The sequence below is a fragment of the Saccostrea cucullata genome, unplaced genomic scaffold (assembly GCF_032062105.1).
Source record: "Saccostrea cucullata isolate Sc308-1 unplaced genomic scaffold, CSIRO_AGI_Scuc_v1 ctg25, whole genome shotgun sequence".
Lineage (NCBI taxonomy): Eukaryota > Metazoa > Mollusca > Bivalvia > Ostreida > Ostreidae > Saccostrea > Saccostrea cuccullata.
Window position 1 is genome coordinate 173,477 of NW_026937967.1, and position 128,194 is coordinate 301,670.

The 128,194-nt window shown below is 31.8% G+C and overlaps 10 protein-coding genes across 13 annotated transcripts; 4 read left to right on the top strand and 6 right to left on the bottom strand.

Annotated features, from left to right (window-relative positions):
- Positions 1–150: 150 nt before the first annotated feature.
- LOC134249181 (C1q-related factor-like) lies at positions 151–2,315 on the top strand. Its single transcript, XM_062731556.1, has 4 exons — positions 151–223; positions 1,048–1,130; positions 1,425–1,524; positions 1,832–2,315. The coding sequence occupies exons 2-4, from the start codon at positions 1,059–1,061 to the stop codon at positions 2,239–2,241; spliced, it is 582 nt and encodes a 193-aa protein (XP_062587540.1). The 5' UTR covers positions 151–223; positions 1,048–1,058; the 3' UTR covers positions 2,242–2,315.
- A 27,013-nt stretch (positions 2,316–29,328) lies between these two features.
- Positions 29,329–34,747, top strand: LOC134249165 (uncharacterized). The gene is made up of 4 exons (XM_062731540.1): positions 29,329–29,359; positions 32,397–32,566; positions 32,798–33,194; positions 33,308–34,747. The coding sequence occupies exons 1-4, from the start codon at positions 29,329–29,331 to the stop codon at positions 34,405–34,407; spliced, it is 1,698 nt and encodes a 565-aa protein (XP_062587524.1). The 3' UTR covers positions 34,408–34,747.
- Positions 34,748–34,931: 184 nt separating this feature from the next.
- LOC134249150 (uncharacterized) lies at positions 34,932–45,895 on the bottom strand. Of its 3 annotated transcripts, none has more exons than XM_062731503.1 (8): positions 45,794–45,895; positions 44,662–44,931; positions 44,231–44,370; positions 43,945–44,049; positions 40,384–40,491; positions 38,425–38,557; positions 38,041–38,116; positions 34,932–35,990 (listed from the first exon to the last, which is right to left on the bottom strand). In XM_062731503.1, the coding sequence occupies exons 2-8, from the start codon at positions 44,922–44,924 to the stop codon at positions 35,166–35,168; spliced, it is 1,650 nt and encodes a 549-aa protein (XP_062587487.1). In that variant the 5' UTR covers positions 44,925–44,931; positions 45,794–45,895; the 3' UTR covers positions 34,932–35,165. The 3 variants fall into 3 exon arrangements, with proteins under 3 accessions (XP_062587487.1, XP_062587490.1, XP_062587489.1); XM_062731506.1 differs by lacking the exon at positions 45,794–45,895 and adding an exon at positions 45,140–45,366; XM_062731505.1 differs by lacking the exon at positions 45,794–45,895 and adding an exon at positions 45,069–45,150.
- Positions 45,896–56,592: 10,697 nt separating this feature from the next.
- On the top strand, positions 56,593–67,053 carry LOC134249182 (uncharacterized). Of its 2 annotated transcripts, none has more exons than XM_062731557.1 (4): positions 56,593–57,273; positions 60,694–61,104; positions 65,874–66,135; positions 66,389–67,053. In XM_062731557.1, exons 2-4 carry the CDS (start codon positions 60,754–60,756, stop codon positions 66,448–66,450), a joined length of 675 nt encoding a protein of 224 aa, XP_062587541.1. In that variant the 5' UTR covers positions 56,593–57,273; positions 60,694–60,753; the 3' UTR covers positions 66,451–67,053. The 2 variants fall into 2 exon arrangements, with proteins under 2 accessions (XP_062587541.1, XP_062587542.1); XM_062731558.1 differs by having other exon boundaries at positions 56,593–57,187.
- Positions 67,054–68,589: 1,536 nt separating this feature from the next.
- LOC134249183 (monocarboxylate transporter 13-like) lies at positions 68,590–75,820 on the bottom strand. Its single transcript, XM_062731559.1, has 5 exons — positions 75,480–75,820; positions 75,038–75,252; positions 74,315–74,458; positions 73,420–74,214; positions 68,590–69,300 (listed from the first exon to the last, which is right to left on the bottom strand). Exons 1-5 carry the CDS (start codon positions 75,761–75,763, stop codon positions 69,068–69,070), a joined length of 1,671 nt encoding a protein of 556 aa, XP_062587543.1. The 5' UTR covers positions 75,764–75,820; the 3' UTR covers positions 68,590–69,067.
- Positions 75,821–78,579: 2,759 nt separating this feature from the next.
- On the bottom strand, positions 78,580–79,757 carry LOC134249184 (uncharacterized). Its single transcript, XM_062731560.1, has 2 exons — positions 79,358–79,757; positions 78,580–79,109 (listed from the first exon to the last, which is right to left on the bottom strand). Exons 1-2 carry the CDS (start codon positions 79,713–79,715, stop codon positions 78,655–78,657), a joined length of 813 nt encoding a protein of 270 aa, XP_062587544.1. The 5' UTR covers positions 79,716–79,757; the 3' UTR covers positions 78,580–78,654.
- Positions 79,758–82,098: 2,341 nt separating this feature from the next.
- LOC134249144 (uncharacterized) lies at positions 82,099–84,545 on the bottom strand. Its single transcript, XM_062731498.1, has 2 exons — positions 83,805–84,545; positions 82,099–82,573 (listed from the first exon to the last, which is right to left on the bottom strand). Exons 1-2 carry the CDS (start codon positions 84,259–84,261, stop codon positions 82,119–82,121), a joined length of 912 nt encoding a protein of 303 aa, XP_062587482.1. The 5' UTR covers positions 84,262–84,545; the 3' UTR covers positions 82,099–82,118.
- Positions 84,020–113,139, bottom strand: LOC134249145 (methyltransferase N6AMT1-like). The gene is made up of 7 exons (XM_062731499.1): positions 113,000–113,139; positions 112,327–112,413; positions 111,747–111,837; positions 110,945–111,028; positions 110,204–110,345; positions 109,391–109,504; positions 84,020–84,111 (listed from the first exon to the last, which is right to left on the bottom strand). Exons 1-6 carry the CDS (start codon positions 113,137–113,139, stop codon positions 109,392–109,394), a joined length of 657 nt encoding a protein of 218 aa, XP_062587483.1. The 3' UTR covers positions 84,020–84,111; position 109,391.
- On the bottom strand, positions 92,152–93,257 carry LOC134249142 (uncharacterized). The gene has a single exon (XM_062731496.1). It carries the CDS (start codon positions 93,213–93,215, stop codon positions 92,157–92,159), a length of 1,059 nt encoding a protein of 352 aa, XP_062587480.1. The 5' UTR covers positions 93,216–93,257; the 3' UTR covers positions 92,152–92,156.
- Positions 113,140–113,176: 37 nt separating the features above from the next.
- Positions 113,177–120,975, top strand: LOC134249143 (steroid 17-alpha-hydroxylase/17,20 lyase-like). The gene is made up of 11 exons (XM_062731497.1): positions 113,177–113,268; positions 114,250–114,414; positions 115,553–115,630; positions 115,776–115,874; positions 116,097–116,190; positions 116,419–116,574; positions 117,552–117,763; positions 118,098–118,226; positions 118,899–119,003; positions 119,335–119,466; positions 120,599–120,975. Exons 2-11 carry the CDS (start codon positions 114,273–114,275, stop codon positions 120,964–120,966), a joined length of 1,515 nt encoding a protein of 504 aa, XP_062587481.1. The 5' UTR covers positions 113,177–113,268; positions 114,250–114,272; the 3' UTR covers positions 120,967–120,975.
- The last annotated feature ends 7,219 nt before the right edge of the window (positions 120,976–128,194 follow it).

A 128,194-nucleotide genomic window follows, 5' to 3' on the forward strand; every position in this document is an offset into this window, starting at 1 on the left:
TTACACTTAATTGTAAGTGCAGTATGTATGTAATAAGCATCACATATTTTTTGTTACAAATGGTTTCTTTGCGTGCGACACATAACTCATGCAATTCATATAAAATTTCATTCTTTAGTGAATCCAATTTTTTCAACTTTATTTTTCATAATCACTTTGCAAAGTACGTCGCTACTTTTGTTTAGTGTTTTTTTTCTTCATATCTTTGATAGAGCAGGCACATGTAAGTACCAAAATAGTTCTGACAACTAAAAATACATACTAGTGTTTGCATAATTAAAATGGTATCCGATTTCTATTCTATAATGAATAGTTCAGGGAAGACAAAAGTAGTCGAATATTTTTTCAAATGTGTAAATTAATAGAAACTATATTTTAAGTGAACTTTTAGAATTTCATCATTTTTTTTTTAAATAAAACTATTTATCCAGAATTCCTTTGCTCATAAAATACTTTGATTACATTGCAATTGGAAAAAAAAATATAACAATTGTGGCCATTAAATTTAATTTTCTTCGTGTAGTTCAAGAGAAAAAAAAATTTGGTATCATCGGTCACTCGTAAACAGGCACCGTCCTAAGTTGAATACTGTACAAGACTATTTATTAGCGAGAACTTTATTTTTGCATAATTACTTGAGATCGTCTGGTTTCGGAAAAATATTATATTTTATCAGTAAGAAAATTTACAGCAAAAACCAACATTAGTGATTTTTTTTTGTCTTATAAATGCTAATAAATGCCAAAATTCAAAATTGGGAAAATATGGTGATTTATAGTTATATTAAGATCGCAAGAGAACACATGCAAGATATGCAAGAGCTACATGTTTGCCCCAGATATCAGTTGTAAGCACCCTGACTACCATATGATTTAACTTGCCGGATCTTGTCTTTTGATCCTTTCAGTATCATAAATATCAATAATCTAAACGTCTGTTCATTGTGTAAATTATGCATTTTTAGATTCTACATATATAAGTACGAAACAAAATCAAAAATATTCATACAATTGAAAAAATATAAATAAATATACTTTACTGTTTTAGAAGGTAGAGATATGATGTCACTGACCATTATTTTGACGGCTCTTGCCTTGTTTGAAATTGATGCTGTTCTCGGTCTGGAAAAGGTGAATTTCTTACAAAATGTTAATGTTTTCTAACAGAATTTTTTGTATTTAGTGTTACGCATTCTATAATATGAACAAGAATTATTTGTTAATTTTTTAGATTGATTATTACGTTTCGAAATCTCCAACCAATTTTATATAAGAACTGAGATATGTACACATTTTTAAAGATTTATTGATTTTTTTTTTCCATGAGACAAAGTTAGAATTTCTACAAATGTTGATTTAACAATTTATATTCTCGCAAACAAAAGGAAAGACAAATAAAATAAAATGTACTTTTCATTTTGTCAGCGTCTTTCTGTTTACGGATTAAACAGTCAAATAGCAGAACTTAGAAGTGAATTGCATCAACTGAAAACCCGAGTATACAGACGATTGTACAAGGGTACCGGTAGGTTCCTGTTTTCTAAAGACCTTTTACTAATACGGTAAACCAACTATTATTTGCGTGCGAGAAATCTATGCGAGTTTCGCTATCTACTTTTTCTTGCGAATAGGTAGAGAACGTTTCCTCACTTGCGCACTGATTGAAAACAGAGGAATCACGAATAAAAGATGTCGCAAATAATAATTGGTTTACAGTAGTTATTTTAATAATTCATTTTGCCAAAGTCTATTTGATAATATAGCTGTGTGTTTAATTATGAACGTTACTCTTTCAAACGTCATTTTAGAAACATCTTGTCATTTATCTCTAGGAAGCGGGACCGTTGCTTTCACAGCATACATGTCAGGAACTGGCCGAACCATCTACTACAAAGGGCAGATCTTAAGATATACACATGTTCTCAATAACATAGGAAATGGGTACGACAAACGAAGGGGTAGCTTCCGTTGTCCATCGTCCGGAACGTACGTCTTCTTCTTCACCTCCATGCCAGAACGAGGAATGAGTCATTCAATTTGGTTGACTCTCAATGGAAAATTCATCGCAGAGGCTGTTTCAGGAAAAGTTGAGAAAGGTTACAACATGGGAAGTAACATGGTTATCCTACGTCTGAAGAAAGGAGACAGGGTGTGGATCCGCGCCTCCAAGAAATGGAAATTAAACTCGGCAATTAGATTCAGATATGCCGGGAATACTTTCTCTGGTTTCAAATTGTCGTAATGAATTACCAACTGAAAATTACTTTCAAAGAATTGGGTATCATGAAATAAATTATTTTATTTGCAAATATTTTGGCCCTATTGTTTGTCATTTGTTTTTTTAACACTTTTTGTTGTGCAGTGATATTCCTTTTGTACCTACTTAACTTTAGTTAGATGATATGTTGGAGGATCGTGTTTGCTGATCTGCTCCTATTTTGTATTGTTTTGTAGACTTTTGATCTCGAACACTGTTCATTATCTTCACATGTTTCATTAAGTCGGCATTTCGTATTATCTATGGTCGTAATTGTGACCATTTTAGCAAATACAATCTATCTTTGGAACTTATTTTGCTGACAAGTTTGAAATTGGCTGTAAGATCTTTGTTTTTATACTAATTTGACAACGCTTCATTTTGATCTCCTTATCACCTATTCACAAAACTTAAACCACTTGAATTCGTTGATTTCTAATTCTAAAGAAAGATAGAAGTAGAAGTAAATCGGGTTTGCTTGAACTGATCTTAATGGTCCATTATTAAACACTAAAAAAAACTATTGGGCATTTTATGATTTTTGCAAGTTTCTTTTATCAGTGAATATATCGACAACGAAAATGGACAAGTTTACGAAAAGATTTTTAAATTTGCAATTCTTATTTGAATATCAATTCACAATGTTTTTTTTTATTCTTTGGATGTCCGTATCACCTATTCACAAAACTAAGACCACTTGAATTCGTTGGTTTTTAATTCTTTTATCAATTTTATTATCAACGATGACTAAGAATCTTGGTTCATTTTTTTATTTAAGATTCTAGCTATTTCTGTTATCATATTAGACCTAATGGTAAAGAATCAAGTGAGAGATTGTCTAACATTTTATTTGGTTCAAAAATAATTTTATATACATATGTAATGAAAAATTTCTTCAGTATAATGCGGTCTTTGACAGATATATTATCTTTGCTGCATTATTGTTGCAGCTCTTTTGACATTTAATAATGATACATAATAACTCGAAATAGCAAATTTGCAGAGTTATAAAATTTAAGATAGCTATATTAAATACTTTAAAAAAGCTTAATATCTAAATGTTTCCATTTTAGAAAAACCTTTTTGAAAGAGTAAAAAACAAATAGTGATAACTGCATGAATTATAATTTTTTTTTTAAATAAAGTATACAGTGTTTTTTTTTTCAAATATTAGAAATAATTCTACAAGGATTAATATTGTAAAATTTATTTTATGACTGATTTTATATTTATTGTTTGATCGATCCTGTGATGTTAAACGTCTGATTCGAAAAATTCTTTACCCATAGAGATTTTAGACATTAACTTTGCACCCAGTGGCATTAAGCAGTGAGGGAATTTGCCAACGCTTGCAATAACATAATATGCGCGACCCCGGTTTTCAACTCTCATTAGCAAGACGTCAGCTTTCACTCTAAACTCCCCAGCTCTTGGCAAAGGAATAGTTATCGATTCAGGTCAGTTGTTGCCAGGTTTTCAATGCAAAATCTTTCGATCACAGAGCAAGCGCTCCAACAACTTAACAACGTAACTTCCGTGACAGTTTCGAAAAGCTGCAATGACACAGTTGAAAGATCCCAACATTATTTAGAAATAATAAAACGTTTCAGAATATACAAAAATATGAAGAAAAACATCGATATATTCTATTATGTTCATTGTAGGGACTTTGTTATTATTATTTAACTACTATTACTATTTTGTATGAATCTTATTTTAGGATACATAGAAAGTATAAAATAAAATACAATAAATTTTTAGAACAGCTAGATTGATATGTTAGTAATAGAATGATATTTTGTGGAAATGAAAAGAAAAACAAACTTCTGTAATAGAGAATGACTGCAGCTTAACTAGTTTATGTTTTAAATTATAGAATGGTTTATTCATTCATCTGCAGTTTCTATTCATATCCATAAAAGATGTCTTTTCATAAGCAACACACTATTTTGGATTCTGTTGAATAGTTTGTGCAGAAATGAATAGTGTCACTTGCACGATCACATGTAATGATAGTTTGTCAAATTATATCGCTGAAAGATTTATTTTCCAAAGTAAAAAAAAAGTTAAAATACAAACTTGATAAAATATATTTAACGACAAAAGCAATAAAACTGAAAACAGTTTGGTTACGTTTTTTTTTTAAGGTTAAAATGACTCTAAATAGACCTTAGTCGATTCTGTATAAAAAATATGTGTATGTTCTCTTAAACAGAATAAATAGTGCATAATAATAAGCGACAAAACAGGCTAATATGTCATTGTTTTAAATAAGAGGTTATTAATGCAGTATACATGGTTAATTTAGAATTCACACAGCCATTTCATTCTCTCACCAACCTAGCTGTTCTAAATTTTACTGTATTTCACATTATATTTTTTTGTATTTCTCCTGAAATAAGATTCATCAAAATAATAGTTATAATAGTTAAATAACACAAAATTTCATCATCATAATAAAATACATTATTGTTATTTTTTCATATTTATACATAATCTGAAACGTTCTACCATTTAATTGTGCAATTGTAACTATTAATTTCTGCACGCACTGTTCGACAGAACCCAACCTATAAAACTACATCTGTTATGGAAATAACAAATGCAAATAATTTTATCAATTGATTTGTTCATTTGTGATAGACAAACATCTGCATGTCTGCAGATGGCAATTAAAAAGATATCCATATTACGTTATTCTCAGAAAAGTCAAATTAGAGGCAAACACTAAACTTGAAAATATATGTCTCTCAATAAAAGATACCAAGTTATTTATTTCTCCTCGAAAGAAAATGATAATTCATTTGACTGCCATTTTTTGTGTTTTCTTCACCCAGGCATCTCATCACAGGTGTTTTAGGGAGTTGTTGTTTTTCCATGATCACACCTTGTATAGACGACAGAATTTATGAGAATAACACATTTCGTTGTATTCACCTTTTTATTCCTATAATGCTATCTAAACTATGAGGAACATCTAACGATGTTTTTATTTTTTTAACAGGAAAATTATCATTCTTGTACATGTAATATACATAAAGGAAGGGGAACCTCCGACGTTTTCCTTTCTTTGTTAAAAAATTCAGTACACGTATAAATCAGATTTTCAAAATTCTTTGGGTAAAATAGAAGCAACAACTATTCATCGTCCTTTTCACCTCCATTTGAATTGAAACATAACTACTAAGTCATATTAATGCATTAAGTTTATTGGAATTTTTTTTATGTTGATTAGTTCAAATAACATATATATATATATATATATATATATATATATATATATATATATATATATATATATATATATATATATATATATATACATAAGAAGAAAAAGAATGATCTGTTATGAATTTTAAAGCATTTGTGCACATGCATCGTGATTCATCGAAAGGAGGAAATGGTTTACACATAGTTTATGGCTTTGACCACTGATATTAAAGGCAATTCATCTAAAGGTTTTGAAAATGCAAACTATGAAGTATTAACTTATTTTTTTTTACTTCAACAATCATCAAACAAAAGATGAGGATAGAAATTGAACAAAGTGTGCATTTAAACCCTACGATTTGTAAATATTTCAACTGACGTTAATATTTTACTCGAATAAATCCTTATGTGTGTACATTGTTCCGTAATTTATTTTATCAAAAATGTTTTATGTAAGAAAAAAAATCTAATTGTAATTTTTTTTTTTAGGAATGAATGCCCACGAAGGCATACAAAAAAGATAGCAAAACAAAAAAAACCCACACTTCAATATCATTTATTTAGTAATTCTGTAATCAGAACGGTTGAAAGATGCAGGTATGAGATCGCTGGTCTGAAAAAAAGGTTAGGCGAACAGAAAAGTACAGTGCCACCCATTGAAAAAAAAAAAGTTTATTTCTTATTTCGCACAAAAAGATTGCTCATTCTCGATTTTTAAAACACATTTTCAAAATATTTCCAGACATGTGCTTCTAACATATTCTTTTATTTCTTCCACAACAAATTTGCATGTTCAAGGAATGCACGGAGCTCACAATACCGAATTATCTTGCCACCTAATATGGCAGCATAAATAGGCAAAATTATCGAATTTTAGACCTAGGAGGGCTATAAACAACAGTTGTTGAAATGTTTTTGTTGTAGAAGTATAGTAAAAGAATATGATAAAAACATAGTTGGTAAAGTTCTGATATGGCAGCGAAAATAAACGGATAAAAAACACGAGAAAACATAGCTGCTCTTTTTTGTGCGCACTAGTTATATACTTTTTTCAAAGAGTGACACTTTACGTACATCTCTGGTCGACCATCACATTTTTCTTACACCAGTGAGCTACAGCAGCTGTACGGATCTGCAGCTAGAAGGTTGGGATTTGAAAACAAACACGTTCACCTTGAGTTCTTGCAGCTACAGAATGCTTCAATGCATGCCTTATAGCCTTCAGTAATATTTGCTCCTTTGTATGCATTCTTTGTGGTCAATTTCTTTAGATCATTAATTCAAATTCACCACAGTACAAATGATGTTAGACAAACAGTCGATGAGAAATTGTTCATCAATTAAATATGACTTTAAATACTGATTGTACTTTTTAACTGATTTATGTGGATACATGTGAACGAATGCCACCAAATCATATTAATGCTGTTCTTTGACCTTTTGTATACCTGTTAAAATTGCTAATCATTATATATTTCACATCAGGTAACTTTAATACAATTGAAAACTATTGGTACTTAAGAAAGGAATATGCGCTCTGGAAAGCAACACGGAAAGACGATATAAAACTGCTCAATTTTGTTTCTATATATCAACTGTGAAAATTTTACTAATAATATAATAAATACTTGCATACTTAAAAAAAAGACGGTTTTTTTAAAGACAAGTGTTAAAATATATGTTGAGAAAGTGTTTTATAAAAACTGTTCATAAAAAAGATGAACTTGCAAGAACTATATGAAAAAATGAATTAAATATTACATAGCTTCAGGCTATTTGAAAAACGATGTAACATACATCCGGAAATCAAGAGTGAAACTAGTGTAAACAACATTTCCATTACTGAAAGACATAATTATGTTTAGGTAAACACATCGATTCATATATCGCAGTGTTTCGAGTGATATTTTGAGTTCTGATTATTTTTATAAACTTCAATAAAATACGGGAGATAAATAAAGATGACCTCTTCTTTTCATGTTCAAGAAATAATGGTTACAAAAAATTGCAATCACAAAAAAAAAGCTACCAACAGTCCCTTTTTAGTCCACGAAAGTTTAGTGGCTTGATTTAAAATGCATGGTTTGCCTTTAAAACTGACACATTATGACTATATTGCGCAAGACACTTGATGTAACCAACTGTGTGTGCGAATACACTATTACTTCAAGCATGATGACACCTTGATAACACTCTTAAAAAATATGACAAGACTAAGGAAAAAAAAGTCTCACACCTCTTAATTGGGAAATAAAACATAATTCTGGAAATTAACTTTAATGATAGAAATAATCGATGTGTTATACAAGACATTTTAAATTCTAAGATGAAAAAAATCAAAATAGCAAACCTAAAACATAAGCACATGACTTTTGCACATGTATTACAAATGTTCCATATAAAGAGAATGGCATTATTGACAAATTGAGACCTTATTTTTATTAAACACATGATCAATGTGATAACCATAATTTTTTTCACATCTTTTCATTTATGTTGAAAAAAATCTGCATATAGGGTCCATTTTTCAAAGTCGATTCGATAAATAAGAGCACAATCTTTATTTAAGCACCATTTACATTAATTCTATTGTAATTTTCATTATGAAATCCATTGATAAACTGGGAAGATCAATACCCTTTGAAAACCTATAGGAACATTGTGCATTTTCAATACTCTAGGAAAACCAAAGTGATCTCAAAATTTTGTATTGTTTTTTTTTTCTTCAGTTAACAGCAACTTTAAATATTTGCGAAACATTAAAAAATTTACAGTTCACACACAATCAGCAGTATTATAAATATTAATTTAAAAAAACATTTCCTTAAGTATCATAGTATTTGTGTAATTATATAAAAAAATAGAGATAAAAAACAGAGATAAGAATAGGAAAATTTTGATAAAAATCGTTTCAACAGGGGGATAAATTCGCGTTTTTCTCCTCATTCATCATGCCTTGCGTATTTCCCTTAAAGAGTGTGAGCTGTCAAAATTAATACTAAAGTACAAAGATAAAGGGTTTGCAAAATATATTCCCCTGTAAATTGACTATAGCCACACAAATTTAATCAATTTGCATCGCATTTTTGCAGGAAGGAGCAATGGCAATTCATGACAGACAAAAAGATTTGTTGGTTCAAGAAAAAGAAAAATTTATAAAACGCCTAAGCTGAACTTCAGTTGATTCATGACTCCTTGTAAAAGAGCTATTGAATATATTGTCGAATCGATATTTTTGTTAACACGATTTAAGTATATTTGAATATCTGTCATATATTCTTAGATGTACTGGATTAAAAAGAAAATATTTTGCTTTACTCTTCACAAACTTAAAATAGCAATTGTAATCTAGAAGGGACAGTCACTATATATATTTTTTTATGAAAACAAAATGGAAAAAAAATATACGAAAAGATGATATATATATTGCAAATTTTACAACATGAAACGTTTTAACATCTAGATAGAAGGAAAAGTAGCTTTAAATTTTGCTATATATACATTCCTCTATAAGTACTTGTATTTCTTTTGGATACATGTATTTAAGATTATACATGTATTTATGGAATTCCCTTTTCGTGTTGTCTATTTCATTTTCAATGCAAAGAAAAAAAAATAAAAGATATTTAAGATACATTTGTGCTATGTACTGACAACTCCATCCGCTGTTAGAAAAGGTCAGTGCATAAGATTGTCCCCGTCTTCTTACTTTGTGTTGCAACAACGGTAATTTAATGAATTTTAAAAAAGCTTTTAATTGTTTTAAAATTTGTTTTACATGACACTGACAAATTAATACTACTAAAGGTGACCACAAGAACTTCATATGTAAAACGTTTTTAGACTAGTTTTCAGAAATGAATCTTCAAAAACTTGACATGCTGATAATTTTAGAATGCGTTGCATAATATGATGCAATTACGCAGAGAAAACTTTAATAAGCAAGATTTACAGGAAAAAATCGTACAATTTTGCCGTTTCTAACTGAAATCATGTCATTTCTACAAATCTAAACCAAACAGGCACTTAGATGTATATGCAGTGTACCATGTCAGTAAAAATAAATTAAAACACGGAAGAAAATAAAATGTCAACTATCTTTGTGCTGAAAGCATTCAAAATTGTCAAAGTTGAAATTAAATTATATGTACATTGAATATAAAGATAGTGAATATCAAAAGTTTGAAAAAGAAAATATTTTCGAAGGTAGACAAAATAAAGACTCATGGAAATAGCAGTCTAGGGATCAGATGCCATGAAGGAAAACATCCCCCATCAATCATAGTTACCTCTAGCCGTTTGTCATGTTCGGATGATGGAACAATCCGTAGACAATATGATGGAAAAAAGTGAATTATCAATTTGTATTTTGAAAAAAAAACAGTTAACATTTGACTCAACGTTCGTTGTATTTGCGAAAAAGGATATTATAGCTACCATTGCATGTTGATATCAAACGAGAACTTGAATTCTGTATAACCACAGACAATAAGATAAATTATATAAATATAGGAAGTTGAAAATATAAAATTGACGTTCCCAAGTTTATCATTCAGTTAAGTTAAGTTACTTTGCAATAAATGTTTTTCTCTTGTCAAATAATGTAAAATATTGAAGATGAAACACGTGTGAAATTTGTGGAGATAGCAAACGTACACAAGCTCAAAAGTTCATTAAACAATATACAACATTGCAGGAGGGCAAAGACGGACCTCCAAAACATCAGAGGTGGGATCATTTGCCTTGGAGGAGTGAGCATTCCCTGCCGATTGGTCACACCCGCCGTGTTCTCATTGTCATGATCGAGAAATAACGAAAAAATCCGTCGACAGTCAGTGTGAAAATCGTCAGTCAGCATTTGATATAATTATAAGTTGTATTTGCTGACAAGGTCTTTGTATCGACTATAGACCTTACGAAATGATGACTTCAAACGAGACTGCTGATATTCTTGTTCCAGCAACTTTTATTGTCAAGAAAGACTCTGTTGTGTCCTTCATTTCAAGTTAAACATGTCCCTTGGGATATATTTATATATATATCGTAGAAATGAACTGAATATTGATATCAATATTTTTGCATGTCGACTTGAATGCAAAGCAAGAGTCTTATTATACACCCCCCCCCCGCGCTTGAAAAGCGGGAGGGTATGTAGTAATCGGTATGTCCGTCCGTCCGTGCGTCCGTCTAGCTGTCCGTCCGTTCGTCTGTCTGGTACTCTTTGGGGTACCAATCTTTTATCCTCTCAAACCACTAAATGAAATTTGATGAAACTTTCACAGAATATTTATTACATATTGCCATTGTGCACCTCCTAATTTCCTTTTTGATCCAACACATATTTAGGGTTTCCTACAGCAAAACATGGACATTGCCTTATTATACATATGGGAGGCGGGAGTATCATTTGGTGAGCTCATTGCTCACAGTACCTCTAGTTTCATTAAGAAATGTTTTAATGACATCTGCTCACAGAAATACAAAATCTTTTATTTTATTTGTTGTGGAAGCAGTGGTATTGAAACAAATATTTCCCAATCATTTATGCTAATACGCTTTAAACCGAACTTAAGGTTCCCTTTTGCATGTTAGTTGCCTTAAACAGTCGCAAACTGATAGATTCTATTTTACTCTGAGCGTTGTATGTAAACTAACATGCTATATATACCTACGCGTATATAAACTAAAAGAAGTATATTTCCATACATGTGAATACCTGTTCCCAAGCCCTAAATTTTCTGTTTTTATACCCCCCGCTTGAAAAGCATGAGGGTAGATAGTAATCGGTATGTCCGTCCGTCCGTCTGTCTGTTACGCTTTGGGTTCCCATCTCTTATCCGCACCTCCTCTTATACCACTGAGTGAAATTTAATGAAACTTTCACAGAATCTTTATTACATATTGCCATTGTGCACCTCCTATTTTACTTTTTGATCCGACACATATTTTGGGTTTCCCAGCTACAGCAAAACATGGACTTTGCCATTATAACCATATGGGAGGCGGGGGTTATCATTGAGTGAGCTCATTGCTCACAATACCTCTAGTTTTTAAATACTCTCTATACGTGTTAACTTTTAAGAAGTTAAATTTAGAAATTTATAGAAACGTCTAAGGTAATTAATAACAGAAGGTGTTTTAAGGAGAAATATTCTATGCCATTTCCTGCGCATAAGTTTTTATATGCATTTTTTGAAAGGCAATTAGTAATTGTGTGTATGAATAGAATGATAGTCAGATTTTCGAGAAGGCATTTTTCGAGAATATTAATTTTTTTTAGCTGTTCATACATAAAAATTTTAAAATTTTAATTTAATTTAGAAATTTTATAGAAGCGTCTAAGGTAATTAATAACAGAAGGTGGTTTAAGGAGAAATATTCTATGCCATTTCCTGCGCATAAAAATATTTTAAAAAAATTTTTTGAAAGGCAATTATTAATTGTGTGTATGAATAAATGATAGTCACATTTTCTTAGAAGGCATTTTTCTATTACGAATCAAGTACTGGATTTTTTTTAGCTGTTCATACATAAAAATTTTAAAATTTTAATTTAGTGCAGATAAAGATTAGAGATCTATGCATAATATTAGCATATTTATTAAAACTGCAAAGTAGTTTTTTTCAGTAAGGAGAGTCACGTTTCAAAAGTGTCTATTTATTTAAAAAAAATAAAAATATTAATTTAAAAAAGTTTTGTAAAACTACTCGATAAGTAAATTATTATTTGTTCTTTTTTCCTTGATAAACACTTGACACACTTCTTATTAATACGCCATTGTCTATTGTCTATTACGAATTCAAGTACACTGGATTACTTATTTGTTATAACAAATAACTCCGTGTTTTCACGAATTCAATTCTGTAATAACAAATTAAATCGTTATAACGAATTACATGATTGTCATAACAAATCTAAATTCACGTTTAGAACGACTTCAATAAATTTGTTATAGGAAATGTTAAAGTGTATATATATTATATCGTAAATTAATTCCACGAGGAAAAATTTATGTTGACAGTTGACAAAAATGCTTTTATTAATAAGATAAAGGTTTATAACTACCTTCATATATAACATAGCATAATTTGCCTTTTTTTTTTTTAATTTGCTTTAAACTTTTGCACTTTTTTCTGAATAGTGTATATGTACATGTCTACAAGAAATGTGGAATGGTAAACTAACTTGCTTTCAGAAAGAGATGGGAGAGAGAGTGTGAGCACTTTATTTGTATGTTATAGCATGATCTAATTAATTTCATAATGAGAATGGTTTTAATTAGAAAACGCAAAAATTTTACGCGATTTATTTCGAAAATCCATTAAATGAAACAAATTGTGAAAAAAAAATTGAATACTAGTTCGTTGGAAACACCATAGGTTGGAGCAGGTATCTATAAAAAAGAACGAGCAACCCCTCAACCGTTCACCTGTTATCAGTCTTTTCCATTGCTAAGGTAAACGGATAAATCCGTTTTTCAATGCAATACAGTGTATAAAAACAACTGGATAACAATTGATATGACAAATATCAGTCAAAATATGGCGCAATGAAAGGTTGTACTTCCCAAAAAGGTCCTGACAGTATAACGAAAAAGAATTTTTTTTAAAAATGAATTTATCAAAGGAAGGAAATTGTTGAAATTACTGTATCTTCAACTTATTTTTCAGTAACTGATCTTGGTTTAAAATTTGATAGTACTCATTGCATGCTCTTCCGCTGTGAATACAATTGAGTTTATAGATTGACAATTATAGTTTAAAGACAGTTAATCATCCATGTAACAAATAGTTTTGGCAAGCTTTGTAGTGTGTTTCATTTTGAGGTAATGTCAGTTCAACATATAGAAAAATAGAGTTTCAACTGCTGAATTATATCCATGCGACGCCAGGTTCCTCAAAATATGTAAATATATGAACGTGATATTGCAACAAAAACATATACTTCTCGTAGATTATATTTTTTATGGGTTAACACCAATTTTAAATTCTACATTCATGCAAAATATTTCTTCAGTGACAGATATGTAAACCGGTTTTAGTTATAGGGATAAATATATGTGAGGCAAACGAAGGAACACTCAAGTGTATGCATAGCAAAAGATTATTTGCATGTATTTTACATTTTAATATTTTGAAGAAGACTAAATTTGGTAGCAATCTGCATGACTGTGCTTTAGAAAAACAGAACAGGTTACTGCCAGTTATTTTGAAACAAAGAATGGCAACGTATGAAACAGAGGGTGACTTTGTTAGGATCTTCTTGGGCCTATATATTTTATATTTTTTATAACCAGAAGAGTTCGATGAAACTTTGTAATTTTGTAAAAAGTGTGAAATTAAACTATTGACATGTACAGTCGTCTTGTCAAATAACTGTCGACACATATCAGTATGTAGCAAAACAATTCAAAATATGAATGTCAGTGAATATATGTTTGATGTATAGACATTTGCAATGAATTAAATGTTATAAAATACATGTATGGATAATAATAATTATTATTTACTTATAAAATTTATGATATGTGAAATAGTGAAACCCTAATTTTTCAATAGTGTATCTAGGCAATGTTTGCTCTTTTTCGTCCATTTCATCCTCTTTTTAACTGAGCAAGTTTGCAGGGGAGTTGCAGCATGTTTGAGTGAATTTAAGGTTGACCAAAATTGTCTGCAGGTGTTGAAGGCCGAAAAGAACAAGGGGCAGAAACAACCCTGTATACAGTATCTTTGTCAAAGTATTACATATCCAGTACATTAGGAATTAAGATAGATTTAGTCGCTTTATTTTATTCTAAGCTCAATTCAAGTCTAAAATATATGCTTAAGAGTAAAATATAAAGTTATGCATATACATTTAGTTACTGTGATGGTTGAATTAATCATAGTTTTTGTGTAACTTGATGACTTAGAGTGAGTTCCTAAATTTAGAGAATGACCTGTCTACAAATGACAGCATTAACACATGCATATATGTAAACACAGATAAACGCATCAAGTACAGCTGCAGCAATTAGGAATTTTATTTGGTAAGCACTCTTTTTTTAACAAATGAGCCTTACAGATCCTATCTTGTTTTCAGTATTCAAAAATAAAAACAAAGAAATTAATACCTAAGACCATGAATTCGGCTTCCATCACTGTAAAATGGACAGCCATAAATCATTCTTGTCGTAACAATATCAATTGTATTTTGTGTTCTTTAAATTGTCCGTCGTTTCAGCTCATTGAAGTGACATCAAAGGATATCATGGTGGTCTTAATGGTTTACCTAAAAATATTAAGTGGCTAAAATTCCTTTAAAATCCCATCATTTTTCTTTTTCTTTTATTGTATAAAAGATAAAAATGATTTGAACATGTTTGTTTTTAACTGGATTATCTCATTTTATTTATGCAGTCATACATTTCTGTGTTGAATTGAGCATGCGTTGAGGAAAAACAATTTTTCAGACTTTCATATTCTACACTTGAGTATCTATTTTATTTACGCGTGGGCGAATGTAGAATTAATTTGCGTTCTTTTCTAAATGTTAATACATTTCAACCAATTAAGATATTATAGAGAATACAAGAGGTGAAGAAATAACTTCGTTTCAAATCTGACGTTTCAATGCATGGAGAGAAAAAAGGCAGATGTTATGAAATGAACTAATTCTCAAACCCTATCTCACGAAAAGAAAAATCGACTGAAGATTAAAAATCTTCAAAAATTAATTCGAGGAAAGCAATACGATATTGAATTTAGCAGATAATCTTTTCATTTTTTCTTTTCCTCCTTTAATTAGAAACCTTATATTTTTACATCTCCTTTATTTTCCCTTTTTCTTCACTTTTCTTCATTCTTTCTTCATCATGTTTATATCTCTCTTTTATTCTATCCCTCACAGCTTTAATGTGTGTCAATTGGTAAAACACAGGTACAGTTACCATTTTGTTTACTTACATGTAAGTAATATTTTATTTGCAGGTTAAAAAAACATATAAAAATACTGTAATAATTATTATAAATAAGGGAGAAATGTTGTTCTTTACGTTAAATATAAATTTATATGATAATATAACCACAGTTGTTCTCTGTGGTCAACTTAGTTTAATTTTATTTGCTTGTTTTGTATTAATATGAATTTATGTCAGGTTTAACGAGCAAAAGATTCATGGCACTGTATTGGAACTTGCCTGAATAACTTAAAATGGACATCTATTAAAACCTAAGACTTTTCAAATACCAATAGCATCAGAAAGATATTTTCTACACTCTTTGCGAGCATTTCCCATGGAAGATTAAATAGCATGGTTTTTGGCATCATTATAGTCAACTGCTTTCTTAATAAAAATGGAGCATGTCAATTTTCATATCTTGGGACTGTATTTACAAAATTACTTTGATAAAAATCAGCATGATTCTACAACAAATACTCTGACGTTGATATATAAAAGATGTTGAAGATCCTCGGTGAAAACATTTATGAAGTCTTCAGAGATCGGGACTTCCAACAATATGTTGGTGGAATTTCGATGAGCCTAAGTTATGTAGATTCGTTTTAATTCTTTTTGGACAGAATGTATTCAAAGATTTCTACAATACAAGATACAAGATACAAGATTTTATTAATCCAATTTGGGCCCCCGGAGGAGCAAAAAGATTTACAAATAGAAGGAGGAGGATCCAAATGATAGAACAAACATGATGATGATATTACAAATAAAGAGCAATTGCTAAAAAAAACAAAAAAAGTATATAAGAGATATACTGAATATACATACATGTATTGTATTGTAAGTTACATACAAATATATATAATTTATACATATATATATATATATATATATATATATATATATATATATATATATATATATATATATATATATATATATATATATATATATATATATATATATATATATATATATAGTTAAGGGCAAGAAACTGGGAAAGAGGTATATAATTTTTTATGCTTATCACAATATCTTCAATTAAGGTAAATTACTAAGGAATGCAGCAAGTGATCTAAGGATGTCTGGGTCTTCATTAGTCATGAGCCAATAAAATTGATTATCATAAGATAGAGATTGAAAATTTTTACATTTAATTTTACAAATATTTATGAGTTCAAGTCTTTGTACATTAAGATGAGGACATACAAGGAGAAAATGAATTTCATCCTGAATCTCGTTGTGATGACAAAGTGAACAAATTCGTTCCTCTCTAGGTATTTTTTGGTAACGTCCAATTTCAATTTTAAGCCTGTGAGCCGATATTCTTAACTTTGTTAAAACTGATCTATGTTGATTGTTTGTAAGAATATCTAGATAAGGTTCAAAACAAAATTTAGTCTTTATGCTGGTAAAGGTAGACAATTTGCCATCTTTATGTAAATTCCTGTCTTTTTCCCATTTTAATTTATAGAAATTCAGTAATATTCTTTTCAAATTGGTTTTAAATTGTGGGGTTGACATACCTAGGAAATCACTAATTTTAATATCAATATGGTTAAGTAAGAAGTTAACACAAGAATACCATGAAGTAAAACCATTTTGGTGTAGTGTTTTAGAGCAGTTAAAAGCCTCACTAAGCAAGGGAAATTCACCATCTAGATTCTCTAATCTATGCCAGTATAACAACATATTTTTAATGACATCAAAATGTAAATTCAAACGTCCTAGCTCAGATCTTACAGCAAAATTGCTGCTTTTACCATGAACCATTAGTAAATGTTTGTAAAATTTAAGATTTAGAATTTCGCCTTCTAAGCTTTGGTATATTTTGTCTAGTGTTATATTTGGATTTCTCTTAAATTTAGAGGTTGTTGGGTCAAAAAAAACCCATAACTCCGAACCATACAGGATAATGGGTTTAATAGTGTGGTCAAATACATTTAAAGCAGTTCTAATTGATGGATTAAATGTGAGAAAGTCTTTTTGAAGTTTGAAATAGGCTTTTTTGGCTTTGTTACAACAATCATTTTTAGCATTGCTTAGTGTTCCAGATGCATTAACAGTCAGACCCAGACACTTGTATTGTTTAACACATTCAATATTGTTGTTATCCAGATGAAAGGGAATTTTAACGTGTTTACCAGATGAATTGAAGACTATAATTTTTGTTTTCTTTGTATTAACTTTGAGACACCAGTCCTTACAGTATGTACTTAGTATATCGAGTTTTTCTTGTAGACCTTCAGCAGTTGGGGAGAGAAGTACCATGTCATCAGCATACATTAGGCAATGAATGGACATAGATGAATCATTGTTTAATTTTACAAAACTTTTAGAATTTGACAGATAATTTGATAGATCATCGAGATAAATCTTGAATAGGTTTGGGCTCATGTTATCACCTTGTCTAACCCCATTGTAAGTACGGAAGTGACCAATTAATTTGTTACCCAGTTTAATAGAAGAATAGCTTTTAGAATACATATCCTTAACAATTGAGTAAAATTTAGTGCTAATACCAGCTTTTAGTAGTTTAAGCTTCAGACCAGCATGGTTTATACTATCGAAGGCCTTATGAAAGTCAACAAAGCAAGCATATAGCTTCCCTTTTTTTGATTTGCAGCATTTTTCAACAAGTGTTTTCAAGACAAAAACATGATCTGAAGTTCTAGCTTGTTTTGTAAATCCTATTTGACAAGGATTGATTTTATCATTGCATTTTAAATATTTATCTAATCTTGAGTTAAGAATATAGTTAAACAGTTTGCCAATTGAGCTGGTTATTGTGATTCCTCTATAATTGTTGGGATCATTAGTATTGTTAGATTTGTATACTGGAGTAATGTATCCTTCACACCAAGAAGAAGGATAATATCCATGAGTTAAGCAACCATTAAAGATTTTCAGTAATATTGGTACCAAGACCGTTTGACCATGTTTAAGCATTTCATTACATATTCTATCAGTACCAGCTGCCTTACCATTTTTTAGTTTACCTATTGCTTTACTTATTTCATTGAAAGATATTTTGTAGTCAAGTTCATTAAATATGGGTGTTGTTGTTTTCTCAGCTTGTTTTAGTTGGTCTTTAAGAAACTGATCTCGATCGAGGAAATCCTCATGAGTTTTATTCAATTTTTTGAAGTGGTTTAACCACTCATTATTAGAGATTGATGTATCAATTGTCTTTGTATTTCCAGTTCTTAATTCGCCTATAAGTTTCCAGTATTTTTTTGGATCAGTTGAATTTAAAGCATTTAGGTTGTTGATAATATTAGAATGGTATGTTCTAAATTTTTGTTTTCGTAGTTTGTTATATATTCTATATGCTTTGTAATATTGATTCTTAATATTGATATCTCTGGGGTAGTGGCCAAATAAAGTTCCCTTCTTAACTAGTTTTGAGCGCATATTTATCAACTCGTTATCAAACCATTTCTTTTTATGTTTAGCAGAGCTTTTATTACTTTTACAAGTTTTATTTTTAGGTAAGTTTGGTTTTAATGACATAATGGCTGCAGCTTCCAGGGAATCTTTTAATCTACTTATTGTCGATTCTATAGATTCTATGTCATTGATGCTCATGGTGTTATCAAGATTGCATTTTATTTTGGGGGATTGTAATGCCTCTATAAATTTAATAGCAGAGTCTTCCCCCCACTTAAAGGATGAATGGGTCTTGTAATTATTATTATCTATACTATTTTCTCTATTAGAAGAATCATGTTGAGAAAAAATATTCCATGATAACATACAGTGGCAGTCAGATAATGTGGAAATAAAATCTGATACTTCAAAAAACAAAATACGTTGTACAATATCTTCATCAGTTAAAAGATAATCAACAACACTACTTCCATGATAATTATGGCAAGTGAAATTTCCAAAAATGTCACCAAAACATCTTCCGTTCATAATACGAAGTTGGTTTCCAATACAAAAATCTATTAGTTCTTTTCCTCTCTTATCCACACAAGTGTCTCTATTAACTCTTTTGAAAATATCATTATCAATTTTATATGTTTCAAATAAGGGTAAATATTGGTTGTTATCATCTAGTATATAATCAGTTGCATTTCCTGTTCTAGCATTAAAATCTCCACAAAGCATTATATTTCCTAAATATTTATTTGATTAATATCCTTCTGTACGAGTTCCAGAATATTAACATTATTTCGTGTTATTGCAGGTGATCCCTCAGGGGGGTTGTAAACAGTACATATATACAAATCTTTATCAAAATTAAAAAAAGTTTTTTCTAATTTGATCCATTGATACTCACTACATGTATTTTTAATTACAGAAACATGATCTTTAATCTCATGCTTAATTAATATTGATATCCCTCCAAAGTATCTGCCATTTTTAGATATATTTCTACAAATTGTGTGGCAGTAAAAATCATCATGTAATACAACTGTATCTGGTCCAATGTGTGTTTCCACAAGAAATACTAAATCTTTATCTATAATTTTTGATAGAAAAAGCTCGTCATCCATTTTGTTCATACCTTTTGATATCAATCCTCCAATATTCCAAAAAGCACATTTAACATTTGTTTTTCTGTACATCTGATACATTCTAAGAAAAAATACCAAATTTTCAAACCCAAATCAAGAGAAAAGGTACAACATCCTTCAAAACATCTAATACAATGTAAAATCTAGTAGTAACAATATGTGAGAAGAAAAAAAAATAATAAATCAGTTGCAAATAAACATGACATTAATGAGTACAGGTGCACCGATAAGTGGAAGTGGTACAATATTTGAGAATGAAATTCATACATTGAAATACCCGTTAAAAGAATGGCATTGTTTATATATATCATCAGTGTAATTGATAAGTAACATCTGATATGGTGATAAAAAAGAAAATTTAGTAATTGTAGTTAAAACCATAGCTGGCAGGATGGTAAGGTCTCCCTTCCCATGGTTCGGATGGTGCGTACTGGTAGTTTCGCCACTTTCGCTGGTATTTGTACAACTTATTTGGTGAAGCACGGTGATAGTCAGGGTCTTGGTCTTTTCCCATCTGCAATGGAGCCTGCTCGATTCCTAAAGCTAGAAGGATTGATCTTTTGATATTGGATGCTAACATGGCAACACCATCTTGTGTAAGATGAACATTGTCCCTTTCAAGGACCTTGGCAGGCCTATTAGACATGTTTATGTTTTCACTGATATACACGACTGAGTCACTTTTGTATTTCTTCTTTAGTAGGGCATTGATTAGAGCACTATTTGCACTGTGTAATTCGTCGTCTTTACGAGGAGTACATAGTGACAGAACCACTTTGGCTGACCATTTTTGAGTGATGATGTTGATGATTTCTTCCGTCTCGTTAACACAAGTCTCAGGACTTTTTGCCTTTACATCATTGGTGAGGTGATGAAGAACGACAACATCTGGTGCTGCATCCTCATATCTTACTATGGTATCCTTGGTTTCATCAATTGTGTATGCAAGTTTCTTTGTTGTTATGAATGATGAACTAAGAATGTCTGGATTAATCTTCTTAGTGTTAGATGTCCCCACTAACAGGACTTTGGGTTTAGGGGGTTTTGTCTTGGGAGAAGTCTTATATCCCTTACGAGGCTCATGTGGTGAAGAGTGATTTTCTTCAACTTTCTTTTCTCCTACACATGTAAATTTCTCACTGTTAGATTCCATACTCGAAACATGCATTTTCAAACCAAGAATCTCTTTAAAAAGTGCCTCGTTTTTTTCTTTGAGGATTTTGTTTTCATTTTCCATGTTGAGTAACTCTTCATTTTTTGTTTTTAGTTTTTCCACTAATGTTGAGCTTTCTGATTTGTTTGCTTCCAACAAGTCAAGGAGTTGGTGTTTGCATGTATTGTGCATAATTTTTTCATTCTTCAGTTGGGCTTCTTTAGTTTCTAATTCAAGTTGTTGATTTGCGATTTTAACTTGAAGTTCATTCTTGATTTCATCTGATTTCTTAAGGTTGTTTTTTATTGAGCTAATTTCATTTTCAGGACTTTTTGATTTATTTGGTGTTGTTGACATTTTACTGTACTGGCTGTTCAAGTTTTCAACGGCTAAAGAAAGAGTACTAACTGTACTTTGAAGTGATTCCAAACCTTTTAAGAATCTTGTTTCTAAGGTTTTCATAAGTCCAGTGTGAGATTTGCTCATTTCCTCTAAAGCTAGGACCATACTTTCTTGAAATCTATCCAGGTCATGCACAGAAGCTGAAACAATTTGGCTATGTTCACCATTTAGCAATTGTTCCTGGTTCAAATAACTCACAGAGTTCTGGCTTTGCGGACTTTCAGTTACAGATTTAAGGGTGGTTTCCTCTCCTTCGGTCGACGCAGTAATTCTATTCACTAATTCTTTCAGCAGTGGGAAGATTTTGGTCACGAATGCATCTTTTCCATTTCCAGTCGGACAATAAAAGCAGAAAAGTCCTGCTGTAGGAACCAGCTCAATGTATACGAGGGGTGATCAAAAAGTTCGCGAACTAATTGAATAACTTCCATAAAAGAAACAATATTTGGTTTCAGTACTGATTATATTTTTAAATTAGTCCTCTTCGATTTAAATGTACATCAACCACCGTTCTGCTCATGCGCAAATCACATGATATAGGCGGTCACGTAACTTCCTCCGTAGCGTTCTGTCACAAATGCTGAAAGATTTTTCTGAGTTTTGTATTTCTTTCCATGTAACTTAATTTTTATAGCAAAAACTGTTCATCTGTCAGGAATGGTCAAATCTCGGTAACAGAATTCGTGGATAAGAATATTCTTTCCAAAAATAGGCATGGCGACCATTAAAACCCAAAATCTCTGTCTCGGGAGAGACGTTTATTCAAGGTGAATAGAGATTGGGTGCCTCCTTTTTATCATATCTGATATGTTTAAAATCTAAAGTAAACGGTATCTTAGGTCTCTGATATCAAATTGTTCAATTAAAAACATATCTCCTTTCATACTTGCTTTCAATGGGCAAACAAGTATCATTTTTAACCATCTGCTTTCCTTCACTAAAACGACCAATCCAATAATTGATTGAATTTTTAGAAAGTCATTTGTCTTAAAAAACTGTGCACAAATTATTATATGCTACTATGGGATTTCTAAGATATTCAATAAATTGTATAGTCCTTTGTTGAACGAGTACGACTGAGACAACCATTTTTCGTCACAAGTGACCTACATAGTGACGTCATTTTCATATTGTTACGTCACAAACAAGGAGAAAAACTTTATTCAGCATATGCTATTTATAGAACTTGTGTATGGCTATGTATGTACAAAATTTTATTCTAATCTGAATTGTGGTTTTCTAGATATAGAGATAGTTCGCGAACTTTTTGATCACCCCTCGTAGATATATTTAGACGACGGTTTGTAATTGAAAATATATTCATATATTCATATATCGACTCGATTTATCGCAGTCAACTCGACAAAAAAAAAAAACGACAACACAGAGTCTGCCTCATCTGTTTCATATTTAAGACTGCTTTTTGACTATTAACAATAAGAGCAAAACCTATGACAAAATTGTACGTCGGACAGGATGACCTCAGCATTTTATAGTCAACTTCCCTTACTTTTGTAGTAATGTTCAAATATAACCTACATATTTAGTTAATATCCAGTTGTTTCGATACACAAGAGCATGCACTGATGGGACCAATTTTCAACCAAATGAATGGTAGCTATTGATAAATAAGTTGAAATTATAAGGAATTCAACAACCAAGTGTAAAATAACATTTTTGCTAAGCTACAACAGTTATATGACGTCCTCAGGTCTAATTACAATTTTCATGATAACAAAAAATCCCTGGGTTTTATTTTCTTGACATTTTCTATGCTATTTATAAGTCGTTGCTTTTATTTTTAATTTGACTACGGAGTTCCCTGCCTACCTGATACATTTGAGTACAAAGTAAATAAAGCAGTGTGGATAAAATGTGTTTTAAAAAACACATTCTTCGATCTTCAGTACAGACAGTTGCAACAAGAAAGAGAGCTTAAATAAATTGGAAAAACGTATTCTTGATGCACTGTTAAAATAATTCTCGAGTGTTACTTTTCCGCAGGAAAAAATAACACTTTTTATAAGAAATAAATGTAAAGTAAGGTCATGCTGTGTTCCATCTTCTGAAAGATTGAATAAAATTACATACATTATCATGATATTTATAAAATAGATACATCTCTCTCTCTCTCTCTCTCTCTCTCTCTCTCTCTCTCTCTCTCTCTCTCTCTCTCTCTCTCTCTCTCTCTCTCTCTCTCTCAATATTATAGTGACGGATAATATCTTAGATGTCCTGTTCTTCAACATAATTGAATTTTTCATTCTTATTACCATTAAAATATTGATTTTTTATTCTTCTAGAAAAAAAATTCCAATCAGGTAACTCTGTGAATTGGGGCAATAAATACATATTCTAGAACATTTAAACATTTTCAAATAATATTATAAAAATCGTTTCACAAATTAAAGTGCAGTATGTTTTTCAAAAATGTAAAATAGGCAAAAACTAATGGTATCTGAAGCAAATAAGTGACTTTTGAGTTGAAAGTAATTATAATTAAACTTTACAAATTGGGGCATTAGATGCATATTCTAGAATTTACATTTAAACCTTTTTCGAATAATTTATAAAGATCAGTTTACAAATTAAAATGCAATATTTTAAATTGTAAAACAGGCAAAAAAAACATATGTGCAATAATACCAGACAACTGAGTATAAAGTAATTACATTGTAGAAAATTTGGACAAACTAACATAATAGCCTTAAAATCAAGAATGAAATATGTCAAAATTAGAATGTTTTGTCTCTTCATATATAAAAATTGTCTGTCTGGTTTATGTTCTTTATTTGAATATATTCATTTTTTAAATTTATATTATAATTTCTAATACATCACGCAGTTTAAATTAAAGGGATGAGGTTTATTTTTTAGCAATTATGTAAATCCGTGGTCTAAATTTATCTACGAATGGTACATCGTGTCCTATAGCAACAACATTTCAAGTTTAATTTTCATGCCTGTTTTGACAATCCAAAAAGATTAAAGTTATTCACATCATTTTTTTCTCTCGGTATCTTGTGTAATACAAACCGTCTTGTATTGGACTTGGAAATTTATCATTGGGCTCTCCTTAATGCATATCTTATCCAGAACTGTAAAAAATGATTAAATATTTTTTTTTAAGAAACAACGTATAAAACAAATGATTGAAATACATGTAGATATATTGCTTAGTCTGGCACAATTTCATGCAAAATGTTTTTTTGTACACGGTACATATTAAGAATACAACACTATTTGGCATTACATTGTTCTATCAACTCAAAACCAGTCTATTCAAATTCAAAATTCTTCCACAGTAGTAGTTTATTTACTGGTTGAAAGAAGTACAAAATCCATGTAACCAAAGATCTTATAATATTTTCTTGCATTAAGAACCACCGAGATGGTTAGCCTTCACCTGTGCTCTATTTTCTGTGATGTTAATATCTGATTTTGTTTTGGAGGTCCGTGTTTGCTCTGCTCCTATGTTGTATTGTTTTATGGACTTTGAAATTGAATACTGTTTGTTATCTTCTTATCCTTCATATGTTGGTAAGGAGATTCCTTAACAAACAATTCAAAATTCTCCTTTGTTTCTTTTTTTTTGTAGAAAGTGGTAATTAGTACTAATTAGTACAAATTTAGACACTTAAAATCATTTTCAAAGTTTAATCAAGACACAGTTATATTCTAACTTACAAAACATTATGCAGTTAGATTTTTTAACGTCCATTAACTTGAACTAAAATCAGGCCTTGAAAAGTGATCAATTTCTCTTTTTATGTAAATGAAATTAAGGTATAACCAAGAACAAGACAAAAACATTGTCCCATTTAGATCAGCAGCAGCTGTAAGATGAGATGTGTAGAAGGAGTGAGCATCCCCTGTCGACAAGACATATCCTCATAAGTCTTCTGTGTTGATCTGGTAAAACAAGTACTAATCCATAGTCCAAATTAGTGTATAAAACAATAGCTTAACAATTGAAATGTACATGTACAGCGTTACATGACAGTCCAAGGTCGTGTTTTTTTTTAAGTGAATATTTACATTTAACAAATTAATTAAAAGTTTTGAATTTCTTTTAATAGTAGAATTTTCTTGTTGCATTAACAGTTTATTTTGATTTATCTATCCAAAAGTAACGTTTGGGCCTGAAAATCGTATGTGAGTGCTTTCAGGACAATATACCAAACATTTATTTCTACGTACAAGAAGAGAGTGCATTTAACCTTATATTCAATTCATCTCATTGGCTTTATTTCATCCTTCGTATTAATTAATATATGATCCACGATTGATCAAAGTTACAATTCAGGCGCAATGACTAGTGATTTATGTAAATGTGTCAGGGACCGAGATTACGGTGACAGAATAATCAAATGGCCTCTTAAGCAGGCATTCGATGTCCCGAGGACGGGTCAAACTCTTAAAAATCTCAGAGGATGACCATGGTGTCCGAGTGAGAAAGACATTAATATTCAACTAAATTTCTGACCTGGTTTTCTTTCAAACAGAAGTAGGTTGAGGCCAAAATGTCAAGTACGGTGCATGGCATTGAGCTAACTTTTCACCTGGTCTTTTCTGTGGTTTGTCTTGCTTTTTATTACTTAATTTTGGTTGTTTTACACGTAGTCAACTCTACATTTTTACTCTGTAGGACATGGTTGATTATTATTTACAGTTAATATGTAGATGATTACATAGATCCGGGAAAAATGTCAAAATGAATCTTTTTAAAAACGTATAGAATAATACATTTTTCAACGTGCTGTGTAAAACGGTCATCCCCGAATTATTTCTGCAGTATATATATGCATGTAAAAGACTAAGGGTAGTAAAATATATTTTTGATATACAATGCGATAGAAATTAGAATTTTGTACAGCAATTTGTACAGATTATATAGAAAAATTATTTTATCAAAAAATTTGCATTTTAACACATCTTATTATCACGCACACTTTCCAAAATACACCTTTACATGTATATCGAAATGCAAAAACATAAAGAAAAAACCCTTTGAGTCCCAAATATTTCTTTCTGTGTAACATATGGAAATAATAATGGACATTATTCAAACTCCAAAAACCATTGAAACTATAAAAATCGAAAACACGTGTGCAGCAAACGCGGACTTAAAAAAAACATCAGAGGCGGGATCGGGTGCAATGAAAGGGTAAGCATCCAGTGTCGACCAGAAAGATCCGCCGTATGCCCCTTGCCACGATCGGGTAGTCGTTAATCGATAGAAATCTTAATGCATAAATAATGGCTAAATACAATCAGTGTGAAAAACGTCAGTCAGCATCTGATCTAATGATAAATTGTGTTTGCTGACAATTTATTTTTATTGTTTTTGATCATATAAAAGTATTTTTACAGAAATGTCTTTCTAATCTTCAATTGTATTATGATAGGATGACTCTAAAGGAAAGCTTCATGAAAAAATATGTGTTATATCGAAAATAAGGTACAGACTGTTTTGAACTTTTCTGTATTATTTTTCTTTCTTTTAAGTATTTCAGGTCCTTAAGTTCAGTTACCAAATAACAATTTTGCCTTTTGATATTTTTACTAAGATCTAAATTTCAGTTTCCTTTAGCGAAACAATGAAAAATAAATCAATGAAAAAAAATTCAATTTCTAAATCCCATTTGAAAGATAAATCAAGGTAAAATAGGGTTTGGGCATTCAATTACAAAGACGAATCATGAAAGAGTGTGTATTCAATTGTCCAGAACACGAACGATCGTTGTTTTCCGCCTTGTAAATTACAATTTGTAATCAACAAGTGCAAAACGCACGTTTTGTTCTTTTTTCCTCGACCATATCCGTAAGAAAATAAATTGCACTTAATTTTTCTCTCTCTTGTCACTATGCGCAGAATATAATCGGTTGTTTCAGAACTTGAAATAAGAGAAATATATCGTTGTTGTAAAATTTGGTATATATAACAATTTATATACATTAATTTGTTTAAATCTTATTTTCTGAAATGAAAAAAACTGACAAGAACGGAAAAGATAATAGTCAGAATTTATTATAATTACTAGGATTGAAAAGGTTATCGTAATATATCATGCTCTGTCTATGGTTGATGTATGGATGTAGTAACGTAAAACAAAATTTGGAGGCTTAGATACAGTTTGTTCCTGAGTACAACAGGTTTCATGTTCACAGTGCTACTATTTCTTTGAATGATGAGACTTTATCATACGAGTTGAACATAATGCAATATAAAGATACATTAATCATGCTCACAAAACCATTAAAACAATACAGGTCAGAAGCAGAGCAAACAAGATGGGATTAAGTGCCAGTCAGGAGTAAGCATACTCTGCCGGCTGAAAAAAAAAGAAAAATCCGTAGACAATTTAGTGTGATTAAGTTGCCTAACAATTTGTATGAAAAACGTCAGACAACATTCAATATAATGCTACATGTAGCTTGTTTTTGCTAAGAATGACATAAGATCGACCATACCATAGAATTTGCAAAATGTTTACTTTTAATGAGACTGTTGATATCCTTGTTTCATCAATTTAGTGTTGATATCCTTGTTTCATCAATTTAGTGTTGATATCCTTGTTTCATCAATTTAGTGTTGATATCCTTGTTTCATCAATTTACTGTTGATATCCTTGTTTCATTAATTTACTGTTGATATCCTTGTTTCATCAATTTACTCTTGATATCCTTGTTTCATCAATTTTTTGTTGATATCCTTGTTTCATCAATTTTTTGTTGATATCCTTGTTTCATCAATTTTTTGTTGATATCCTTGTTTCATCAATTTACTGTTGATATCCTTGTTTCATCAATTTTTTGTTGATATCCTTGTTTCATCAATTCATTTGTCAGCGGTTTGTCTTGTTTCAAAAAATGTACATAGAGCATTCTCTTGCGTGTCGAACACCTAGGATACATAAACTTCTTATAAAGGTGATAATCTGAAAATATTATAATTTGTAAAATTATAATAGGGCAATTTCTATTTGTCCATTTCTACTTGTTTCTTAGTTTCAAGGGGGTCTTATCGATTGTCCACAATTCATCATTGGAAATAAAATTATGATATATAATTCATTATTCAAGCATTTTCTTAAGCACCCAAATACCATAACATTGGAGATACTGACAAAAATTTTCTCTCCAGAGTTCTTATATCTCAAAGTTAATCACAACATTTGCGAAAAAAAAAATTATCGTGTACTTGAATAAACCTTGACCAAAAATCTAGGTTAAAAAAAATTGATTTAATATTATTTTAGAAAAAACATACTTTACGTTCTTGTTATTCAAGTTGCTTTGAGTAATCCAAAAATACAAAATATGAAAGTGAATTGAAACCCAACATAACATGTCCTGTACAATACAAAAACATAACAGAGAAGAAAGTGTAAGTATAATGAATAATAAACTCCTAACATAGATTAATAAATAATTTCTAACCCAGATTCTTACACTCCAGTGCAACCCCATGGGCCGTCAGTCTATACGACAAGTGCAAGTCAATAAAATATTTGAACCTCGTTACATGTCGTAATCTAGTAATTAGTAAACAGATAATTAATAATTTCGTCGCCTAATTAAATTCTATGCCCTTGTTAACTGAAGGTAATATTTCATTAGGAGCAATATTGGGGCAATCATGTGAAAACGTCAAATCCTGATTGACAGAATAGGTAATAATTCCTTTAGAAACTTCTCCCCAAGAAGCACGTATTGGTTTGTGGGTTTTTACTAAGCTGTACTTATCTCCTCTCGCGTCTCCTGTGTGAACTCTGACCCCAGGTTGAATATGAATACGTTGACAAAGGTATGTAACGACTTGAAAAGATATATTTCTCTAGATAATGTTTGCATTTCGATTGAGAGCGCCGACAGGTAAGGACTATTTTTTTTTTTTTTATAAATAATATTTTATATTTTAAAAATTTTGTAAATAAAAAAAAATTCAGATGATTGTTAAAGTTTGAATTTAGAACACGTTATTCTCTCAAAATAATGTTAATGGTACATGCAAAAAAAAATGTATAGTATGGAGTCTAGCTCAGGGAAGAGAAGACTAAACAATTTATTTTATAATGATTGTGTACATTTTTTTATTTCAATATTTCTAACACATGTACAAAATTTTGAATTGGTACACAAAATTTTTATAGACTTTTTGAAAACGGTCTGATTCATAATCAAATAAATAGAAGAGAATCTCCCTTTTCAAAAATATTCATTCAATCTAAAACTTTACAAAAAAATATATTGCAAGTTTTATAAATTGTATACATTTTAATTAAAGTTGCATTCAACGAGTGCTTCTTTACTTTTTTGAAAAAAATGTTTTTGTATGTAAAACTTAAATAAAACATTAACATTTACATGCCCATAAACTCCGAAACTGTCATTCCAGAACATACTCAAGAAAAGTAGTTTTTTTTTTTTTTTTTTTTTTTTTTTTTTTTTTTTTGAGGTCGATTATTCCTGCAGCTGAAATTTATTTGAATCACTAGAATCACTAAAAATATTTCAACAAATTTCTTTCATATATATGTACATGTATATGAATGCATCTAGCTGTTCAGCATCATCATTACATGCGAATAAGGGGACTAATATCTTCGCTTTATAAAAAGAATCGTCTTTGTCACTTTTGGTTAACGAAATCTTTTATCATCTGTATATTAATAAATTTTAAGCAACATTTTTATTTTATGAAACAAAACCACCTTTTTAAAAAAGGCATATTATATAACATTTCATAAAATTTTTACTTTTTTCTCAAAAGATACAGCGCTTGTCAAGAAATGATTAAAACCTTCTCTAAACATGCAGCTGACAGCTAGAATGAAAAATGAGAAATTAAGAAGAGGGTGACTATTTGCACATTTTGGTCATAAATCAAAGCTTTAAACCGCAAGCCGTGTTGGTTTCCGCTTTGCTACACGACATTCGTTCGAAGAGGGGAGACATAAAACGTGAAACTTCATAAATCTTAAAAGAGTTAATCTACAAATTATTCCAGCCACACAGTAACAATCATAAGAGAAAGCATTCTTGAGGACCCTCTTTTGAATTTTATGTTTGCAGTAATCTTTTTTAATAACCGTGAGCTATATACATGATATAGGAAATGAATTACTATATCACTAAAAATTTGAGATAATGATGACATTTGATGGCAAAAATATTATTCATTTTGAGGTTACAATTGAAAGACATGAACATTGACTTCTTATATGTTAAAATACCACATCACAACTTAATCTGCCAGTTTTATTTCAATTAACAAAGATAGAATAATAATTACATTAATAAACACCATAATGATTTGAGATCATTTCCATTGGTAGTAACTTTAATAATTATTTATACAAACTGAGGTTTTCATTAATAAATATTTTGTTATAAACATTTCTTTTAATTCTGTATATAACATTTTTAATTGGGAATTAGTTAGTATCACGATGGCTTTTTTATAGATTGAAGTTCTGGTCAATAACCTTTAAATAAGGGGCAATGACATGACATCAAACGGCCTCAAAAAATGTTCTAAATTGTTCCAAATCAAGCATGAATGCTCAGAATCACTGAACATTTGTTCAATAAGTTCCAAACTGAAAACTTCGGCCAAGACATCCATGTTCTATAGAAAGTTCTTGAAATTCATTGTCTAAAAACTATTTTCTCTGGCTGCGGTGGTATTTTCTTTTTGAAATGAAAATTTTATTTAAGTAGATTTGCACCTGCAATTTGTTGAGATAAAACACTAAAACCACATGTCTTGGATATTGTTATGAAATGGTAATTTTTGTCCATTTGACAAATATATTCAGACATGTCAAACGTTTAATTAATAAGTTATTGAAATCTGTTCTAATGCCCGAAGCACTTAATTAAAAGGATGACTTTTAATTTTTTTTTTCTTCATAAATTCTCTAAATAAGTTATTGAAAAATGTTCTGATGCCGAGAGAACAAAATTCAAATTGGTGACATCCAGAACCGTTTACTGGAAGTTTTGAAAGTGTGAAGGAATTTTAATATTAAATTTACAAAATTTTATTCCATCAAAACTGTTTTGATGTCACACATCAACTGTCAAAACAACAAAGAACATGAGTTTTGTTAGGACAAATTTTACATTTAAAAAATAATTTGGCGCCGTATCTTACCACATGTATATTCATGAAGCCGTCTAGAATGAAATGCATAGAAAAAGATGTACCATTAAAGAGTCTTATATAAAAACTAATGATGCCATATTTTCATTTTGTCTTTCTTTTTTCTTGAAATCAACTCAGTATTTATCACTGAATGATTTGTATTTTAATCAAGCAAGATAATTCGATTAAAGAAAAAATAACAACTGTTACAGATACATCATTTTAAAAAAAAACAGTTTCTTTAAACATTAAGTATAATATATCAATATCAAAGTTAAATGTTAGTAAGTTAACCCACAAAACTAAGCAAAGAATTAGATATACAATGTCTACGTTAATAGCTATAATAAATACTGAAATTTTCTATGATCATTCACTTTCAATAACAAAAAACCCACAGTCGATTAAGAAAATCATGTTGTGGCCTCTGAATGTCATAGATCATGTTAACTTAGAACTTTGATTATTTTAATTATTTTATGGTAAACCGTGGTGTCAAGATTGATAAGTCGCTTCTATGCTTTTTCAATTATTCAAAAGATAATAAAAATCGTGTTTTATTTAATTACTACACACTTTAATTAATATCACCTTTTGAAAAAGTCGTGAAATGTGCAAACATTAAAAAGATAAAATCTTACATCGGACAATACCCTCCAACAGTAAGAAAAAAAGTCCCCAAACCATGAACAGTGCATTCAGATGTGGTTAGTTTCTGTTGTGTTTCATATTTATTAATGATACACTTTATTCTCTTTGTAGAAATGTACTCCTCACTCCTCGTTATTGGATTGACTTTGGCGTCACTGTTGGGACGGAGTAGCCAACATGGATTGCTTCTGTCCCCTCCTCAAAGGGGGTCACTCTGGCGATACGGATACGACACTCCCCCGAACTATGACGACAATGGACTTTTCTGTGGCGGAATAGAGGTAAACTTCAAAATACTTTTCATAACTTCCCTGTCATTCCGAATAAAGCATGAATAATTCAAAGTGACAGATTGGCAGGGACTGGTCACTTCGCCATGGCACCTGATCCAATATCTTTAGGGGGTCCATGTTATCTCTGCTCCTAATTTGTATTGTTTGAATGGATATGTGAGTTTGAATACTGTTCATTATCTCAATATTTCATTTAATGACGTTTTTCATTTTTTGCAGGAATACATTAAAACTGGTGGAAAATGTGGTGTTTGTGGAGACGCTTATAAAGGTCCTCGTGAACACGAAGCAGGTGGAAAATATGCCAAAGGAATCATTGTCGAGCAACTTCCCGCCGGATCCACCGAAATGAAAACGACAATTCAGATCACAAGTTATCATATGGGGTATTTCGAGTTCAGGATCTGTCCCCACAATGATATCCGCAGACCAGTGTCTCAGCAGTGTCTGGACGAACATCTCATGATCATCAAGGAAGGCACCCCTGAAAGTGAATACACTCGCTACTACCCAGACAATCCCATCGAGACTGGAAAAGACAAGTACCATCTGACGTTGCTCCTTCCAAGAGGGATACGGTGTGAGCAATGCGTATTACAATGGACTTACAACACAGGTAAAAAATGAGTTTAACTGAGATACACAAGTAATAGTCCTTCCTTTTTTCTTTTTTTTTCAAATAAAAACAACTTTGAATCTTATTCTGAAAGTCTATTTTGTCTTTTTTAGGAAACAGTTGGGGCACAGATAAAAATGGAACAAGCTGCTTAGGCTGCGGCCTTCAAGAAGTCTTTAAAAACTGTGCTGATATAAGCATTGGAGGAACACAGACAGTTGAATCTGCACAGATGGCACTTATTAAAACAAAGACAAAAACAACCAAAAAGACATCTAAAACTGAAACTAAGTCGGGCTTATTCCACCATATCAAGAAAGCTATTGAAAATAGTGTGGCCGCCAAAATTAATCAAAACCATGTCCAGAAGACCACAAAGAAAGCCATGCCTTCTCCTACTCCAGTATTTTCGACTAAAACACCCTCAGCAACGACGACATTTTCGGCAAAATCTGTTTTGGAAAACAGAAACCCCTTCATGCCTGGTACTGGCCCGTCTTTCCTCTCTCAATTTCAGAGCAAACTAGGAAAACAATTCAGTTGGTTGAAGCAGATTCCTTTCCATCACGGCTCTCTTCTTTCCCCCAAAACGCCTAATCCTCGATTCACCTTAGCCAGCAAAATCAAGTTCCTACCTGACACTACAGCTCAGGAACAACCCACAACTGCCCTGGCTTTCAACCCATCACCAAAGATAGGATTGCACTCATTTTACACTACAAAGAAAGGACCTGTTCCAAGAATTTACGAGGTCAAATATAATCTTCTTCCGAAGTCATCTTTCAACTTGTATACCAATCCTTCAATGTCTTTGTTTGAATCCACTGGTAATGTACAAAAGGTCTCCTTGTCCGAAGTGGCACCCACAGTAGCATATATCGAACCAAAAACAACACAAGGACCTTCACTAAAAACGACCAAGTCAGCAAACCCTACCACGACCAATCCTATGGACGTTTCACAATGGGGGAAAGAGGACGTGAGCAAATTACCTAAAAAGTATCAAAGGTACTATCAGAAGTACAAGGAAGCCAAATCAATGTTAGATCTATTTAAAAGGAAACCCCAAGAAGTTCTGAAAATGTCCAAATATAGAAAATATCAGAAACGAAGAAATGGACACAGGAGATTGCTAAAAAATCTGAACAGAGATGTCGAGAAATACACAACTCGACTGAAGAGAGTCGGAAAGCGTCTATTTTCTACATCATAGTGACAATGTTTTGCCACAGAAACTATCATTTCACAGAAATCCGTTCATATTTATTAAATATTTGTTATTGTTTTTTGTTGTTTACTTAGAAAACCAGACTGAAATACAATGCTAAAAAGATGTATTCATCTGTAAATTGTTACCTCAGGAATGTGCGAGGATATTCTACAGAATGACGCTTCAGACTCGTTCAAACTTGTTGTTGCAAGCTCTGCAGAAACACTATAATGAATGAATTTTATGTATTATATGTGCCAAAGCAACGAAATATTGTTGTGCATGTTCTTACCTATCAGTATTCATAAAAACACTTGCCCATGCCAGTATTGCCTTTATTAGTCTATCCGGTAAACAGAGCTTCACAAGACATTTTTGACTGAGCTTGTAACTCATATCTTTGTGTTTAATATTATATCAAATGTTATGTCAATTTTTGATATGATAAAAGAAATTGTCTCAGTCATTATGTTGGTCATATGTTTGTTTTATCTAAACAGTTTTGTTTAATATTTAAACAAATGCAATATAATTGTGATACTGTTTATTCTGTAAAAAGAATACAAATAATGCAAAATACAAAATAAAACAATATCAAATGGCTTTTTTCTTTTCATATTTATGATCCAGCAGGAATGAGGGGAAAAACAATGAATACTGTCATCCTTATATACACAATGGAAATGTAATTAAGTGACCCTTTTTTCAATGTCATGTACACATGCATGAAAAGGAACTATGCCCTACAGCACAAGTAATTTTTATACTTCCATTACATCCATGAGATCAACGAATATTGCATAGGACAATCTCACTATTTCGATGTGGATATCTTTCCTTCCCAAAGCAGACAACAGGTTACAAATTCGAAGTTTTGCCTGCAAAGCATTTTCGTGTGCTTGGTTTAAATGTCCCAGAGCTTCGTCTAGAAGATTGGTTGAACACGTTAGTCTAAACCACTGAAAGTGCTTCAATTTGGCAAGAGCTTTGCATATTTGTAGAATGCTTTCCTCTGTTAGCACGTTTCCAGCAATGTCTAAGTACTGAAGTTTCTCCAAATTCTGAGGAAGTTTTTCACAGAAATTTGGAATGGAGGCATCCTGAAAGTGATTCTGTGCCAAGTTGAGCAGCTTAACATTCTTGAAACAAAACACAACCTTGAACAAGTTTATGGATGAAATTCTGTCATTGTCATAAATCGAAAATTGACAAATTTTGCTCAGGTTCAATTCCTGCAATGAAAGTGCATGTTTTGAATTGCCCAAGCACTCCAAGTCATGATCGTTCAAGTCACAGTTCCGAAGACTTAGAAATTCTAAGGGAAGCCTTAATGAGTCCAAAATTTCTCCCAAACATCCCAACAAGTAATTGAAACTCAGATCTAACCGGACTAGATTCTCAAAGCACGACAAAGTCCTGACCATAATGGCCCTTCCTATGGTCCTACTCCTTGTTTTGCCTTCTTGTAAGTATATGTTACAGTCCTGGAGGTCAAGTGAACGTAGTTTTGTGAACTTCTTCAGATTTGGTGAAACCATGAAGAATATACCTTCTTCCAGCTGTCTGAGTGAAAGACCTTCAAGTGTCTGGAATTAAACAAGAAAATAAGAAACTGGTTCACAAACACTTTATTTAGCCACAATCTATCAAATGTTTTCTTTTAGTTTTTCAATTATAAAAGTCTACATCACGAAAATTGGAGTTTTTGAAAACAAGCAGTATCATACATGTGTAAGTTAAAACCACCTACTTAAATGAAATGAAATGAATTACATAAACATTAATGAGAAAATTGTTTCATTAACAGACTTGCAAAGTTTGGTCATTTTTGAAAAGTTCAACCTAAAAAAGACTGAACTTTAAAATATGAATAACATTTCAAATTTTCTAGAAACCTCCAAACTACTTAAAAATCCACCTTCACAGGTAGTCTATTTTTGGATGTGTCTAAATTAGGGATGTCAACGAGTACCCAGTTAACCGGGTACTCGATCGAACGTCCGAGTATCGAACACTAAAATTGGTACTCAGTTACTTGGATGTATATTTTTGAATATTTCTAAGCTAATTCATTAATGCATTAAAACATCGGTTTTAAACAGCAAATGTTCACTGCACTTGTACATACGGTAATTAGGGTTTCCCACACCTCTTAATGACCGTTATCGCCTGTGCCAGTGTTTATACAGTAATTATCGTGACCAAGCACCTGCTACCTGGCTTTTCTCACCTTCGGTAGTCTTCTACCCTTATTTTTGCTTTGCTTTAAATATTTGTTTTCACTGAACATCATTTAAGGTCAATTATAATTAAATAATTTAGATAAATTTGTCATTTCTCCACTAGGCCGTAAACTCTCGGGAAAAGAGACAGATGATAATACACGTGCGATCGTTGATATGGTTGCGTTTGATTACATGCCAATGCAAATGGTTGAAGGCAAAGGCTTAAAAAAAAACTGATGTCCATCGTTACACCAAACTACAACATACCGTCCCGTAATACTATAAAGTCTAGGATCGAAAAAGTGTAAGAAGATCGAAAATCCCCTGTTTGAACTTGATCAAGTTGATACTGTAGCTCTGACGATTGAAACTTGGACGTCAAACGCAACTAAGAGTTACATTACAATTACGATGCAGATTATTTTTCTAAACAAAAACACTGTGAACCATTTGTGATTTGATTTTGTGTGTTTATCTGATGAATAAATTGAACTTTTAAAAAATGTTATATTTAAAAATTTCGTTGTGCAAGAAGTGTTGATAATTGTTACAACAGAAACACATTTACGGGAAACCTCCCATCAGAGCAAGAAGTTTAATTTCTACCATAGTTTACAATATGTTTTACAGTTATCAATTTACTTTTTCATATTTACACTTTTACCGAGTACCCGAGTAATCGATCGGAAAAACGTCCGAGTAACCGAGTATTAAAAATTGACCGATTTGACATCCCTAGTCTAAATATGTAACTACTTTATGATAAATGATTGAATTTGGACTCATATTTTATCTGAAAAATATAAAGGCTTAAACTGTAGAAAGTCCTCATTTCTGCTTTATTTCCTCTGCCCTTAGCAAGATTAAGAACCCTCTCTACACTGCACACTAAAGAGTTCTGATTCTAAGGTATTTTTCTGCAGTTAGAGTGATCTGCCCTTATATCTAACTTCTAAAAAATAGAAATTTACAATATATTACGCGATTTGTAATTAATCCAAATATTCTTAACATTTTAAAAGACCAAGATAAATTAACTGAACGTGTTATTTACATGTATTTTCTCTACTGAATTAATTAACAGTGATTTCTATTCACTGATACTGTGTTGTCCTTGAACATTTTTCCTGGGGAGGTAAATGCCATGCACCATATAATGAAAATTAAATAAATAAGCACAATATTAACTCCTTTGTACAATATATTTTTCTCAACCTCCAAAAAAAAATTTGCACTTGTGTAGAGAGGGTCCTTAAAACGAAATGTATATAAACCTCCTTAAAATATATCGCAAACATTTTTATTTAATATTACAACATGCATATATTAAATTCAAACAAATCTTTCAAATTACTGTTATAAATACTACATGGGTATTATCAAAATTCTGATAATAGAATCTGAGACTTACATCTGTGTCATGGCCCTTCAGAACAATGAATGGGGCGAGTGAGTCCATCACCTCATCACCTACTGTAAGGTCGGACCTGGAATAAGATAAAGTCATATACTACAAAGATTACAAACTGAGGTATCAAGACAATCTAATACTGAAAATAACTCAGCCGATATATATTTTAAAAAATTATTATAAATATTAGTATCAGAATTAGTCAGTTATTGAAACACTCTTATTCTGAAAAATAACACAACCAATATATATATTTTTTAAAATTTTGATCGTTTCTTTTGTGATGCAAGTCCCTATCTCCTATGGTTCAAAAGTTATGGCAAAAAGTGGAAAAAGCTATTTTTAGTATAAATGTAAACAAAGAGAGTTAACTCTGCAACTAACTTGATGAAGATGTTGGAGACTGTAATGACGACAGGAGTTACGGATCTTAGACAGTTACAGATTAAGTAGTCCATGAAAAAAGTGTTGCTGGCTGTGAACTGTATGTTGTCTATTTTCACAACCATCTTCTCTCCTGCAAAGTTTGAGATGGAAATGTAAGAAAATTCTGCCACAAAAGCTGATTGATTATAACTAATAATTTTTCAAACACATTTAAAAGCAAATTATTAAATAAATAATGGCAAAAAAGTAAGTTCTTTTAAATGAAAATCACAAGTTACTTTTTCAAAATCATATTTTTGGAACAAATACAATAGGATTCTATACCAAACAAAAGAAATTATAAATCTTCATGATAAAATCAAAAGAATGTTACAAAAGATTTTTTACCTAAATCCCTTGATATAACATGCATTAAAAAAATACTTGAATATACTGTAAATCACTTTTTATTCACGAGAACTTTATTTTCGCATAATTACGCGAGACAATGCGTTCGCGAACGATGCATGTTGTTTCGGCCTTTCTTCAGTTCGGCCCGAAGTTTGTTCGGCCTCAAGTTTTTTCGGACTCTAGCAATTTCGGCATTAGATACCTAGTCGTTTCGGCCTCAGTCGAAGAAAGCGACAAAAATGATATAGAAATGATGTGAAATAAATCTTTATTGACATTATTTTACTGTTGCTGTGTCTTTAAAATTAAATTTGATAAAGAAATCCTATTGATTGTTCAAAGCAGTAGAAACTTCAATGCATTACGGTGTATGTGTTAACGTTATATAACTTAATTATTTTACTTTTGCTGTTAGGCATGATTAAATAAACCAGAATAAATAATAATTAAAAAGAAAATGAAAAATTTATTTGACAATCAACGTTTTGGCATCTCATATTTGTTTGCAAAAAATTAATAAATAAAAAATACCTTATATATACCGGTAAACAGGTTAAATCTGGTCTGGTCATCCCGACAGCCTTCCATACCAACAGATTATTACGCCCCCTTTTATGGATATTAATTTAAGATTTAACTTTCAGTGACTTTTTGCAAAATGATTTGAACTTTCAAATAATTTTAATCATGTTAAAGTATATCTAATTTTACATGTATATTATTCACTATAATTTTAATTTGTAGACTCTGGGACAGAGTCTTACTCGGAGAGGGGAAGGATTGTCACAAAGTAAATTTTACCAAATTTATTTAAAATGTAACAGAATTTTAATTTATAAAAAAAAAAATATATTTAATGCCTTTTTTTAACACATGTAAAAATTATTTATCAGTCAATTAATGTTTAGACAGTAAAAAGGAATTTGTCACTCAATGTCGTCCTAGATTGAAATCTTACTGTCTAATGGATAACAAAGAAAGAGGTGTCTATTAAAAAAAAAACTTTAAAGATAAATCGAAAGGCTCTCTCACTCATGTTTATAACAGATACTGGTATCTGATTCAGTCTCTTTGATTTTTATTTAAGTAAAAGAAAATAAAATTTACATATGAAAATTATTGAAAACTAAATATTGAATTTAAAAAAAAATCAGAGGAATATGATGAAATATACAAACTGCATAATACATTCAAATATTTTCATGGCATCTGATATATTCAGATAGGAAAAATACACCTTAGGGAATGTATTACTAAGTGACTAACTAAGTGAGGCCGAAACGACTAGGACCGAAACAACTTCAGGCCGAAACTACTAGGCACCGAAAAGACTTAGGGCCGAACTTGAAACAGGCCGAAACGACTAGAAATCGTTCGCGAAATTTTAATTCTCGCGTATAAAAGTATTCCTTACGATTATATAGAGGAAAAACAACAATTCGTGAAAATTATGTCTAGCTAATCAAGAGTCAATGACAATCTCGTGAAAATAAGGTGTCGCGAAAATTTAGTGATCTACAGTAGTGTATCTAATAAAAAAAAATGTTGTTAAGCACAGATATCTACCTCTTGGAATATGAATAAGTAATTGTGTATCCTGGACCATTTCATGAGATAATATATCGTCTAGCATCCGAGGGAGTACCTCTTCCATGTACCGGCTGAATTCAACATCTGTCAGGAAACAAAATAGCAAATTTCAATATTTTCAGTATTAAAAAAATTTAAAGCATTCAATGTTCTAAATACTGTATGTGAACATAAATTAGCATATTGAAAATTTAGAGCAATCACCGGTATGGAGTGGTTGGCGTAGTCATGAATTAGCGCTAAACATGTAACGCTAAAAAATTTTTAAAATACTTGTAGTATACTGTAAAATCACATATTTTCGAGGGGTCAAATTTTCATGGTTTGAGGAAAATATAATGGTGTAGGGATCTGATTTCGTGGTTGAAGAATTTTTCAGTAGTAATATATGCAAAAAATTGCATTTTCGAGGTGGACATAAATTCATGAGTCTCTCCATTTCTTGAAATCCACAAAAATTAAACCCCCACGAAAATAGTGATTTCACAGTACTGCAATTGCCTATGAGTTTAAGTAAAATTTTAATTTCTTACTATAAATAATTTTTATACATCGTATTAGATTATTGCTGTTCAATTAGGCCAAAATAAAATTATGGTTTGTTTGGAATTGCCTCCCACCTCATTGAAATGCCCCCTCCTGAAAAAAATTTCATTGACCAAAAGTAGGACGATTTTTTTTTATTTAATCAATTTTTTTCCCCATTAAATTTATCACATGCACCATACAAAAACACTGAAATATAGTGTCAGATCTATGTAAACTTAGGTTTTTCTGTTGATGGTAGATACTTTTTTTAAAAGTCATAAAATGTATTTACTGTTTAGGCCATAATAAATAAATTGCTAGATTCTCATCCGAATTTTTTTAAAAATCGAGGCGGGCGGGCGGCTTTTATTTTTTATTTTTTCAGTTTTGCAGATTTTTTATTGACCTGGACAATCGGTGTAATTTTATCTAAAATACCCGAATAAAAGTCATAGTAAAGGTTCAATTATCTCTTTCTTCACATCATCACCAATCTTTTTCAACCAATGACCCTTGTTTGAAATATATACGCATGTATTACATCTTTTCAGCTGTCAAAATCATGTTGACTTTTGCGGGATTTAAAACGAAAGTAGAATGGTAGATGAATACCGATCCTGATCAGAATTAAGATGAAGAAAAACAGAAATAAAAACAAGAGGCCCATGGGCCACATCACTCACCTGAGCACTGTGGCTAGGAAAAAGTAGAAATTGGTTTATTATTGAAAAGTTTAAATCCAAAAGTAGTCCCATGACAAATCATGGCTTTGCTATTCTTGAGAATATGATTCGTAAAGAATTTTCCTATATATTTCTATGTAAAAAATTGATAGGCCATTTTGCCTCGGCCCTACCCCCGGGGTCATGATTTAAACAAATTTGAATCTACACTACCTGAAGATGCTTCAATATAAATATGATCAATTATGGCTTTGTTATTCTTCAGAAGAAGATTTTTAAAGAATTTTCCTATAATATTTCTATGTAAAAATTTGGTCGGCCATTGTGGCCCCGCCCTACCCCCGGGGGTCATGATTTGAACAAATTTGAATCTACATGTACACTAATTGAGGATGCTTCCATATAAATATGATCAATTATGGCTTTGTTATTCTTGAGAAGAAGATTTTTAAAGAATTTTCCTATATATTTGTATGTAAAAGTCTGGTCGGCCATTGTGGCCCCGCCCTACCCCCGGGGGTCATGATTTGAACAAACTTGAATCTACACTACCTGAGGATGTTTCCCCATAAGTTTCATCTTTCCTGGCACAGTGGTTCTGGAGAAGAAGATTTTTAAAACATACCACCAAATTTTCATTCATTCCCAATTATCTCCCCTTGAATTAGGGCGTGGCCCTTCATTTGAACAAACTTGAATCCCCTTCACCCAAGGATGCTTTGTGGCAAGTTTGGTTGAAATTGGCCCAGTGGTTCTTGAGAAGAAGATGAAAATGTGAAAAGTTTACGACGCCGACGACGCCGACGAAACCGACGAGGACAGACGACGGACAAATTTTGATCAGAAAAGCTCACTTGAGCCTTCGGCTCAGGTGAGCTAAAAAATCGAGGTGGGGGTATAAAATCGGGGCGGGTGGGGATGAGAATCTAGGAATACATGTATTTTTATTATGGCCTTACTGAGATTTTTATCAAAAATTTAAAATTTATCTTCAGTTTGAAAAAAAATAATTTCCCTCCCTCCCTCCTGTGCCTGAAACACTTCAGACGGCAATTCCAAACAAACATTTTTTAAGGATGGCCTTAGCGTGTCCACCTGGCTGAAAATAGAATTAGAGTAATTTATTGTGCGGTCATAGTTTAATTGTTGTGCATTCAATTAGCTATTACTAGTAATCAAAAACAATTAAATTAAGATTTTCTGATCCACAAGGATCAATAATGTGTAATTATGTTAGAGAAATATTTAAATACAGCACGTACATGTAAATTGTTCACCTTTTGAGTGTGCGGGTCGACCACACAGTTAAACAGAATCATGGTCTGAGAGAAAAGTGCCAATAACCCATTTTATATTAAAATTGATGTTCAAAAGGGAATTTGTCCAAGACAAAAATCACATTAAACACGGATATATATTTTACATACATTTATAAGCATATCACCTGTTGAAACTGATAACTACTAAATCGGGCTCAGTGTTCGGACCTGATAAAGTGGCTGATCGGAGCAGGTAAATAAAAAAAGATCTTATCGTATTCATTTATTAACAGTTATCATGAATTAGCACATCGCTGTCTGCACCAAAGCCACTAAAATATGAAGCATGCAGTTTAAGTACTCATACAGTATCTGATGTGTATTCATGAATATGTTTCATCAGTTATGATCATCTGATTATAATGCAAATCTGGGAAGGAAGGGGGGAGGTGGAATAGTTAGCTTAAGATTCAATACTTAGCAAGGTGTTATGGGAAAACATGTTTTTTGACTTTAAGTCACCTTTAATTTTCTCTTATATATCCACTTTTAATATATTATCTTAATTTAATAATTTATCTTAATTATTCCATTGAAGGTCATTTTTTTCAGCAGCAGTTTTAAAAAATCTTTGAAGTTTGTTTCAAACTCAAGGTGTGATGCACTTCTTTTTGACCATTGTTATTTAGTTTAATTTACTTTTTTAATTTGATTTCATTTGGTTTTTTTCCAGCATGTCAGTTCATAATTTTTCCATTATATTTTAATAATACACATGTAATAAATATGTATCAAATTGAATATTAAATTAAGATCACTGAGTAAATGTAGGTTTAATAACCACTCATGATTTAGATAGCCGGTTTTAATTTTCGAGAGACATAAGGTTTTCCGGGTGTCTCTAGAAGATCAAATAAATTTAAGAACAAGAGTTTGAGAAAACTGGTTAAAAATGTTCTAGTTATTGGCCTTTCTCCCCAATACAAACTTGGATATTTGCATTTTAGGTTCAATTTGTGATACATGGAGTAAAGTACTAAACTAAATGTAACATGGGCATTACATACCTGCTGCTTTGGCGATTATTTTTGCAAGCTTTTTTGGTTTCAGCTGATGTTTCTTCAGTGATAATATTGGCCACATCTGCACTATTAATTTGCTGAAAGTAGGATCTGAAAAAATAATTTTAATACAGAATTATAAGTCTACAGTATTGGACAAAATCTTCTTTGTATGCATCGTGTGCATATTTGACAGTATTTGCAAACTCTAACATGTTCAACAAGAGGCCCATGGGCCACATCGCTCACCTGAGCACTGTGGCTAAGAACAAGTCTTGAAATCTTGACTTACTTAGCTTGAAACCTCTTAAGTCCAAGACTTTAATTTTACAGGCCTTGGTTCTCTCTATAATTCCTTTGAATACCATGAGATCAAGACCCATTTCCTCTGTAAAGATGTCTTTGTTATCTGGATGTACAACATCCCCAAAACTATATAAAGAAAAAAATATTAGGTAAGTCTCAAGTGTATTAGCTGAATTGAAGAATGAAAGCATGCAAAATTCCTATTTACATTCAAGAATCATTCCTCAAGTAGAAATTTATAAGTATTAATAATAGTATTAGAAAAGTTAAATGCATTTGTCTGAAACATCCTTAACATGGAGATCTTGTAGAATACACTTTGATGATTTTTAAAAAGGTCAGAAGTGCTCAATGAAAACCAGTTTACCTTTTCCCTAAATAATAACAATCAAAAAGAGATAAAACATCTAAAATTACCATAAAACTGGCAGTGGCCAGTTGGAAATAAGTGTGATGATAGCATTAGGAGCTACTACATCAATGGCTATTTCCAACAGTAGTGGGACTAAGTGGTTTGGAATACATGATAATGCCTCTTTGATGAGATCGACATGACAAACATTGATCTTGCGACAACACAATTTCAGAAGAGATGGCACTCCAGTCTTTTTCTTGGTTTGTCGTAAATGTTTACAGAGGTCCAGATTGGCATAGTTTATCCTGTCTAAAGCTTTATACATCTTCACTCTGCAAATAAAATGAACACATTGTAAATTTTCATTTATAATCTCTATTTTCACCAAAAAAACTATAAAATTTAGATTTATGCATGATTGTGCAATCAAATATTACCAAATGATGTTGATGAAATTAAAATCAGTAACCTTTGCCACGTGAAAAAGTCAGCAAAATTTTGACTCAAATCTTTGTATCGTTATGATTCTACATCTCACACCATTCTATGGTTGTAATTATGCTGAAGAATGAACGTCTCTGTTTATGATCATAATCTGTAAGCAAAGTAGCGCAGATTTTCTACAGGACAGCAGGATGTCCCTTCTTACTGCAATAGGCTGTTTTATTTGTTGTTATTAAGCTTTGTTTTTAATGGCCCATTCTGACATTTCCTGTACCCCCTGTTGTTCTTATCTTTTGTTTGCTTCATGAGCCAATTATCAATAGATCAAGATTTCCTCATTGATGAAATTAAGATAAATATAAATATATAAAAGCTTTCCTATTTTTTTATGTCAAAACATGCAAAATTTGATTAATTTCTGTACAATATTATGTTGCTTGATTTTTCCAATGGTAAACATGGCTATTTCAGCAGATGGTTTCTTATAATGTACATGTACAAACAGCACATTCTGTTTATATTCGTATTGTAAGTAGTCTTCATTATTTCGATAACGCAGATAAACCTGGTAGCTTATTAATCAATTAAATATAATTTAAAAAGGTACTCAGTGTTAATGAATTTTATGAAGGTAAAAAAAGTAAATAAAATACAGTTCAATGTACTGCGTAATGCAGTATAGTACAAACACACAAGACGTTTTTGTACAATCAAATCTGGTGCATGACAAAGAAAAAACAATAAACTTACTTCAGTTCAGGTCTACCATTTTCTAGAAAATGTCACAGTTGATTTTTTTCTTCTTCTAAAAAACAAAAGTATACGACCATTACATTTTGTACTCTTTTGTGAATGGAGGAATATTTCGTGCATCAAAAAGTAACAGAGAGAACCGCACATGAGAATATAACATATTTTCCGAACTTTTATTTCACTCGCGACGAACATTATTATTATTATTGTCTGATAAATTTCTCTTTTGTTTTAAATCCGAAGAGAGATTTATGTTAATTTATTATTTTGATTATATCATGTTCAATTTTCAACAAATAATTAATTTTCATTCATTCCAAAAAAAAAAAAGATTCAATGAAGCAGGTCACTTCTGAGACTGTAATATAGCACTGACTATAAGAATAATGAATAACAGATCAATACTAACAAGATGAATATTACAAAATATCAGAATAATTAAAAAAAACTATATACTTAGCTTTTTCAGTTGTTTTTGATAAACACTGTGGGTACACCATATTGCAGCTGATACAATTATAAAGATTTCAAAAGAGAACAATGAGATTAGCAGGTTGAGAATAGGTTGCTGTAGAAAAAAGGGAGACATTAGTTTATATCTTCAGATGAAAGATTTGACACACAGATTGTATCCTGCCAGAGGCCCCGAGTCAACAAGTTACTGTACTTAGTACCCCCCCCCCCCTTTTGACATATTGCGGCGGTGTAGCAACCTCTAATGATAAAACGCCGCTTAATGATACAAATAGCATTAAGCGTTGCAATTGCAACGCCTAATGCCATAAATTATTGCATTAATAGCTGACAGTCGTAACCGCTTATGCTAAATCGCCGCTTAATGATAGAATTATATCATTAAGCGTCACAAATGCAGAGCAACACCGACGCCTAATGAAACAAGCAAATATCGACATAGCCGACGGCTAATGATACACGCTAGTGTATCATTAAGCGTTGCAGTTGCAACCTTTAATGCTATAAGATTTAGAAATTTCTTGCAATATCTAAGAGACACACACATCCACCTTTCCTGTACAATGAGATATCATTTGCCAAATCATTTATATATGCCCTTGTGTTATATAAATGGTAACTATTGGAGTTTTACTGTTTTCTAGGTAGTCAAGGGAACTTAAGCTCCGGATGTTTAAGAGACAAATATTCAGATAACTGAGAGAAAGAGATACAAATATATAAATAAAATGAACACCTAATCCTTTTTTTTTTTTTTTTAAACATTTTTACTGCAGAATACAGGAAAATTACAATAAATTCATTGTAATTTGATGCAACGATTTAAATAGATGATGAAATATATGTACCGGGTAATATATTTGAATATTTTTTATCAAAACTTTGTATTCTAGATGTGATACAGCCTAACACATGTCATTGTAAACGTTTCAGATATACATACCGAGAAATAAATTTACTCTATCTGTATTTTTAATCTGCTCCATTTCTTCAAATTACGAAAAATGAGGCATCAATATATTGACAACGTATGTTTAAGAATATACATGTATAACAAAAATGTACAATGTAAACATTGAATAATATGTATTGTTTTAAAGAAAAAGGTTCATTAATCCTTTATTCGTGAACAGTGTTACTTGAATACATTACTGTTGCATGATTTTTTTTTTTACATGTAGTATCATTTTCGAAAAAATATCATATCATAAATGTGGGTTTTTCATGTTATCAAATGTCATAAAGCCTGGGCCGAGGAGCTTCTTGTTGAAATATGATCATGTACCGATTGTAATTTTCTACCTCTTGATATATAAAAATAATATATTTCAACATTACTAGTTGAATACGGAGTTTTGGACTGAAATTTATCCCCCGTATAATGTTGAAAGAAACATATTGGTAAAAAAATTAAATGATATTGATGTTGTTTTCGAACTTGACGCTCTACTAAGAGGAAAATCTCAATACTCTTATCAAACAAATTGTAAAATATTTTCATATGTACAAGAATTTATTAAATCTTCTAAAAGACTAAATTAGGGACACTGTTATATTAAATATTCTATTAAATGCATAATTTTTTTTCTTCAAATATTTGTATTATTTTTAAGCTGGAACAGTATGTAAATAATATGCATACAGTTAGGGGGTTGTCATTTTTTTGAGATATAATATTGATAAATAATACTTGATTGTGAATCTTTATTTTTCATTATAATTTTATTGATTATCATGTTCATGTATTATTTCCTAATAATTTGTATCTTGACCAATTATACAAGGAGAGGGGTGTACATAGGCATTGCCTGTTGCCCAATCCTGATTGAATTATACTCAATAAAATATGTTTAAAGTAAATTTATCCCCCTCCCCCTAGACGATTTATAATTGAGTACAAACGGTACTTATAGAAATACTTGTGACTGATTTATAACAAATATTTGCAAACTAAGTAAGTTTTTGCTCATAAAACGAATAAATTGTTAGATCTCGGTGGTTTATATTTATTTTGGAATTTGTTGAACTTGTTGCTGAACTACTAATGACGATTGTGAATCTCGTCAATCGTTAGATTTAACAATGAACTTGTGGTCATGTGGGAAACCTGTTTTTATACAAGGTTAAAAATGTAAGAATAAGATAATCTTGTGCAAGAGGACATTTTTGCGAAGCAATGTAAAAAGAATACAGTGTACAAATTCCACGGTTTCTGGGACAAAAAATAATGGACCCGAAGTGAAATTACTAATCCTATAAATAAATGTATTCTTTCTCCATTTCATACTCCGTGTGTGTGATACGCATAGTAATCTTTTAGAACCATTCCCAGGTAGCTCGGACTTCAGTAAGGCGTGGCATGCTCAGCACTACGTAACTAGAGTCTGTCAAATGGCGAATAGAATCTCATTGGTTAAGAAATTAATAAGATCATGAACTTTTAATTGTTGTTGACATCAATGAGACGACTTAAGCTCCACCTGATTTGCTCGAATTTCTATCCTATGTATATTTCAACAGTGAAGGAAAGTTATGTAAATTTCAGAAGCTTATCATGTAAATTCAAGCATGCCGCGCCTTACTGCAAGTCCAAACTTAACTGGGAAATGTCCTATTGTGTGTTTTATGCTAAATTTTGCATGTTACTTTTAAAGTGTTTTGGAAGTGTTCAATTTTAGGAGAAGTAATACATGAGACGAAGGATGTGTGTATTTGTCGGGATTGGGGTTTTTATCTAAAATGTTATCTTCGAAATATTTTTTAGAGTATTGGTTAAGTAAAATACCGGTATTTCTTTAGGGTCCTGGGGAAGATTACGAATATTTATTCCCCTTTTTTGGAGGCCCTCCCCTTTACTTTGAAAATTTTGCCACAGACTTGCCTTATATGCAACTACTGGCAGATTTCGAGGGGGCCTGGCCCCCCTTTTGTGTCAAAAAAATACATAATATTTGATAAATCAATGTTTTATTGTTTTTTTTTTGTGAGATTGTGGGCCCTTACCCTGACCTCAAACTGGTCGCCCCCACCCCTTTTCAAAATTTCTGGATTCGCCACTACCAACTTAGGTATTTTATTATCATCCAAATTTACATGTGTTAATCAGGATCCTAAAGGAAGTATTTCATTCAAGGTATTGTTCATTGAAATCGATTTTTAAAAAAAAGGGGAAAAAAAGGAAAATTAAATAAATGTAATTTGATTAAGAACTCTAACCCGTGCTTATTTTTGCCAACTAGACAGCATATAGAAAATGTTCAAACACATATGTTTTTTTTTTACTTGTTTGCTTATGTTTACTTATTTGTACTATATATATATATATATATATATATATATATATATATATATATATATATATATATATATATATATATATATATATATATATATATATATATAAAAACATGTGTATTGAATCAGATGAGCTAGTCACCAAATTGAAGGGGGTCGACATAGGATCTAATTATGTAGCGCCGAGAAGTATTATGTCCCTTGCAATTTTATAAAATAAAAGAAGACATTAAATGAAGGCTTTATTTTACGTACTTTAACTTGATTTGAATTGCGAAATTTGAGAAAAAATCTAAGGTGCAAGTTTGCACTGATATCAAATGAAATTAACCCAATAAAATAACCACGAAATTCAAACAGAAAGTTTGACATTCTGATGCAGTAAACAAGGATCGAGAAATCAACTTGCTTAATATTAAGTTGGTATTTCCATTTTTTAATTTGTTTCTCTTTGATAAACACTACAAAAGTCCATCTTGTTTATTTCTTTGAAATTCCTGTAGCATGTATACTGAGTTTTTCTCTATTTAAGAACCCTCTCTACACTGCACATTAAAGAGTTCTGATTCTAAAGTATTTTTCTGCGGTTAGAGTGGTCTGCCCTTAGATATTATTTCTGCAAAAAAATAGAAATTTACAATATAATACTCAATTTGTAACGAATTCAACTATTCCTAACTTTTTAAAAGGCCAAATTAAATTAACTGAATGTGTTATTTATATGTATTTTCTCCATTGAAGTACGAGGGGTGATCAAAAAGCTCGCGAACTAATTTAATAACTTCCATAAAAAAATATTCGGTTTTAGTGTTGATAATATTTATCTTAAAGTAGTCCTTTCTGATTTTAATTCACATCTGTCACCGTTCTGTTCATGTGCAAATCACGTGATATAGGCGGTCACGTGACCCTTTCCATAGCGTTCTGTCACAAAAGCAGAAAGATTTTACAGAGTGTTATATTTCTTTCCATGTAAGTTAAGAGCCATTCTCTGTAATGATTTGAAATTTTATATAGGAGCTGTGGCACGCATAGTCTCAGATTTTCTCCAAATTCTCTATGATAAGAGTCATTGATACCCTAAACTGAAATCAGGCAAAAATTGGTTGCTATGCTTTATAGTTACCATGGCAACATGTCTTAAAGTTCGAAAAATGGCATTTTTAACATGTTTAGAGCCCATAGTTTTACATTTGTGGTAAAGCAAACAATTGGCAATGACTGTTTCCAGAAGTGGAAGGTCAGATATCTCAAATGCATGATAAACATGCATGGTAAATCAACTATTACATACGTTACTATGGTAACAAATATTCAAAAGTACAAAGAAATATTCGTTGAATTTTATAAAGTCATATACGTAAAAATAAAAAACAATTATAGGATGAAATGTGACCAAACAATAGAAAAAAGAGCTTTGAAGCATATACCAAGAACAAAATATGATATTTCGTTTTGGTTGGCAATGGTTGCCAAGGTTTTTATACCATAGAGAGCCTTCAAAGTAACTCTCTGTATTTTTTTAATCTGATCCTATCTTTTAAAAAAGCACATTTCCTCATAACTAATGATAAATTTTTAATAATGTTGGTGTGCTCCTAGTTTTTCCATTTGAAAAAAATCAGATTAGATTCTTTAAATAGAGCGTTTCTATGGAAATAAGCAGAAAATATATGCTTAAAAACCTGAAAAATATTTTCCTTCCTTGGATACGTACCCTTAAATGTAGATTCCCAAAACGTTTATGATTGATATTTATTAACAGCTCACCTGACTTAATTTTGACTATCACCCAATCTCTAAGTGGATGCAAGAAGTTGGCACACAGGGTTTAATATAGATATAAAATTCACAAAATCGAACATTTTCCCTTCTTGGTAACCATAGCAACAGAGTTGTTTTCTTCATCAAATTTTAGCAATATATGATATTTAACTTCAGTTCTAACTGATAAGTACTATTCAAGCTGAGTCCTTTAATTTGTTTCTTGATTATATGGCAATTTAATTCTTAATGCAGCGAAAAATAATTCACTTTTAAGCACTGAAACTTTGTTTCCATGGTAACACTTCAAAGTAGCAATTATACCCAATTTTTCTTATGGTTTTGGTGATGCAAGGTCCTAAGGATGCATATTTGCCAGTCTTGAATTTTCATGTTTTTCCTCAAGACAGTAGCATTAACCCAATCTTAGTTACTAGTTTTGCATGGTTACACTGTATTACCATGGCAACCATAAAAGTTATTCATAGATTAATATTGCTTATACTTATATACTTAAGGTCAAACATTTTCACTGTTTTTCTTAAGTCGTTGATTGAGTTTGAGCATGTAACACCTACCATTAGTGAATATTTTTCGGCATATTTCAGCATTTTAAATGTATTCCAAATGTAGCCTTGGTTAACCACTTACTTAGAGATATAATCTAAAGAGTTTCTTTACAGTATAAGTGACATCAAGGTGTCATGTTTTTGTTAGAATGGTTTGTTTGCTTTTTCTAGTTTTTATGAAGCCACAGTCAAGATTTAAAGTGGCTGAAAATCTCAATTTTTCAAACTTTCCCGGCTATTGCCATAGCAACCGATACCCTTAGCAACGAAATTTTGTTTGATATTTGTTTGTGGTGTCAAATACTAAGCATGGGTGAAGTTTCATCAAAATCAGTGACCATGCGTGGCAACGATGTTCAAGTGGTTACAGAGAATGGCTATTAATTTTTATAACAAGAACAGTTTATTTGTCAAAAATGGTCAAATCTCGGCAAAAGAATTGCTGGATAAGAATGCCCTTTCCCAAAATAAGCATGGGGACCATCAAAACCCAAACCTTCTGTCTCGGGAGAGACGTTTGTTCAAGGTGGATAGAGTATGTGTGTCTCTTTTTTATCATATCTAATATATTTAAAATCTAAAGTAAACAATATCTTAGGTACTAGTATTTGATAATTATATTATTGTTATAATACATGTATTCAAGTATTTTTCAAAGTGTAAATTGGAGGTCTTTGATAGCAAATTGCTTAATTAAAAACACATCTCTTTTCAAACTTGCTTTAACTGCGCAACATAAGTATCATTTTTAAACATCTGCCTTCCTTCACTTAAACGATTAATCCAATCATTGATTGAATTCATAGGAAGTCATTTGCCTTAATAAACTGTGTACATGTTATTATATGCTACTTCAAAGGGATTTCTAAGATATACCATAAACCTAACAATCGTTTGCTGAACGAGTTCGACTGAGACAACCATTTTTCGTCACAAGTGGCCTGCAAAGTGACGTTATTTTCACATTGTGACGTCACAAACAAGGTGCAAAACTTTTTTCAGCATATGCTTTTTATAGAACTTGTGCATGGCTATGTGTGTACAAACTTTTTTCTAATCCGAATAATGGTTTTGTAGATATTGAGATAGTTCGCGAACTTTTTGATCGACCCTCGTAATTAACAGTGATTCCTATGAATTCACTGATACTTTGTTGTTTTTTAACATTTTTCCCGATGGTAAATGCTACGCACCATACAGTGAAGATTAGATAATAAGATCAATATTAACTCCATTATACAATATATTTTTCTCAGTGTTAAAAAAAATTTGCACTTGTGTAGAGAGGGTCCTTAAGGTATTTCCATCCTCCTATGATGTTATAGGTTTTTGCAAAAAAAACTGTTATTAATTTAGATTCATGCCAAGTAGAACAATATTTTTATAGGAATACTTTTCAATAGGTATAATGATAAATATTGTTTAATATTTATTTCCTTTTTAATCAATTATTGAAAAATGTTGACAAGGGCAATAACTCCTTCTCAGTGATCTTCATTCGTGGATTTTCTTTATTGTACTTCTTATGTTAAATAGTTTCCCTGGTATTCACAATTCAAAATTATGTTAGAGGTAGCAAGTATATCTGAACTTTCAGCATCAGAATTATGCATTTAATCCGGTTTTTGCATAATTTCTATCATAATATTTACAAAAAATTTACAATTTTTTAATGCTGACATATACTTCTGTTTATTTTTGTCTCCTGTCCATAATAATATGGCAACCTATATATTTTTTTTGCAATAATTAGTAAATTTAAACTAAATCAAATAAAAATAAACGCAGTTTCTGTACCTTGAACCATTACAATAGTGATGGTTAAAATACCTTAAATACTACAGAAAGGTCAAATGTCAACCTGCATGTATATGAGTGGCGTATGAATACACTGAGGAAAAAAAGAAGTTTCGTTTAATCCTTTACAAAGTTGTTAGATATGATATATTTTTCTTCAAACAAAATAATACTGAATTATCTACGGATCAAAAGCAAGTCACTAATCTGAATCACGTTGAGAAATCGGCACAGCTACACACACTCCATCATCTGATACAGACATCGTCCCTCAGTCATTACTATACCATCCAAGTGCGTAAGCCTAGGGCTTAAACACATGTTTGTGCTTCTGACAACCTGAAACTGGGTCACATATAGAATTAAAGTTAACAAAATTGCTTTGATCATAATTTAAAATTCTTTTGTTCTTTATTTCATAAATGTTGATATTTGACTAGAGTTACTAAACAATCATTTAATTTGTTTTTATGGGACTATTTTTATAGTAATATTTGACTTCAAGGCGCGGGAAGCCCTTTATGCAAATTTTCCTATGTTTCCCACTAGATCGTTGATGCCTTGGCATGATCTCCTAGCTAGACAGAAATTCCAAAAATTGTCTTTAATATACATGTGTATTGCAACCAAACAGTCTTTTTATTGTGAATTTGAAATTGTTGAATATATTTCCTGTTGGGATCATTTAATTTACATCGGGTTAGGCGATTATATAGGCTTATTTATATAGGCTGATTATAGCAATTTCTTTCAAGTATCCAAGCAGTTTTATCAGGAGGGTGGGGGTGTGTTGATGAAATTTCTCACCAGTAAAGATCTCTTAGAAATGAAAAATATTGGAAAAAATAATAATTTTAAAAATCACATATGTACACAAAAACAATGCATGACAAGATCCCGGATTGGTGGATGGATGCGATTTTTTTTTTATCATTAAGGATGCAAATGCAACGCTTAATGATACACTAGCGTGTATCATTAGCCGTCGGCTATGTCGATATTTGCTTGTTTCATTAGGCGTCGGTGTTGCTCTGCATTTGTGACGCTTAATGATATAATTCTATCATTAAGCGGCGATTTAGCATTAGCGGTTACGACTGTCAGCTATTAATGCAATAATTTATGGCATTAGGCGTTGCAATTGCAACTCTTAATGCTATTTGTATCATTAAGCGGTGTTTTATCATTAGAGGTTGCTACACGGCGGTGTGTTCCCGTTTTGCACACATTTGGTAATTAGGTATAGAACAATAGGTGTGAAGTGTGTTTTGATAGCAATTATAGTCTGATTTCTGGTTTGGATTTACCTGGATTTACCTGTGAATACCTGATTTAGCTTAATGTATTCTTCAGAGGTTTAATACAATTTTATAATCATTTTATTAAAATTCTATATATATTTATGGGAAAATATTTGATTTTATTGAATAAATTATTAATATTTGCTTTGACACAGGACCCCTGGCATTGCGAGGATGGAGAGATTGCCTGATTGATTGATTATGGTACATGTATAACGTCCCTCTCGAGAATTCTTCACTAATATGGAGACGCCACCACTTACCGGTGGAGAGCTGCAAATTTTGTCCTATACTCGGCACTCAGGGCTGTTGAGCAGGGAGGAATCTTTTTGGAGCCAGCATCTACTGTGACTCAGGGCCTTGGCTTATACAGTCTCATCCGGAGGACCGGTCTCCACGTCTAACAGTAGGATTTGAACCCGCGACGTATAAGGATCGACTCCTTACATGTACATGTACTTCGCGACTCTAGAGCAGACGTCTAGAGCAGACGTCTAACCACTGCGTCTGACGCTTGTGACTGGAGAGATTAAAGAAAACAAAGCTATTTATGGCCGTGTCCTCTCAAAAAGGTCCGAGATTTGTCTGAGTGTTAACATGGTAAAATACATGTATGTAATACTATGCTCTCGCTCTGCCCTCAAGCGAAATTCCATAGAACTATGGACCTGTTGCCAAAATTTAAGATATACAAATATAACAAATTAATGCTGTTAATAAGCAATCTTTATCCAACATGTTGTCACTACAGGAAGAAATCACAAACCTTATACTGTACATGAACAATTGTTACCTGAAAAGCTCGTATATTTGCATAGTTCTAAATTCTTAACGTATAACAGCGTCCTTAACAGAAATATAGGTTGAGCACGAATAAAGGTTGCTCTGCAACGTTGAATTTTGGTTGCGTATGATAGTCGAGGCAACGTTGAGATCTCAGTGTTGATTCAAAGTAAAAAAGAAAAAACAAACAAAAACAAAAAAAAAACCGCTGAAACTGGCTTGAGACTTCCTGAATTTGTAGCTGAATTTTGGTTGCAAATGAAAGTTAACGTTGAGGTAACGTTTAAACCTCAACGTTGTTTCAACCTTGACTGATGCAAAAAAAATTTGATTATATTGCTGCAACATTTTTAAATACTGTTTGATAAATATATACAAAATTTCTGTTTTGATTGAAAATGCGAGTATAGTTTGTCATTTGATGATTTAAACATCTTTAAAAATCAATAAGTAGAACAAACTTATTATATAACTGTATGTACACACGATATACTTGTGAGTGTTTTTCGATCAGATGAGAGAATTCCAAATGAGCTTGCCTATCCTAGAAAAAGATATGCGCCTGGATACCTGAAATGATGACAAACGAATTTGACGAATATAATTCTGCTGTTCATCATCTTCAAAAACTACACTTCTGCTTTTTGTCCCATACTTATTTCTGCAGTCATTGTTCGTGTTACTTAAAAGCCTATCTTGGGTAGATGTAAAATGTGAAAGCCTAGCTACATGACGTTCCAAGGATTGTCTTGAGTACATCACCCGTTTCAAAAGTTAATGAGCTGCTTTGATCATTCACCATACAAGTAGTTGACAGTAACTGGATATCATCTACCCATACGCGCAGAAAACCTAATGCCTTTACCGGGTTATAATGGCATGCTCTCATTAAAACCTTCAAATCAATGAAAATGACCGTCAAACGGATGTAGAGCAGATGTATTGTTGACAGTACTGAGTGACATATTGTTTTACGGTAATTAGTACCAGTATTTATTTTTGCGCAAGGTAGAGAGCAACAGACGACACACCAACTGTCGCTTGAAACATCCTTAGTTCGGAATGGCATGCTGTTACATACAATCTCGGTATTTGATTGATCAACATCATTAAAATGATTGACTTTTGAGAGGGGCCGGTATTAAAGAATGCATTCATCAATTATTGACTGGAGACATAATGTGCAATGGCAAAATAATCGACTTTGATTATCATTAAATTGGAATAACTGCTGTGTTTTTGTTTAGTCAGGCATGCATTTGCAAGAATGCAAAACATCATGTCTTTAACAGGAAAATTCTCGAGATTGGCCACATTATCATGTTGAAACTGGAATTTAGGTGTGCTATTCACTGTTTGCATATATAGTAATCTGGTGATGAAGAATCAATCAGAAACACTGCTTTGAGGTAAATTTACTATAATGGATGCTAGTTAGGATGACAGAGGACAGGTAAAATCAATTGATCCGCCGACATACTGAAAGGGACATTGGGTAAGACTTTTTCATCATATGTTGTGTTTTGTTTCCTGATATATTCAATAATACTGGTGGATGGGGATGAGGCATTTTTTTTGGAATTCGAATAGGAATTTTTATTTGGAATCGTCGAACCTTTAATTCTAAGTCGGCAAAGAATATACCATAAATATTTGTGAAGGCTATTGATGATGTACAATGCCAAGGTTAATATTGCTAAAAGAGCTAATTGATTTCCAAATATAGTTATTTGCAACAAGTGTACATTCTCGAGTCCAAGAGAAAGTTTAGCAGTGAGTTCAAGGATACGATATCAAAAGGATATCAAGGCCATGCACTGTTTTAAAAATTTAGTTTGCGACCAATCTTTAGCATATCTTGTTTAGACAAACAAAGTGTATATTCGGTAGTGCTGCATTTGTGACACTTACATGTATCCATAAGGATTGTTAAAATGTTCTGCAATTATGATGGTCTGGGCGAAAAGGATAGGCCACTTATTGCAATGTAATGAGAATTCCTTTGATCAGCTCTGGTCTTCGTTGTCTCCATGCTTGACGCATGTTTACAATCTGAATTACTAGTACTAAATTGGATATATTTTGATATTTTAAAATTGTCCCAAATTTTGAGGTCTCCTCTTATGTATAGAAATATACTGTCTGACTTCTTTTAAAAGAGCTTTCTGCTATCTTTATGGTTAAACAATCATAAATGGTTGTTCGGATAGCCATAATACTTGTACAGGAATTTGCAAGTACACGTATACGCTTTTGTACTTGAATATTTATTCCAAAGCAAGGTTTTTGATTGGGGCAATGGGTAGCTTTCGTCGTTCTAGAACACTTAACTTAATACAGCTTAGAACAATCAAACTATGCAGGAAACATATCTAGAACTCACTTAGGTCTCGACAGAAGGACAATTATAGCTAGTCTCAGATACAAATGTATATGAGAAAGTGGCGAGCATTGCGGTTAACTATCCATTAAAAGTATACATCGATAGCGTTTGAAATAAATATTCAATTTGAACGTCATTTTCCAAGAATTGCCAGAAGTAAACTAAAATCAATCTTGTCCAGACCCTTATAATGTCCTAAATGGCTGTATATAACTGTAGATTTATTGGAAAGAAAATTTAAACAGACAAAACCTTTGATTTACTACGACAATTTTTTGTCGTCACAGGTTTCAGGTTTTTAGAAATTTGTACATTTACTTGCTTGAAAGATGGCAACAGTTAATTAAACATGTATACATGTACATGTATTTTATGCCCATGACTTCATTTACCCTTCAAGTACGACATGGCCTTATATGCTTATCAATGCAATTTATGTTATGAATGCAATTTCTTTTCTTAAAACTATGATATTATTGTCACTTTTATATACGATGTACTAAGACATTTTACTAAAAATGACTAGAGCAGCAGCTTTCTATTTTGTGTAATCGTATTTTGTTATATGACCCCCTCATGACCATCCGTAGGCAATATCATATACACAATACAAAATAATTATTGTAAAAGTATATAATTTTATGAACTTCGGTCGACATTTTGATATAAATTAATTTCTTTTTATTTTAAGTTAACTTTTTATCTTCGGTCTAAACCTAATTGATAAAGTATTCGTTTTAAACAAAAACTTACTTTGAAATAAAAGAGTACTGATAAAGTTTGGAGCAATCAATGCCAACTTCCACCTAGATGTTAGCCCAAAAATGTAATATCTTATCCAAGCTTACCAATAAAACGGGACAAGATGAGTGTGTTAATCAACAATAATTTATGCTACATGTACATTCTACTAAAAATTACTCTAAAGCTACATGTACCTTTTGTACCATAACCTTAACCTTTTATTATCACAGTATTATTGTATTGTATTGTATTGTTTATTACCAAGAACCATACAGTTCATAGGTTTAACGTATATACATAAATCAGTTGTACAGTATATGTATAACAGCAATATCATTTGAACATTAAGTAAAGCAGGATAATAGAAAAATTTTACAAACTATTCATTCTAAATTCATAAAGCAGAAAATACACATTAATATAAGTTTACTTAGTTTAGTAATAGTAGTATTGAGGATAAAGTCGTTATATCAATTCAATTTACATCTGCTCTTAATTTTGTACATTTATAAAGATATTTTCCCAGTTTACATAACTCTGTTACATTTTTTGTCGACAACAATTGAACAATAAAGGTAGAGGGTTTTTGGTGATAATATTTTTTAATATACTCTTTTCTAACATTGGAAAAAAAAATGGACAAACCAGAATAAAATGATACTCGTCTTCAACCTGTGACATTGAACAAAATTTACATAATCTTTCTATTCTAGGAATATTAAAAAAGCTCTATCTCTAGTTGGTAGACAGACGATATTGACTGATATGTTGTGCATATTTTTGTGATATTGACCTTTTTAAATATAATTGTAAATCAAAACTATCACTTAAATGCTTATACAAAATGCATTCGGAGAACCTTCAAAATAATCGTGCTTCTTGTATGAACATGTCATCCAATCTTTGTTTCACCTCAAACAAAAAAAGTTTTTCATTAAGATTATTTTTACAGTTCCATGAATAACCAAAGCCTAATGTATCAACAAGTTCTTTTATATGTGACAACCAGCAAGGAAAAGTGTTAGATTCACACACATCTAACATTTCTTTGTATATATTTCTTAAAATACAATTATCGCTATTTTTTGATTTTAACCAATACTTCAGCATTAAAATTTTCTGTTCCATTGTAATGTACCTTTTAGTTCAAAATAAACCATAAACTTTTATTATCACAGTATTATGAAATACATGCACACATTAATTCCTCAAAAATGTTTTAGAACCATAACGGGATCTCGTAATAAAATATTATTATGGCAATTTGTTTAAAGAGACATGGCAATTTTTATGCACAAATTTCATCCAAATCCTAACTTTGTTCGGGGTCTATTGACTAAGCTCCTGAGAACAATTAAAAATATTCCAAATGTAGCGTCAAATGATACCTGTATAGTCCCAGAGGATTTTACCTGGATTCAATTTGCAGAAATGATTCATTATCCTTTTCACTTGAAATTGCTTTCAAATGCCGAAGAGTTTGAAAACTGCATGATCATACTGACAAGTGTGCAGTGGTTTGTGACATAATAGGTAATTTCTTAGAATTGAATAATATCCGTTTTAAAAATTGATTTTGAATTCATTTTTCAAGTTTTTTGTCAGCTGGTCTATTTGAGATTAAGATTTGTCATTGTTCCGGTAGAGAACTAATTTAGCTGGAGGAGAAACGAGAAATTCGCTGATTATAATTTCATGAGGACAACTTTGAAAGGGGTGATCAATACTTGTATTTATTGTATATATACCTAGAAATTTAAATGTTAAACTCTGTTTCTTGTATTTCAGTATTGGTGATATTAGAAATTGTAATGGTTGTCATCACAAAAGCCCACCCTCAAAAAATAGATGTTAACCATACATTTCAAAATGTCAGTCAATAATGGAGAACTGGCGAACAACGTTCATGATAAGAAACTTAAAGATGGCGGAATAATTCTTGGCAGTCCGGAAATTATACGATTGAAATTTACACCAAAACAAAATAGCCTTCCAATCAGTGTCGAGAGTGTGAACCCACTTCTCGACAATTTGGAAGACCGGAAGTTTCCTAAATTCCGGACAACTCTTTCCGAGCCGAATATCTTCGTAACCCCGGCACCGTCAACCGAAACAAGCCCAGAACATGTGATAGTTTTTCCTAAAGGATCAAATAGTCTGATCCAAGTTAACCAACTCTATGGGAAATACAAGAAAAAGGTAAGTAGACAAACCTTTTATGCATAAACAGGTTTATAGTTCAGTTGTAAAATATACTGCTGTACATTAAAGTTATAGCTGGTTTTAATAGATCACCAAAGTACATGTAATAGTGACTTGAAGTAAGTTGTCAATGATGACTTCATTGAAGTCGTTTTCATTTTCCTTTGATCAGTAAATGAAACAAAATATTCCCAGTTTATACCATGAGAATTAAGATCTTAATATTAATTAACGATCGATAGAGAACTTTGACCGTACATGACCATGCAAGAACATATATAATTGGATAATAATTATGGAAAAATTCATTTCATTATAATTATAATACATGTAATCTAAATCATCTGAATCTGAATAAGAACCATACTTTCTTTCACAACACCAGCAAATAAGAATTAAAAGTGAAAAATGAAGAATATATGTAAAGATCTGAGGTAAAATCTGGGTTACTAGAAAAAATGATTCTCATTCGATATGTCAAACTTGTGACAAGAAAAATAAAATGCGCGATGCATGGAAAAAATGATTCTCATTCGATATGTCAAACTTGTGACAAGAAAAATAAAATGCGCGATGCATGTAATATGTACTAAACAAAATGTATCACCGTCTCCCCACCCTTTTTTCAACCACTGTACATAATTTGAAATTTTGACCCGGCCCTGTAAATACTAGAAATTTTAGGCTACGACTTTTTGTCCAAATTACATGGCTACCCATTTCAAACTGTAAACGGTACTGCTCTTAATATAAAATAAGACAGAAATGCTCTTTTTCTTAAGCTACAAACAGTTGAGCAAGTATAGACAATAACATCGAAAGTTCAAACCTTATTATGAAATGTTACAAATTGTTCATTTCTAGAACATCTGGTTCACTATTTTTTGTTTGTCTGACTTAAAATAATGATTTTGTAATTAGTTATAATTGTCTTGTCAACCAAAAACAGCTGTTACAATTAGTCATGAATCCTACCGTAGATTGATGAATATAGTATATCAGTATTATGCATTTAAGCGTTGTTTTAATTAGCATTGTTTCATTTTTGTTTCCCCCTTAGTTCTGTTCTGATTCAGTGTTTTATTTTTGCTTTTCTTTAAGTCCCGTTGATAAGTTGAATCATTCAAAAACTTGATTTTAATTAATCATTTTAAAGACACTGTAGTAATATAATTCATTTTTCAAAATATGTTCCTTTCAATTACGTCGGTGCAATACTTGTAAATTAAACATATTTTTGGTTTTCAATAAATGATTTTTAATGTTATGCAAGAAAAGAGAAAACTTCATTGACATGTACACCATGACTAAAAAGAAATAGGAATTGCTAGACCTTTTGAAATTAGCACAAAACAAGAATGCAAAAATTGGATTAAATCTTATTGATTTTTGAAAACTTTCATTGACAAACTCTGTATTATAGCGATAGAAGCTTTACCAACACCTGTGTATTTTCCTAGGCTTCAGTAACAGGTCGCGTGCTAAGTTCCAAGACTGGGTCTTAAATTGTATTTTAAAGACCATTGTAACATCTTATCCATAATAAAACTAACGTGTTGGATATTCATGCGTTTGGTATCACCAAAAGTCGTTCGTCTATTGCTATGCATGATTAACTTTTTTATCGTTTCGACATTAACAACATCTCGGCTTAGAAATGGATTTCAAATCTGTCAAATTCTAAAATGAATTAATAAAATGGGTTTTCTATTTAATGGCCTTTGTTTCGTTCTGAACATTTTGCAGCTGTCGACACCATTTGCTTCAAAGAAATAATATCCGCGTTGCTTTTGCTTTCTTTTATAAAATAGTCTGTTAGTTACAGATGTGGGGCCTTGTCTTGAGACTCAGATAAAGGTACATTTCAATTATAAAATGCGGGATAATTTCAAAATTGTGGTAAGTCAAAATTGTTTTGTTTTTATCAGATATATACCATATTCAGAGAGTATTGAACGCGGTTGAGATAGAATATCTTGCTGTCATCTTTCAGTAAACTTTTCATTCCATCCAAATTAAAAAGAAAAAAAATAATTTAAATTAGTTTTAAACCATAGTAATTCCATGTTGAATGTCAATATACAATGTATATATGCTCTCCTTCCTCAAAGAGCCCAAATGTCATATAGTACTTTAATCTAGGCTTCTTTGATTGCAATTTTACTGTTGATTTGTATTTTCAAATGTGTATCATTACTGATAAAATGTCCTCTAAAAGGGAAATTTAAAGTGATTTTAAGGCTTTCTTAAATACATGCATAACATCTAGCTAAAGGTTCTTCAGATTAGAATTTTTTTTAATTATCTCATGATTTTCTGATAAATAAATTCAAATGATTATACCCGTAGAATTTTTTCTTTAAAGAATCACGGAGAGAATGTATATTAAAAGCTTAAAAAGACATATGCATATATTTAAACTGTATTGAAAGCAGTAAACTGTATGAAAGAAGTGATCAGAGAGAGAGAGAGACAAGAGAGAGAGAGAGAGAGAGAGGAATTACTGACTTCATCACCGTATCCTTCCTCATTAATGGTTTGTCGCTCTTCGTTACAATAACATCGTATTTGCTAATTGAAGTGCCCGAGGCCCAAGGCATTACGGGTTTAAGAAAATAAAGAACTTCCGTTTAATTTCATCTCTATATTTGGCAGAAAAATCTTTGATGTCAGTGAATTCATTTTCATGTAAATTTCTAATAGTAATAAAAACAATCAGAGAAATATTCGGTGTTGTTCCGAAAAAAAAGTTATTCTCTCAAAATCGATCCGTAATGGATGATTTTATTATAGATTTTTCATTAGAGGATGAAAAGCACAGTCTCAAAGGGAATTTCCGTTGTACTTTTTATCCAGTGCTTTGATTTCCTTATTTATCATCGTTTTCTAGTTCCTGATCAAATTTTACTATGGAATTGCCGTATTATAGTGGTCTTGTCCAATCTTTTACATAAATGTACATTGTATTTTGAATTTAAGAACTCTTTACAGTGAAAAAGGTGAAGATAACGAACAGAGATTGATCTAAAAAAATCTACAAACAATAAAATAATGTAAAGAGGGATCAACACGGATCACTGGAAATGCTAGCTAGAGGTGGGGTGAAGTGCTTAGGAGGATAAAGCAATCCCTTTTGACAGGTCACACCCGCCGTGAGCCCTATGTATTAATCAAACAGACATCCCGTAGTCAAATCAGTCGATAAAACAAAGGCCTAATAAGTCATTATACCCCCTGTTTGAAAAGCGGGAGGGTATATAGTAATCGGTATGTCCGTCCGTCCGTCCGTCCGTCCGTCCGTCCGTCCATCCGTCTGTTACGCTTTGGGGTACCCATCTCTTATCCGCAACTCCTCTCATACCACTGAAGGAAATTTAATGAAACTTTCATAGAATCTTTATTACATATTGCCATTGTGCACTTTCTATTTTACTTTTTGATCTGACATATATTTTGGATTTTCCAGAGCAAAACATGGACACTGCCATTATATTTATATGGGAGGCGGGGGGTATCATTTAGTGAGCTCATTTATCACAGTACCTCTAGTTGGTATTAGAATGTTTGCTAAAAGTCGACCTTATATTTGTTGACATGGCTTATACTAGACAAGTATAATTACGAAAGAAATTAAGAAATGCTGACTCTAACGTAGGTTGTTAAAATCCCTGTAACATCAACTTATCTGTCAGTAGCTGGTCTCGGGTTAAAACTGATCCTACTCGGAGCATGCTCTTGTTTATCAAATGATGTAGTGGATGTAAACACCAAAGGCTGGTGATAGCGGGATATTGCAACATAAATAAGGAAAGTTGACGATTGAAAAGTTAAACTCATTGCGGTTGTCAACCAATTTAGTGTTTAGTTTAATGTTACGTCTACAACCAGTCAAACACCCAAATATGAAACAGATGTGGCAGAGGCTATGGTGCCTTTAACTTCTAGTTGACTGGGATATAACGAATCGACATTTGAATACTAGTAATACACTTAGTAGCAATTGTTGATAGATAATGCAAACTCAATATACTAGTCTCTCTAGCAAAGTCCAGTTGAAGGCCACTTTAAGAGATTTATTTTTATTATTAAGAAGTATTTTTGTTTGTTTATTTTTAACGTCTCTCTCGAAAATATTTCTCTAATATGGAGACGCCCTCGTTAGCAGGTGGAGAGTTGAGTATGTTCGGCAGTGAGGAGTCTTTTTCGTGCCGGTAACTACTGCTACAAGAGACCTACGTACATGTATTATATGGTCTCATCCGAAGAACCGCGGTCTCCACATCCAACCTTGGGATACGACCCCCTACCGTTCATGGTAAGTCAGTCAGTAGAGCACTGGCTCCTTGATCGGGAGGTCTTGAATTCGAGTCTCGGCCGCGAGTGACCTAGGTCACACAGAATGGATAGAAACTGTTCATTCGCCATGCGCTCGGCACGTGAAGTGAAAGTTGCGGGTCCTTCGGATGAGACCTTAAAAACCGAGGTCTCGTGTCGCGGCTTGCGTTGGCACGATAGATACCTCACTGCTCTATGGCCATGACTTCCAAGTAAAAGTCAAAATTTACATGCAACCCTTCACTGGAATATATGTTTACGTCTCTTCATGAGTGAAAAAATTCTCGAATGGGATGTTAAACAACATAAATCAATCAACCAATCAAAAGTGTTTGAATTGTTTTATCATATCGTAAAGAAAGTATTTGTTGAACAACATGTAATTACATATGTAAACCAAAACATGCATTTTCTTTTTCTCTATTTTCAAGTCGTCACAGGATTTTTCGAATCCCGCTTTTGAGCCTGACGACGGATTGGCGGAGGATCACCACTTTACTGACATAGTGGAACACGTTCTGAGACAGCCCCTAAATGGAAGATATGTTCATCCATACGGACAAGGAAATTTATACAAGGCCATTTTGGTCGGCGAGAAAACCAAACTACCTCAAAGCGCTGGAAAACTTGTATTCTGGACAGTCTTTCTACTGATGATGGTGGGAATAGCTTGCTCAATCATTCTTCTGGCTGGTAATTATAACAAGTTGATAAGATCATTTTAAGTTTGAATCGTATAGGCGTATCCTGGAACGATTCAACCAAGCATGTCTTTCATTTTATTGTCTGTTGTTACTTATATCAAGTTGAAATTGTCTCTCTGACATACCTCGCAATTTATTTTATTTTATACAAAATAATTGGTTAGTACTGGTATATATAGCGTTGGCTTTCACTAACAGTAACGTATTATCAATTTTATGTGCATCTTGTTCCATTGACACAGAAACCTATAAATCGGACCAGTCTTTGCTGTCCTCATCAAATAATACTACGAAGCGGCGGTGACGAGATTTCTGCACAAGGGCAGTCACACCCGTGAAAAATCTTGTCTATCGACGCCAACGTGATCCGATCAAGTGACGCTGAGCTTACAGTTTGAAACTTACAGGAATAATACACATGCACAAAAATGAGGTGGAATATGAAGTATATGATGGTGCATTTCTCAGCAAAAGGATCAAATCAACACTCCGTGAGACGTTCAGACGTACGTTTCAACGTAACGTACGTACATACAGATAAAGGAAGGACCAATATACTTGTACTCGATATCTTTGCATAAGAGGAGACTTTTTTGTCTGTAACACGTGTTCAATTTATTGTTAAAGGAAAAGGCAATGCTTCCTCTATTTTCCTAAAAGATCTTGATAATTTCTATGGAATTGCCAATTCTTAATTATGAATTCGTTCCGAATCTGTGTTATAGAAAAATTTGCTGTTATATATTTTTTTTAATGTTACAATATTATAGTTCCCCGATCTCTGATGATGTTGAGTGCACTGTAAAAATCAAGTGCACTTACATCAATTGTACAAGCATATCATTTGTTGGATCTCTTATACTATTTATTTTTTTTCATATAAAATAAAATTATTGGAGAAATTGTATATATTTTATATTACAGAAATAGAACATAACTAACGTCAAATACTATAAATTATTATCGAATTAACGAAACACACCTTTAATATATGAGTTTATCACTTGCTAAGGTTTAACTGATGGTTTTGTTGCAAAAGAGCGTTAATAATTTTGTTCCGTTTTTTTTTTTTTTGGTCAAAATATTATGCATAGTTATCCCCTCTGAAATAACTTAAATTGCTAATTATTAACCTGAAAAAAAATCACATGATCGTACCCCTCCATTCCAACTGTTTCATTCCCATGAATTGTAAAGAATTTTAGGTATACTAAGCATACCTGTAAATACATTATTAAAAACACAAATATACACGAGAAGCACTGACTTTTAGGAAGGAATTATATATTTCACACAGTTTTCTTGTTCTTAAGCGAAGCCACTCATGCAGAAAGCTAAAATGTTCTGATGAAAACGCCATTTCTAACCAAGTGATTGATCAATATTAAATCCTGTATATTTGCAGACAATTTTATATTTCAAATGAAATATGAATAATGCATTTTCAATGGTCTAATATTCACTTGTCCAAAATAAATAATATTTGGAATATATCAATTGTTTACGGTGGTATATTTAGGACACGCATTTATTTTTTTTTTAAATACCAGAAAAAAAAATTATCTTGTGAAAACGACATAATTATCTTGTGAAAACGAGATATTATCTTGTGAAAACGACTTATTATCTTGTGAAAACGAGATATTATCTTGTGAAAACGAGATAATATCTTGTGAAAACGAGATATCATCTTGTGAAAACGAGATATTATCTTGTGAAAACGACATAATTATCTTGTGAAAACGAGATATTATCTTGTGAAAACGACTTATTATCTTGTGAAAACGAGATATTATCTTGTGAAAACGAGATAATATCTTGTGAAAACGAGATATTATCTTGTGAAAACGAGATATTATCTTGTGAAAACGAGATATTATCTTGTGAAAACGAGATAATATCTTGTGAAAACTTGTGAAAACGAGATAATATCTTGTGAAAACGAGATATTATCTTGTGAAAACGAGATATTATTTTGTGAAAACGAGATATTATCTTGTGAAAACGAGATAATATCTTGTGAAAACGAGATATTATCTTGTGAAAACGACATAATTATCTTGTGAAAACGAGATATTATCTTGTGAAAACGACTTATTATCTTGTGAAAACGAGATATTATCTTGTGAAAACGAGATAATATCTTGTGAAAACGAGAAATTTTCTTGTGAAAACGAGAAATTATCTTGTGAAAACGAGATATTATCTTGTGAAAATGACTTATTATCTTGTGAAAACGAGATATTATCTAGTGAAAACGAGATAATATCTTGTGAAAACGACTTATTATATTATGTCGTTTTCACAAGATACTATCTCGTTTTCACAAGATAATTATGTCGTTTTCACAAGATAATTTTTTTCTGGTATTTAAAAAAAAATAAATGCGTGTCCTAAATATACCACCGTAATTGTTGGATGAAATAGCTTTCCATTAATGAAACTATGTATCATTTGAGACTATGTTCTATTAATTATTAATGTATCGTGCTTGATTACTTATTTATTTATTTCACTCATGGATGCAAAATGTCTGTTGATTCTACACATGAATATGTATACCAAAATATCAATACCTGAGAAGAATTTACACTATTATTAGCTAATACAATTTTCGCTTTGCAGAATTTATTTCTCTTTTCAGCTTCACCTTTCCCGATTTAAACTACATATACATGTAAACCATCTGCTCACTCATATAAAATGTTTCTTTCACCTCTTATGATTTTCCAAATTATTAATAGATGTACCTGTATTTGATAAGTAAATTACTAACAATTATAGCATAGCTTGCTGAACAAAACGGATAAAAAAAGAAACTTGACAGATTTATAAAGGAATTAGAGAATTTATGCCATTAAGTGTTATCTCTCTTATCATCGTATCGATGAACCTTAAACCCTTTGCATCCTTTCTTGTGTTCACAAAGCAAATCCAAAGTCAACACTTCTCCTCCAGGGTAGGATACTGGATCGTCGTCGTGATTTCCGGCGCGCCTGGACGTCTATCTCCATGTTGAATTTGGACATGGGATCAACGCCATGCCGCTTATGGTATATTGCGGCCAAGGTGAATATTATGCTAGCCAAGAAGGAACTTCCAGCACCCGACAATATTCCGTAGTTGTAAGACCCAGAGATGTCTCGAAAATACCCTGTTAAAATAGTGAAAATATCAGAAATATCTAGAAAAGCCATTTACACAAATTAATATTTTATTAAAAGTGATGTCTCAAGTAATAATCTGTGCAAAATTATCAGAAAAAATGTTTCGTATTAAGTAATTAAAAAAAACCCTATATATTAGTAGCTCCACTCATTGTTGTCCTGATCATACAGCAAATAGCATAATGCAAATTTCATTAGCATCACTCATAATTTAATCTCTTTGATTTTTTTTGTTTTAATGCTCTGCATTTAAGGTATAAAATCCAATACATCTTCTGCCTTCGTTATCATGCTATTGTCGGCCACGGATTAATAACAAAAATACACACTTTTGGCCATTAAATTAATAATGAAAGACCGTTATGTACAATGTAAATATAAAGTCACAATTGTTCCAGTTAAAGAGGCTGTAAAGTGTTTTAAGAAATCAAAAGAACAAATTCTTTTCCAAATCTCCCTCCCTTTCAAAGTTTAGACTTGACAACATTGAAATTTTGTAAAATTCAAGAATCATACGTATTTTGTAGAATTCTGTCGTATCTAGCTGTGAGAGATATACTATGATCAAGCATAAAACTACTCGTTAATGCACATAACTGTTGCTGGGGGTTGATTCTCAGGACATCAGGTGATGGAGCGTAACTCATTAAATAGCAAGGGTGCTTTATATCAGACATCATCCAAGAGGAGAGGTAAATCAAGTCATGGCCATGTCCGTGAATGACACTTTGTTGTAACGAGTTGCAATTGTTCTCTCGAAAAAAAGCTTCAAATCCTATTGTTCAGCTAACAAACATCTTAATTCAGCATGACAAATGTTTTTTTTTTCTACCAAAACAATAGAAAAAATGTTTTATTTATAATCTCTCCATTGTTTCCCCCCTACCTTTCTTTTTTAGATGCTCGTTTCATAACATACAGTAACTATTTTCTAGGACATTCTACATTGTTCTACACGTTCTAAATATACTATATCCATTAGTCGAGTAATCTAAATGATACAAGTACTTTGCATATGTCACACAATAATTTATAAACCGTATAAACGTACATTACATGTATCACACGTACCTGTTACATCTGGTTTCACTGTCTACAGCAAAGACACCTCTGGTGAAAGTTCATAGGGTATTGGGGGACTTTAGCAATTAAATTTCGTTACAATTTCGATTTTACGAAAACATTTTTTATTCTTTAGTTCTAAGGAATGTGGTATTAAAAACACACTTTGGTACATGTAAATGTATGATCATACAGTGTTGAAACAGTATTTACTGAGTAATCAATTAAATTTATAGTGGTAAAAGTGGAATTTTTAAAAACGCATAAAGAAGACCTTACATAAAGGAATGGCCTGACTACCCTTGGCATAGACTAGCCCAAAGATATATAAAGCGAAGTTTTGGGAAAGTCATGCATTCAGAAGCTAGTCGAAGAAATAGAAGCCGAGAGAAAAAAATTGTAGGATTAAAGCTGAACAATTTCGTCAGACGGGTATATAAACCGTTCGATTTCGTTAGCAATCGAACGGTTTAGAAACCCATCTGACGAAAGTGTTCAGCTTTAATCCTACAATTTTTTTTTCTCTCGGCTTCGGTTTCTTCGACTAGCTTCTGTAATTTACAACCGATTGCACACTCGAATCTCATAGCCGACATATAGTACTCATTTCGTGGTCTTAGATTTTTTGCTTTATTCCTTGTTTTTATGTGCATTTTCTGTTTGTAAATACTGTATTGACCTGTATTTTCATGATAGTTTTGTCCTGTTTTGGAAAAATTGAGTAAAATTTGATAATTTCATCGAGAGCAAGTAGCACGACAGTGTAAGTTGTACGTCTATACACTCGTCGGATCTTTACAGCGAAATACATTGAACTGATATTTATTAAGCGATCTGCTCCTTATATAGGGGTTGTAGGGAGAGCGTTGTAGAACGGGAAATATGGCGGACTATGCCTTTTTACGAGCAGTGTTCAGCTTTAAGTAGTAAGGGTAAAAATGGAATAGAAACACTCGTGGCAAGTATATAATCCTAAGGAATTGATGTTTAGTTCTGGGTGTAGTAACGGAAGAAGATGGGAGACACCCAGTTCTCTATCAACAGGAACCTAGGGGGAGAGACACGGTGCAAATAGTCCACGTTTGATTTTCCCTCATATTGAACAGTCCTTATTATAACTCCTATCATTGATTTATTCGTGTTTTTAATTGAAATTTATAAATATGTCATTTAACCTATTAGTCAAACCCATAAGGTTAGTTCTGCAACTATCATTAGCTGTTGGTTATTTAAATTCTGTTTATAACATCATCAGCATGGGAAAATTAAACACTACCGGTGAATTTTGACACTAACAGTTGGCGTTGCATCAACGCTAAAGTTTTTTTTTTTTTTTTGATTTATATAATTGTCTGTTCTATTACAGTCACTGCATAATATACTCGATAAGGCTCAGGTAGATGTAGTATACAAATATATCTATTATCTTGCTCTCGGGAAGACAAAGGAATACATTTCCAAACTGGTTCAAATTGTTATATGAATTATGGACAAACAGATAAATACGTCTTCTTTGGCGTTAATACTTTAAAATGGCATTAGTTATGGCAAGCCCTTTTGCTATTTATTCGGAAAATAAAATTTAACTTAAAATTACAGAGATATCTCTCATTTTAGAGAGATATCTCTTTAAAAATAGAGATATCTCTCAACTTAAAGAGATATCTCTCATTTTGAAGAGATATCTCTATGAGAAAGAGATATCTCTTAAACTTAGAGAGATATCTCTAATACTTAGAGAGATATCTCTTTTTTATTAGAGAGATATCTCTTCCACTTGAAAAGATATCCTTTTCTCCTTGACAGATATCTCTTTCGTGAAAAGAGATATCTATTAACGTGAAAGAGATATCTCTTTTACTTTTGGAGATATCTCTCAAGGATAAAGAGATATCTCTTAAAGTAAAAGAGATATCTCTCTTAGTTTATCTTAAGAGATATCTCTTAAAGTGAAAGAGATATCTTTCAAAAGTGTCTTAAAGAGATATCTCTTTCACTTTAAGAGATATTTCTTTGTCGCAAAGAGATATCTCTATACATATTTTTTATTTAAATTCCATTTCAAATGACTTCGCCCTTTACCGGAAGTAAACTTTTTATTGACGGAAGTATAGTTTATTATTTCATAAGCTGAGAAAATTCGATCCCTTGCATATGCTTACTTTCGTTTTCGTGAATATTAAACTTTACGCATTTTTATCAACGAAGTTGCCACTATTATTTTTTGGGGTTTTTTTTTTATCAAAAGGGATTTATAGCATTTTTGTCTACACAGTGCATGTATTATTCAGGGTAACTCCTTGCTTAGTCTTTTTTTTCTTATAACATAGAAACTATTTAAGAGACTTTACTTCCTGTTTCGCTTTCGTTTTAAGGTGGAGAATTAATTATTCTATTTTAAGCATCACTGGAAAAGAGATTTGTCTTTCATTAAAAGAGATATCTCTGAAGCTCATAAAGATATCTCTTTTTAAAAATCTAAAGAGATATCTCTTTAACTAAGAAAGATATCTCTTTTAACCTTGTTAAAGAGATATCTCTCTAACTTGAAGAGATATCTCTCTCGCTTAAAGAGATATCTCTCTAGCTTATAAAGATATCTCTCTAAGTGAAAGAGATATCTCTCTTACAAAAAGAGATATCTCTTTTGTTTAAAGAGATATCTCTGTAAGGTATAAAGATATCTCTTTTAGATAAAGAGATATCACTATAAACTAAAGAGATATCTCTTTATGTTAGAGAGATATCTCTCTTATTGAAAGAATTTTTTTATTTCACGAATAAATAGTAAAAGGGCTTGCCATAATTAGTTGTTGAAAATGCTAGCCAAGATTGAAACATCTTAGACCAAATGAAAACTTTTAAGTACACATTCACAGAGAGAAAGATCGACAAACACGGACCTCCAAAACATCGGAGGTGGGATCAGGTGCCATGGCGGAGTGAGCATCCCCTGTTGACTTGACACACCCGTCGTGTTCTCCTTGTCATGATCAGGAAATAACGGAAAACTTAACAGATAACTTAAAAAGACATAATTTTACCTGACACTGGAGCACCAATGGTGTTAGCGATACCGTTAACAGCTAGAACCATTCCGTATCCAGTCGGGTAATTCTCGTCACCAACGAGATGTAAAGTCGTAATTGATATCACCGTCACCACTCCTCCAAGTGCTGCGCCGTAACACGCAACAACAATGGCGTTCAGTACATAAGTATCCATCAGAGGAAGAATGGCAAGCGCGACAGACCCACATGCTGAAAATATTGCTGGTATGGCTAGTTTTGGAAGTGTTGGGCTCTGGGCCATTAACCCAGGAATAAAACGGAAGAGTGAACTTATGATGTTCATCCCAGAATATAGCCATACTACAGAGGTTCTATCGAAACCTTTCTGTTCAAAATAGTCTACGAAGAAAATCAAAAATGCATTAAACGACGTCAACACAAATGCTAAGGAAAGACAGTATGCTAGGAACACCTTGTTCTTTGCTAATGTTTGAAATCTATAAAGGCAGATACATTGCGATCCCTTGTTCTCGTTTTCAACGTCAAGGTCAACCTGAGAATCTGCTGAACTCTTAGATGTTTTTATGCTGGAGGATGGGCCGGACATAAGCCCGCAAGCCAACTGGTTCAAAACAATTCCAGAAACGATCAAAAGACATCCTCTCCATCCAAACATATGTGTAAAATACTGGAGAAGCAACGGAAAGCTCAGTGCACCAATGCCTGATCCCATAGAAATTATTGCCAGAAACATAACCTTTTCCTTTTGAGAAAAGTTTTGAGATATACTCGTTGATGCACAAATCACGTTTAGAGAAAATCCAGCACCTAAAAAAGAAGAAAGGATTTTCAAAATAACAAAGTTTTTTCTTGAAAAGTTGCAATTACATGTATATTAAGAAATCATTAAAACACCTCGATATCTGACCTGCCATTACTCCTATGAAGATGATTAAAAATTCTAAATTAGGGGCTACAAAACAGACTCCTATTCCGACAGCTGACAGCAAAGCTCCACAACATCCACAGATTCTTGTTCCAAATCTGGAAACTAAGGTTCCAGTAACCAAACCTACCAAAAAGTATTATTTGCGAATGCAGAAATTCAAAATGCGTAAGTTTACTTTGAAATTCTTTGATCATTTAAATAAGATGGGATTTTACTCATCGAAACTAATTTCAGTTAGTTTAAGTTATATAGACTATCAAAATATTTTTGATATGAAAAGTAAACAAAGCATTATTGGCATTACGATATATATATATTGCTAAAAGGTAAGGATCTTAAAAGTTAAAGCATATTTATGTACTGATCGAGTCTGTAATTTTAACTGGATTTTCTTACATTTTTTTTTTTGTTAAGCTATTTTGCAATACCAAAGCACTGTAATTATAAAGTACTTATGGGTTTAACATTTACTTATAATTATTAGGGAATGTAGGAATAATGATGTTATGTGCCTTTTGAAGTAACTATCTGACATATAAACAATATAAATTATATATATTAATCGTAGCCTGCTTTATGTGCAAGCATGTATTAAGTACGCAGTATGTTTAACTTATCTTCTACTGAAAAATTATAATATATACACATTTCTGTATCTAATGTCTACTCATTAACAGTCCTTTGTGCAACGATTTCATTTACCTCCAATAAAAAAAGTTCCGGTACAAACGGACTGAACCAAGGACGTCTCCGCCTTGGTTCTTCCAAAGGCTTGCAAGAACTCCACAAATAGAACAGACATATTGAAAGGAAATCCACCCGTTATAAACATATTTACAAAACTGCTCACAAACACGAACCATTTTCTGAATTCTTTAGCTTTTTGGTCGTCTTTTCCTGGTAATGTATCGTTTTGACTAATGGAAGAGAATTGCAACAGGTATATGGAACAAAAAATTGGAATAGTATATATTTTATGCTAAAAAATCTTAATAGAATGTTAGTTTTATCCAAAAAGTATGATTGATACATTACTTTCAAGATTCTTACAAATAAATTAAGTTAAAGGCATCCATTGAGTTAATGCAAATCGATGGATTGACGACTAACCTAATACCATTATAATAATGAAAAGTAATCTTACTCAATTAAAACAGAACTCCCTCTTCTCTGATAATGGTGTGCCTCCACTGAGGACTGACCGTTGCTAGGGATGACATCTTTGACGTCTAGCTGATTCTTGAACCGAAACACCCCATTAATTGACTGGTCAACGTAATCTTCTTCTCGGTTCAGTACTGAGTGAATTCGGTCCGATATTTCTCGGACCACTGACGACTTTCGTCGAGAGGCATATCTTTGATAATCGCGATCACTTTCAACATTAATACTAAAAATTTGAACAACTTTGTGGTCGTTTCCTGTCATGCTTTCCAAACGTTAGCAGCTCTAGTAGCATATTTGTTGAAACATAGTATCTACTTTTAAAAATGTGTAAAAGTTCAAGATTTAGAAAGTCATACCTGACTGTTTAATTAATGCAAAATCATGACCTTACGACAACTTAGGGGGATAAACATCATTCATTGAAATAGAGTTCGTGTGATTTTGATATTAAGAAAAAGCACTGGTATTTTAAGTTTGCTTGAGTTTAATTATATATAAGTAAACTAGAATGGACTCTATTGTTATTACAATCTTTTGCTAAAAGCAGCCTTCATTTACATAGAGCTAGGTTTGGGGATAAGTTGCAAAGTTGTTAGCCAAAGGGTTAAACTTAGAGCTGGAGTTCAAGTTAGGATGTGAGAGTTAGACTTTAAATAACGTTAGCGTTAGGGCTTTGATGTGGATCAGGGTTGATCAGTCTTTTGACTGTTAAATATTAATAAAATAAAGCCTTATTAGTATAAAAACCACATATTTGATGAAGCGCATTTGGAGAACAGGTTATATTTTCAATACTATGCATAAAGGAGGGGGGTTCCAAAGGTTCGCGAACTCTCTTTATTTACAATACAACTATTCAGATTAGAATAAAATATGGCACACCTATATTCATGCACATGTTTTATAAATACCCTAATTATGAAAAGTAATATTTTTCTTCATCATCGAGACATCACATTGTGAAAATGACGTCAATATGTAGGTGACTCGTGACAAAAAATGGTTGTCACTGTCTTACTTGAGCAAAGAACGGCTGTAAAGTTTAACGTATAACTTGGAAATTCCTTTGAAGTATCTTATGATAATTTGTACAAGATTTATGAAGACAACAGACTTTTCAGACTTTCAATCATAAATTGGATTGTTTTAGTGAACAGAGGGAAATGGTTAAAAATGACATTTGTTTTATGGCCAAGCGAAAGCAAGCTGGGGATAAGATGTGTCTTTTGTTAGCCAATTTGTTATGAAAGATTGCGAAGTAACAGCTAGAAAAATTATTGAATATCGTAACAAATAACATTATTATTAAATCCCTATCATATCTTATAATTTAGACTTTTAACATATTGAATATGATATAGCGTAAAAAGAAGGCCCCCACAACTACAATATATCAATATTGGATAAACGATGTTAACGTTCTTGGGACAGAAGACTCGGGTTGTGATGGTCACCATGTTCTTTCTGGGAAAGAATATCCTTATCCAACCATCCTACTTCCGAAATTTGGTCATTTCTGATAAATGTACTGTTCTTGTTATAAAAATCAACTTGCATGGTAAGAAATATAATGCTCGGAAAAATATTTAACGTCGATGAACAGAATGCTTCAGAGCATGTCACATGACCATCTGGATCACGTGATTGGCAAATGACAGAAGGGTGGCAGATATTCATTAAAATCAGAGAAGGCTACTTTAAAAAATAACGAACACTGAAACTTAATTCTCGTTCTCTTAAGTCTCGTTTAAAGTCATCATTTCGTAAGTTCTATGGTCGATACAATGACCTTGTCAGCAAATACAGTTTATCATTGAGTCAAATGCTGACTGACGTTTTTCATACCATTTGTTAGTCCATTATTTATACACTAAATTGACGACGGATTTTCCCGTTATTTTCCGATCATGGCAAGGAGCACACGACGGGTGTGAACGGTCAGCAGGGGATGCTCACTCCTCCATGGCACCTGATCCCATCTCTGATATTTCGGAGGTCCGTGTTCTCTCTCTGCTCCTATTTTGTATTGTTTTATGGACTTTGAGAGATTGAATACTGTACGTTTTCTTCATATACTTCTTGGAAAACAAGGCAGGCATTTGTATCATCCAGTACTAATACATTATAGGATCATGAAGGTAATTTACCTTTGATTTTCCTTTAGCATGTTTAGACGGAATGATTCACTGTTGAAATATACTTCATTTATATAACCCAGTCAAATATTATTGTAACATTAAAATTTTAAATCAATTTAAAAAGTTATACCTGAATTTTACCTTTACAGTGAGATTTAAACTTTTAATGTAACAAAATCCCCAGGGGTTACTAGCTCTTCTTTGTTTGTCATATGTTTATTGTTTGATCTTCAAACTAAAACATCAATCTCTTTTCTCAAGTTTGTATCAGTTACTGTTGTAAGTAAAAACTATATATAGTGTAATATCTGCTTTGTTAAATGAACACTATATAGAATAAAGTAAAACGGGATTTTTACCCTTTTGGTATTTTTAATCTAAATCAAACTTGAATTGACACAAAAGATTTTGACAGTTTCATATATTGGCTTCCATTTTTTCTATGACAATCTATCTGCTTTGTTAAATGAACAGTTGTGCTTTCTACCTTTATTTGACTTTTCTACAAATACAGTTAACATTTGAGCTGCAAGTTTGTTGCAGATTTGTAATCAACTATTTCAATGACAGATTAAGTACATTTATAAACTTCTGTTGTTCATATTTGCGATGGAAGAACTTTTTATAAGCTGTTATATAAGCAAATTTATATTATTGTCGTCATATACAATATTGATTTATTATATAACGCTATATATTCGACTGTACAGAAATATATCTCCTGAAAAAATTTAAAATTTTATTTTGGTTTTATTAATCATAAGGGTTTAAATAACATAGAAATTAATCATAATAACACAAAGTCATTTTAACAGCAAATTTTTTTTTTCAAAAATGCATCTCATATTGCTTGAAATTGCAATAAAATTTTTTGTCGTCCTACAAATTTCTAAGAAATATCTAGTTTTTATGCATCAATAATAGCAACAAAACAGCAAGTAAGTGGAAAGTCCAGATTTATCTTTTTATTCTTGTTAGTCTTGGGAAGAGTGGATGTTAAAAAACATTAACAACTCATGAAACAAGAACTCCCGTAAATGATGACCAAGCACCCCCATTTATATTTATGTCCGATGCATCGGTAATTCTTACCCAAACATCGTCATTAATGGACAGATCCAATACAATTGTACTGGTACCACTTGCATAAGTGGTACTATCACCACTAAATATTCTAACAACTGGATTTCCATTCTTCACAATTGAAGCTCTCACTTCGAGACCTGGATGATTAACAAGAGAGACACTGAAGATATAAAGACCAGAAACGGGAGCTTTGAAGACGCTTGTGAAGGGATCCAGTCCGTTACCTACATTTTCTATAACATTTAGGAAGAGAATTGACTGATTTATTCCCATATGTGTTTGATGGTCTGTTGTTACTGCAGTGAAGCCGATTCGCTGTTTGGTCATGATGGAGTGGGTGTACTGCTGAAATTGATGAAATTCAAGCTGCCTTAAATGCCTTCCTGAAATCAAAAATGTTTTATAATATACAATCTACCCTGATAACAACAGCGTTAGTTGAGCAGTTCAACTTAAAATGTTTAGAACTTATCTGAATGAAGAAACAATTTAATCAAAATTAGATCTCTTAGAACATGGAGAAGAATAAAATATTTGTGAATCTCTACATACACATTTCGCCATTAAAGGAACATGATGAAAAATAGGAAGCAATAAATATCTTCCAATTATTTTATTTCAAAATACTCACCTTTTTCACTGTGATTTTTGTGATTTTGTCCAAGATTTTTCATGTTCTGTAAGGACTTAATGCTACCATATCCTGTATATCTAGGTGAAGAAGACCAGTCAGTCATCGGAATGGTTTGGTTTTCTAAGTCCTGTACCTGGTCACTTGTGTACTTCAATTCTTTCTTGATCTGAATATTCTCGGATAACAAGCTTTGGATATTTCTCTCAGCAAGGTCTACTTTTCTGAGAAGTTTTGTTGCTAGGTCTTCAAGATCTTTAACCCTTTTCTCAAGAATTACCATTTTGTTTTCGTCTTTGGAAAGTCCATGAGAGAAGGCAAAAAATAAACAAAAACCTATTACGTATTGAACTATCATTCTGCACGTTATGATCACCAAATGTAGAATGACAAAAAAGATAAGAATATAAAACTAGGCTACTAGACGTTTTGACCTTTAATGATACGAAGAACAGTATATTCTCTTGTGCAATGTTATATGGCATCGAAAATAATTCATTTAAGTTATGAATTTTAGAGTTTCCCACTGTATGCGGTATAAATTTGGTTAAGGGAAGTTTACTTTAACGGAGGAAAATAGTAAACTTTGAAAGATTGAAATTTTCAAAGTTTTCGTCTTCATTTTATTTGGAAGGTATCATCCTGCGTTCTGCACATTAGCGAATCACGTGATCTAGGTGGTCACGTGACATGTTCTGTAGTGTACTGTCACAGAAGCTAAAAGATTTTTCGAGCCTAATATTTCTTTAAATGCGTTATTTTTGTATTAAGAGAACAGTGCATTTGTCAGAATTGGTCAAATCTCGGCAATAATATTGGAGGATAAGGATATCCTTTCCAAGAATGTGTATGATAACCCTCACATCTCGAGTCCTAGATATGACTTGGGAGAGTCATTTACACAATGTGAATAAAGTATGGGCTCCTCCTTTTTATCATGCTAATCTATTTTTTTAAAAGTCTAAAGTAAACGATATTTTAGGAATTAATAGTTATATTCCTTGTTAAGATATTCAACTATTTTTCTAACTGTAAATTGGCGATAAAAGACATATCCCTTCCCCAGCTTGCTTTCACAGGGCAATAGAATTAACATAAGATTTAAACATTTACCAATATTATACTTTCATGTAAATTAGTTGAATCTGATTGGTCGAGAAACATTTGTTAAAAAATACTATTACCTGCTGAATAATGAAGCCACGCCCTCTAGCGTAGCAACAGTCAACACTGCTTGACGACGGGTGATATTCCAAAAAATAGCGACTGTGCAGAATTTACGTATTTGTATAAAACATTCAGTATAAATAATAAATATTGCATGTAGTTGAGTGTAACATTGAAAATTTTCACCCCTCGAAAATCATTGTCAACCTCGGCTGCGCCTCGGTTGACAATGGTTTTCTTGGGGTGAAAATTTACAATGTTACACTCAACTACATGTAATATTTATATATTATTTACTAAAGCAATCGATACAATTAATGGTTGAATTTATGGCAAATCTTAAGTCTACATAAACCGTGTACTAATTAATTAATATAAACTATTGCAAAAGAATTTCCAAGATATACATAAAACTATACTGCCATTCTTTGCAGGCATACGACTGAATCAACCATTTTTGTCACAAGTGATCTACATATTGACGTCATTTTCACCTTTGACGTCCCAACATGGAGTAAAACATAAAAATAAAAGAGGCTATTTATAGAACATGCGAGTGACTATAAGTGTAAAAAATTTCAATCTGATCTGAATTGTGGTTTTGTAATTATAGAGAGAGTCTGCGAACTTTTTGATCACTCGTATTTTGTTTAACTGACAGCGCGTTATCCTATATAAATGAAAATCAAAATATTTTATTTTAAATAAATCGCACTCTAAAAAAACGTGAACTGCCCTAAACAACAGTTTACCAGTGTAACTTGAAAAGCTATGAAAAATATTCATTTCTATTTAATTTTCCATCATTAATCTAAATTGAACAGTTAAGCTTTCAAAAAAGTCTTCATTTTTTAATAGTTTCACGTGGATTGATACGTTTTTGACGTATACGTTCTTGTGGCGTATATGTATAACAAAAGATATGAGATAAAAACAAATATTGTCAATCTCCGTAAAAAATAATTATAACAAATGATATATCGACTTCGTGCTCGGTCGATATGCTTTTCTGTGAAGTCGATATATCTATGGATTGACCTTATCAAATACAATATATAATTACTGTATATAATATTTTTATCAAATCGATTGATGCGTTTCAGCTTTTTGCACACATAATTTAAACTACACCAAACTGAAATTGTTTTTCCTTCTTTGTTATATCTACGTCGCATATATGTATGAGTTGTTTCCCTTTTAGGGGGTAAAATACCGAAATATGATTTTAATCTACAGGGTTCTTTGATTCAAAACAACATATAAGTGAGGAACAGTCATTTGATATGGTTACATCTTAGATTTGAAGCGACACAGCGTAAGAGAATCCAACCCCAACCTCCCGATCATGAAATGGACGCCAAACAACTAGGCGTCCGTGGTCGGTTCAACATCTTCAAAATTCAGCAAAGAAAATTTTTGTAGAGTACTCAGCGTAAAATATGTGCACTGTCATTTAAAAGACACTGATGTAGTAAATAATAAGTGGTTACTAATGGTGACTATTAAAACCGTTATAAATTCTAATTGCAAAAAAAAAAAAAAAAAAAAAAATTGCGACAAACATAAGCCAAACGTAAATCTAAGAGAATTTTATTTAGGATACAAGAACTCCCATAAATGAAGACCAGGCATATCCATGAACATGCACATCAGAGAATGCCTCATGTATTTTGATCCATACATCATCACCAACGTTCAGACTGAGAAGAGCAGTTTTGGACCCAGATGAGTGGGTAGTACTGTCACCGCTAAATATATACGCAATAATCTGACTATTCTTCACAATCGCACATCTAACTGTTTCTCCAGCGTGATTAAGTATGGTAGCACTGAAAATGTACAGTCCGGATACTGGTGCCTTAAAAATGCTAGAATGTGGATCAAGTCCACTGCCTACATTTTCTATGACTTTAGGGAAGAGGACAATCTGGTTTGCTCCCATATGCGTTTGATGATCTGTAGTGACTGCCATGAAACCGACTCTTCCTTTCGTTAGTGGTGGTGTTGTTGTATGGATCATGTTCCCTTCCAGTAGTCTTTTGTTAAGTCCTAGCAACAAAATTAAACTTTATATATTGTATTTTTCGATATTAAAAAAGAATCCTGTCCTATCATGATTCAAACCTTGTCCTTCTTACAGCAATTGAATGAATTACATTTCAGTAAATTGCAATTGCACAAAATTAAGCATACGTATTAGGGCATCTACATGTTTATAAAATATGTATACTACACTTGTGTTTACGAATTCCACCTACTCCACCTTTACAGACCATCTCTTATGAAACTGAAATTAACAGAAATACGATTTAAGGTATGTCACTCGTCAGCTTTTTAGAAAAGTTGACGCAGATCCTCTTGATTCAAAACTATTTATTAATTTTTGTTTTTATAACATATTTAAATTCAACAATGTTAATGTTTTAACATTCAAAGAAAAAACTGCTCAAAAAGCTACAAAGAAGCAAGATTTATGAAGGACTATTTCTTGTGGTGGAAGGATATTTAGCAGATAATTCTGCAAATCTACACATTTATTAAATTTAATATTTTGGAACTTTAGCCTCACATACTTTTATTCGGAGAATATTTTCCGTTACGATATTGCTAGGAATATTTTATATAGGTCTTAATTTACATTTTTAGAACAAGTTTTACACCTTCCTTCAACAAACATTGCCAAAATATGAAGATATGTCAAATAAGTCAGTAAAAGATTTACACCTTTTTTTGCCTGGAAATCAAATATTTCGACAAATATTTCAAAATTAACATCACTGACACCAACTTTTTCTTTCCTTATTTTTAAGTACTCGATACTTGTGACTGATCAGCACTTAAGTCTTAAAAAGCTTGATTTAAGAAAAAGATTTTATTGCCTATTTAGTTTTAATACCCCAAATATGTTACTTTTTAGTGCAAAAAGATCACACAATAATTTACGCGCATTAATTTGCAAGATTTTTTTTATGATAAATATCATTCAAACTATTTTAAGTAAAATAAAATTATATTCATTGCCATGGTTACATCTGATAAATTATGACAAAGGTTAAAGTAATTTACCAAAGAGTTAAAGTTTAAGTGCAAAAAGGTCAAGTTAATTTTACCGTAGATCAGTAAGATGCACACTGATCCCCTATTTTCTCTGCGATTTTGAGTCACACTATATGAGTACTTATCCAAGATATACTTCTTAAAAATTCCTTGATTTAACAAATTTCACGAGTGACATACCTTAAACCACTTTGAAATATTCTATTTAAAAACTTACCGGTACCAGCCTTCATTCTAGTATTGTCATGATTCTCGTCTTGTGTTTTTGTGTCATCAGAAGATTCGTTTGCTTTTGAGGTTTTCATAAGAAGCTTTGGGTATGGAATCTTTGAAGCCTCATCTTGTTTTTCCAGTATCTCTAGCCGTAGGCGTGTATCCTGCAGTTCTTTCCTGATCTGGACATTTTCAGTGGTCAAGCTTTGGATATCGTTTTCTGCCATTTCCAACTTTTTCAACAACTTCATCGTTAGATCTTCCAAATTTGCCACTTTCTCCTCTAAAGGCTCTATTGTAAATTCTTTGCAACATACCTGAGAAAAGGCAAACAGAGAGATGAAAACATACAAGTAGATGAAAATCATCCTGTTCACAATATCCAGTAAAGAGCACAATGTATGACAAAGATAAGAAAATTCAATGCGAATTAAGGGCGTGCGACCTTCGATAATAATACAATGCATATTCTATTTATAAAATCAGAACAGGGAAAGGGTTATTAAAGTAATTAAACATTAATTTATAGTAATTAAGAGTACTGAATATTTAAGATATTTTCACAATCTAGAAAGTTTTATCTTATTTTTCATAAATGAATTTATTACTTTACAAAATTTCATCGTGGTTAGAGCGTCTGCTCTAGAGTCGTGAAGTAAGGAGTTGACCCTTACGTCGCGGGTTCGAATCCTACTGTGGGACGTGGAGACCTGTCTTTCGGATGAGACCGTATAAATCGAGGTCCCATTTCGCAGTAGAAGTTGGCACGAAACAGATCCCTCAATGCTCAATGCCCGAGTGCCGAGTACAGGACGAAATTTTTAGCTCTCCATCGACAAGTGTTGATATCTCCACATGAGTGAAAAATTCTCGATAAGGACGTTAAACAAAATACTAGTAATTTCCAAAATGACATACGATTAATCCTGTCTTTACATGTTAATTTTGAATCCCATTTCAATTATAAGTCCTCATAAATATTATAATATTTGTTTCTCTTGCATACTACAATATATATTCTGAAGAAAAATCTATTTAAGAACTTTAAATGAAACAGTATATATTCATGTCTCAACTTCTGTTTATTCACCAAAACCCAAGCATTTGTACATTTTTTGCATTTATAACATACATTTTGTACAAACTAGTCAGAACTACATGTACATGCACATGTATACTGAGTATATAATACAAGAACAGGATACAAAATAAAAAAAAAAATTATCTGGTTCATTAATTCACGCTGGTGATCAAAAAGTTCGCGAACAAATTGAATAACTTCCATAAAACAAATAAAATAAGGTTTCAATGTTCATTATTTTTAGAATAGCCCTCTCTGATTTATTGCATACATGCCACAGTTTTGCCCATGCGCGAAAAACGTGATCCAGGCGGTCACGTGACTTGCTCTGAAGCATTCTGTTCATAGACGCTAAAATATTTTTCCGAGTCTTATATTTCTTACCATGCAAGTTGATTTTTAAAACAAAAAAGCCCATTTTTCAGAAATGACCAAATCTTGGAAAAAGGATGTCTGGATACGGATATCCTATCCCAGAAATAACATAGTGACCATCACAACACGAGTCCTCTGTCACAGGAACGTCGTTTATCCAATATGGATATAGTTGTGGAGACCTTCTTTTTATCATATTTAATATGTTAAGGTATATCACTCGAAATTTGTTAAATCAAGGATTTACTGAGAAGTATATTTCGGATAAGTACTCATACAGAGTGACTCAAAATCGCAGAGAAAATAGGTGGTCAGTGTTCATCTTACTGATCTACGGTACAATGAAGTTGACCTTTTCTCACTAAAATTTTCAGTACATGTATTTGCTTAATTACTTAAATCTTAATTATATTTTATCAGATGTAACCATGGCAAAAAATATGATCTTAATTTACGTAAAATACTTTGAATAATATTTATCATTGAAAAAATCTTGCAAATTAATGCACGTAAATTATTGTGTGACCTTTTTGCACTAAAAAGTAACATAATTTGGGGTATTTAAAAACTAAATAGGCAATAAAACATTTAATAAATCAAGCTTTCTACGACTTAAGTGCTGATCAGTCAAAAGTATTATGTACTTTAAAATAATGGAAGAAAAAGGTGTGGATTTCTGTGATATCAATTTTGAAATATTGGTCAAAATATCTGATTTTCAGGCAAAAAATGGTGCAAATTTTATATTGACTTATTTGACATATCTTCATTTTTTGGCAAAGTTTGTTGAAGGAAGGTGTAAAACTTGTTCTCTTAATATAAATTAAGACTATATTAAATATTCCTAGCAATATCATAATGGAAAATATTCTCTTAGTAACAGTATGTGAGTCTAAAGTTCCAAGATATTAAATTTAATAACTGTGCAGATTTGCATAATTATCTGCTAAATATCCTTCCACCACAAAAAATAGTCCCTCACAAATCTTGCTTCTTTGTAGCTTTTTGAGCAGTTTTTTTTTTCGTTGAATGTTAAACCATTAACATTGTTGAAATTAAATATGTTATAAAAATTGAATTTTGATAATAGTTTTGAAGTAAGAAGTTATGCGTGAACTTTTCCAAAAAGCTGACGAGTGACTTACCTTAAATTTAAACGATATTTTAGGGATATAATAATAATAACATTGTTAAGACATTCAAGCATTTTTCTCGCTGTAACTTCCCAATCTTTCATTACAAATTGCCTAACAGAAGGCACATCTCTTCCCCAGCTTGCCTTCGTTGGGCTACAAAACAAACGTCATTTCTAACCATATCCATTCCATTACTAAAGCAATCAATTCAATTTATGATTAAACGTCTGGAACGTCTATTGTCTTCATAAACCTTGTACAAATTACTGTAAGATACTTCAAAGAAATTTCCAAGTTATACGTTAAACTTAACAGCCGTACGCTGCTTGAGTAAGACTGTGACAACCATTTTTCGTCACGAGGTACCTACATATTGACGTCATTTTCAAATTGTGACGTCACAATGATGGAAAGAATTATTGATTTTCATATGCAATTTATAAAACATGTGCATGACTATTGGTGTGCCAAATTTCATTCTAATCTGAATCGTGGTTTTGTTAATACAGTTCGCGAACTTTTTGATCACTCCTCGTATTTGCCAATTCCCTAAATTAATGAATTATTTAACAAGGAATTTTTGATGCATTTGCCAAAAAACTTAATTAAGTGAATACATTTCATAAAATGCAATTTTCATTCATTCCTAGAACAGTATATTAAAGCCAACTATTACATTCATGAAACTTTTCTGCACTTATGCAATTAATAAAGAATGATATAGTATTTAGAACTTTTAATGTAAATTAAAATTGAATGAAAAAATGAATCATCGTGCTTTTGTAAGAAAGTGGATCTACTAATTTAAAAAGCAAAAAGTATGCTAGATTCAAATAGAACACAATCTTAATGTAAAAAGAATTCAAACTGATTAGATCAAAAGAGCAGTAATTGTAGAATGATTTTTGTTTTGTTTTCCTGCGGCTTATTTTGCAAATTAAGATTTAATCCCCTTTAAATCTGTAACAAAAATCATTAATATTTCCTCATTCAGACGTATTTTTGTTTTTTTATTTGCAAAGAAGCATATTTTCTATTTGAATAAATCCACTTTCTTTTACCATTTTGTAGCTAAAACTACTGCTTGAATGAAGGAGACGGGGATAACGAACAATAACCGAATAAATCCTGAAAAAATAAGAATCATCAACAGAAAAAGGCTCTGCCCCTGATTTGTATTGTTTTATGGACTTTTGATCTTGAAAACTGTTCCTTATCTCCATATGTTTCATTAGAGGTATAATCAGATGTCATGATAAATAAGGATTTTTTGTCCGCTGTTCAGAACCGCTTTGCGACCACTGTCTGGATAAGGTAAGCGAAGTAATCCATACGTAAAATTTATAAGCAGAACTGATTTATCTTTTTATATGGATATATGTAAATGAATAAGTATATGGAAATAGCAATAGGTATTTAAGCTCATAAGGCCATTTAACAAAACAAAATTGAAGCATAATTAACAAACACATTCCTCCAGAAACATCAAAGGAAGGATCAGGTGCTATCGAGGAGTGAGCGTTCCCTGCCCACTGATAACATCCGTCTAGAGGAAAAAAAAAGAAAAATTCAGTGGTTTCAGTTCCGAATTAATCATAAAATATTAGCAACAAACTCCTTTTTACATAAAATTATGAAAATAGGTTCATATGGGTGTTCTTTTTGTGAAACTGAAACAGAAACTATTGCATATATCTTCTGGGAATGTGAAGTAATACAAGACTTATTGAATAGTTTTGATAATTATTGTTTTAGAAAGATTCATATTAATGTTGTATATTCAAAGAAAGAATTCATATTGGGATCTTTTGCAAAAATAGACAAAATGAAATATCTCATTGCTCTTCGAATTAAATATTTTATCTATAGAATGAGATGTAGTGGTAAAAACTTCTCCTTGAATGGACTGATATCCTCCATCAAATATATGTATGAAACAAACAAGTACAGGGTGTTTCAGCAAACATGTCGGTTTCAATATAAAGTTAGACAGCATTAATGAAAGATGTTTTTTGGAAAAATGAAAACAGCATAACTATACAATTTTATCAATATCAAAGTTGAAATAATTCTGAATCAATTATTTTCAATACAAGCATTTTTAAAGTTTGAACCTCAGTAGCAATTTTCAATTTAACGTCATTCTTATGTGTTCTAAAAATTCACACTATTTTCAGTCAGCTTCCTCAATTTGTCTCTGAAGTCCTTTATGACATTTATTTGGACATTTTTAATGAAGAGTCTGTTTCCTAGAAAGATGGTTTTCGTATGAGTACTTTTCTCAAAATCTTATGCATCAACATTAATAATTTTGAAGATTTCCTGTTTGTAGTGTTTAGTTTATAAAAATCCATGGATCCATTTCTGAAGAAAAAACTCACAAACTAATTTTTGAAAATGTAATCAAAACTTCAATAGAAAAAAAATGTATTGACTTTATTTTATATTGTTTATATTACAATGAAATTGCAAGAAATTGAGCTTTAATATACAGTTATAATTTTATAAATATTTTATTATTGTGCAAATATATAGACATCAAAAGTCGGGACATGTTTGTTGAAACACCCTGTACATTGCATATAAGAACAATACTCAGTTGACTTTTGACGAAGCATGGAGCCCCCTGGAAGAATCTGTTTATGTAATTTTTGGTTATCTCACCATCCCTTCTCTCTCTCTCTCCCCCCCTCTCTCTCTTGCTCTATTTTCCCATTCTCTCTCTCTTTCTCTCATAAAACAAGATGTGTTTGTGAAACACTGTGCCCCCGGCGGCAACAAAGTTCGAAAAAGTTATTTTTAGCATAAAGGTTACAGTCAAGGTCACAAGGTCATTGACCTCGGTGTCGTTTAAAAGCACTTAATTAGTGAAGTAGGCATACCAAATATAAAGTCTCTATCTCCCATGGTTCAAAAGTTATACCGAAAGTTCGAAAAATCTATTTTTAGCATATAGGTCACAGTCAAGGTCAAAAGGCCATTGTCCTTGGTGTCAGTTGAAAGTGCTTATTTAGTGGAGTATGCATTTTAAATATGAAGTCTCTATCTCGATCTGTTCAAAAGTTATGGCGAAGGTTAAAGTTGATAACAAATAGAATAAAAGTAGGTCAAACTCCAAGGTCAAGGTCAAGAGGTCAAATTTGTTGGTACCCAAAGAAAGGTCATGTCACAAGTAACATACCTATGAATTATGAAAGCCATAACCCCAACCACTCAATAGTTATGGGCTAGGTTAAAGTTGGGGGACAAACAAACAAACAAACAAACAAACAAACAATCAAACAGACAGACAGACAGACAGGACAAAAACAATATACCCCCGATCTTTCGATCCGGGGGCATAAAAATACAGAAAATGTATATTCGTATTGTAAAACTTTGTATTAAAATCTGTAAAAAAAAAAAAAAAAAAAAAAAAAAAAGAAAAATCCGTAGACTATTCAGTGGTGAAAGTTATGGTCAAACAATTAGTAGGAAGAATGTCAGTCAACATTTGACTCAAAAATAGGTTGTTTTTGCATACAATTGTATGGATCGTAAAACTTGCAAAATGATGATCTCGATCCAACGCTACTCAAATTAATTTTCAAAATATTCTTCATCACTTGCATACGGTGTTTATATCTTTCAGTTCATTCGATACGCAAGAGCATGCTCTATGTATGAACAATTTCTATAACGAGGTCAATTATTGACAGATTGCTGAGACAAGAATATCAACAGTCTAGTTTAAAGTCTTAAGTTCTTTGGTAGATAAAATGACTCTGTCAGCATAAATAATAAACATTAAGTCTAATGATGACTGACTTTTTTCATTCTAATTGTTTGACTATTTTATGCACACTGAATTGTCGACGAAGGTTTTCGTTATTTTCCGATGACGACAAGGAGCACACGGCGAGTGAGATGGGTCGGCATGGGAATGCTCACTTCCCCATGGCACTTGATCCCTCCTCTGATGTTTTGGAGGTCTCTTTATGTTGTTTAATGGACGTTTGAGCTTGAATACTGTTCGATATTTCCATATACTTCATTCATTTATATATATCCATAACAAATCACATAACATTTCTGCTTATAAATTTTACGTATGGATTATTTTGCTTAATTTATCTAGACAGTGGTCTCAAAGCGGCTCTGACCAGTTGCTTTGCTCTTGATTTGTAATGTATATTATAATATGGACTTTTAACTTGAAAAAAATTCGTTTCTCAATATTTTCATAAATAGTTATACGAAAGTAAAGCACCATTTAATCATTTTCTTAAGAAAAAACCAAGCAAAGATTGGTTCTGCCTTTGAGGCAGCAAACATGCATGTACTTGATTTCTAGCATCTGATTTTAAGCCGGAGGACCAATATTTTATAAAAAGTGGGCTACACGTAACATTCTGCAGTTAATGCATTCGTGGCATGATTTTTGAAAGAAGTTCGTTTGTTGTTTAACGTCCCCTTTCGAGAATTTTTACTCATATGGAGATGTCTTTGAAAGAAGTATTGAGTTAAAGTTCAAGGCAAAAAGATATTTAGCCTTATGATTCAATTAATGGCCATGAGTGCAGAGTAAAGGTCTTCATTTGAAGCCATTGCCACGATGACCATGCTTTGACATCTCATGAGTGAAATGTATAATATGTATAACTACAAGCAACATATCACCATGAACGTTTTTTTTTTTTTACCAAAATCAGTACTTTCGAATAAGTATTGATGTTTGTTCCAATCAATGTCCCTGGAGAGAAGTTATACATGGGAATGCAAAGAATTAAAATAAAAACAAGCAGATTGTGAATATTCAAATCTTCATAAATTGTTCCTGGGGATTAATGCAATCTATTATTCATCAATCTAAAACGTATTACCTTGATTCAATATTTTTTCCCAAATTATGAATCGGATCCTCGAGTTAAAATGAAGAAAAATTAAGACCAAATTTTCACGCAATATATGTTAACAGCATAGTCTTTTGATCTAGATGAAAGGTCATTATATGACTTTAAAAAATTCAGGTTAATTAAGAAAAAAATCTTTACAAATCTTCTGAACTCAGAACATCAAAACAAAACTATTTCGGGGATTTTTTTTTCTATAGTCTCTACTGGAATGTAAAATATTAAAAGTGTTTCAAGAAACAATTCTGTTGCGAATGATCTTATTGATTTATTTAGATTAATTTAAATGCCAGCAGGATGTTGCAGATCTCCAATATATGTAGCATGACTTTGATACATGTATTAGGTTATGGATTGGAGATGGGTTGACCGAAGTATCCTTCGTTGCTTTTTCCATGAATGATCTTTCCTGGGGTATCATTGAAAATGAATTTATAATAATTTTAAATGATCGTCGATATTATTGCAAGACTTAAAGCTTAAAGATGGTTCAATTTTATGAACATTATATAAAGTGATTAAAGTTCATTCTAAATCATAAAACAGCTGCAATGTGAACAATCTCATATCGTGTTCTTTCTTATACAAAATTATTGTTCCGGAATAGGCGTGGCATTTCCTGAACAAAACGGATGGGTCCCTTTAAGAAAATCTGCCAAGTGATAAAGTTGCTAGTTATCATAATTGTATCTTTTTGAAAGTAATTCTACAAAGGAAGAAATATGACGAAAGATAACTCTAATAACCACAGCACAATAATATCACTTCTATAACATCAAAGGAGAGCGTGTAAAAAAGATAACGGGGGACTATATTTTTTCTCTCTAAATTTTTCATACATCATTCCCTACAAACGATAGAAGCAACACAAAGTAATTTTAAACATTGTTTAATTTATTGTATAATATTTGTCTCTGAAAGTTGAATATCCGTTTAGCTTCCGCATAAATTGTATATGCGGGGGCAAGAGCTCTCTGTACATAAAAATCATCTCTTAGTATATCCATCTCGTCTTCGTATTCTTCGTTGTAATCACTTTGTCTGTGATCTTCAGATAATAAATGAGCTTTATTTGTTTGTTGAATTTCCTCTTCAAATGTGGAGTTTACTTTTCTATTAGATGAACATTGTCTGAAAGGTCCTCCAAGAGCATGATCAAACATTGACAAAGATTCCTCAAATTTTTCAAATAATCCAATTACAGAGAACCATTGCCGAAGATGACGGGCTATATAATTTGCAATGAGGCCTTTTTCATTATCAGATAATTTATCATTTTCCAACTTCTGTCTGTGCCAACAGGGTAATTTTAAAACTTCTGCAGAAGAATTTGAATGACGACTAAAGCAAAGATGAGACGAATATAAAAACTGGTTCAAAAGTAATCCCCCATTTTCAATAATCCAATCCCGAAGAATAAAAGTTTTAGATTTAACAAGTGAACAAAATTCGTGCGTGCCACTGTTTAAACAGTAGTTATAAAAAGACACCATACTTTCAAAGGGATCACGAAAGAAGGTAAAGTAGTGACATTTGCGTTGCAACTTTTCACAAAGCCCAAATGCAAATGTTCCTCTGTGAATGTCTATCCTGTTTTGGAATGAAATTGTATTTGGATTTCCTGTGTCCCACAGCAACCTGTTTTTGGAATTCATTAATGGGGACATCGCCATATTTTTGGCGTAAGATAAATTGTTCAGACACGTGATCACGTGACTTCCAGCTGTTCGTGGATGATGAACGAACACAAGTGTTCGATTATCTTTCTTTATATCCTGCATAACGACAGATTGCTTGTTGGGTTGAAGATAGAAGTTTGGCACTGTGAAGTTTTTAGGCAGCCACGCCAGTCTGGACAACAAAATGTTCTCTGCTGTTCTTTCTCTTTTTCTTTGTAGCACATATTCGTCATTTTGAAATGTTTTTAAAGAGCGCATTACTTCTACGATTTCTTCATCTTTAGTACTGCAAAAGCGAAAAGAAAATAATTACTACAGATATTACTTTAACAATACAACAAATATTATTATATCAATATATCTCTATCTTGAATGTCTAGTACGTTGTAGTTTATGTCGGTTGATACATGTATCTATCTTATAAAATTCAGTCAAATAGTGTACCATCTTCGCAAGCCAAGGGTACCTTGGGTTGCGAAGATGTCAGTGTGCTAGATTTTAATCTATATATTTCACATCAAGACAAACGATATACATTCATTGTACATCAAAGGAAAATTAAATATATGTCAATAATATCTGATGGTACAAACAGCGTTTCTTGCAATCAATGGTCTAAATTTGTATCATCTTATGGTCTGTCAACAGCACCCAAAAGATAAAAAGGCCTCGATGGAAATGAATCAACAATAACTTCGTATAGACTTTGTTTTTACTGTTCATGCGTACACCGTTGCTTGATTTTTTTTTAACATTATATTTAAGATGTTTTCATAATTATATCGAAATTTGAGATATATAATATTAGAGCTATCGACCTTTTAAGACCCTAAACCAAAAAAGAAAGTTTTAATTGTATCATTCTGTTTATAAACCTTTTCTTCGAACAACAAGGAAGAAATACAACATTCAACACAATAACTTCAACGAAGATTGATCCTTGACATTGGCAATATTTTTTTGTAGTTAACCTTCTTTTAAATTTTCAACGCAAGTGAGTGTATATTTAGATTCTGCAAATTGAAAGGACTACTCCACTTGCTCCACCAGTTAAAGTCACCTTTAAAAAAATCTTTTAAATTAATATAATCAACTTATTTAGTCACATGTGTATTGAAATCTTTGAAATGAATTCTAAATTAATTGCAAGGGTCCATGAAATTTGCAGTTTCCGGTAATAAAAGAAATTTCATCAACCTATAACTTGTATAAGTTTGAAATTCAAATCAAGAAAAGAAGTCTATGTTAATCCAAATAGTTTTCGTTCTGCGGAAATAAGTTAAAGCCCAGGTAGCAGAAATATATATAATAGGTAAATTAATTTTTTATAGTGGCATACATGATACTTTGAACTGGCTGACTCGCGTCAACGAGGATTATTTACTGCAGTTCTTCAATGTCTGACAGTCTGTAAATATACTGACAGCCTGATAAATATCTCTAGGCAGGGGCACCCTACGGGACAACAAAGTCGAGGGTAGAGGAACAGCTGGTAAAAGAGGCGACTGAAGGGAACTGCATCGAATGGTTGAGAGTATTTGATATATTTGAGGCTATATTCATTAAAAGTACAATTCTAAAGAAGTAGTTTGTCCTTTGACCTAATGCGTTTATTTGACCCCTTCCTATTGTATCGACACATTTTTAGCCAGTTGCTTTTTTAAAAAATTGGGTATTCAGTGTATACTAAAATGTAATATGATTGGTAAAATACACTTTTTAAGTACGTCTGTCTAGTTTAATAAGATAAAGGGAAACACAATACTAGTATGCAGGGAAGTACGACATATGGTGATCTCTGTGCCGAAATAATTAACTCCTTATTTTAAGTAATTGATGAGGAACTGGCCATCTTTGTATATCTTTGGGAGGAAAACAAACACTGGATATTGCACAAATGAATAACCAGACGTAAAATACACAATTATGAATGTTTTCATCCATGTTTATAAAAACAGCCTAGTAATTTCGTATATTAAAATGCTCATTTCGCCTGATGATATCCATATTTCGACTGAAATCAACGATTAATTAAAGGAATAATTGATACAAGTATTACATGTTTCATACTTCGCGTTGTTAATACATTGCTCAAAATGGATTTTTTAAATGCTTTTGCAAAGTTTTGCTTTCCCATTGAATACTGCCCAAATCTTTCCTCTCATTATAGCTTCGTGCTTGCCAATGAACCCAGAATAGCAAGCATTTATCATAACATTAGTCCTCTGACAGTTGACATACATCAGGGATCGAATAACTTCTTAAGATTAGTAGTAAAATCAGCACTTTGACATAAATGGGTGCAAGCAGGTTCTGGATTATGTCAGTGTAAAATATTATGAGGCAAAACGCCGTGAAAAAAATAATAAATTGCACAGATAATTATCGAAAAAAGAAACATGAATCTGAGTTATGGCGAAGAGGTTTTTCTCGCTAGTGTCATATTGCATAACTAGAAACAGGAAACGCTTGCGTCAGATTAGGGCATTTTTACATCTCGTGCCACTTTAATGGCCTTCAAAAGTAAAGTCACAAAAGTATTTTTCTCGCATTATCTCTAACTAAAATCAACGTCAATTAGCTTTTTTTCAAGTCTGGGACAATAAACATATCTTTAAAGTGTCAACCCATTCAGAATCAATGCACGTCAAATAGTGTAAGGTTTTTTTTAAGTCCCGCTTATTTAAATCCCGCGACAGGTTGATGTTTACAAATACTTTATCAGTCAAAATTAAATATCCTGACAGTTATGAGTCCTGAAGTATAGCGTCCCACGTGCGATTGTTTTTGGAGTAAAATGATAAATAGAGGATTTACCCAAGCAACAAATTAGCCTTGGATTATTTGTCAATATTTTAGGTGGACGGGGGCAAGACAAAGATCAAGTGCAAATTTCGAAGAATGGTAAAAAGTTATGTAAATATTGAGACATATTTGGGCAGACAACACAAGTATTTGGTAGATTTTTTTGGTACAATAATCGCCTGTCTACGGGAACATTTTTCATGCACCTAATTCCAGTTGGGATTAAAAAGATCACAGTGTCGTTTACAGAGGGAAAGTTAAATTAATTTTAAAAATAAAATTGACCCAACATTTCTTAAATGTCAACTAAAGACTCGGGTAAAAAAAATATATGATTTAAAATGGTCAAACATGTTGATCATAGTTCGAGTGTCTGGGAATATGTCAACCTGACAAATTGATAATGAGCTTTTAACTTCTGTTCACCTTAAAAGATAATTACGCCAATTTACACAGCAAGTCTCTAAACTCAGCAACAACGAATGAACTATTGACATATAATGGACGAACTTTGGGACAAAACTGCCAACATATTGACCCTAGTTATGATCTGACACCATGACACAGGGAAATTGTAATGAAAACAATGATAGCGCACATATTGTACAGTCATTATGAATTTATCTTTTGACAATTGCCATAAGAACAAATTTTATCAAAGAAGGCATGTTTTTGAAAAGACCAAAGGCATCCTTTAAAAGTTGATAATATCGTAATATTTTTTCAATGCCTCATACTACTTTTTTGATTTTGAAATTATTAATTCTCAAGAGACACTTTTACAATTATTGCTATTAATAATTATTTATTAAACCAAATGTATTGCATTGACTACTTACTCGTCTTGCAAACTTGGATTCTTGCAAACCAAAAGTAAGAAAAATCCAGACACTAAAACAGTTACTGTAATGAAAGTAAGTGCAACTCGCGAAAACGTTGACATGACAAGTGAAGGGATAATCTTCAACTCGTAGATAATCCTTAAGGAGGCAGCACAACTATACTGGAAATGTAGTTGTCATTTTCCAATAGAAGTCCTGCACAAATAGTTTTATGAATGACAGCAATGAACAAACAAGATTTAAATTGTCCAAACTTCGCAAAAAGCCTGTATGATTACATGACACTTGTGACACGAGAGAAAATGATCCACTTCAGTACGCGGTACATACTGCGAATGTTTGTATATACATGCAGTCATGCTCTTTTCCTCTCCGCTTCAAGGAAATCGAACGCCAGCGCTTCACGGTATGGAGAGCAATACGCGAAGTAATAATTAGTTTAAATGACAGCGGCAGGATTTCTCCTCTACCATAATAGAAAAGTATAAATTAGGGTATGGATAACCTTTTCAAACAGTGGTGGGAAAGCAAGGAATATTCAAATAAATATTTAATCATCTGTTGGTATCTATTTAAAATCATTTGTTTGCTCAGATAATCTTCAGCAATATTGAGACGTCACCACTTGCTTGTGGAGGGCTGCAAACTCTTAAGCTTTTACATGTAAGCAGTGAAGAATCAACTATCTTCTATCACAAAAGATATCTTTTATACAGGTTTGATGGTCATCATGCTCCCTCTGCAAAAGGATATCATTATTCACCCTACTATTGCCGAGATTTGGCCATTTCCTTGTAAAAAATTACTTGCATGGTAAGAAGTATAAGAGTCGGAAAAAACTTAAAGCTTCTGGTACAGAACGCTAAGGAGCATGTCACGTGACCACCTATATCACGTGATTCGCGCATGGGCATAACGGCTGCAGATGGCATTAAAATCGGAGAGAACTACTTTGAAATATTTTCAACACTGAAACCCTATATATCATTTCTTTTTTGGGAAATTATTCAATTAGTTCGCGAACTTTTTGATCACCCCGCGTATCTTTAAAATTTGCTCGTGTACTCATAGAGTAAACTCTTTGCTATCAAATCAACTTGGAGAAATAAATTCCATATGCTGATGATAACTGTATATTAGCACATAAGTAAGGGAAGCTGAAATTTTCATCCAAAATGTTCCTAGAGCAATACATTATGTACTTTGAAATTTTGAGTTGCTGACTCTTATTTAAAAAAAAAACAACGGGCTCCAAGTATAGAACTTATGATTAGTTAGCCCTTGTAAAAGATTTGAAGCCACCGATAGTTTTAAGATTTTAGCCTTTAAATTACGTGTAAAACATGATAGGAAAGAAAAAGGTCCCAAATAATCAAAAATGAACACGCAACACTAGGGCTTCTGTATGCATTTATAATAGCTAAACCGTTACAAGTCACATCACCAATGACGAAGAAAACGACGTCAAATAATCGAAAGACTTTTCAAACCTTGTAGAAGGTATCTTCAACTCTTTTGTCTACCTGATTCCAGACTTAAACCTACAACGAAGATCTTTCTTTAAAAATCTGTTTCAATATTTAGCCTGTTCTGCATTGACAATCTGATCTTCAAATCATCGGAGCTCAAAACTGGCCGGTACATGTACATATGTATGGTAAGATTTTTTGAAATGAAACACTGCATAACATGTAAAAATGTGAAACAATTTCTGATCAATTTCATCGTAAGCAATTTGCAACTAAATACACATTCTTAGTTTCTTAAATTCTATGGTCGTTATAATAATGAACTTGTTAACAAATATAACCGATTATTGGTTCGAATTTTGGTTGTCTTGTTTCATACCAGTAGAAGTGTTAGACCTTTGTTTTATATAGAAAATGACTCAGGAATGATTCGTCTGCCTGATCAAAACAAAGGTCTCACAGTTGAAGTACCGGTCATCATGGGATGTTTACTCCTCATAGGCACCTGAGTCTATCTCTGGTCTTATGCCCTTGTATTCTATGGATCCTTTTGAAATTCAATCATCCTTCATTATCTTCACTTTTTTTACACAAATGAGAGAAAATGGCATAATAACAACTTTAAATGAATGCGCACAATCAGATAAACACAGTTTTAATTTCAGGTACATGTACTTTGTTTTATAAGTGAAAGTAATCCAATTGTAATTCAACATTTCAATTTTGCCATGATAAACGGCAAAACGCATGTACAGGTAGTTTACATATTTCCATAAAAAGGGAAATTTACGAATAATAATTTAGCGAAATGCAATGTTAAATGCAAAGGATTTTGTATATACAATTTGTGCTACATTGTACCGATATGTACCCATATAAATTTGACCAACATACGCGTAAGAATGGTACATGCAGATCTAATACTCTTTAATTTGTAACTAATTTTGCTAAATTCCTTATAATAAGGTCACCATCTATATGTTCTATCTTTACTTGTTTTTGCTGTAAGGAACGTCTAGCAGTATTGGCATATTTTTACACCAAGTCAAGTTAGATTACCATGAATTAATCTTCGCTTGACAGATAACATAAGTCTGTGTATACAAAAATACATGGCGCGGCTGTTGGTATATCGGATAAACTTCAGCTTCTCAAAACAATACGGAGCTGTTCCGGCTGATATTGCCCCGCGATAAGGGCTGAATTCTGCGCTTTCTCCCTCGGTGGGAGAGAATGAAATTACTGTTTTTTAATGTGACTGACAGCATTGATGAAACCTCCCACTATGAAGTTTGTTGAAAGATTGCACAAAAAATATTCTTTTAAATTTTACTTACCATTTCATTAATCTAAATTTCTGCAAAGGCGTTGACGCCCTTTGCAAATATTTAAGAACAACGTTAAAATTACAAAACATTAATTTGCAGGGTAATAAAATAATTTCCGGTTTTCTTTTTAATTTGAAGCTTGCATGCTGTTATTGATGCTTTTCTCAAATTTAATATCGCTTTCTTTTATGTTTATATCTCAATTCTAAAAGATTAGAAGTATTTCAAAGTAGGATCAGCACAGACTTATAACGCATGGGACCCTAACCAAATGCAAAGGGAATACAGATATCTTATTGAAATTAAGAGAATGTACCTTTGAAGCAAACATATTGCCAGTCGGGTGCCAATGTTGAAAGAAAGAAACTATTTGAAATTCAATGTTAATGCAAATCCATTTTACAAATTCTTGAATTCGGCTAGAGAATTTATAGATAAATTTATTTACATTAATAATTATTTTATAAAATGTATTCGACCGCAAAACGTAGATGAAGTACATGAAAATATTCGATGAAAAAGTATTTTATGGCCAAGGAATCCAATGTAGGATGTATTCTGTATAATATCATGAATGTACCTTTTGTTTTTCTTCCTGTTTGTACAGCAGTATTATTAAAGGATTCAAACATTATCAGTACAATTTATTTCTGAGATTCCTGTCGAAGGATTTCTATTAAAGCAATATAAGCTGCATTTTTGAAAAAAAATTATTTTGCTGTTAAAATGTGTTATTATGATAAATTTGCATGTAACTTAAACCTTGATGATCAATTAGACTAAAATAAAGCAGAAGACAGACTTCTATATATATACAATCCAAAGTACAGTTTTATATAAGAAATCATTATTGTGCAGGACAACAATAATGTAATTTTGATTCAATCAACGCTTATAAGTAGTTCTTCCATCGCAAATATGAACAACATAAGTTTATTAATGTCATTTTTTTTTCTGTCATTGAAATAATTATTTACAATTCTGCAACGAAAAATTCTGCTATCAAATCTGTAGTTTTAATTGCTTTAAGAATTCCGTCGAGAAAATTGCTAAAGATGTGATTGAAGGAATTCTTTGAACATTTGTCAGAATAGATAGCAAGATATAGAAATATAAAGTTTCTTATTTGACAGTCCAAGAGCAAAGGACAACTTTATTGGGTGCGTATCATTACCGCTACATTTTCAAAATTTTCATTACCGCTACATAGTCATTACCGCTACAGAAAAACGTTACCGCTACATATACATTACCGCTACATTGCCTCTTTCGTTAGCCAACCATTTATGCGTGTACAGTACAACCTATATATGTACATGCATAAGACCCGTTCCCCCTGCTCACCACGGGGAGGTGAAAGTAGGACTTTGAACAGGATGGGGTATTTTTATTCAAATCAACCAATAATTCGTCGAGGTCTGTTTTGCAACTTTTTTCAACTCTTTTTAACGCATCTCCACAATTTTGAAATTTTTTCTAAATTTATAACCATCGATAAGTAAGCCGACATTCCCTCGATTTGTAACAAACTTCTCAATGGTGGCCATAATGTTCAGATGACGCTAAATAATTAGTTTCGACTGCAGAGTTATTTATATATAAATGTACTCATTCTGATTAGACAGTGAGTGAATTTTGTTGATTAGAACTTATATACCGAACCATACCTGGCTAAAGCGATACGTAGCGGTAATGAGTTGTTTTTGGCTGATTCAGTATGTAGTGGTAATGAGTTGTTTTTTGCCGGAAAAGTGTAGCTCGAAAATCTGACAAAATGTAGCGGTAATGAGTTGAAATTTTTGGCAATGTAGCGGTAATGTTGACCTCCCACTTTATTCTATCTATCCTTCCATTTCCAGCAAATTCTAAGTGATAGAGGAACTAAAAAAAATAAATGCATGAAAAAAATATTGGTTCAAGCTGATAAAGTTTGTTACAAAGTAGTTTTTTTTTTTTTTTTTTTTTTGGAAAATCTCATTTTAAAGCCTATTTGGAAGAGCTTACTTTTATAATTTCACAACTTTACTCAGAGTTCACTTTCAATGGATAAAACTTATCAAAAGTAAAGTTTCTGTTTTACACCCTTTCTGTCTCTCTGACATATTTTAAAACATGTTTGAAAGACAACGTCATCCGAAAATATACAATGTAGGTCAGACAAAGCGACTAAGCCAGTCAGACACCCTAAAAGTTTGGACTCTGGAGATCTAATAATGAAACAAATTGGTATGCTCCAAAAATCTGATCAAATGTCCAATATTTGGATGTAAGGATCCTCATATATTTACAAATCCCAATATACTACATTTAATGGAGTTCTCAAACAGTTTGGGTCGAAATGTAGACCTGCCAAGTCATTCACATTTCTACAGTGCCGATATTGAAGCTATAATTTTATGCATAACTCTCATAATTATATTACATATAGTTAAGCGTGATTTGTGTATTATTTTCTCTTTCTTTGCTTAAAATATTAATTACATTTTCTTCTACAGAACATTTCTTTCTGTCATTTTTGAAAAATTACACTATTCGTCATGTTTTTTCCCTTAATTTGTCACACACAATATGTGCAATATACTGACATTTCATAAAATGTTATGCAAAACAGCAAATTAGCTCTAAGTACATAATATACCGCCCACCAATTTCACAAGATTTAAATGAAAATTTTATTTTTTGCACTAAATTTAAAATAATTATCACAACTGGACGCACTTAACACCATTAAGTTCGAGGTTATATACCTTAGTTCTACAACCATTTTGAATACATTTCCATGCATGTTCAAAATTAATAACACCATCAAACGATTATAAAAATTGTATAATGCTGATGCCGATTGCATTTTGATTACAGGTGAATTCTTAAAAGCAAAGTTATTTTTGAAACAATAAAATGGACTCCATAACAGTCACATTTAAAACAACTTTTTGCATTTTCCATGCAAAATTTAAAAAATCATTAAAGTTTGCAATTGTTTCCATCGAAGAATTTGTTTTGTCACATGTACAGTTAATTCTCCTTTTAAAAAAAAAAAAAAAAAAAAAAAAAAAAGCTAGTTTACATCTAAAATTTAACCCCCCCTTATTTTTATTTACTGAAGAATTGATTCATATGTATCTAGAATTAAAAAAAACTATTTACGGATATCTGCGACCCATGATTCCATCCCGTATATTTTTTGTGCTGGCAGGTGTATGGGAATGTGCAAAGAAACAGATATAACAAGGTCCCTGTTTCCCCTTCACTGTTGTAAGGGCTGCGTTAGGGTTCATGGTACTCTCTCGCGATATCATTAATTGCCAAAATGTAAAATGCAAAGGCACCAGCCTGTCATAACAGAAGAATGGATTGATTGGCAACAAGGTGAACCTTACTTTTCTCCATGCCATGAAACATATACGCCATGTGTTTCCGGATAATCAACGCAGAAAGGAAAAGTCAAGCACAAAAATGGCTCATTCATCGGAAATCAATTTGATTGACTTAAGCCTTGATAAAAATCTAGGTTTTAAAAAGGACTGTACGGTTCAAAAAGGGAAAATGACAAGGTCTTAAAAAATCCCAAGCATTAAAACGGTTGACTTTGATTGACATTGCGTGATAAAGGGTATAGATAAAATGCTTAATTGAAAACTTTTTGATTCTTGATATATTTCAACAAGAAAGCTTGTCCTGAAATGCGTGCATACATGAGCTATTATATTTTTAGTTTGCTATAATTCTAGAGATTTTTATTTATAATAGATCACATGCAATCAGACAGCCCTTTTTCTGAAGAAGTTTGTAACTTAGTTTACTTTCCAAACAACATTTACATAGACGGAAAATTTTCTCTATTATATCTTGTGTTAACCACATCCCTTCCTCAATCCGTGTACTCGAATCCATGAACTATGCCAGAAAAATAACATTGATGAGTAATGAAAATTCAAATAATTGATGATGCTTAGTAATTTGAATTGTTTTTTCCTTATCATAATTACGTTTAATTGCGTCTACTAGTATTCAAGACAGGATAAGACAGTCAATGTATTTGGACCACTGATTTATCTGGATAAAAGATATTGGAGGAAAAAGTTAAAAAAAAAGAGATTTATATATACAGTGTATGAAACGCAATATCACAGCAAAAAATGTCATATACCTTAGTGCAAAAAAAGCATACTGACCCCGGTTTTACTGAGGGATTTTTAATTAAGCTACATTAATATGGACAATGGAACTGTTTCACAACAGCATATCGGCATTTGATGTGTAGACAACCACCTAACACCCCCACCCCCTACCAATTTAAATATAAGCTTAAATTTTTAATGCTTCTTAAACTAAAAACTGATTGACAGGGAAATCATAATTTGGGAAAAATTTACAGTTTAAATTTACTTCATATAAAAACGCCATATCTACACGTTACGTGCATGTGAACATATGTTTGCAACAAAGACATTTGATGTTTATATTTTTTTTTTGAAAATGCAGGGTTGTTATAAATTCGTCATTTTCCAGTAAAGTTTCAAATGAAATTTTACATTCAGAAAATGTTTCGAATATTCGACTTTCATTCAAATAATGTTGTCAAATGGACGACGAAGGTAAATAAATATTCTGACATTTTTTTTTTTTTTTAAGCATTTTATTTTTTAAATCACTAGAAGTCAGAAACCGACATTTTAAATAAACATTAGTCATTCCTGCTTAAAGTGCCCAAATGGTATCAAATAATATTTTAATCCACATGTCATATTTATTTTTAATTCCGTGCAAATAAATTGAATTTGCTGAAATAATCTTTGGTTGAATATCGCGATTTAAGGTTTAGAACCTGTCAAATCCAAACATCGTTTTCTTCAGATATAAAAAAAGAAATAGGAAACGATCAACTACTCTTAACAAGCTTCGTATTATTGTATAATTGACATTCGTTGAAGTATCAAATGAAATTGTTTGCTTTTAATTTTCAGAGTTAATTTTCGGCACTATAACCGGAGTCGGACCCATTCGGCCATGAAGGGTAGGGTTTTTGTGTTTCTTAAAAATATCCTGAGCATTCATCTCTTCGTACTTTTTACACCTGTTTCGTTGGGTGCAGTTGCCACGTGTGAGGTATGGCCAATCAGCGGGATTTTGGCATTTCTCATTAGCAGGAATTCTATCTTGTTCTTCAGCCCAATACCACGTTTGCTACATTTACGCTTTATTTATCTTTTGGGGCGGACTAATTTTTTTTCTAGACTTTCGTCTTTGGCACGACAGAAATTAATTACCGTGATATGAGGACATTATTTAAAGAAAACCGCAGACATTATCACGTATTTAATGTTGAAGTGATTTCGAATTTTCTATTTCTCTCAAATTAAATGAATATCAAGAAAAACAAAAAAAAAAATAAATAAATTTTACTGATCTTCAACCCTTACAATTAAACAAACAAAAGAACAATTAAAATCAACATGAACAAAATATTTTTTTTTCATGTTTGCTTAAGAATGGTCTTCAATATCTTATGCCTTTGTAAACTAAACCATAAATGTTAACTCTAACGTAAATTAAAATAACGTAAAATTATATTTCTATACTTTTCATATGTTGTATATGTTAGATAGTATAATAGATAATCCAATGAAAAGTCTCAGTGGTTGAAGAAAAACACGAAAAACTTCAGTAAAGCTTTAATGAAGATTTTCGTGTTTTTCGTCTTTATTTAAAGTATTGCTTTAGATGAAATATCTTTATTTACCCATTTAAAATTGGCAAAGGTGTCAATGCCTTAAACTTCATCAAATGGCTTTTGATAGATGCACAATCTATCATTTTTCATTGTACATCACAACTGAAATTCAAAAGGTCAGTGTTTGTTTTTAAATATGATTTTTTCCAGTGTTGGTTAGAGGGTTAATTTTGAAGGTCAAAGTATCAATGAATATGCTAAATATCAAATTCTCATTAATTGACAATAAAATTTAAAGGTGTCCCCTTCTAGTAATTTAATAACCAAGTCAAAGATTATTGTTGCAAAGACACAAAAAGTATACAATTATTTAAGGAAACCATGTAGTAGCTTCAGGATAAACGCTATGACTTCAATTAAGGTTTTCATCATCAACATCCCTTATTATACCCCCACTTGAAATGCGGGAAGGTATTTAGTGCTCGGGATGTCTGACTGTATGTCCGTTTGTTACACTTTGGGATACCCATCTCTTATCTGCAGCTTCTCCTATACTACTGAATGAAATTTAATGAGACTTTCGCAGAATGTTTGTTACAACCATTGTACAATTTCTATTTTAGTTTTTGGCCAGACACATATTTTCGGTTTCCCAGAGCGAAACCTTGACATCGCTGTTCTTTCTATAATATTGAATGATACCCATTTCTCCTCCACAACTCCTCCTATACCACTGAATAAAATTTAATTGTTGCTATCAAAAAACATGTTAATAAAATAAAAAAATATCAAGAGTTTCATTCTATGTCAATATTTTGCTAGTTCTAAGGTCGACACAATGACCAATCTATCATTTAGCCCAGGGCAGACAACATTTTTCTAACAAATTGTTAGGTCACTATTAACACACTAAATTGTCTGTGGAATTTTGTTTGCCCAATCAAGGAGCACACAGCATGATAGCAAGGGATGCTTACTTCTTCATGATGTCTGATCCTAAGTCTGATATTTTTAGGTTCGTGTTTGCTCTGCTCGATGGACTTTTGAGCCTGATCACCGCCCATTATCTTGCTAATTATCTACCTAAATCACGTCCATACAAAGTTATTAACTAAACTAGTGCTTTATTGTTCTTCTATATCAGTGTTAAATTATCATATCTGAAGTGTATTCTATCAATCAGAAATGTTCCTAAATAATTAATATACTTACATGTAACATACAAATGTAATAGTTCTCCTACTTTTACTGATTAACTGATTGATTGTATGTTGTTTAACGTCCCTCTCGAGAATCTTTCACTCATATAGAGATGCTTTTAATGAATTTAGATAAAAACTGAATGAAAAAATGTACATACAAGAGTGATCATTCCATTTTATCAAATAACACTAAAATAAAATAAAAAGAGAAATTTGATCTAATAATCACATAAATCATCAACACAGATGTTAATATTCAATTAAAAAACCCACCAAAACAGAGATAAAAACATGAAGTCTATGACACTGGGAATGCTGGCAGTGTTCACTGCCTACATCCATCATTGTGATATTTAATCACAACCCTGCTGCTTCTCAAGAACAAGATATATTTAGATAGTCAGTGATTGATGCAGATTTCATTTCTACATCGGGTTTACTGTTTAAACATTGAATTTAAATGGAGCAAACATCTATTTTCTAAATCTGGCTTAAGGCAAACACGAGAGTGTACCTAGTATGTTATAGGTGAGCAAACATAGTTGCATCCCTATCCATTTATTTGTTGTCTTTATAATAAATGTCAAAGATTAATTTGAGTGCAACAAAAAGGTACCTGTAAAAAATCATTTTTCAGAAATAATATAAATTAAAAGTACATAGAGCACTGAGCTCACTTAATGATACCCTGGTCTCCATATAAAGATATATGATTATATGTGTGACAAAATCCATATTTAAAAAAATAAGTGGATTTTGGTTAATTTTTGGTTTATTTGATGCACCCTCCAGCCTCCAATACGTATTTGCTCTGGGAGAACTGAATTAAGCATCAAATATAAAAGTATAAAGGAGGTTCACAATTTTATTATCTTTTAGTAAAGTTAATTCTTAATGCAGCGAGCAATTATACCCAATTTTTCTTATGGTTTTGGAGTTCAAATTTTATTCATGTTGTTCCTCAAGACAATAGTTTAACCCAATCTTAGTTCTGTTTTGCATGGTTAAGTGTTCTTGGCAACCAAATTTTATTCATGGTGTACCCCATGGGTACCCCATTAATATTATAGATTGATTGATTGTATATTGTGTACACGTTCCACTTACTTAGAAATATAATCTAAACAGTTTCTAAGAGAATTTTTCACTCATATGGAGATGCCTAATATCATAGAAAGAATGGTAGTGTGAATGTTTTGCTTTGGGAAATCTGAAATATGTGTCTGATCAAAAAGTAAAATAGGAGATGCACAATGGCAATGTGCAACAAAAACTCCTTGAAAGTTTCATTAAATTTCAATCAGTGGTACATTTATATGGGTTGCAGATAAGACATGGGTACCCTAAACTCTAACAGAAGGATGGACATTCAGACAGACAGAAGGATGATCATCCCATTCACTATACCATCCCACTTTTCAAGCAAGGGTATAATAGATTGGAGGAGTTCAAACTAATCTTTTTTTATGTCTATGTCTAAACTATCAATGTTTGTAAAATTGTTTCCTTTATTGATTCATCTTTAATTTAGTTTTTTTGGCCTCTCTTGTTCTCCATTTTAGTTATATTCTAGTCTTTGTGGTCACTAATGTACATCCACTTGGTCCAAATTGCAACAAAACAGAATTTATAATATTTTTTTGAAAATGCTCATCTTTAAGAAATCTAATGCTCCACAAGGGTAAAAAACACACAAAATATACCCCCCCCCCAAAAAAAATATTCAAAGTAGACAGAACAAGTTAACTATGTAGGTATCATTAAAAAGAAAGCTCAAATTAGTTATTAAACAAGTATGGTAAAGTTAAAAGTTAATGCTACACCTGAAAACAATTGTTATAGAACTTAAAGCAATATGAGCTGCAACTTTGATGTCGGAATTTTTTGTTGCAAAATTGTAAATAACTACATGTGTATTTCAATGACAGAAAAAAAATGACATTAATGAACTTCTGTTGTTCATATTTGCGCTGCCTTTAATTTACTTTTGATCTACACTTATTTGGGTCTCCCAGTAAAGAACTATTTTTTAGCTTCGATTAAATCAAAATTTCTTTATTGTTGTCCTGTACAATAATGATTTCTTATGTAAAATTGCATATATTGGATTGCATATAAAAGTCTTTTGCATTCAATTTATTTCAGTCTATAAATGATCATGAAGATTTCGGTTACATACAAATTAATCATAATAACACATTTTAACAGCAAAATCAAATTTTCAAAAATGCAGCTTATATTGCTTTAATTAATAACTGTTGATCTAAAACAAAATATCAATGAAACTTATGCCAGACAGGGCATGTCAAAATACTATTCAAATCATTTTTATTACTGAATTCTACTTGAAAATTCCAGAAAATTAAGTATGGTTAATAATATACATTGTATATGTAAGGTGGAATCTTTAGTCTCTAAGAGAAACATATTAAGATAATTTCAAAGAAACAGTGAACTTTTATCAATGACATGTGGTTCATATTTTCTATTCCTTGTAAAACAAAATCATTTTTAAATATATTAAGTAAATTATATGCATATTTTAGGTGCACATTGTAAAAAAACTTCTGGTACAGCCTCAAAAGTACCTTTTATGTTGATATATATCATTTTATGTAGGCTTACATGTAAAAGGTATCTACATGCATGTATCTGATTGTGAGCCAATATATTATGCACATTGATACCTAAATTGTCCCAATTAAAAAATACACATAAATGTGCAATAAAGGCACATACATCATGTACATATAATGCTTATTCAATAATTTTTCCTACAATTTGATGTTTCTTAAAGCTTGAAAAAATGGTTCCAAATTTCATAATTAAGGCATGCTTTTTAATGCTTATTTTTAATTTTATCAAATATACATGTAGGCATGTCTAATCTTTACTTTTCTTGCTACTAGATTAATATACATCTATCATGTGATACCTTTATTAATTTCTCTGCTCAAAATAGAAAATAAAACTCCTGCTTTCATTCATAGCAATGTATCTATATGCTTAACAGATTTAAATCTGTATGAGAATAAATCATCTTACAATTTTTCCCTGTACAAATAAATGGAATTTGTTAAAAACACATAATTATAATTTAATTGAAAACATACCTCATTGATGTGACCTCTGAAATCTGAGAATGGAAAGGAGCTCTGGACCCGATCGTCTCGTGAGGACTGTCTCCATTTCAAAACCTTTCTCTTTCATAATCCTCTGTATTTCTTCTAGAAAATGGAAGATGAAGGGTCATTTTCTAAGTATCCCAAGAAACTTTAAAACATAATTGGTGCAAACTCGGAAGAAAGATGCTTGTACATGTAAAAATAGACACCACCATTAAATAAATGTGATATGAGACTCTACCATACATGTATGCCTACTGATACATGCAACTTTAGTTAAGGTGTGTTTTTAAATTTTCATTTACATATTTTTTAAGTCTTCTTAAGTTTTGGCTTTGTCATTCTTGAGAAGAAGATTTTTGAACTATATATTTTTTCCATATAAATTTGATGAATTATGGCCTGAGAAGAAGAAACAAAATGTACCTCCACTTGGTCCAAATTAACACAAATTTTAAATTGTTTTAATGATGATAATTTCCCAAAATTGGACAATTCAAAACCCTAGCTGTTTTTCTGCAGGTTTTAACAAATCCTTTCAATAAACTAACCCCCACTCCTTCCTCATACCCCACACCCACTGCTGTGTCTCATGTCCATTTAAATTTTCAACAAATTGATAAAACTCAGGTGACCTAATTTAATATACTCAGGTGACCTAAAACTGCATTAAGGTTTTATTCTATATCATCTGAAATTTGTAATATATTCATTATGGAGTGAAACAACTGTATCCCTGGTGATGATTTTACACTAAGAATAGCAGTAATTTTTAAAGTCCTTATTCATCCATACATGTACCTGGTTTATTTTCTTTGATTACAACCAAATAAAATAATCCCCATTGTGACAAGAGATCTGGTACTTTAGGTAGGAATCTGTCAATCACTCTTCTGCCATTCTCCCCTCCTGCCCAAGCTGCTTCTATACCTTTGGAACCAACCTACAAATGGAGAAAAGCAAGATCAAAGGAGTTGTCTTTCCCCTCATTTCACATTCCTGATGATTGAAGGTTTTATAAATGTAGAAAACCTATACTAGGGTGAAGCTGTATTAATACAGTACGTTTGGTTGAAAGAAAATAACTGAACAGATGTTTTAACAATAATTAATTTGACCTGTACAGATTGATATGCATTTTCCAATATTTTGTGAATTTTTAATGATTTTTTAAAATGTTTTAAGGCAATTAAATATTTAATTCCACCATACACAGAAACTCTTTTGGTCTCTCATAAAATTTAAACAAAAATTATTAGGTTTTATATAAATGATGATACCTATACATGTAATAGCATATTAATAATTATCTATATATGTAAAAATGTACATGTAATTAAGCATTCCAAATGTTTTTATCTATCAGCAAAGGATAAATTAAAACTTGCAAATTAAAGACTAAATACAATGATCCAGTTACAAAATATAAATTGGCTTTTAAAAGGAAGCAAATATGTTTCAATCACCAAAAATATAGCTGCATTTTATCTATCTTATGCATGCATCTAATGAAAGATTATAATCTCTGTTGTTCTTGCCTACCTCTTCTTCTGGGGTTACAACATATGGTGGGTTGAATACAAGAATGTCCACTTTTCCTTTCAATCTTAAGTCAAGACCATTCACCTAGCACCAAATCAAAATACTTTCCATGCAATGACACTGTATATGTATGTACTGCAGATCACTAAATTCTTGAGACACTTTTAATAATTTTGCAAGATATTCATCAACTCTTTATAAGCGAAACAAAATTTTCATGGTTTGTGATTATCACCTCATATAATGTTCAATATATACATTTGTGGTATCTCGATCTCTATTATGTAAACATGCAGAGAGCTCTGTATCAAGTTTTTCACAGGTCATAGGTCATTATGTGACCTAATCACACAACACAATAATATTAACACACAAAATGACTTGCTCTACTTAGAACTTAAATCATCTGAGAAGGCCTTTGGCTGCTTCAAAGGTTTTGTATTGTGTGACCAGCCCACTTCAATTCCTATATTGAAGTTTTTAACTTCATATTTATTTTTTAAGGAATACTAACATGCATGCATGTGAGACTGAAATTTTTGCAGGCACACTGTGTCACACACATGTAATTACGCAAAAATAATAAAAGTTCTCCTATATAAAAAGTTTTTTACAGTATATTTATGTCATCTGTTTAATATTTGGAAAATGAATCAGTTATTTTTTTCAATTTTTATATCTTTAAATTGCAAATGTTTTAAAAATATATATTATTTACAGAAAATTTCTACATTTTATGTAAGGTAATAAAACATACAGAAAGATCATTTTTTATCATAAATATGCCATTTTAAAACAATACCAGATCTGTGATCACAGGTTGTATATTCATGCCATTTTCTTTCCCTGTTTTGCTTGCTATTTCTGCAGCTTTAAAGTTAATGTCTGTACATCTGCAATTAATAAAAGATACATATTTATTTCAAAGTAAATGGTTAGAGATCAGTTGTAACAGGCTAAGAGCTTAGGTTTATGAACAAAATCTCTGTGGACCTTCAAACAAATAAATTTTGATTTTTTTTTAAATTTTAGAACGACATTTTTATCAAATGAAGCACTCAATTTACCCGGTAGCTGGTTCTTAGGGAAAACACTGCTATGTCGTGATCCAATACCTCATTAATTCCAAAAAAGAAATAGACATGCAGTTACATGTACTTCAGAAACGAAGTACATATGTAACTACAGTTTGTAATATAAATGCCATTTTTATATGTAATGTATTATTTTCAATTTGTATTATTATATATGATATCCATGATACATAGTCACTGTTAAAGACCCAAATTGATGCAAGAGATTGTCAAGTCAGTTTAAAAAATTTCAACAATTTGAAAGCAAAGAAAAACATTTCGAATTAATTTAATGACATTTATACTTACAGATATGAAGACGAAGACTTCAACAGTGTGGCAAGGAAAGTGATGCATATTCCTGAACCACATCCCACCTCCAAACAAATACTGGGCCTACATTGATATTAAATACAGATATTATCTAAATTTATTTTATTTTAAAAAAAAAATATCAAAATTTACATCTGGTCTGATCTGACCAATACCGACATAAGATTACATGTATATCTTAAGTGCACTGCTCAATGTGTTGATATGGAAGGGAATTACCACCAAAAGTCTAAGATACACAACTGTATGCCCAAAGCTCCTACTTTTTTTTTTTGTCTTTTCATACTACTGATCGAAGACATCAAAAACCTGACTCCCTTGTACACTTCTACAAGTGCAATGTCATAAATAAAAATCGAAATTCATGTTAATGTACAACAAAAAGGACTGCTCCTTCATTAAGCTATAATAAAGTAACAGTATGGATAGGAATAATGTAAAGTAAATTAAGTTATTAACTTATTAAACTCGTGATGCATGGGACAGCACTACAGTTAATGTACTATAGATCAAAATGTAAGACACAATATATAAACCTATCAATATATAGTAAATGTTAAATTTTCCTAAATAAGATAAAATACATATTTGATAAATATTTATTACACCTCAGACACATGTGGATATGATGAAGCATATCACGTGTTACCGTATATGTTGAATATGCTCGTGATCTTTCTCCAGTGCATCAAGTAGAAGAAAAGAATCCTCTGCTGGTTCGTAGATAAAATTGAAATCTTTAGGTGTCAGATGAGACAATTTTGGAGTGGGAAAATTGGCGTCTGACATCTATCTTCAATCTTGTTACCTAGGTATTTTCTACTTTCAATTTCAGGTTTGATAAAATTTTGAATAGCGAACCCGATTTATTTTTTTTTCATAACATGGTGGACATGGGCAACGATTTATGAGCTACAGGTACGTTTATTTAGGGACTTCCTTCCCTTCTACAAACGTTTCACTTTTTACTGCAAAATAAAAAGGTACACCATGATTTTACAATAGAATATGAGATGTAATATAACACGATAACCTTAACTTTTGTGTGTCAAAGGGATTAAAAGATTAAGATTACAACACACTAAGTCAGTTTAAAAGTGATAATGAAAAACTGATAAAAATAGCAAAAAGATAAGAGCAAAACGTACTTTAAGGCAAAATATAGAACTTCAAAAATGTTATGAGATACCTGTATGTGGAATCCACTATCTTTTATTGCTAAAAAGGCCTACATATACATGTATATATACATGTATACTTAAAATAAGGCCATTACAATGTATACAGGTGTCTCATTATATCGCGGTATTTAAATCTTTTGTAAAAAAACCTAATTTGATTTTTTAAAAAACACACAATGATAAAACATAAAACACAACTAAAGCATAACTTTTTACATCCTTCAAATGATTTGATCTAACTAAACATGCTTTAATTGTAGAAATTTCTATTTTTAAAACAAAGGATTAAATGCTTACAATATACCTAATGTAACTTAATGTACAGAATTATTTGGAGAAAACAAAATTCAAAAGTTTGAAATTTATCATGGACTTAATTCTTGTGTGTTTTATTTTACCATGTAATTTTACATAAGAAAATAAATAATTATACAAACTAAAGACTTTCAAAACATGAACTTTATATGGATTTTGCGAGATTATAAACTCAGTGGGCTAAAAATAATAAAAACGGAGATCGTTTTCAATAAAATTACGTTTTATTTGAATAATTTTTTTTCTGACGCATTTTCCATACTTTTTAATCATCACAAAAATTTACATTCAGATGACAGACTGATATTTTTTCAACAAAAAGCTATATACATGTAACTATATATATTTTGTCATTTCACTAAATTTTTAGTTCACGTATTGAGTATATATTGAAATGTTGCAGGTTTTAGACAAACATACTTAAAAATGGTGGTGTTGTCCATGTTAAATGTACAGACAGTGCTGGTGGCTGTTGTGGTGGGGCTGCTGATATACTACATTAGAAGAAGAGCCCTCTACCGCTTACCCCCGGGGCCATGGTGTATCCCACTCATCGGCCATTTCGAAGGTACATGTATTTATCAGCTTATCAACAAAAAAGAATTACAAGTCTGACCACTTTGCAATCATTGTCTATTGCACTTCACAGGCCTGTAGTAAGAAACTTCATTTTTTTTAAAGGGGTGAATGGGTGCAGGGTAGGGTAACCAAAGACTGAGGAGGAAGGGGATGTAATAAAATAAATTAAGGTATTCAATCCCTAATGGGAAAAAATTCAATGAAATTGAAAACATAACAGATATGTAGGCATTGAATACTCGCTTGTCCTAATTCATGACCTTGAATTTTGGTAAGAGTTATCTCCATTTTTTTTAATTAATAGAAAAAATCAATTTAAAAAATTTTAGCTGGTAAAAAAAAAATTGTTTTCAATTGTCATTCTATTTTTAATGATTCAATGCATCTTTTCACCGCAGGATTTGTTGATATTCAAATTATTTGAATTTTTATTTTGAAAAAACGCTTTTCCCCATAGACTTCAATGCAATCTTTGCTAATTAACTACTGCTTAATTAATGAAATTTTTGAAATTTTCTCGCGGGCAATCCTTTTCGACTATAAATTGCTTTAATGTAATATCAGAGTATTATGTACTTGACTGATATTTAAGGGTAGGGAATTAGGTCCCATTAGGGATGGAAATCCTTAAGACGGACCCTATACTTTTGATGTATTTGTCATCTGCTAATCAACAAAGTAGGGTTATTAAAACCCACCCCACCCCACCCCCACCCCGGATAAAATTGTGCGATGTTATCATGGTCATGATGATGGTAGTGATTGATGAAATATTTGTGAGAGCACTGAGAGGTTTTCAATTTATAAGTTTCCTGAAAGAATTAATATAATGCTACATAGCCATCATGAAATACGTAACAATTTGTTTTGGTATTACCTGGTATATGAACCTTTTCATAATTCAGATATCAGTATATTGTTAATGAATATTTCTGATCGTATCGGACTGGATATTGAGGAGTTCGCTTTACAAGCCAAAAAAAAGGGGGGGCATAATGTTCAGTGACAAAGACAATGTACATGTATTGTCAGTTTTCAAATTTTATTAATAATACATTAACTATACAATACTAGTAGAGGTAAAATATGCTGATGCAAATAACAAAATTTAATGGTCTCTTTTTCAGTTTATACTAAAGAACTAGTACACAGAAAAATCCTCAAACTTTCCAAGGAATATGGACCTGTATTTCGTCTTTCATTTGGTATGATGAATTATACCAGTAAAGTTTTTGACAATTTTCCTTTCATTTCATTACTTTAAAGTTTTTAAAATAAGAATAAAGTGGATGCGTAATACTTTATAAGCAGAATGTATAATAGTATTTTTTTATGTATTTTTCTTAACAGGACCAACTCCTTTTGTATTTTTAAACAATTATGAAGTTGTTATTGAGGCCTTGGTTAAAAGGAAAGCAGACTTTGCAGGAAGACCATATTCCACAGCATGTGAGTATTTTTTTTTTTGGGGGGGGGGGGAGGGGTGGGGTGGGGTTACATTCAACGTTCCTAGGCCCTATAACATTGGGTTTTTTCCCCTAGAAAAAAGGTGAAAATATCATACTGTTTAATTAAAGATAATGGAAAAAAATAGATTATGTTTTGAAATGTAGACATATTATATATATATATGTTCTGGATGAAAACTGAAAACAGTATGCTTTGTTATAGTTTCTTTGATATCCGAGGGATTCAAAGACATAGCGTTGGCCACGTACTCACCTATGTGGAAGTTCCATCGGAAACTAGCCATGAAAGCTCTAAGGTATACGTAAATTCTGTGTTCAAATAATTAAAGTGTGAAAAAATATATTAAGTTTAACGTACACTTTATTATTGAACTTAACCAACCAAAGTTGGAGTTGTAATACTCTGTACTTATGTTCATTTTCCAAAAATATACAAAATTAATAACAGTAACTGTATATATACGCTTACCTCGAACTACAAATAAATGGGATCAGTCTTCTGCAATATGTTTGTTATTTTACAGGAATTACTTACAAGGCGACCTGTTGGAGAAACTTACAGAAGACAATATGATAAAAGTGATGAACATGATGGCGGCTGAGAAGGGGCCCTTTGAACCCAAACCTCACTTAGATAATATAGTCTTTTATCAGTTATATACGCTTTGCTTTGGAGAAAAGTGAGCCATTTTCATAATCATTCTAGCCTTAATATACATGTAATTATAATGCATTTTTTAGTATTCAGAGAAATGTATTTACGCCTTATTTATTTGATATGCATTTATTATATTTTTTGTACTGGCACAGATGCGTCAATCAGATTTTGAGTGAACTTTGTATGAGGTGATAATCAATTTTTTAAGAAACAATTAAGTTTTTTGGGTTTTTTTTATTTTGGGGGGGGGGGTAATTTTATCTTCTGAATTTTATACTTTTTGTAGTTCAGTTTCTCTTCTTGTATAACACATCTAGCGCTAAAACAATTAATTCTTCTGAAACTTTCATTCATTTCCACTTCTGAATTAGCAAATCTAGAATCCCCTGATGACCATAGTTCAATAAATTTTTCACTTTTTCCAATTAGCTAAGATTCTCGCCGAGTCCCAACCCCAAAACGCCCTCGTCCTTCTCGTTCTTTCAATAGCCCATTCTTAGAGACATGTCCATGTATTCTAACGGAAAAAAGAAAATGTGCATTAGTTAAATTTAAAAATATAAGAATAAAATACATGTAGCGCTGATGATATATTTTTGACACAAAAAATATGTCCGGAGCACAGGCACTTGTTTCGGGAATAAATTTTAACCCATAGTATAATAATAACATTATTATTATACTATGGGTCAAAAATTTATTACAGAAACAAGTGCCTGTGGTCCGAAGATACCATGCGATAAAATTACTAGTACATATAAAAAAAAAACAACATGTCCTTGCCCAGCATATGAACAGTCCATGCAATAGTGTCGAGTTCAAGTCTATATACTGTCATTAATATTACTTCCTGTTTCAATTATTAGCTGCTTATAAATATGAACAATTATGAATACATGCTTTGAGTTCTGATAGATTAATGAATTATTTGCACCGATTCTTTTTTCCGTTAATATACTAGAATAAAGTAGTAAATTGGATTTTTGTTTCGATTCAAAGAAAGAACATCGGCGACGAAGAGGTGGAATCTATAATCAGAAAGAAAGACGCGGTTAACAAAGCCATTGGAAATGGTATTCGGGAGGATCTTCTGCCCTTCTTGAAGGACGTGTGTCCGTCCGAGCGCTACCTCACTATTAAAAAAGCGGCGGACGTTGTATTCGGATCCTTTTACAAGAAGTTAGACGAACACAGAAATACTTTTGATCCCGGTTTGTCAAACAAATAATATTGATGATACAAACAGATACCAATATATTTTTCATGTAGTAATGTAAAATGGTTTAATATTCACATTTTTTTTTTCATTTGTATAATGAATAACCTTATATGTAAAACGTAACAAGAAGTTAAAAAATATTATATATATACATATTGCATGTGTCCTTGTACGTGGCAGAAAATTGGTGGTCATGAAGTTGACAATGACTTTGCAAATAAACAAATCATTTTTTTGTAACATTTTATAATAGTGATATACACTGTACCACTGTTTTATCGAAATTTACGCCCCCACCCGATTATATTGAATTGTGTCTCTTTTAGACAATATTCGTGATCTGGTCGATCATCTGCTGATGACGAAAACCGAGGCAGAACAATCAGGTGACGAGGAATCCATGGAAAAACTGACCGACACCTACCTAGTACAAACCGTGTCAGACATATTTTTTGGTATGTCGGTAACCACTGTGCATTTCATTTAAGCATTGAATTCATATTTTTGGATGTCTTCGGTCCTATAACACACCTGGCCGTGCCGACAAATTGAATACCACACGTTAGCGCGGTATGATAAAATTTGTCGGCACGGCCAGGTGTGTTATAAGACCAAAAACAGCCAAAAATATGAATTCAATGCTTATATTTACATTCTCTAATTTTCCTTCTTCATAATTGCTTATTTCGTTAATCTTTAATGTGAATTTAGCGCCCTTCAAAACTGCCGTGGTTAATAGATGTAAGAGCCGTTTGTGACGTCAAATGACGTTAAATGACGTTGCAAAGTTAAATTACGCAAACAAACATTGCGAGGAAAAAAATGACAAATTTATTCTTAACGCACATTACGTTATATTTTACGTCAATTTTTCAGGGTTATAGTTTTTCATTAAATTGAAAAAAAAACATTTTACATTTTGGTTTTCCTAGAGTATTGAAAATGCATGTAGTTCCTACTGTGTATTCTAACGCGCGGTGACAAGGTTTCGCGTGTGTTATAGAAATTTGAATGTCCTGGATTTCTAACGGATTACATAAGGAAAATTACACTGAATGTAAATATATATATTTGTGTCTGCTTCTCTTCAATCTGCTTAATTTATTGACGTCTGTGATTTTCAATAGCTGGAGTGGACACCACAAGACTGACGTTAGAATGGTTCCTCTGCTTTATTTCTGGATTACCAGATATCCAGGCCAAATGTCAAGAGGAAATCGATCAAAAAATTGGTAAATGTTGTTCAAATTTAAGTTCTATTTAGAAACAGTTTATAATGTTTTCTAAAATAAATCATGACCATAAAATACGCTATAATTTGATCATTGAAATTTGATTTTATTTGATCAAACATTAATTATCCAAATTTTTGTTTTCTACGGGAAAGCGTAATAAGAATTTTACATTTAAACGACTAAATATTTCTTTAATTTTATCTGATAAGCTGTAGGTCTAGGACATACATGTATAGAATCCAAAGTTACAGGAAGTCGTTAAAATCCTCGACCTAAGTATTATGATGTATTTTGATTTTCTTTCCTTTTTTTTTTTTTTGAAATATAGGAACACGTTGTCCTACAATAGCAGACAAACAGGTTTTATCCTATACAGAAGCGTGCCTATACGAAACTTTACGACTCGGTACTATTGCTGGACTTGGTTTACCCCATACTACCATCTGTGATACCCAAGTCGGTATGAATTATACGTATCATGCTATTTTGAAAATTTTAAGACCAGATGACTGGTTCAAAACTCCAGCTTTGATTTTTAACCTCATCTGATGCACAAAAAAACATGTCTGTGATTTTTTGAAATTTTGATTTCTTTCTCTTGTCCGTTTTATAATCTATATGGTCAGAGACAACAGAAGAGCTTATGCGATATATAATGCGTCCGTCGTCCGTCCGTCCATCCGTCAAGTGTCATGAAGTCAATGTCTGTATGTCTGTAAACAATTTTTCAAAATGCTACTCCTCCTACAGTTTTGGTCTGATTTCAATATTACTTGGCACACAAGTAGACTACACTAAGATACATAAGTCTGTTTATCGGTTTTTGATTTCGATGAACGGTGTTGCCGTGGTTACTAAAAATAGAAATTTCTGTGAAATTCTTTCAAAATGCTACTCCTCCTACAGTTTTGGTCTGATTTCAATATAACTTGGCACACAAGTAGACTACACTAAGATACATAATTCTGTTTATCGGTTTTTGATTTCGATGAACGGTGTTGCCGTGGTTACTAAAAATAGAAATTTCTGTGAAATTCTTTCAAAATGCTACTCCTTCTACAGTTTTAGCTGATTTCAATATAACTTGGCACAAAGTAGACTACACTAAGATACATAATTCTGTGTATCGGTTTTTGATTTCGATGAACGATGTTGCCGTGGTTACTAAAAATAGAAATTTCTGTGAAATTCTTTCAAAATGCTACTCCTCCTACAGTTTTGGTCTGATTTCAATATAACTTGGCACACAAGTAGACAACACTAAGATACACAATTCTATATATCGGTTTTTGATTTCGATGAACGATGTTGCCGTGTTTACTAAAAATAGAAATTTCTGTGAAATTCTTTCAAACTGCTACTCCAAATACAATTTTAGTCTGATTATAATATAAATGTGGCATGTAAGTAGACTGCACTAAGAACATAAAGAGACTTAATCAAGGATCATTATTCTATTTATTGCTGTTGAAAAGTTTCAATTTCCAACTGCTTAAGTACTTTTCTCTTCCTTTGTTATAAGTACAAACCAGTAGAGCTTCAGTCTCGACAGAGACTTCTGGTTATACAATGTAACTGTTTTATTGGTAAAGGTGGCTACGACATACCAAAGGATACAGTTGTTATAATCAACCATTATGCATTACATCGAGATCCCAAATACTGGGAAAATCCTGAGAAATTTGATCCTAATCGATACTTAAATGAAGAGGGAAAGGTCGATCCTACCAAACTGGAAAGTTGGCTGCCATTTTCCGCCGGCAGGCGAATGTGTCTAGGAGAATCTATAGCTAAACCGGAAATCCTGATGATGTGCGTGCATCTTTTACAACGTTTCAACATTTCACTTCCGCCTGGTGTTGAACCAAATTTTGTAGGTGAGCATCTTGCAGTGTTTGGAGCAGAAAAGCCAACGGACTTGAGAATAGTAGTAAAAGAACGAAACAATGTTGGAATTTAATTACGGGGTACATGTATGAAGTTTTTGTCTCTTTATTACGCCAAACAGTTTATCATCGGACCCGGTTTGGCCTGAGTCCCTGTGACATCCATGGAAAGAATATATGTAGTATGAAAGTACTTCAAAATATTTAAAACATGTATTCAATGCATGTAGTGACACAACAATTGAACAAGATACCAACAGAAAACTTCATGTATAAGATACTGTGTATTGAGACACAAATGAACAAAATACCAACATAAAATTTGTGTTCTTCGAATTAAACTTTTGTACGGTATTGTTAATAGATCTTTCATTGAATCCATTTCATAAATGATCTGTCCTCTCTCTTAATATTGGGACATGTACAGATATCTGATACAGTGTCATCCATTGAAAAATTGTGTATTTTTAGCTCTCAAAAACGGCTCTGTTTCTCAATTTATTACTCCGTACATATGAAAAAAATTAACTATTGATTGCGAACTATTCGATGGTTCCAAATCTAGACTCAGAGGGGCTATTAAAACAACGGTTTATAGGAAAAGTTTTATTATGGAAGTACAGTTGTAGTGAAAAATGTGTTAGGAAGCCGAGATTTGTGTTATTTAGATGGCAACTTTTAAAAATATACGGAGAAATAAATAGAAAAAAATCGTACTTTTTAATGCGAAACAAATATATCCAGTTTTGATTTTGAATTGGTGGCACTGCAGCTCTCTGGTAGTCCATCCTAATTTTTTTTAGACCAGCAACACTAGCTACAAATAATCTGCAGCTAATTGCATACAATTGTAGAAGTCTTTTCTGATGAAAAAAATATTCGTGTAAAGTATTATTACAGTGTACAAGTATAATATAATTATATATATATTTTATAAAGTTTTGATCCTTACCATTTTTGTTGACCAAAAGAGAACAGTGGTTTTAAAAATGAAATCTTAATTACGACTTAAACTAATGATCGTTGTTCTATATTTATTTCAATTGTTATGATATATATGGACTAAATTCGGCAATGTCCAATATCTATCCCCAAATCTAGCATTATTCTCTACACTAATAGGAAACCCGCAAACTTAAAACCATTGCCTAATTTTATCAGCTGTATATATATCGCCAAGAAGTTTTAAACAATGAAATGCTTAACTGGGTTATGTCATTTTTTTTCTTCAATAGCCCCGAGGTCGCCCGCCTGGCGCAGTGGTTAGAGCGTCTGCTCTAGAGTCGCGAAGTAATGAGTCAATCCTTACGTCACGGGTTCGAATCCCACTGTGGGACGTGAAGGCCGGTCCTTCAGATGAAACCGTATAAACCGAGGTCCCTTGTCGCAGTAGGTGCTGGCATGAAAAAGATCCCTCTCTGCTCAATGGCCCTGAGTGCCGAGTAAAGGATAAAATTTGCAGCTCTCCATCGGTTAGTGGTGGCTTCTCCATATGAGTGAAAAATTCTCGAGAGGGACGTTAAACAAGTGATATACAATCAATCAATCAATAGCCCCGACGTTAGTTCCTGTTCTAAAAAAAACAAAAACAGACAATTTATTTGTTTAAATTTATACAAATCTATATAAAAACCATTTAAAGTAAAATTAAATATGTGAAATGTTATATCAAATAGATGTATGTGTCATTGAAGGCATATTTAATGGAAGAGTCGTTGCTCAAGAAATCTAGGATAGGCAAGTGACTTCTTTACTCGCTGGATGTAAATATGATGAAATCTAAAATTTCAGTGATTTTGAGAGGAAATGCTAGACAATTACTAGTGTTTACGTCGACATTTTGAAAACAAATCTCCCCAGCTCATTTTGCTGATGAAATATGTCGATAAAACGAAAAGTATTAAGTTCAAAAGTTCATTAAACAATACATATTTTGGAGCAGAGCAAACACGTAACTCTTAAACATCACGATGGACTAAAAATTAGTATAAAAACGTCAATCAGTTTTTGACTTGATGATTGATTGTTTTTGGTGATAAGGTCATTGTATCGACCATGGAACGTACGAAATGATGACTTTGAACGGGACTGCTGATGTACTTGTTTCATATACTTGGTTATCAATTACTTTGTTTAAGAAATGTTTCATACGAAGAAAATGCTCTTGCGTATCGAATCAACTGTGAGACATAAACCCGTATGCTAAAGGTAAACTGTTGCATAAGTACATGTAAGGGAAATTGACGATTGAAAAGTTAAAGTTAAAATAAAGTTTTGTTGTTAGAAGATCATTGACGTCTTTTTGTACTAAAATTTTGAGATTCGAAATAGATGTGTCAGACTCTGTGGTATCTTTTCAACCTCGTCTGGCTATATCGTATAGACATGAGAATGGAAATAACCGTTATTAATTAACAATACGTCGTTGATATAACTCATTGTCGAGTTAAAGGCTACATCATTTGCTTTCTTTTCCTATATAAGGTTTTGAACAAAATTTGCTTCATATGAATACAAAAAAAGATCTAGCTACAAATAACGATGAGCAATTGGTAGCCGTTGGAATCCCAACAGATTGTTAGAAGACATGGTCACAAAAACCACATACTAGTATATAAATTTTGTCAATCAGAAATCCAAGCATCTTTTTGATATCAATTTCAGATTACACTGTACTTGTGTGTACAATCAGAATGTATTTTTACAAACAAATTTTGCAAATGACCAATGACAAGGTACAATGTGAGGTAAATATATGAGATTCATTTATGTTAAAATAGCTGCTGTTAATGTTATCAAAGATTTGGGCTTTAATTGATCGTGGGGAATGAATGTATAAAATTTTGACAAGTCCTCTGATTTAACTCATGTGTTGTTGATTTTTATAAAATTTTACAATTTCAAAATTTCCAAAAGTTCCTACATCTGCTTTACATCATGCACTTTCCAAATATATTCTTTTACAGCACTGTTAATTTTAAAGTTGCTCGATGTTTACCATGTTTTCTACTGTAAATTTTTAACATGTTTTAGGGAGAGTAAAGAATGAGGCTTGTTAGAACATGTACTGGAGCCCGCTATGTAGTTTTGTATAATCCATTAATATCGTACCCATACTTGTTTATAGATTTAAAATAAAATAGATAACTGTTTTCTTCTTCAGGTGTCTTAAAGATTAATGTAATTCGAATTCCGGAGACCTTTGTCAGGGATTGATTACTAGTAATTGATTGTCTCGCTTTGAATTACTAGTATTGTAAAAGACGTGTGTTATACCCCGAAAAGAAATGAGATATGGTAATTAACTTTTTAAAAAAAATTTTTATTAATGCTTTTTTAAAGTGATTAAATTGACTAAATTGACTTACTTTATAAGAAAATTTTATTCCATTTCATGAAATATCACAATGTAAGTATTATATATGAATAAGTGATTTCTTGTCTTTGAATTAACATGATCTACTGTGACGAAACTTTTTGAAAATAAAATATAAACAAACATAAATAAAAGACAAACATCTTTTTTCTGTCTTTCAGTGCCCGTTAAATTAATAATTATAGTATAAAAAGTAATGTTCAAAGAAATTTCATTATTGTATAAATACACATAAAAGATACAGTCCAGTTACAACTTTTTACATTTCAAAGCTTTGAATGTTGTAAGAATTTTTTTTTAATCATATTTCTTCATTTCTAGGCCAGTAGTATTTTTGCACTTGTTGCAAGCCCGTACAAAATTCATCGATAGAATAATTATAACACTTGACGTTTTTTATTTTTAAAAAGGTGCTACTTATTGCAGGACCCCGAGCGTAGAATTAAAGAACTAAAGAACATTGAACGCATTCATAAATCAAGGAAATCCAGGAAAAAAAAAATCTGACTAGTTGGAGACTTGGAGGAGAAATGAGGTGCCTAGGAGAAAAAAAGCATCCCCTGGTCACCAGTCTTGCCTGCTCAAAACCCTCTATATTGATAAGACAAAATAACGGTTGTTAACATGGTAAAAAAAAAAATAAACAAACAACAATTTTTTATATTTGTCTGGAAACAATGCACATCAGCTAAAAATACTATATCCAGCGATGGTGCTATTTGCAAAAAAGTATAGTCATTATAAAAACAAAAGAATGCACAGAACGAGATATAATTTAAAACTTAAAGCATCAACTTATATGTTTGTGTACTACTTAAATTTAAATTAGCATACTCAGAATATGCTCTCTAGTATCATATAGGTTGGCAGATATTAACATCTTATGAAGTTGATTCAGAAACTTCTATATATCTTTAATAAATAATGCAAAATCTACATATTATAAGGAAGTAATTGAAAATAGTTCTACTTCAAAGGAAATGTGGGGCCACTTAAATCAGTTAGCCTCGAAATCAGACAAAAACTCGTCTCCTTTCAATATAACATATAACGGTTTAGATCTTGATAATCTACAAGATATTGCAAATGCATTTAATGAGCATTTTGCCCAAATTCCAAAAAAATTAATAGATAATCTTTCGTTTACTGCTTTTAAATCAGAAAAATTGAAAAGATACACGGAGACAAAACTTGGAGATCAAGACTTTTTTGAAATCCCTTTGATTAATGAAGAAAAGGTATTCGAAATGTTAAAAAGACTTGATGTAAACAAATCTGCTGGTATAGACTTTCTTGGACCTAGATTGCTTAAACTGTCAGCTAGTATAATATCCAAACCTCTAACACACTTAATAAATTCTAGCATAATCAATGGATCTTTTCCTTCACAGTTAAAGGTCGCAAAAGTAACTCCCTTGTTTAAAAAGGGCGATAAATCAGACCCAGGAAACTATCGTCCAATCTCGATTTTACCAACGATATCGAAAGTTTTAGAGAAGCATGTAGCAGAAAATATACGCATCTTTACTTCTCACTTTGACTTGCTAATGAAAGCACAATCTGGATTTCGAGAACTTCACTCATGCCAGACAGCTCTCACAAAACTAACTGATGATTGGTTGCATGCAATAGATAAAGGAAATGTTGTAGGTATTACATATCTGGATTTTAGCAAAGCATTTGATCTTGTTAATCATGATATACTAATTAAAAAATTTGAATGCTATCACTTTGATCCAATATCAATTAAATGGTTTAAATCATACTTATATAATCGAATTCAAAGTGTTAAAATTGATGCGTACACATCTGAATCACTGCCAGTCACAGCAGGTGTGCCTCAGGGCTCTATTTTAGGACCTTTGTTGTTTCTATTGTATATTAATGATTTACCATTGTCTGTTGAACATTGTAATATTGATATGTTTGCTGATGACACTACAATGCATCTTCATGATAATAGTATTTCGCGTATTGAAACCACTCTTAATCATGAACTCTGTCAAATACAAAAATGGTGTCAACAAAATCAGATGATTATAAATACTGATAAAACAAAGTGTATGTTAATGGGAACACACCAAAAGAAATCTAAATTAGAAAACGTTGATTTTCATTTACAACTTTCCGATCATCCCCTTGAATATGTAGAAATGCAAAAATTATTAGGTGTTCACATTGATCATAATCTTCAATATACTTGTCATGTAGATGCAGTTTTCAAAACTCTTACATATAAATTATTTACTTTACGAAAAATTAAAAAGTTTCTTCCAATGCGTACTAGAAAACTATTTTATAATGCTTTTATCCTGCCATCGATTTTATATTGTCTATCCATTTGGGGCAATTGTCCTCAAACACACATGGACAGAATCTACAGATTACAAAAAAAAAAGCAGCTAGGATTATTTTAAATGAAAAATATGATACACCTTCAATGCCTTTATTTAACACTTTAGGTTGGCTAACAGTTTATGAACTTTTATATTTACAGAAAAGCATTTCAATGTACAAAATATTTCATGGAATGTCTCCTGATTATATGCATAATCTTTTTGAATTTCAAAGTTCTGGATCATACACTTTACGCTCAGAAATAAATTCCGAACTTCGACTACCAAAATATAAAACAAACTTATTTAAAAATTCTTTACAATATTCAGGGGTTATTATCTGGAATGAGTTACCATGGCACCTGATCCCACCTCTGATGTTTCGGAGGTCCGTGTTTGCTCTGCTCTTATTTTGTATATTGTTTAATGGACGTTGAGATTGAATACTGTTCGTTATTTCCATATCCTTCTTACCAATTAATATCAGAAATTCTCAATCCCCTGCAATATTTAAAAGAAGTGTTGAAAATTTTCTGCTTATAAAACGCAATGATTCTGTGTGATTTTTTTTCTTTCTCTCTATACTGAAATGCTGATGTTTTTATTTGTTTGTAACATACTGGTTGATTTTTTATTGTCTCATAATTGTAATTTTATCTATTGTATATATGCATTGTATATGTGTTTTTTAAAGAAGGCCCCGAGGAAGACTAGTGTTCGCACTAATCGGGTTACCTTCTCTAAATAAAGTATTATTATTATTATTATTATTATTATTATTATTATTATTATTATACATTGTACGATATAAGAGTTGACAGTGGAAAAGCTGAAACCATCCTATTCTTCATAAACGTAAGTACATGTTAGATGGCTATTAACGTTTAGTAGTAAAACATCCAAATATGAAACATATGTGTCTTATTTTGAATAACTGATGTAAATCAAAATGACATAGGATTTAAAATCACTAAGTCTTGTTAAAATTGTAATACATTGTCAATATTTGAAATACTGAATTGAAAGTCGCAGCTCGAGTTTTCTCTTGTAGAAGATTTCGACTGATTTTGCTTGGTAATGAGAAACAAACGGAGCGGTTTATGAATTGAAAAGAAGATTTATACAACTTGTAACATTGTGTCCTTAATATACCAGAGAATTAAATATTCAATTAAATATCAATTAAATATTCCAAACCATTTACACAAAATGAACGTAAGACATTTGACATTTACCTCATTCATGCAAACTTAGAAAGTCAAAAAGAAATTCGAAAATTTGGGGGGAAAACTATAATACGGACATTATACACCTTACTTCTTCATAAGTGTAGTTTCAAAGTACAGACAGTACTTATTTAGCACAAGTTCTCAATAGTGTTGCATCATTTATAATGATATCATAAACTTGTAGACTGTTTTCACACAGGTATCAGACAGTTATGATAACGGAAGGATAGTTGGGAATTTTTACTACATGCATGGTTGAAGGACACCGTTTTAAGAGTATTTTTAAAGGATTGTCCCTCTTCTTCTAGCTGTTTAAATTACTTTTGCGTTAGTTATGAGTACATGTAAGTTATGGAAATTA

Excerpts from the sequence above, each read along its gene's own strand:
- LOC134249181 (XM_062731556.1), top strand. The coding sequence starts at position 1,059 with ATGATGTCACTGACCATTATTTTGACGGCTCTTGCCTTGTTTGAAATT. Across the intron at positions 1,131-1,424 it reads CTGTTCTCGGTCTGGAAAAG|CGTCTTTCTGTTTACGGATT; the intron begins GTGAATTTCTTA and ends TCATTTTGTCAG. Across the intron at positions 1,525-1,831 it reads ACGATTGTACAAGGGTACCG|GAAGCGGGACCGTTGCTTTC; the intron begins GTAGGTTCCTGT and ends ATTTATCTCTAG.
- LOC134249165 (XM_062731540.1), top strand. The coding sequence starts at position 29,329 with ATGTTTGCATTTCGATTGAGAGCGCCGACAG. Across the intron at positions 29,360-32,396 it reads TCGATTGAGAGCGCCGACAG|AAATGTACTCCTCACTCCTC; the intron begins GTAAGGACTATT and ends TTCTCTTTGTAG. Across the intron at positions 33,195-33,307 it reads ACAATGGACTTACAACACAG|GAAACAGTTGGGGCACAGAT; the intron begins GTAAAAAATGAG and ends TGTCTTTTTTAG.
- LOC134249150 (XM_062731503.1), bottom strand. The coding sequence starts at position 44,924 with ATGTATAAAGCTTTAGACAGGATAAACTATGCCAATCTGGACCTCTGT. Across the intron at positions 40,492-43,944 it reads AATAATCGCCAAAGCAGCAG|ATGTTGAATTCAGCCGGTAC; the intron begins GTATGTAATGCC and ends GTTTCCTGACAG. Across the intron at positions 38,558-40,383 it reads ACTTATTCATATTCCAAGAG|GAGAGAAGATGGTTGTGAAA; the intron begins GTAGATATCTGT and ends CAAACTTTGCAG.
- LOC134249182 (XM_062731557.1), top strand. The coding sequence starts at position 60,754 with ATGTTAACCATACATTTCAAAATGTCAGTCAATAATGGAGAACTGGCG. Across the intron at positions 61,105-65,873 it reads ATGGGAAATACAAGAAAAAG|TCGTCACAGGATTTTTCGAA; the intron begins GTAAGTAGACAA and ends TCTATTTTCAAG. Across the intron at positions 66,136-66,388 it reads CTCAATCATTCTTCTGGCTG|AAACCTATAAATCGGACCAG; the intron begins GTAATTATAACA and ends CCATTGACACAG.
- LOC134249183 (XM_062731559.1), bottom strand. The coding sequence starts at position 75,763 with ATGACAGGAAACGACCACAAAGTTGTTCAAATTTTTAGTATTAATGTT. Across the intron at positions 75,253-75,479 it reads GGGAGTTCTGTTTTAATTGA|TCAAAACGATACATTACCAG; the intron begins GTAAGATTACTT and ends CTCTTCCATTAG. Across the intron at positions 74,459-75,037 it reads CGGAACTTTTTTTATTGGAG|GTTTGGTTACTGGAACCTTA; the intron begins GTAAATGAAATC and ends ACTTTTTGGTAG.
- LOC134249184 (XM_062731560.1), bottom strand. The coding sequence starts at position 79,715 with ATGATAGTTCAATACGTAATAGGTTTTTGTTTATTTTTTGCCTTCTCT. Across the intron at positions 79,110-79,357 it reads CAAAAATCACAGTGAAAAAG|GAAGGCATTTAAGGCAGCTT; the intron begins GTGAGTATTTTG and ends TTTTGATTTCAG.
- LOC134249144 (XM_062731498.1), bottom strand. The coding sequence starts at position 84,261 with ATGCATTGTATTATTATCGAAGGTCGCACGCCCTTAATTCGCATTGAA. Across the intron at positions 82,574-83,804 it reads CAATACTAGAATGAAGGCTG|GACTTAACAAAAGACTACTG; the intron begins GTACCGGTAAGT and ends TTTTGTTGCTAG.
- LOC134249142 (XM_062731496.1), bottom strand. The coding sequence starts at position 93,215 with ATGCGCTCTTTAAAAACATTTCAAAATGACGAATATGTGCTACAAAGA.
- LOC134249145 (XM_062731499.1), bottom strand. The coding sequence starts at position 113,139 with ATGTCAGACGCCAATTTTCCCACTCCAAAATTGTCTCATCTGACACCT. Across the intron at positions 111,838-112,326 it reads AAGTCTTCGTCTTCATATCT|ATGTACAGACATTAACTTTA; the intron begins GTAAGTATAAAT and ends TATTAATTGCAG. Across the intron at positions 110,346-110,944 it reads TTGTAACCCCAGAAGAAGAG|GTTGGTTCCAAAGGTATAGA; the intron begins GTAGGCAAGAAC and ends CTCCATTTGTAG.
- LOC134249143 (XM_062731497.1), top strand. The coding sequence starts at position 114,273 with ATGGTGGTGTTGTCCATGTTAAATGTACAGACAGTGCTGGTGGCTGTT. Across the intron at positions 114,415-115,552 it reads ACTCATCGGCCATTTCGAAG|TTTATACTAAAGAACTAGTA; the intron begins GTACATGTATTT and ends TCTCTTTTTCAG. Across the intron at positions 116,575-117,551 it reads ACGCTTTGCTTTGGAGAAAA|AAAGAACATCGGCGACGAAG; the intron begins GTGAGCCATTTT and ends TTCGATTCAAAG.